The sequence below is a fragment of the Crinia signifera genome, chromosome 8 (assembly GCF_055691185.1).
Source record: "Crinia signifera chromosome 8, ASM5569118v1, whole genome shotgun sequence".
Taxonomy (NCBI): domain Eukaryota; kingdom Metazoa; phylum Chordata; class Amphibia; order Anura; family Myobatrachidae; genus Crinia; species Crinia signifera.
The window spans coordinates 2497321-2641499 of NC_139224.1; positions in this window are offsets into that span (position 1 = coordinate 2497321).

The following is a 144179-nucleotide window of genomic DNA, read 5'->3' on the forward strand; positions in this document are numbered from 1 at the left end:
TTTTGTTTCTGTGCAGGGTAAATACTGGCTGCATTATTTTTACACTGCAATTTAGATTTCAGTTTCAACACACCGCACCCAAATTTAGCTCTCTATGCACATGTTACATCTGCCCCACCTGCAGCGCACATGGTTTTGTCCATTTTCCAAACAAATTTGTACTGCGATCAGATCTGAATAAGGGCCAATGTGCTTGTTAAGAGCTCAAGTTGTATTGATGTGGCACGGGCACTATGAGATCTCCGAACCTTTTTTGTCCATGCCTTTATTCAGTGGGCACTGCCAACATCTGAGGCCAATTGCAGCAGCTGCCAAATGGTTATTCTTCCCCCAGTGCATTAATCAGAAGATTCCCGAATCATTGATGTGTCCGAGGGTGAAATATCTTTTCCAAATGTATTGTATAGAATATTTGTTATACGTAGTGTTTCCATGCTCTCCATGTTGCTACCCAAAAACGCTCAATGTCACAGCGATACTCCACCGATCATACGATTTAGAGCAAAATGCCCCTGTTCTGTGGGCAATGCCTCGCCATCTGCGCCCATGCACAGAGATCTGCCCGTGCTCAGAATGAGGCCCATGTTTATTGTCATAGAAGGCAGCTATGTCATAGTTCATATCTCTTTACCATGCAAAGTATGGCGTCTGATGGTATTGGGCATTTAACTAATGCAGGAGAGATGACACTGAGCTGACTGGCATCTAACACGTATCTACAACAGATGTCACCAAATGTCCCTTTTTGTTACGACCTGGAGACCTCACTGAGACAGTCTGGGGTCCCAAATGCTGCTACAATGTGGACACAGCTGACAATGATTTACATGTTCGCTGACACCTATATCACATAGAAGTTACTTATGCAGGAGGTACATGCTGACACCGAGATGACCTTTCTCAGGGAATTAGGTGTCACAGGAGTGCTGGGAAGAGGTGTTAGGGAAGACAGGGGAACTGGGGGGGGGAGGGATCTCTCACCAGGGCGATTTGCGATTGTTATCAGTAATTGAGCTGTCTGACACTTTATTCCTCCCAGTCTCTCAGTGAGGCTTATTCCCTAAAGAGAGCGCTCAGCCATGAAACCTTATCATATTTTGGTGTATCTCACAATCCAGTAAGGTTTTGGGATCCAATAATAAAAATATAATAATAAAAATATATATGACCCCCCCCCAAGCAATAATATTACAATAACTGGGAGCAAATCCTATTTCTATTCTTTATAAACTTATTAACCCTTTGAGTACCAAGTAATTCCGTCAAAATTCAAAAGCGTGAAAATTGCCAAACAAACAATTTATTCCTCCTGTGATGTTACCTTATATAGGAAATGTAGGGTGACATTCTATGCTTGCACATAAATGCGCATGTTTTTTTAGCGCACCACATCGCCGCAAATCGCACTTTTACAAATCGCACTTTTCAGTCATAATTCGCATATTTAATGTGATGCGTTTTGGAGGCTGAAAAGTGCGAATAGGTGCGATTTGCGGCGAAGTGGTGCGCTTTTAAGTAACAAAATAGTGCGAATTCTTCCGCCGGTCATGTGCGATTTTTGGACCAACCGGAGTGCGATATACAAAACTGTCTCCGCATGAGTAAGAACCCCCCAACCTATTGGCCCACCTGTGTCCCCTCCATTATGCATCACACCCCCTATATAAAGGGGCACTGGCGCCATTTCACTCTTTGATAGGAAGTAAGGAGCATGGAGAGGAGCAGTGGCAGTGTGCATTCAGGAACAGGTGTTGGTGGCAGAGTGAGGAGTGGCAGAGGGAGCAGTGGCAGAGTGAGGAGTGGCAGAGGAAGCAGTGGCAGAGGGAGCAGTGGCAGAGGGACCAGTGGCAGAGGGACCAGTGGCAGCAGCCAGCCAAGTGTGAGAGGCAGCAGTGTGGCAGGCAGCAAGCCTGGATAATCATGACTACTTTGCCAGGGTGGTAAAGCAGTGTACCCGACGACCTGTCCAAACACCGGAAGCGACTCTTCAAGACGCCAAATGTGCGCTCCACCACATTGTGGGTTGCAATGTGGGCTTCATTATACCGGTGCTGTGCAGGGCCCTCTGGGGTGCGCAAAGGCATACCTCCCAACTGTCACGATTTTAGAGGGACAGTCCCGATTTTCGGGTCCTGTCCCTCTGTCCCACCCGCGGCAGGCATTGTCCCGCTGCGGGGGGTGGCAGTTGGGAGACCCCCCAATCTAGTAGAATAGACGCTGTGCGCATGCGCACAGCGTCTATTCTCGTATGAAAATGAGGTCGCGGCTAATTAGCATAAGCTGCACCCTCATTTGCATACGCCCCGCCCCCTTTTCGGCCGCCCCCTATTTCTCCATGCCAAAAGTTGGGAGGTATGGCAAAGGTGTCATGAGCCAGGAAACACAACCATATCCTGAGTCACCTAAAACACAGATAGGAAGTGATTGCCTTATATGGTAATGTATGTGTTGCTTTCAAACAGGACACAATGGTAGAAGAGCAATATGCTTGTGAAAGAGGAAACACACACATTGCAGCAGGTACAATTAGGGACAGACAGGGTATTATGTTAAAAGGTACTTACCTAGTAGCCAGCCCTCTGGCATTTGGTGGTTGGTAAATCTGTTCCAGAGGGCTGAGTGTCTCAGAATATAGGCGTCATGGCAGTTTCCTGGAAAGCCTGCAACAACACTCAGGATTTTCAAATTTGCATTGGATACAACCTGCACGTTCAGGGAGTGCCGCCCACGCCTATTGACGTAGACGTGTCCCCGCACGTGCGGTGCCCTAATCCCAATGTGTGTGCAGTCTATAGCTCCCAGCACGTGAGGGAATGCTGAGAGTCTATAGAAAGCCAACTTGTGGTCCTGCCACTCCTGCTCAGAACTGGGGAATCTGATGTATGTCCGCCACAACTTCTTTAAAGCAAGTAACACTTGAGTGAAATGCTTAGAGAAAGTGGCCTGTGATACCCCCAAGGCCCATTAGGTCACAGACTGAGTGGAGCCTGTGGCCAAATAGTAGAGGGCACACATTAATTTGTGCAGCCCAGACACTGCATAGTTGCCTTCCCCAAAAGGGTCCAAATCCTCTCTCACCTGCTCATATAAGTCCAACAGGTTAATGCGGTTCAGCCTAAACATCCCCACAACCTGTTGATCCGAGAGGGAGTCCAGGTACAGCCGAGCACGATACATACGTGGGGTACGCAGTAGTCGGGGGGCTACCTGGATCTGGTGCGCAGCTTCCTCCCTCCTGCCCAGCTCCTCCAAAAGGGCCACATCACAAATCATCAACTCCAAACCACTCTGCAAAATCTCCATGTCTCAAACCCTCACAGGTGTCCTTAATGATGTTGGGGTTTATGTAGGGGTGTTTCTTAGTGAAAATGAGGGCACCTGTGGTGAAATTAACCATGTGTGCACTTGACCAAAATGAGTTCTGTGCAAATTCGCCAAACAGAACCTGGTCTGAAATAAGTGCGATAATTAGACACCTAAAAAGTGCGATTTGCGAAAACGCATCCCATTAAATAAGCGATTTGTATACTTTCCTATACGAAAACATCTGGATGCGATATAAATGCGAAATAATCTCGCACTTTTGGTCCGCATACCTTAACGCACATATTATGCGATTTCAGCCCCTTAGCGCATACCATTAAATTGACGATTTCAGGGAAAAATGCGATATCGCCATTTTGTGGTCTAATTAACGCCAAAAAAAGCAGATCTCATCCCATAGAATGTCACCCGTTATCTTTTTTAGCGCCACGTTTTTTTATTTGAGTTTATATAACAAATGTGAGCGATGCTGGCGTTATTATTCGCAGACATAGATGTTGCCACTCAAAGGGTTGAGGCAGAACTTGATTTTTAAGGCGACGAAAGCATTTATTTATCTTGCAAAGGTATATCATTTGGATGCTTCCATATATTTTGACTCGGACTATTAAATAAACCATAATATTGCATATAACAGCAGGATATTGATGCATTCTCGGTCATGTTATTTGATTTTGTGGTTTCTTACAAGAAAAAAAGACTTTTCCATTATCTTAGAAGCTTCTATTGCTCTCGGGGAATATACAGACCGGGAACGCCCTCTCTGCGGAGTCTCAGTGTTGGAGAAACTGACAAGAGACTATAAAACCTCGGTGTCATCTATAAATAAATGCCTTTATGGTTTTGTTGCAACATAAATACATTGCATTTAGTGGTGTTTACACAGTTTATCATTCACATATTTGCGTGTACATATTTTTATTTCACATTCTCTAGCATTTGTTTTCATAGGACTGTTTGAACCATCTGATCTGTCTGCAGAATTCGATTTGGCCTCTGGGAATTTACCTGCATTCCACGGAGTCAGATTCCGGAATGGGGTTACCTGCAGCACACAAACATCCTTATTGTATGCACATGTAGGGTGACATTTAATAGGATGCGCTAGTGGAATTTGTGCGATATTTGGGCAACAAAATGGCGTATTCGCACATTTTGGCAAAACCGCTTACTTAATAGGGTGCGCTAAGTCATGTAAAGCGCACATTTTGTGCGATAAATCGCACTTTTTCACTTACTGGCTTTAATTCACATTTTTTCCGCTTCCAGATGTTTTCACATTAAAAAGTATAAAAATCGCTTATTGAACGGAATTTGCATTTCCAAAGTGTCTAAAAATGGCCACTGATGCAGACCAGGTCCGGATGAGCAAATGGACCCAAAAGCAACTTTGTACAAATGCAGAAATGGTTAATTTTCACACAGGTGTGCACAATTTTATTCATAAACTCCCCTACATATACCCAAACATCCTTAAGGACACCTGTGAGGGTTTGAGAGATGGAGATTGTGCAGCGTGGTGTGGAGCTGGCTGTTTGTGACGGAGCTGCGCAGGAGGAGGGAGGAAGCTGCGCGCCTGACCCGGGGACCCCGAGTACTGCGTTCTTCGCGTAGGTATCATGTTAGGCTGTACCTGGACTCCCTCTCTGATTGGGTGTGGTATAGGGGTCTGACAGTCGGGATCCCGACAGTCTTATCCCGACTGGCTGGACCCAGACAGCATGGTGAGCACAACAAAACCCCTTGCGGGCACGGTGGCTCGCTACGTGAGCCACCTATTCTATTCTGCCTCTATGGGGGTCATGGACCCCCACAAGGGAAAATAGCTGTCACGTTTCCGGTAGCACCAGCTGGAGTGAAATAGCTGTCACGTTTCCGGTAGCACCAGCTGGAGTGAAACGGAGGCTAGGTGCTTTGATAAATGGTTTTTGCATAGACGACAGAAGGGAGGACGGCAATTGGATAAAAGAAAAAACAGTTTTAATAAATATAAGATGGAACAGAAGATGAGGAATGGCACAAGGATAATACTGTAGATAATGAGTATACAAAGTCAATGATATGCAATACTTTGTAGAGCTTGCAGGTGATTGGGATGAAGGGATGACTTGACTTGAAGGTTTGAAGAAATAAATGAATACTTGCAGAATTGGATGATTGGATTGCCGAATTGGATGATTGAATGAAAGATTGGATGGTTGGATGATTGGAAGAATCCGGGAAGGGTGTGCTGACAACCCTAATAGCTGTAACCAGGAGGGATCGCAGAGTAATAACCGTCAGGCTGGAGAAAGGATGACTCCTTTGGGGGGCTAACCTTGTCCGGTCCGTTAAGGTGGCAGCAGGGGTCTGCGATGTGATGGTTGAAGACAGCGGGTGTAGCAAGATACCGGATAGAGTCTCTGGAACTAGAAGTAGCAGCGCTACCAGCAGCAAGGAGAGTCAGATGCCTAGCATAAGGACATCATTGTACTGACTGCTGGTTTGGCCCAGCAAGTCAGTATTTGAAGGTAGAGCTGTACTGTGATTGGTTGTATGGAAATTGGCAGTGCAGCCTGATAGGAGAAACCAACAAGATGGCCGCCGCCAGGGGGGCGACAGGTTTCTGAAGCAGGAAGTGTGCAGCAAGCACCAGCCAGCGTGTCCAGCCAGACCCAGACAGGACACAGAACACTATGGCAACTCAGGGCCCACACCGTCCAGGCCCCACATGTCACCGGCGGGCACGCTACCACTGTCACCATGACATGACAGCGTGACATCACGCAACCCAGGAACAAAGGGACTGATAGCGGAGGTGAGTGCCAGAGTCTGAACTACCCTGTTAGGAATCCCAGGGGCAGCCATGGCATGGGAGGCGTGAGTGGCAGACATGGTGGTCGTGACAATAGCCAATGGCCGTCGGGAACCCGGCTGTCGGTGTTTTGACAGTTGGGATCCCGACGTCGGGTGAATGCCTGTCGGGATCCCGAATGTTGGGACCCCGTCCAGCACCCCTCTGATCAACAGGTTACATAGAGTTAACATAAAAACATAGAATGTGACGGCAGATAAGAACCACTTGGCCCATCTAGTCGGCCCCTTTTTTAAACATGTTACCTCAAACCATATTTGATCCTTATTTCTTTGTAAGGATATCAATATGCCTATCCCAAGCATGTTTACATTGTACTACTGTATTTGCCTCTACCACCTCTGATGGGAGGCTATTCCACTTATCTACTACTCTTTCTGTGTAGTAATTCTTCCTCACATTTCCCCTGAATCTTCCTCCCTCTAGTGTCAGTGCATGTCCTCGTGTTTTGCTGCTCCTCTTCCTGTGAAGAATGCCTAGATCCCTCTCTTCCTCAGTAGTTTCCATTATAGTGCCATTTATACTATATTTAGTATTTGGATTTCTGAGACCCAAGTGCATGATTTTAAATTTTTTGGCATTAAACTGTAGTTGCCATGCTCAAGACCATTCCTCTAATCTACCTAGATCAACAATCATTTGTTTTACCCCTCCTGGTGTGTCTACCCTGTTGCATAACTTTGTGTCATCTGCAAAAAGGCACATTTTACCCTCAATTCCAATTGCAATATCACCAATAAAGATATTAAAAAGCACTGGTCCAAGTACAGATCCCTGGGGTACTCCACTTGTAACCTTTCCCTCCTTTGACTGTACTCCATTTACTACAACTCTCTGTTTTCTGTCCTGCAACCACGCTCTTATCCATTCAACTATCTTAGAATCCAATCCCAAGCTTTCAAGTTTATTTAACAGTCTGCGATGTGTGACAGTGTCAAAAGCCTTACTAAAGTCTAGATAAGCTACATCTACAGCCCCACCTTGATCTATTATTTTAGTCACCCAGTCAAAAAAGTCAATAAGATTTGTTTGACATGATCTTCCCCCAGTAAACCCATGCTGTTTCGGATTCTGTAAATTGCTGGTTTTGAGATATTCTACAACTCTTTGTTTTAAGAGTGTTTCCATCAATTTCCCTACTACTGATGTAAGGCTCACTAGTCGATAGTTGCTTACCTCTTCCTTGCTTCCATGTTTGTGCAGTGGGACTACATTCACTGTTTTCCAGTCCTCTGGGATTACTGCAGTAGCTAGTGACTGGTTGAATAATTCTGTTATTGGTTTTACCAGCTCCCCTTTAAGCTCTTTTAGTATCCTTGGATGTATCCCATCTGGCCCCATTGATTTATCCACTTTCAGTTTTGAGAGTTCTGTGAGGACTTTCTCCTCTGTAAATGTACTTGTCTCTCCCTCAGTTTTCTGACTATACTTAATTGTGGCCCCTTCCCCTCTCTTTCAGCAGTGAATACTGAGCAGAAATAATTATTAATATTATCTGCTATTACGTTGTCCCCCCAATAAGACTTCCACTCTTTGTCTTATTATTCCACTGTTTGATTTTCTCCTTTCACTTATATACCTAAAAAAAGTTTCCCCCCTTTACCCACTGATTGGGCCATTTTATCTTCAGCCTGTGCTTTTGCACATCTGATTACCTTCTTAGCCTCCTTCGGTCTAACAAGATACACCTCTTTGTCCTCATTATTCTGCGTCTGCTTTAATTTCTTACAGACCAACTTGGAGATACAGACATATCACATGCAGGTGATCGGAGATACAGACATATCACATGGGGTGATCGGAGATACAGACATATCACATGGGGTGATCGGAGATACGGACATATCACATGCGGGTGATCGGAGATACAGACATATCACATGGGGTGATCGGAGAAACGTACATATCACATGGGGTGATCGGAGATACAGACATATCACATGCGGGTGATCGGAGATACAGACATATCACATGCGGGTGATCGGAGATACGGACATATCACATGCGTGTGATCGGAGATACGGACATATCACATGCGGGTGATCGGAGATACGGACATATCACATGCGGGTGATCGGAGATACGGACATATCACATGGGGTGATCGGAGATACTGACATATCACATGCGGGTGATCGGAGATACGGACATATCACATGCGGGTGATCGGAGATACGGACATATCACATGGGGTGATCGGAGATACGGACATATCACATGTGGGTGATCGGAGATACGGACATATCACATGCGGGTGATCGGAGACACGGACATATCACATGCGGGTGATCGGAGATACGGACATATCACATGGGGTGATCGGAGATACGGACATATCACATGCGGGTGATCTGAGATACGGACATATCACATGGGGTGATCGGAGATACTGACATATCACATGGGGTGATCGGAGATACGGACATATCACATGCGGGTGATCGGAGATACAGACATATCACATGCGGGTGATCGGAGATACGGACATATCACATGCGTGTGATCGGAGATACGGACATATCACATGGGGTGATCGGAGATACGGACATATCACATGCGGGTGATCGGAGATACGGACATATCACATGCGTGTGATCGGAGATACGGACATATCACATGGGGTGATCGGAGATACGGACATATCACATGCGGGTGTTAGGAGATACGGACATATCACATGGGGTGATCGGAGATACGGACATATCACATGCGGGTGATCGGAGATACGGACATATCACATGCGGGTGATCGGGAGATACGGACATATCACATGGGGTGATCGGAGATACGGACATATCACATGCGGGTGATCGGAGATACGGACATATCACATGCGGGTGATCGGATATACGGACATATCACATGGGGTGATCGGAGATACGGACATATCACATGCGAGTGATCGGAGATACGTACATATCACATGCGGGTGATCGGAGATACAGACATATCACATGGGGTGATCGGAGATACGGACATATCACATGCGGGTGATCGGAGATACGGACATATCACATGGGGTGATCGGAGATACAGACATATCACATGCGGGTGATCGGAGATACAGACATATCATATGGGGTGATCGGAGATACGGACATATAACATGGGGTGATCGGAGATACGGACATATCACATGCGGGTGATCGGAGATACGGACATATCACATGCGGGTGATCGGAGATACGGACATATCACATGCGGGTGATCGGAGATACGGACATATCACATGCGGGTGATCGGAGATATGGACATATCACATGCGGGTGATCGGAGATATCACATGCGGGTGATCGGAGATACGGACATATAACATGCGGGTGATCGGAGATACGGACATATCACATGCGGGTGATCGGAGATACGGACATATCACATGCGGGTGATCGGAGATACGGACATATCACATGCGGGTGATCGGAGATACGGACATATCACATGCGGGTGATCGGAGATACGGACATATCACATGCGGGTGATCGGAGATACGGACATATCACATGAGGGTGATCGGAGATACGGACATATCACATGCGGGTGATCGGAGATACGGACATATCACATGCGGGTGATCGGAGATACGGACATATCACATGCGGGTGATCGGAGATACGGACATATCACGTGGGGTGATCGGAGATACGGACATATCACATGCGGGTGATCGGAGATACGGACATATCACATGCGGTGATCAGAGATACGGACATATCACATGCGGTGATCAGAGATACATACATATCACATGCGGGTGATCGGAGATACGGACATGTCACATGGGGTGATCGGAGATACGGACATATCACATGCGGGTGATCGGAGATACGGACATATCACATGCGGGTGATCGGAGATACGGACATATCACATGGGGTGATCGGAGATACGGACATATCACATGCGGGTGATCGGAGATACGTCCATATCACATGCGGGTGATCGGAGATACGTCCATATCACATGCGGGTGATCGGAGATACGGACATATCACATGGGGCGATCGGAGATACGGACATATCACATGCGGGTGATCGGAGATACAGACATATCACATGGGGTGATCGGAGATACAGACATATCACATGCGGGTGATCGGAGATACGGACATATCACATGCGGGTGATCGGAGATACGGACATATCACATGCGGGTGATCGGAGATACGGACATATCACATGCGGGTGATCGGAGATACGGACATATCACATGGGGTGATCGGTGATACGGACATATCACATGCGGGTGATCGGAGATACGGACATATCACATGCGGGTGATCGGAGATACGGACATATCACATGGGGTGATCGGAGATACGGACATATCACATGCGGGTGATCGGAGATACGGACATATCACATGCGGGTGATCGGAGATACGGACATATCACATGCGGGTGATCGGAGATACGGACATATCACATGCGGGTGATCGGAGATACGGACATATCACATGCGGGTGATCGGAGATACGGACATATCACATGCGGGTGATCGAAGATACGGACATATCACATGCGGGTGATCGGAGATACGGACATATCACATGCGGGTGATCGGAGATACGGACATATCACATGCGGGTGATCGGAGATACGGACATATCACATGCGGGTGATCGGAGATACGGACATATCACGTGGGCTGATCGGAGATACGGACATATCACATGCGGGTGATCGGAGATACGGACATATCACATGCGGTGATCGGAGATACGGACATATCACATGCGGTGATCGGAGATACATACATATCACATGCGGGTGATCGGAGATACGGACATATCACATGCGGGTGATCGGAGATACGGACATATCACATGGGGTGATCGGAGATACGGACATATCACATGCGGGTGATCGGAGATACGGACATATCACATGCGGGTGATCAGAGATACGGACATATCACATGGGGTGATCGGAGATACGGACATATCACATGCGGGTGATCGGAGATACGTCCATATCACATGCGGGTGATCGGAGATACGTCCATATCACATGCGGGTGATCGTAGATACGGACATATCACATGCGGGTGATCGGAGATACGGACATATCACATGCGGGTGATCGGAGATACAGACATATCACATGGGGTGATCGGAGATACAGACATATCACATGCGGGTGAGCGGAGATACGGACATATCACATGCGGGTGATCGGAGATACGGACATATCACATGCGGGTGATCGGAGATACGGACATATCACATGCGGGTGATCGGAGATACGGACATATCACATGGGGTGATCGGAGATACGGAAATATCACATGCGGGTGATCGGAGATACGGACATATCACATGCGGGTGATCGGAGATACGGACATATCACATGCGGGTGATCGGAGATACGGAAATATCACATGCGGGTGATCTGAGATACGGACATATCACATGCGGGTGATCGGAGATACGGACATATCACATGCGGGTGATCGGAGATACGGAAATATCACATGCGGGTGATCGGAGATACGGAAATATCACATGCGGGTGATCGGAGATACGGACATATCACATGCGGGTGATCGGAGATACGGACATATCACATGCGGGTGATCGGAGATACTGACATATCACATGGGGTGATCGGAGATACGGACATATCACATGCGGGTGATCGGAGATACGGACATATCACATGCGGGTGATCGGAGATACGGACATATCACATGCGGGTGATCGGAGATACGGACATATCACATGCGGGTGATCGGAGATACGGACATATCACATGCGGGTGATCGGAGATACGGACATATCACATGGGGTGATCGGAGATACGGACATATCACATGCGGGTGATCGGAGATACGGACATATCACATGGGGTGATCGGTGATACGGACATATCACATGCGGGTGATCGGAGATACGGACATATCACATGCGGGTGATCGGAGATACGGACATATCACATGGGGTGATCGGAGATACGGACATATCACATGCGGGTGATCGGAGATACGGACATATCACATGCGGGTGATCGGAGATACGGACATATCACATGCGGGTGATCGGAGATACGGACATATCACATGCGGGTGATCGGAGATACGGACATATCACATACGGGTGATCGGAGATACGGACATATCACCTGCGGGTGATCGGAGATACGGACATATCACATGCGGGTGATCGGAGATACGGAGATATCACATGCGGGTGATCGGAGATACGGACATATCACATGCGGGTGATCGGAGATACGGACATATCACATGCGGGTGATCGGAGATACGGAGATATCACATGCGGGTGATCGGAGATACGGACATATCACATGGGGGTGTTCGGAGATACGGACATATCACATGCGGGTGATCGGAGATACGGACATATCACATGGGGTGATCGGAGATACGGACATATCACATGCGGGTGATCGGAGATACGGACATATCACATGGGGTGATAGGAGATACTGACATATCACATGCGGGTGATCGGAGATACGGACATATCACATGCGGGTGATCGGAGATACGGACATATCACATGCAAATGATCGGAGATACGGACATATCACATGGGGTGATCGGAGATACGGACATATCACATGCGGGTGATCGGAGATACGGACATATCACATGGGGTGATCGGTGATACGGACATATCACATGCGGGTGATCGGAGATACGGACATATCACATGCGGGTGATCGGAGATACGGACATATAACATGGGGTGATCGGAGATACGGACATATCACATGCGGGTGATCGGAGATACGGACATATCACATGCGGGTGATCGGAGATACGGACATATCGGGTTGGGATCATTTGGTCTATTGCATTATGGTCGAAAGTCATTAGGTCGAATCCATTAGGTCGACATGCTAAAAGGTCGACATGACTCTAGGTCGACATGTGAAAAGGTCGACATGATTATAGGTCGAAAGGTCATTAGTTCGACAGGTCATTAGTTCGACAAGGTCATTAGTTCGACATTGTCTATGTCGACATTCACAAGGTCGACATGGGGTTTTTCACTGTTTTTTTTACCTGAATGTCAACACAGTCGACATGGACACAGTTTAAAGTGCACTGCATCCCCTCGCATCGCTCGCTGCGCTCGCAATGCGTCGGGCACGGTGCCTCGCTACGCTCGGCACACTATTTTATTCTCCCACCACGCCCTAGTGGATGGTAGGGCATGAAATACCGCCTGTCGGCACATGTTGGCTCAAAAAACAGTGAAAAACTCCATGTCGACCTTGTGAATGTCGACATAGACAATGTCGAACTAATGACCTTGTCGAACTAATGACCTGTCGAACTAATGACCTTTCGAACTAGAATCATGTCGACCTTTTCCCATGTCGACCTAGAGTCATGTCGACCTTTTAGCATGTCGACCTAATGGATTCGACCTAATGACTGTCGACCATAATGCAGTAGACCAAGTGACCGCATCCCGACATATCACATGCGGGTGATCGGAGATACGGACATATCACATGCGGGTGATCGGAGATACGGAGATATCACATGCGGGTGATCGGAGATACGGACATATCACATGCGGGTGATCTGAGATACGGACATATCACATGGGGTGATCGGAGATACGGACATATCACATGCGGGTGATCGGAGATACGGACATATCACATGCGGGTGATCGGAGATAAGGACATATCACATGCGGGTGATCGGAGATACGGACATATCACATGCGGGTGATCGGAGATACGGACATATCACATGCGGGTGATCGGAGATACGGACATATCACATGCGGGTGATCGGAGATACGGACATATCACATGCGTGTGATCGGAGATACGGACATATCACGTGGGGTGATCGGAGATACGGATATATCACGTGGGGTGATCGGAGATACGGACATATCACATGCGGGTGTTAGGAGATACGGACATATCCCATGGGGTGATCGGAGATACGGACATATCACATGCGGGTGATCGGAGATACGGACATATCACATGCGGGTGATCGGAGATACGGACATATCACATGCGGTGATCGGAGATACGGACATATCACATGCGGTGATCGGAGATACATACATATCACATGCGGGTGATCGGAGATACGGACATATCACATGCGGGTGATCGGAGATACGGACATATCACATGGGGTGATCGGAGATACGGACATATCACATGCGGGTGATCGGAGATACGGACATATCACATGCGGGTGATCGGAGATACGGACATATCACATGGGGTGATCGGAGATACGGACATATCACATGCGGGTGATCGGAGATACGTCCATATCACATGCGGGTGATCGGAGATACGTCCATATCACATGCGGGTGATCGTAGATACGGACATATCACATGGGGTGATCGGAGATACGGACATATCACATGCGGGTGATCGGAGATACGGACATATCACATGGGGTGATCGGAGATACAGACATATCACATGCGGGTGATCGGAGATACGGACATATCACATGCGGGTGATCGGAGATACGGACATATCACATGCGGGTGATCGGAGATACGGACATATCACATGCGGGTGATCGGAGATACGGACATATCACATGCGGGTGATCGGAGATACGGACATATCACATGGGGTGATCGGAGATACGGAAATATCACATGCGGGTGATCGGAGATACGGACATATCACATGCGGGTGATCGGAGATACGGACATATCACATGCGGGTGATCGGAGATACGGACATATCACATGCGGGTGATCGGAGATACTGACATATCACATGGGGTGATCGGAGATACGGACATATCACATGCGGGTGATCGGAGATACGGACATATCACATGCGGGTGATCGGAGATACGGACATATCACATGCGGGTGATCGGAGATACGGACATATCACATGCGGGTGATCGGAGATACGGACATATCACATGCGGGTGATCGGAGATACGGACATATCACATGGGGTGATCGGAGATACGGACATATCACATGCGGGTGATCGGAGATACGGACATATCACATGGGGTGATCGGTGATACGGACATATCACATGCGGGTGATCGGAGATACAGACATATCACATGCGGGTGATCGGAGATACGGACATATCACATGGGGTGATCGGAGATACGGACATATCACATGCGGGTGATCGGAGATACGGACATATCACATGCGGGTGATCGGAGATACGGACATATCACATGCGGGTGATCGGAGATACGGACATATCACATGCGGGTGATCGGAGATACGGACATATCACATACGGGTGATCGGAGATACGGACATATCACCTGCGGGTGATCGGAGATACGGACATATCACATGCGGGTGATCGGAGATACGGAGATATCACATGCGGGTGATCGGAGATACGGACATATCACATGCGGGTGATCGGAGATACGGACATATCACATGCGGGTGATCGGAGATACGGAGATATCACATGCGGGTGATCGGAGATACGGACATATCACATGGGGGTGTTCGGAGATACGGACATATCACATGCGGGTGATCGGAGATACGGACATATCACATGGGGTGATCGGAGATACGGACATATCACATGCGGGTGATCGGAGATACGGACATATCACATGGGGTGATAGGAGATACTGACATATCACATGCGGGTGATCGGAGATACGGACATATCACATGCGGGTGATCGGAGATACGGACATATCACATGCAAATGATCGGAGATACGGACATATCACATGGGGTGATCGGAGATACGGACATATCACATGCGGGTGATCGGAGATACGGACATATCACATGGGGTGATCGGTGATACGGACATATCACATGCGGGTGATCGGAGATACGGACATATCACATGCGGGTGATCGGAGATACGGACATATAACATGGGGTGATCGGAGATACGGACATATCACATGCGGGTGATCGGAGATACGGACATATCACATGCGGGTGATCGGAGATACGGACATATCGGGTTGGGATCATTTGGTCTATTGCATTATGGTCGAAAGTCATTAGGTCGAATCCATTAGGTCGACATGCTAAAAGGTCGACATGACTCTAGGTCGACATGTGAAAAGGTCGACATGATTATAGGTCGAAAGGTCATTAGTTCGACAGGTCATTAGTTCGACAAGGTCATTAGTTCGACATTGTCTATGTCGACATTCACAAGGTCGACATGGGGTTTTTCACTGTTTTTTTACCTGAATGTCAACACAGTCGACATGGACACAGTTTAAAGTGCACTGCATCCCCTCGCATCGCTCGCTGCGCTCGCAATGCGTCGGGCACGGTGCCTCGCTACGCTCGGCACACTATTTTATTCTCCCACCACGCCCTAGTGGATGGTAGGGCATGAAATACCGCCTGTCGGCACATGTTGGCTCAAAAAACAGTGAAAAACTCCATGTCGACCTTGTGAATGTCGACATAGACAATGTCGAACTAATGACCTGTCGAACTAATGACCTTTCGAACTAGAATCATGTCGACCTTTTCCCATGTCGACCTAGAGTCATGTCGACCTTTTAGCATGTCGACCTAATGGATTCGACCTAATGACTGTCGACCATAATGCAGTAGACCAAGTGACCGCATCCCGACATATCACATGCGGGTGATCGGAGATACGGACATATCACATGCGGGTGATCGGAGATACGGACATATCACATGCGGGTGATCGGAGATACGGAGATATCACATGCGGGTGATCGGAGATACGGACATATCACATGCGGGTGATCTGAGATACGGACATATCACATGGGGTGATCGGAGATACGGACATATCACATGCGGGTGATCGGAGATACGGACATATCACATGCGGGTGATCGGAGATACGGACATATCACATGCGGGTGATCGGAGATAAGGACATATCACATGCGGGTGATCGGAGATACGGACATATCACATGCGGGTGATCGGAGATACGGACATATCACATGCGGGTGATCGGAGATACGGACATATCACATGCGGGTGATCGGAGATACGGACATATCACATGCGTGTGATCGGAGATACGGATATATCACGTGGGGTGATCGGAGATACGGATATATCACGTGGGGTGATCGGAGATACGGACATATCACATGCGGGTGTTAGGAGATACGGACATATCACATGGGGTGATCGGAGATACGGACATATCACATGCGGGTGATCGGAGATACGGACATATCACATGCGGGTGATCGGAGATACGGACATATCACATGCGGTGATCGGAGATACGGACATATCACATGCGGTGATCGGAGATACATACATATCACATGCGGGTGATCGGAGATACGGACATATCACATGCGGGTGATCGGAGATACGGACATATCACATGGGGTGATCGGAGATACGGACATATCACATGCGGGTGATCGGAGATACGGACATATCACATGCGGGTGATCGGAGATACGGACATATCACATGGGGTGATCGGAGATACGGACATATCACATGCGGGTGATCGGAGATACGGACATATCACATGCGGGTGATCGGAGATACGGACATATCACATGCGGGTGATCGGAGATACGGACATATCACATGCGGGTGATCGGAGATACGGACATATCACATGCGGGTGATCGGAGATACGGACATATCACATGGGGTGATCGGAGATACGGAAATATCACATGCGGGTGATCGGAGATACGGACATATCACATGCGGGTGATCGGAGATACGGACATATCACATGCGGGTGATCGGAGATACGGAAATATCACATGCGGGTGATCGGAGATACGGACATATCACATGCGGGTGATCGGAGATACGGACATATCACATGCGGGTGATCGGAGATACGGACATATCACATGCGGGTGATCGGAGATACAGACATATCACATGCGGGTGATCGGAGATACGGACATATCACATGGGGTGATCGGAGATACGGACATATCACATGCGGGTGATCGGAGATACGGACATATCACATGGGGTGATCGGTGATACGGACATATCACATGCGGGTGATCGGAGATACGGACATATCACATGCGGGTGATCGGAGATACGGACATATAACATGGGGTGATCGGAGATACGGACATATCACATGCGGGTGATCGGAGATACGGACATATCACATGCGGGTGATCGGAGATACGGACATATCACATGCGGGTGATCGGAGATACGGACATATCACATGCGGGTGATCGGAGATACGGAGATATCACATGCGGGTGATCGGAGATACGGACATATCACATGCGGGTGATCTGAGATACGGACATATCACATGGGGTGATCGGAGATACGGACATATCACATGCGGGTGATCGGAGATACGGACATATCACATGCGGGTGATCGGAGATACGGACATATCACATGCGGGTGATCGGAGATAAGGACATATCACATGCGGGTGATCGGAGATACGGACATATCACATGCGGGTGATCGGAGATACGGACATATCACATGCGGGTGATCGGAGATACGGACATATCACATGCGGGTGATCGGAGATACGGACATATCACATGCGGGTGATCGGAGATACGGAGATATCACATGCGGGTGATCGGAGATACGGACATATCACATGCGGGTGATCTGAGATACGGACATATCACATGGGGTTATCGGAGATACGGACATATCACATGCGGGTGATCGGAGATACGGACATATCACATGCGGGTGATCGGAGATACGGACATATCACATGCGGGTGATCGGAGATACGGACATATCACATGCGGGTGATCGGAGATACGGACATATCACATGCGGGTGATCGGAGATACGGACATATCACATGCGGGTGATCGGAGATACGGACATATCACATGCGGGTGATCGGAGATACGGACATATCACATGCGGGTGATCGGAGATACGGACATATCACATGCGGGTGATCGGAGATACGGACATATCACATGCGGGTGATCGGAGATACGGACATATCACATGGGGTGATCGGAGATACGGACATATCACATGCGGGTGATCGGTGATACGGACATATCACAAGCGGGTGATCGGAGATACGGACATATCACATGCGGGTGATCGGAGATACGGACATATCACATGCGGGTGATCGGAGATACGGACATATCACATGGAGTGATCGGAGATACGGACATATCACATGCGGGTGATCGGAGATACGGACATATCACATGCGGGTGATCGGAGATACGGACATATCACATGCGGGTGATCGGAGATACGGACATATCACATGGGGTGATCGGAGATACGGACATATCACATGCGGGTGATCGGAGATACGGACATATCACATGGGGTGATCGGTGATACGGACATATCACATGCGGGTGATCGGAGATACGGACATATCACATGCGGGTGATCGGAGATACGGACATATCACATGGGGTGATCGGAGATACGGACATATCACATGCGGGTGATCGGAGATACGGACATATCACATGCGGGTGATCGGAGATACGGACATATCACATGCGGGTGATCGGAGATACGGACATATCACATGCGGGTGATCGGAGATACGGACATATCACATGCGGGTGATCGGAGATACGGACATATCACATGCGGGTGATCGGAGATACGGACATATCACATGCGGGTGATCGGAGATACGGACATATCACATGCGGGTGATTGGAGATACGGACATATCACATGCGGGTGATCGGAGATACGGACATATCACATGGGGTGATCGGAGATACGGACATATCACATGCGGGTGATCGGAGATACGGACATATCACATGGGGTGATCGGAGATACTGACATATCACATGCGGGTGATCGGTTTTGCAGCCTATTGTCTCGTTAATGTCTTAATAATCAGTAAGGGTAACGCAGGAATAGGCAGCCATGTCTTTGCACTGTTACTCAGGACCTGAGAGAGACTCTGCATTTCCCAGACCAGCGTATACACCTCTGTTATATATCCTGCATTCTGTATTCCCCAGACCAGCGTATACACCTCTGTTATATATCCTGCATTCTGTATTTCCCAGACCAGCGTATACATCTCTGTTACATATCTACCTGCATTCTGTATTCCCCAGACCAGCGTATACACCTCTGTTACATATCTACCTGCATTCTGTATTCCCCAGACCAGCGTATAACCTCTGTTACATATCTACCTGCATTCTGTATTCCCCAGACCAGCGTATAACCTCTGTTACATATCTACCTGCATTCTGTATTCCCCAGACCAGCGTATAACCTCTGTTACATATCTACCTGCATTCTGTATTCCCCAGACCAGCGTATAACCTCTGTTACATATCTACCTGCATTCTGTATTCCCCAGACCAGCGTATAACCTCTGTTACATATCTACCTGCATTCTCCAGACATTAGTAATGCACAACCCTGACCCACAATGTCTAAGTGCAGGTATGTGCTTCGCCCAGAGGGACATCTGTACCTGGGGACTCAGTAAGATTCTCATTCCTCGCATTCTATTGCAGTCTGAGGAGCACAGTCTCAGGGCCGCATTTATCAAGTAATATTTGTGGCTAAATCCCCGAGAACATCCATTCTTGGGGGTTAACCACAAATATTAAGTATCACCTGAGTGTATTAAAGGGGGACCGCAACAGGAATCTGCGATCCCCCTGCAGCGCCGCCGACCGCATTCCCATAGGTTTCTATGTCAGCAGGTCGCCGGGGGGGCAACACATAACCGCGCATGTGCAGACCTCCGGCTTCCGGGTCAGCACTTCACAGGGACGGGCTCAATACATTTAGGTGATGTGATCGCATTTTACAATGCAATCCTTCTGGGTAATGGTTTTAGTAGGACACGGGTCTAAAGGCCATTCCAGTCCACATGCAGGGCAGCCGAGAGAGGGGGGGAGCGGGTACAAATTACCCGGGCCCAGGCTTGCTGGGGGGCCCTGCAGGGGCCCTGGTCCGACCCCTCCCTTCCCCCTCCGTCCCTCCCGGGTAGCAACAGCAGCACACACTTCTACAGCCAGGGCCGGCAACAGAAATCTTGGGGCCCTGTACGCTGATATTTCTGGGGCCCCCTATTCCCTCAATCCCAAACCTTAATTTCTTTATTACTCTTGGTCACTAAACAAGACATCCTTAAAATAATAGTTTATGCAAATTATCCTTTCTCTATTTTTCTCCTTACCTATAATCTGCCACAAGTCTTTTTTGCCAGTAGCCTCCTCACAGCCAGCAAGCTACCTCACCACCCATCCCAGGGGCTGGCTGCCATCTTTCAGCCTGGGGGGGGGCAGACTCAAGCAAGTGGCCCAACTTTCCCACCAGTACAGGCAATGCAAAAATGATTATGGCAGAAAGTGTTGTGGGTGAAGTGTGCGAGGATTAAATAGCTGTTGCCTCTCCGGGCTTCTCCAGTGTGTAGGGTAAATTTAGTGCTGGGGATAGGCATAGGCAAACCAGGTAATTGCCTAGGGCATTTGCAATACCTAAGGGCCGGCTCATCTTTATATTAGTGGTTTGTGTGGCACCCGCTGGCACTGCCTACCCATACCTCCCAACTTTGATGGACAAGGAGGCGGGACAATGTTGATGCGCGCCGCAGGCGCGTCATAAATTTCAGGGGCATGGCCTAATTTAGGGGGCGATGCTCTTTCACGAGGCCACGCCCCCATTTTGACGCTATGGGGGCATGACCCAGAGGCTCTGTGAGCCTCTAGCCATGCCTCCAGCCCCCTGGCTACGGGAATAGACGCTGTGCGCATGCGCACAGCGTTTATTCCCCACTGCTTAGCAGCCGACAGGGGGGACTCCCAACAGCCCCCCTCACCGCGGGACACTGCCGGCTGCAGGAGGGACAGCGGGACAGGCTCTAATAATCGGGACTGTCCCGCTAAAATCGGGACTGTTGTGAGGTATGCCTACCTGAGATGAGATCAGGAGGCAGCGCACACAGTTGAGATATGTTTGCACTGCATCGGGAGGCAGCGCCGGAGCTAGTGTAGACGCTCCCTTTGCACTAGCTCCAACGCTTAAGCTGGGTACACATATGTACAATCGTCGGGCCGTTCTTCCGATCTGCGGACGAACGGCCGTTCGATTGTATATATGTGTACGCTGTCCCGATCCCTTCGTTGCGATCGATAAACGGCCAAAAACGCTCTTGGCCGTCCACGGTCGGTCGGTCGCAGGTTCTTTGCTGCTTAATATTCTTCCGACAGGACGGCTCCATATCGAAAGAAAAGTGACATGTGTACGCACATTCGATCGATATGCAGCCCGTTCCTGCGATCATTCCTCCCAAAAGCAGCACGCCCATGTGGGTGTTGACTAGCTGCGTCATCCCTCCATCAGCGCAGCATGTAAACAACAGGAAGTCTTCTCCCCCGTACTTTCCGCGCCATGCGGTTAAAGAATATTCGTTGTGTGTGCATTCCTTTTGAAATAAATAATCGTTGTGTGTGCATTTCTTTGTTCCGTGATCACGCCTCGTTTTGGTATGCTCTTTTAAATCCAGCCCATTATGATAATGTTGTGTACATTTTTATCGTGCGAATAGCCAGAACGGGAGAGTGTGTACGGTGGTACAATCTTTTTCTTGCGATTGTTTGGACGGGAGTACATCGGACGTCGCAAGTAAAATTGTACATATGTGTACGCGCAGATCGGTCGTATGTTTCGGACGGCCGAACGTGTATTCGGTCGATCGAACGGTCGCAAGAAAAATTAAATTGTACATATGTGTACCCAGCTTTACTCCCGATGCAACATAAGCTCCACTGAGTGCACTGCGCTACCTGCTACCCAGTGATCTCAGCTCAGGCAGGCAGCCAGTAATAAACATGTCGGCCCTAGCCAGGTGGCCGCCGCCAGTGCAGCTCGCACACCTGAGCTGACCTTAGGCTGCATTGGTAGGGATCATGAAACTGTCTGGAGACTTGGCTGCCCTGCCCATACATTAAATATGCATTGTGGACCTGCTGCCACTAACAAATATGGCGATGGCGTGGGACAGACGGACTGCTGGCCATGCCCTCACACAGCAGCACATCCCCCCCTAAACCTTTTGTAAGGCCAACTCTGCCACACACCAGTCTCTTCCTTCCCCTAATTCCAAGCAGCAAATATGGGCGGACTGACAGAGCATAGTTCCACTCCAGAATAAGATTTTTAAAAAAATGACATTTTGGTTAAACAAGTGTGTTTTATATGGTGTGTACTTTGCTGTCATATATATATATATATATATATATATATATATATATATATATATATATATATATTCACTGTACATATGCAAGCATATACATACATATTGCTTTGAAGTTCATCACATATTTTGATTTTCTTTTTTCATGTAACCCTTATCTGCCCCCCAGAAGCTGGTTACCTGGTGTAGGAGAGCAGACAGGAGGCTGGCAGAGGAAGCCAAGCCAGAGGGCAGAGGCAGGTGAATTAGTGAGAGCCTGAGGCAAGCAGCAGAAGCCTGGGATAGAGAAGGGAGGAGCATGGGGACAGGAAAGGAGGGGCCAGCCTCGAGTGTGGCTCTCAACTGATTGGTAGCTGGTCCCCTGAGGAGGGTCCAGCTACTGTACAGTAACGATGAAGAAAGAGGCTGTGCTGGAGAAGTGCAGTGTGAGTACTATAGCACTGTGTGCATTGTCAGCAGCGCTGGGGAGGGAGAGGCTACAGGATTCTGCAGCTCAGGACCAGCCACAGCTGCCTCTTCATAGCCTGAAAACCAGTCAGCAGCAGTGGCATAAGGAATGTAACAGACTCGTGTGGCCCCTCCCCCTCCCGAAGCTCCGCCCCCAGACACGCTGCTGTGCATTCACAGTTCACACACAGCTCCTCAGTATGTATAATTAGCTAGGTCTCCCGGCCGCGATCAGTGCGCACTGCACCCGCCGCCCGCAGTGCAGAAAGTGCACCCAGACACTGAACAGCTGATGACCTTGGCAGGGCAGTAGTATAGGCAGCCGCGGTGACAGGGGGGATCAAAGGCGGCAGTCGCAGCCATGCTCTGTCGCTGGGGCCCCTCAGATCGTCGAGGCCCATCACAGTTGTCCCCCTTGACCCCCCCTGTCGCCGGGCCTGTCTACAGCATGTGCTGTGCATGTGTGCTGCTGCTGAGATTACAGTTTTTAGAGTTTTCTTTCACCCTCCTTAAAACATTTTGGGGGCATGGCCTAAGTGCGGGAGGTGCCCACACCTCCCACACTTAGGCCACGCCCCAAAATTTTTACCGGGGCCCGGAATTCCTCTCGGCTGCCCTGTCCACATGTCCACTATGTGGTCCAAATTGTCAGTGCAATCTCTGGCCCAGCAGCATCTGTATTTGGAACAGTACCAGTGCGCAGGGCCGGCTCTACCACTAGGCAGCTTTAGGCAGCTGCCTAGGGCGCCAGGATCTGGGGGGCGCCACCAAGTCTACAAATCAAAAAAATCAAGGATGTCTATGAGGATCCTTGTTGTACTTAATGCAGGTGGTGGCTGTGGAACTTCTAAGACATCTATACTTTCCCTTGAGTCATACTTCCTACATTGCTGCAAAGCTGGGGACTTGGCCACCTTCCCGGGGGGGAAGGGGGTTGGGGGGATGGAAGACCACATGATTTAAAAAAAATGGGGGGGGGGGGGGGGGGGGAGTTGGGTTGAAGTTTTGCCTAGGGTGCTGAGAAGCTTTACACCGGCCCTGCCAGTGCGGTATATATAATGGGTGCACACGAGCCCCAGGAGGGCCCACACTACACAGGCTGCATCCATTCTTCTTATACTTACCCTTCCTAGTCCAACCGCGGTGGCAGCAGAGCTGCTGAAATCACCAGCAAACTGGTGCGTCTGCCGTTTTTCTGGCGATCACTCCACAATGCTGATAAAAATCCCAATGCGCCATTTTTCTGGAGATTTGCGCATATGCAGTAGGGTTTGCGCGCTCTCATACTCCACATCGCCCGGAAGAGAGGAGGGGACCCGGCCAGAGGAGGTGGCACACAGGTCTCTTTTCATAAGATGCCCCGTACCCCAGAGCCTAAACAAGCTGACACCTGTAGATGCCCTGGGCACTCAGCTACTCTCTGATCCCAGCAGCAAGACAGGGACAGGATGGGATACACACATAGGCGTGCACAGCACATTTTATTAGGGAGAGCACTGCCAAAGGGGTGTGCCTAGCACCACCAATCAGACGTGTCTACCATCATCTTTTGGCACTCGCTACAATATAAAATGTCTCTCAACCGCACCATAATCTCCTTTCTATTTCATTTTAGGGGCCCATTTATCAATTATCATATTTACAATGCGATCTGGGTGGAATATTACCACCCAGGGTCGCATTTATAATGCGATATTAGCGCTGGGATGTATCATCCCACAAGCGCAGGGACAGGGCTCCGTAAGAGCCCCAGCGGCAGTGCAATCAGGAGCCCATAGGCTACAATGGGCTATCACATCTCAGAATGGCGTGAGCCCAGGGTTGCGATGTTGATACATCGGGCAGCTTCGCATTACCCCTAGAAACCTATGGGGGATGCGGCCGGCGGAGGTGCCGGGGGGATCACAGCAGGGATCAGAGATTCCTGCTGCTGTCTCACTTTGGTACATATTGGGTATACTTAATATGTGCAGCTAAATATATTTTTGTTATGTCTTCTAATTACTCTCTGTAACAGTACATGTAATTGAAGTCAAAATCATATATAGATGACGCAGGTATGTTGTGATATGACAATGGTCTAGTACAGAGGTCTCCAATCTTTTTTGGGGCGTGAGATTTTCGCGGCAAAATAAACCATCCGAAGAGCTACTAAAATTTAAAAAAAAAAACAGAAGAAATCGGCCTAATAACCGAATAATGCCCTTTACACATTATGGGGCAGATGTATTAAGCCTGGATAAGAGATAAACTGGAGATAAAGTGGAAGGAGATAACGCACCAGCCAATCAGATCCCAACTGTCATATTGCAAACACAGCTGATTGGCTGGTGCGTTAACTCCTTCCACTTTATCTCCAGTTTATCTCTTCTCTAGGCTTAATACATCTGCCACTATGCCACATACCGCAATGCCCCAGACACAATATGCCACACACCGCAATGCCCCGACACAATATGCCACACACCGCAATGCCCCGACACAATATGCCACACACCACAATGCCCCAGACACAATATGCCACACACCGCAATGCCCCAGACACAATATGCCACACACCGCAATGCCCCAGACACAATATGCCACATACCGCAATGCCCCAGACACAATATGCCACACACCGCAATGCCCCAGACACAATATGCCACACACCGCAATGTCCAATATGCCGCATACATACCTCCCAACACTGGAGAAGGGACATCTGCGTGTGCTGAAGGTATTGCTAGTGGCAGCGAGGTGTTCATAAGGGTGGGGGGAGGGGACACAGCATTAGAGGCTGCCTGTGCACCCCTAACACTCAATGTGCACACGCCTATGGATACACATGGATGACCGGCGGGCAGGATGCCGTTGGTCGGTATACTGATGCCGGCATCCCAAAGAAGGGAATCCTGACAAGGGTCAGGTAAGTATACTGACATTCCCCTGAACCCCCCAACCCTCACCCTGCCTTCTAGCAGCCTAACCACCAAATGCCAGAAGGGCCAATGGCCAAGTGGGCCGATTTCTTCCACCAATGTGGAGGCTCCGCCTCCCGTTCTGTGCACAGAGAGAGCCACTGGACTCGCGGCAGGTCTGGCGGCTCTCTGTGTGCCGAACGGTTCCAGGAGAGGATGGCATCACATATGGCTGTTCCCCTCCAACCCAATCCTAACTAGTGCCTACACCTCTCCCCCAACACACACACGGGCTATCAATAAAACACCCAGGCATACTCACTATCGGATTTGGATGGCGGTATATTTAGTAATTTCGGAATTGCGGCGCCAGCATTGTGCGGCCAGTCTGGATTCCAGCATCATAATTTGTGATTAGTTATCTGCTCATTAAGAACCTGTCTTAAGTGATTGATCGCATTATGCTAATTTGAATGATGTGCTTTATGCTATAAGCAACCAATCAGTTGTCAGATTTTGGAAGTGTATTATAAACAGACTAATGACAGGCGATATCTGATTGGTTACATCGTAGTTAAGGCTGAATAAAGTCTTACGTCCATTGAGTTGACCCTTGGTAATAAAGGTATGGTATATGGCACTATGGGTATTTGGTATCGGTTGCAGCACACGCTCATTAGTAAATAAACTCAGCTGTCTACATTTATTGGCCCTGTGTCTGGGCTCCAGCTAAATCAAACATTCAGTTTATTCACTTCTGTTGGCCGATTTCTGATCCCCGTTAGTTATTTCAGTGCGGACAATTCACTGTCTTATGCGCAACGTTTGTTAAATGCCGATGATGAGGTCACAACTACTGTACATCTCTTCATTTGCAGATGATAATGTCCCTGTGACATCGGTACAGCTGGGAATGTACATAGAAGCTAAATGAGTTTCTGGGCACAAATTGTTTTGAAACCAATTAACACATCTGTGACTTCCGGCTTTAAATTACCATTTAAATGGACTAATCTGGTCTTCAAACAAACAATGGTCTGCAGCGGCCAAGACAAGCGTATTGGCACAGTCACATTCCAGACTAATCCCCCTGCTCCTGATTATCGGATGCCCTCCTCCTAGTTTATTTTCTTCACCTTATGTTCTTCGGCCAAATTTAAGATATTGTACAAGACATATAGGGGGGAAATTTACTAAGAATACGAATACGATTTTTCATATTCGTATTCTTAATACGCATGAATACGAATGCATGCGGCTGTTTTAGTCGTATGCAAATTCGTATTCCGGAGGCAAATTTACAAGGTCAAATACGACTGCTTTGTAACCCTCCAATGGCGTATCCATTCCTACTAGTGGCCAAATTAGTATAGGCAGCCTGGTGCTGTCCCCGGTGGCCCTGGAGCGGTGACCACCATACTGATAAAGTGTAAAAAAAATAGAACTAACCGTTGTCTGAAACTGTGCAACTATGAGTCCCAGCAAACCTCCCCCGCATTGCGGGACTTGGAGTCCTAGCATGCGGGGCATTAAAAGGCCCGCTGGCACTTGTAGTTCCACATTAATAGAAATAGTAAAAAAAACACACTGACACACATTAAAAATAAATTTTAATTTTTTTTAGGCGTATTTGCCTTAGTAAATTTCCCCCATAGTCCGATAGAAACATAGAAACATAGAATTTGACGGCAGATAAGAACCACTTGGCCCATCTAGTCTGCCCCTTTTTTTAAACATGTTACCTCAAGCCATATTTGATCCTTATTTTTTTGTAAGGATATCAATATGCTTATCCCAAGCATGTTTAAATTGTACTACTGTATTTGCGTCTACCACCTCTGTTGGGAGGCTATTCCACTTATCTACTACTCTTTCTGTGAAAAAATTCTTCCTCGCATTTCCCCTGAATCTTCCTCCCTCTAGTTTCAGTGCATGTCCTCGTGTTCTGTTGCTCCTCTTCCTGTGAAGAATGTCTCCCACCTGTACCTTCCTCCCCCTAGTGTCAGTGCATGTCCTCGTGTTCTGCTGCTCCTCTTCCTGTGACTAATGTCTCCCACCTGTACCTTCCTCCCTCTAGTGTCAGTGCATGTCCTTGTGTTCTGCTGCTCCTCTTCCTGTGAAGAATGTCTCCCACCTGTACCTTCCTCCCCCTAGTGTCAGTGCATGTCCTCGTGTTCTGCTGCTCCTCTTCCTGTGACTAATGTCTCCCACCTGTACCTTCCTCCCTCTAGTGTCAGTGCATGTCCTCGTGTTCTGTTGCTCCTCTTCCTGTGAAGAATGTCTCCCACCTGTACCTTGTTAAAAGCCCTTGATATATATGAAAGTTTCTATCATGTCCCCTTTTTCCCTTCTCTGCTCTAAAGTATACATATTAAGATCTTTTAGTCTTTCCTGGTACGTTTTGTGATGTAGGCCATGCACCATTTTAGTTGCTCTTCTTTGTACAGTCTGTAATGTATTTATATCCTTCTGGAGATACGGCCTCCAGAACTGAACACAATACTCTAGGTGAGGTCGTGCCAATGACCTATACAGTGGCATTGAGTTTGAAGAAACTCAGGGAGCCCGAGGTGTGCTCCCACCACCACCAGTGCTGTGCCTAAACACGTGCAAAGGGGGCAGCCGTACGAACGTGTGGCCCTCTCCCAAAGGAGAAAGGCCCCATGGTTCCCCTAACCCCCCTCAACCATAAGGCCAAGGAAGGGAAAAAAGGGATCGGTGGGTCCTCTTCGCCGAAGCTTAGAGAGACCCGCTTTTCCTCCACCCCCGGAAGGGTTTCGGACGGTGGGTCCTCCGCAGCCCGTGCTTTGGAGAGACCCGACTTAGGCTTCCCTCCGCCTTGCGGCTCGGGGTTGCCCTCGAGGGGACCGGGACTCTCCCCAAAAGGTGAAGAGTCCCAGCCACGTTTGGGGAACGGAAGGCCCGTTAGGGACAGCCGCACTACCCAAATCAAAAAAACGTGACAAACTAACGAAAAACGTGAAGTGCTCAAAAGTGCAAATCAAAGAAATAAATAAAAGAGGCCCTAGCCAGAAGGCCGGGGTGGGGGTGTAAAAAATTGTCCTACCCCATCCAAAAGGACGAGGTAAGGACGTGTAGCCTAACCTAGAGGGAAGTGCGCAGTGTGTGTGCCATAAAGTGCATGGTGCTGGACACCAGTGCAGATCAGGCACCCCCGAGTTTCCCCGGGGGCACAGTGCAGCCTCGGGCTCCAGGCAGCCGACCCTTCAGCGTCCGACCAAGCTTTTCTCCGTCTCACCAGCAGGCATTTTCCAGCCCCTGGCATGGGAATGGGTACTCCACTGGGCCTTTCGAAAGACTCCCTTAGGGGCTGCACCCCCTCCGGAAGAGCAATCTACTCAGTCCCAGTGTTTCTCCGCTCCCAGGGTTAAGGTACTAAGCTGGGCCTTTCGCGGTCTCCCCATCAGAGGCTACGAACCTCTGGAACAGGAGCCATCTACTCAGTCCCAACCTTTCTCCGCTCCCTGGGATTGGATACTAGACTGAGCCTTTCGCTGACTCATCCTTCGGGGGCTACAAACCCCGTCAAGAGAGTCAAACTACTAGGCCCAGTGTTTCTCCCCCCCTCTTACCAGTGGATTTACGGAAACAACACCTCCTACCAAAGGCAGAGGTGAAGATACTCAGTGAGACTTTTCACTACTCCCGGGAAAAAACAGAGGGGTCCCACACCCTCCGCCCATCAGAGCAGCTACTCAGTCTCACCTTTCTCTATTCTCTGCCAGAGGCCAGTCCATACCCAACTGATAAGAACAGATACTACACTTGATCTTAGCCAAAAGGATACAGTGGCATTATTACTTCTTTCTTTCTACTGCTGATACCTCTCCCTATGCAACCAAGCAATGGCGATACTTGATGGCGATACATGATCAGATTATTATAGATATGGTTATATATTGGAATGGAAAATGTATTTGGAAGATGACCACAATCAGTGCTGAGGAAGTGATGGGGAGGGGGGCGGCACAGGGGAGGGGGTGCATGTACAAAGAACCTACAAAGAACTTAGGCATTTCTTGGGGTGGTGTGCCAGGGTGGTATGGCCATGGCCCACAGCTTCTACATGTGCTGCTGGTCAGTGGGGTCGGTGTAAGGCTTCTGGGCACCCTAGAAAAAACTTCAATCCCACACTGCCACCAATACCCACTTTTCAGCCCCTTAAGTGAAAGTGTGGACGTAGCATCATAGAAGTTCCATGGCCACCTCCTGCATTAAGTACAACAAGGATGTCTTCCTCATACTCCATTCTGTGATCGGCAGACTCGGAGGGGCCCGCCGAGATCCCGGCAATCTAGGCAGCTGATGAGCCCTGCCCGTCATGGTTGGGCCACACTCCCCTCTCTTGTCCTGTCCAGTAGGACCTCTAGCATCTGTCTCCAACAAAGCGGTGGCCATTTTGGCAGGGCTGTTTTAGCAGATTGCATGCGGATGGCATGGAATCTGCAGAGAGTAGAATATGCACCCCAATGACACCTGCTCCCCCTAGCTACGCCACTGCGTGTCGACCTTTTCATATGTTGACTATTTTCATGTTCACCTTTTGGGTTTGTTCTAGACACTGTCAACCCTGTAAACCAAACCCCACTGGGCTTATTCCAGCTCAGCGTGTACGGGGGCCACATGGGGTCAGTGGCGGATCTAGACTTCTCTTCTAAGGGGGGGGGGCGGTTTACTGTTTAAACTTGACCCTCCCCCTCCAGTCCTGACTCCTCCCATTGCCATTCATGACTCCTCCCACTGTAAGACTGTGCCCCTCCCAAATAATAATAATGATTAAAAAAACCAATCATAAATGTAAAAGAAAAAACCCTGCATGGGGGTCTGCATTGCACACATATAGATAGCACACCACAAACACACATGTACATAGCACACCACAAACACACATGTACATTTCACATCACACACAGCTCACCCAAAATACATACATAGTATATCACACATACAACACACTGTATGTGCAGCCGGACACACCAGCAGCCGGACAGTGTACACACAGGGGAGCTCCAGGCTGTGGCTGCTCCCGCTCGTCAGGCGACTTCATCCTGAAACCGGTTACACACCCACCGTGTGCCCGCCGGGCAGTGCTGCAGACACAGTCCACCCCACACTATCTGTGAGCAATCAGGGTGGCAAACCACCTAATTTACAGCCCACCAGCCAATAGGACAGCAGGAAGGGGAGAGAAAGCCCCGCTATATCAGCTACTGGGTGAGAGAGGCGGCGTCATCACCTCCCCATCATCACTATAATCATTACTTAGTAGGTGTGGGTGCAGATGCGGCCGGCAGCAGTGAGGAGTATACCCCCTGCACTGATTCCACTGGCCTAGGGGGGGCAACCACCCCATTCGCCCCCCCCTTAAATCCGCCTCTGCATGGGTTTAAGCTGGGTTCACGCTACTCAGCTAATCAGGAGCGGTTAACCCAATCAGATGAGCGATAGCAAAGGTGTGTACCCCGGGCCAGTGCAAGGCACCTCAGTGCCCCGCTCCTAAATGTGCAGAGTTTGTATATTCTCCCCGTACTTGCACGGGTTTCCTCCGGGTACTCCGGTTTCCTCCCACAATCCAAAAAGGTACTTGTGTAGTTTCACGGTGCCCCATATATCGGATGCTATATCGGCTGATATATCAATGCGATCCAAAGCGATTTTTTTACCTGTTCATAACCCCACTATCCACTACGCATTTTATATAGTGTAGCAAGCGCAGTAGTCCACGTCCCCTCACCACGCTCCGGGCTCGGTGGCTCACTGCGCTCGCCACACTTTATAAAATCACCTCCATGCGTAGTGGATAGTGGGGTTATGAACAGGTAAAAAATCGCATAGGATTACATCGATATAGCGGTCAATATCGCATCCGGTATATCGGGCGCCGTGAAACTACACAAGTACCTCCAAAAATATACTGGTAGGCTAACTGGCTCCCAACAAAATTAACCCTATAATCTGTGTGTGTGTGTGTGTGTACATGTGGTAGGGAATATAGATTGTAAGCTCCGCTGGGGCAGGGACTGATGTGAGTGTGCAAATATTCTCTGTACAGCGCTGCGGAATATGTGTGCGCTATATAAATAACTGTTAATAATAATAATAGTGCGGTCTCCCTGGGGAAATGATAACTATTATAATCATCTCTCTGCTTGAGTTCATATTCAGCCCACGATGGTGTTTGCTCCTGGCCTTCCTCCTTATACTTGACGATGATGAGAATGTGGCGCACCGACACCGCCGTGTCCCGTGGCAAGCCCGAGTAACATCTTATTCCTGCAGAGAGATGTAAAACATTTCCCCCCCAAAAAAGATTATCTGTGAGAGGCAGGCGAGGCCGCGAGGACGACAGCGGGTATTAATTACAGAGCCGGCTTCATGGCAATAAATAAATGAGTGTTTGGTGGCGCATTATGATCAGCGTGTGCTATAAATGACTGTTAGATGCAGACAGCCGGGCTGTATCCCCAGCAATGTGTGAGAATCCTCCACCAGATTCATCTGTACATGTACCCTGATGTGATAATAAGTGTTCTCTTCCGCTCCCGGCAGCGGCAGATGCCATGTTTATCCATTTAACATAATTATGTATCAATGAAGTCTCTCCGCTGCCCATAAATCTGTCCCAATTCCCGTGGGCTATATTATTATTATCATTTGTATAACACCAAGAAATGATGATTACAGTCAGAGCACGCAGAGGAAACCCGAGCAATCAGTTAAGTACATATAAACTCCTTTCAGATACTGCCGGGTGGGAACAGGACCCATGGCCCAGTCACTATGAGGTAGCGATCGCCTTGGCCTCTAATACAGTGACAAGATGGTGCTGCATATGGGCAAAATTATGGTCAGTGGCCATCTTGGTTATAGATGTGAAGCTTTCTTATGGTCGGTGGCCATCTTGGTTATAGATTTGAAGCCTCCAGAATTTCTGAGCTGCAGGATCTAAGTGCCGGATATATGCGTCCTGCAAATGTGGGTGATACTTTGTTATAAAATAGTGTTGGTTTACTCTTTTTTATTTGCATATGGGATTGGCACAGTATTATCGTGCTTAGCCATGTTGATGTAGACACCAAAAAACTAATGTCAACCTTTTTCCATGTCGACCTTTAACTTGTGTTGGCCTTTTCACCATGTCGACTTAATGTTTGTCAACCTTTTCCACGTGTCGACGTTCTGTCTGTAGACCAATATTGGTTGACATCTTGACTGTCAGCGATCCACACCCGCAGGCAGATAAGGGGTTTATTTCCTATTCCCTGTTAGCAGCCCTTTCGGACCTCCTCCCGCAGAACGGATGGAACAGGTGTCGCCCCCACCTGTCCTTCCTGAGTTACATGTTCAGCTGTGACCAGTAGGCACACGTGTTCCCGTGAGTAAGGGAGATGGGACCTGTGTTGACAGTGGCTAAGAATAGTGTAATCATATCCCATTACCACCACAGAGTCCCGCTGCACGTCACCCAGCCCCCCCCCCCCCCCCCCCCCGAGACATTGGGTGACCTGAGATGATGCAGAATCATGGCTGCGGACAGAAATGCAGCCCCTTGTGCTCTGTGGGGGCTAATTCCACAATAATTGCTGTCATATGTTTGTTAGCTACTGACATCATTTGTTACAAGTTAATTTGACAAATATGTTCCCATTTATTGACCTGGGAAGTGAGCAGCGAGGATCCTGTGATATCTCCCGGCCTGGGGCACCGGGAACCACAAAATAAAAGAGACCTTTGTATAATTAGAAGCTTGTGCGGGGCCTGCAGTGCACAATCGCACAAGGTGATAACAAGCTAACACAACAACACACTGCATTCACATCTATTCGCTAGGCTGGGTAAGCTCCGCCCGCCTCATGGCCGAATGCCCGCCTCCCCAATCCCCTCACTATCATGCCAGAAGATGTGTATGCCAACAATCCCCTCGCATGCATCCGCACGGGCAGAAAATAATTCAATGGACGCTGGCGCTGATTGGTTGCCCTGGGCAACATCCCATCTTCAGTAGAAATCCCATCTTAGTACATGTACCCGTAAGTGTGTAGATAAGTGGAATACACTCAAGCTTTAGATAAGTTGGTCTATTAATCATTGATCTTGGTTGCAAAATGGTATTTGTGAGGTGTCATTTGGTGTCTTGGTGTTAAAATCCAAATCTTGGCCTTTGGGTTTCTTGAAAATGGATTTAAAAAAAAAACAGATAAAATCATGTAGTTTCTGTAACTTAAAACCCAAAATTCAGATTTAAAATCTGAATTCCAAACCACTGGAAGATTCGAACTTTAGAATTTGCAAATGGAATGACTTTGTATTGTAGGCATCGCATGTGCATAAAGGTGAATAGCAATAGGAAATGCGCATGGATGGGAAGCGCAAAGCGTCTGGAGGCTGACTGACCGGAACCCTGCGTTTGGGGGTGGTAACCGGACGTATTCTGGAAGTGCCAGGTCTGTGCCATCAGCGCTGGCTTCGGTCAGCCTCTCTCAGTCACAGATTAGTGGAGGGGTCTTTGTTGCTCACATTTGCACAGATGGCTGAACCTTTGGATGGTCTGGATTTCTAGATATCCACACAGCACATTTCTAGTTTAGAACAAGTAGTAAAAAACAAAGTGGAAAAAGTGGCACAATCACTGACCGCCTACCACCGATAAGCATTAGACGGCAAAGACCCGTATTACACATGTACAGTACAGGCCCAGGTATGTGCACAGTACCCATACATTCCTCCCTACCCAAAATGGGCACGGAGGCTCGCCCCTAGAAAGATGGACAAGTCACCCACAAACCCCCCTCCAGCCACCGCACCTTAGTACCAAACATCGGCATGCTCCGCTAACCAGAGACAGCTAATGCAACACATATACCCGGCAATGCAGCACACACGCCCTGTAACATCGCACATATCTCCCGTATATCGGCGACAGGGCTCAAATGAACTGTAACTCATCATACATCCAGACACTTTGTTGTGAAGGAGAGCGGCAGCCATTTTGTTGTACCACACATTCTCCTTATTCTTCCTCACTATCGAGAGGGATCACCTCATCTCTGTGTTGGGCCCACCCGACCCCACCTATGGGATATTAGCAGACTCTTTGGGGATCTAGGGAGTCCACTTTTTGTGGGAGTTTACCTGAGATTCCCGCGAGTTTCAGCAAGTACATTACAGCTATTATCTTTGTGTTACTCCCTGTGGAGTCAGACCATTAGTCTTCTAGCTGGTGACTCCGCGGCTGGGTGACTACAGACAGAAGACCCAGCTGTGTGGGCCACATACACACTAGGTGACACTCTAGGTGACAACAAATGTCTCCAAATATGCACATGAAGCTCTTGACGTAGGTGTAGCCTCCTAGGCCCTGAGGGTGCTGGCACACATTCACTTCACATGTTAAGGTTATTGTATCTGGGTGACTAATCCAACGTATATTGCACATTTTATTATTTCCTTAACCCCTGATTATGCCATAATAAGACACTCAGGGGCAGATGTACTAAGCTTCTAAAGTGATAAAAAGGAGAGTGATAAACAGCCAGCCAATCAGCTCATACCTGGCATTTTTTAAACACAGTCTGTGACATGGCAGGTAGGAGCTGATTGGCTGGTTGTTAATCACTCTCCATTTTATCACTTTTGAAGCCTAGTGCATATGGCCCTGAATGACAGACGTGGTGCATGTTTTATGGATCTTTTAGCTACACCTTATGTTCAGGAGCACAGGGCCGTAACTAGAGGGGGGGGCTAGGGGGTCACGCGCACCGGGCGCTGGAGGGTGGGGGCGCTAGTGTGGTTTCCCAGCAGCGTGGTCCCGGGGACTGGTGGGTTAACGCTAGGTCCTAGCGGGGTCCCGGGGACTGGTGGGTTAACTCCGGCTCCTAGCGCTGCCGGACGGTGGGCGGGAAGCAGGTTTTGAAAAGACTTGCCGGACGCTGATTGGCTGAATTCAGCCAATCAGCGTCCGACAAGTCTTTTCAAAGTCATCAGCGCTTCCCGCAGCCAGGCAGATAGCGCTAGGAGATGGAGTGAGTGAAGGCTGCCGCTACACCAGTCCCTGGACGCTACACACAGGTATGTTGGCAGCGGGGGTCCAGGGATTGGTGTAGCGGCAGCTTTCACATACACAGCCGCTCGCTATTTGCCTGGCGGTGGGAAGCGCTGATGATTTTGAAAAGACTAGCCAATCAGCGTCCGGCAAGACACCAGTCCCTGGACCCCCGCCTGGTGTAGCGGCAGCCTTCGCTCACTCCATCTCCTAGCGCTATCTGCCTGGCTGCGGGAAGCGCTGATGACTTTGAAAAGACTTGTCGGACGCTGATTGGCTGAATTCAGCCAATCAGCGTCCGGCAAGTCTTTTCAAAATCTGCCTCCCGCCCACCGCCCGGCAGCGCTAGGAGCCGGAGTTAACCTTCTCCAGTCCCCGGACCCCCGCTGCCTGACCCCAAGGCAGTGATTTTTTTTTTTTGGGGGGGGGGGGTGGGCGACCAAATGACTGCCGACCCGGGCGCCGAAACACCTACTTTCGGCCCTGAGGAGCAATTACATTGTAGATGCGATTCACTTAGCGACAGGATCCAATATTGCACCTGACCAAGCCGTGTTGTGCCATAAGGGGTGAAAATGCTACCTTATTATTACTTATTTTTATTTTTTTGTTGCCTGCATTGAAAATCACTATATCATTTGTTTATATGGTGCCACAGATGTAATAGCGCCGTGGTGATGGCTGACGTTTATACATCTATAGGGAGGCCTATTTATTATAATTTATTACATTCATATTTATTACACTGCAATTTAGTGTTAAATGCCAAACACTTTGCATCTATCCTTGATTCTACACCATAGAACAATTGGATTCGATCTATTCCTAACATTAAATGGGGCCCAGAATTTATTGTTATTACCAAACTCATTTACAAAAGTGCAAAATCACAATATATATAATGTTACATACTTACATACGTACACCATGCAAATGCACAAGTCAGTAAATCACTGGCTGCCTACCTACAACAACTGCTGCTCCGTCTTGAGTGCAGAGCGGTGGACACGCCCCGGAGGTTCCGATTCTACTCACAAAAGAGCAGAATCCTCTTCTGAGCCGACCCCTGCACTAGTGGTGGCCACTTACCATATGCAGGGGCAAATGCAGGATTTTCCCGAGGGGAGTTTCAATTTTTTTTTTATATTCATAAGCCTCGCCCCTCGCGGCAAAATGCTGTGATTCACAGGTCTATCTGTAGGTGGCGGGGCTGAATGAAACAATTCTAATGGAATCTCATCACACTGGCTCTCCCCATTGACCCGTGAATCATGGTAAATTGCTTCAAAGGGGTGGGGCTTTGTGAAATCATGCTTGCTTTCTCTCTTCTGTCAGGGGGTTTCTGGGAACTCCTAAACCCCCCTTTGTGTGTATTACCGCTTTCAGACCGCACTCCGAACACGGCTTTTTGCCGTGTTCGCGGGGCCTAAACACGGGCCACGGTGCGGTCTGAAAAGGCCACCACGGGTCGAGCAACACGGGTGTTCAACCCTGGTAATGACCAGGGTTGAACACGGCTATGACCCGTGTCAAGTGCAGTGTGAACGGGTGCCTGGGTCGAGCGACCCGTGTCCCGTTCACAGTATGGAGGAGGCAGCTCTGTCAGCTCCAAGTACTGCCTCCTCCCGAGCCCCCGATGACGCGCCGCTGCCCAGCACCGCCCCATGTGACGTCACCGACTCGGCAATATGCCGTGTTGGAACTTTCAGACCGCATTGCCGTGTTGCTCTGGGGATGGGACCCGTGTCCTAATCCCGTGTGCGACACGGCATTTGCGGTCTGAAAGTAGTATTAGTGAAATGACCAACTTTTTGCTGGGCAGACAGCATTGATTAGATCACATTTGACCCCTAAACTCTCTTAAGGGCAACACAGATGGCGATATCGAAGCAATTTGCCAATAACTTGGAAATATTGAAGACTATTCAGAGACGCAATAGGAAATCCCAGAGGAAATCAGTTGGGAAATCACCCAAAAAAGTTTCATCCGGTTATTGAGATGAAAGGGTTTAAGCAACTTTAAAGCATATTGAAGCTTCTTCATACGTTTCATGTCACAAGACAGAGTTTTACTCCAGGCCCATTTATATTTATTGTATTTTAGTCCTTTAATTGGATCCAGGCCATTAGCACATGTCCCGTTCTCTCCCTGCAGCGTACATGATGATGCACACAGGAATCCGCCTATTCAGTACAACGGTACAAAAGGATTGTTGAAACGTCTTGAAGACTGTGTTGTATACACATTAGAGGCCATAGGGAAGTCTTGCCTGCAAATACTTGTCTAGAGACACTCAGAAATACATTAAATAAGTAAAATAACTAGGGCAAAGGCGTAAACTTTAATAAAATCCCACAACAAGTTATTTATTGCAGTCATTTATCACATTAGTGGGAAACCAGCCTCAAACACAAACCATTGAAATAAAAAAAAAAATGAGAAGAATGTGAATCCCGTAGAGTTCGGAAAATCCCAAGTGGAAAATATGAGCATAAAGAAATGCTAAACATAACATTTGTTATTGTGGGTGTCACAGAGAATAGCGAGCAGCAGCGGTCTAGCACGGCACGGTCTAGCAGCGGTCTAGCACGACACCTACACAAACTGTGATAGATTACAAAGCGTAAAACGATAAACAGGAATAAATCTGGAATCACCAGAAAGGAAGAAGGAGAAGTGTCCTCTGCATGAGGACCTGAAGATTAGAGATAATCAAGGCCTGAATCAGAATTGCGCATAACATGGTCGCAATTCCGGCATCTTTACAAGTTCAGAAATAAAACTGGAATTTTGTTTGTATTCGGAGCAACCACCTGAGCTGTTGAGAGGTGAATGGGGCCTAGGTTGTGAGGGCGTGGCTTAATGTGGGAGGTGTGGCCAAACTTCCTACAAAAATAAAAAAAAATGAAAATTCTGTGAGCAGCAGCTTTAGCAGCCGCCATTGGCCCAGCAGGCGGAGTCCCTCCAACAAGAACAGACGCGGGGAATCAGCTCTTACAACCAACCCTGAATGAATGGGTCAGGACTGTACCTTTGGATGGCCGATGACCAATCCAGCAGAACATGTGAGGCCAACCTCCAATCAGGAAGGGAAGCAGAGCACATGACGACATGGCGGCCATATGCAATGTGCACGTGAGATCAGGTGAATAATGAAACAGCTGGATGCCTGCAATAAGGCAGAGCCCAGCCGGCTGCACAGGAGCATTGTGGGGGGGATCGAAGCTCTGTGTCCTCTACTATAAAGGGAAATAAAATACTCAGTTGTTTCTTTATCATCGATGGCAGGAAATCATGTGGTTCTCTCCCATCAATGCCAAAAGCATACCATCGGTGATATTGAATCATCGATGGACGATGGCCATCACTAGTCAGCTGTAAGTCCTGGCACAACATTACGGCTGCCCAGTGTCTGTGCCCAGGCAGTATTCTCCCTATCTGTATAATTTGCTCATAGCTCTATAAGAAGACCTGACCACAATAGAGACGAGGAGTATACAGAGAGGGGATTACAGGGGCGGAGAGAGTGAATCAGAGGGAAGAATGTGGGCCTGTTACCACCCTCCTACCTCCTGCGGGATGTGAGGTTAACGCAGGCCATTTTGGGTTCACTTCAATGGAATTCCAGACATTCCTCTCTCAAATTACAGCTATTCTCATGCAGCCTCCTCTGTCCCCATTAGCACAGTTGATATTCATCAGATTTCACACAGACCTTTCAGTCTCATTTATACCACAGTAACAAAGCACAGGCAGCATCCCTGAGCCCCTTACACACTATATACAGTATATATACTGACTGAGATGAAGTCCTGGTCTTTATTATGTAGCAGGTACACAGCATAGGCGAGGATGGTTCCAGCATTGCAGCATACAGGTGTCACAGCACAGTACAAACTCCTCATTATGTTCCAGTGGTCCCTACCATCGACCTCCTACCCTGGAAACACATATATCAGGAGAGCACAGGTGCTGCTAATCACCCCAACCCTGATCCCATCCGTCTTCCAGCTGCTGCTCTAAAACCTGGACCGGATCCTCTGCATTACCTTCATGTGGAAGTATGCTGTCCCTGCCACACTATACATACACATACATGTGCCGTCACTAAGTAATAAGAGACCCCACACAACCGTTAGGGCCGCATTTATCAATCAATATTTGTGGCTAAATCCCCAAAACGGGTTAGCCGCAAATATTAATCATCCCCCGAATGTATCCTGTACCACCACCGGCCGCCTTCCCCATGGGTTTCTATGGGGGATGCGAAGCTGCCCCATGTATTAACATCGGGCTGCCCAACTTTGCATCCCTGGGCTACTGCCATTCTGAGATGGCGATAGCCCATTGTAGCCTATGGCTACTGATCGCACTGCTGCCGGGGCAGTGCAGTTGGTGGGTGGTTAGCGCTAACCTTGCATGCACAGAGCACAGATCTTGGGTGATAATACTCCACCCAGATCGCATTGTATATTGATAAATGGTCCCCATAGTGACTTACAGGAAGGTGACAGAACATTACGACAGGCCGCTGAACTCTCAGGAATCTTTATTATTCCTTTAACTAACTACCATAAAACAAATGAGCGGTCACAGAGGGAAGGCCGAGCACACTTTAAATAAAGCAGATGGTGTTTTGTCTGAAAGAAATGTCCAAAACGATGACTTAGCTAAGAAATTGGCCTGAATTGTAGGTGGGACATCTGTTCCTGCGTACGAAATAGATTTCTGCAGAAACTGACTCCTAGAAGGATTCCAGGCATAAAACACCAGTTGCTTTAATAGATCAACTGATCACGGCCTGAATCCTCCCACATTGGCCCTAAGGGACAACGATTTATTATCGGCTAAATCCAAAGGCCTCTTCTCTATCCTCATCCAGCTTGATCTGTCGGCTGCCTTTGACACTGTTGACCACCCTCTCCTGCTCAACACCCTCCGCTCCTTTGGCATCACTGGCACGGTCTTCTCCTGGTTCACCTCATACCTCTCCGATCGCTCCTTCTCCGTCTCCACTCCGAGCTCCTCCTCTCCTACTACCCCGCAGCCAGTCGGTGTTCCCCAAGGGTCAGTCCTTGGCCCTCTCCTCTTCTCCCTCTACACCACCTCTCTGGGCACCCTCATCAGCTCCTATGGTTTTCATTACCACCTTTATGCTGATGATACCCTAATCTATCTCTCCTCCCCCGACCTATCCCCATCACTCCTGTCCAAGGTTTCCGAATGCCTCCCGGCCATCTCAGCCTGGATGACCCAACGCTTCCTGAAACTAAACATGGCTAAAACTGAACTTCTAATCTTCCATCCCCCGAACATCCCCTCTTCTCCCACTATCTCCATCAGCATTGGTGAAACCGAGATCACCTCCACCGACCAAACGCGCTGCCTCGGTGTCATCATTGACTCCTCCCTCTCTTTCACCCCCCACATTCGTGCTCTCTCACAGTCTTGCCGCTTTCACCTACGCAACATCTCACGCATCAGACCATTCCTCTCCACTGACGCGACCAAAATTCTCATTCACTCTCTTGTCATCTCCCGCCTTGACTACTGCAACATCCTTCTCTCTGGGCTACCTCTCGCCCGCCTCGCCCCTCTCCAAACCATTCTTAACGCTGCTGCTGCTAGGCTCATCTTCCTCTCCCGCCGCTCTACCTCCGCCTCCCCCCTCTGTCTATCTCTTCACTGGCTCCCCATTCCTTTCCGAGTTCTCTTTAAACTCCTCACCACCACCTACAAAGCTCTCTCCTCCTCCACCGCTCCTTACCTCTCTTCACTGATCTCTATCCACACTCCCTCCCGTCCTCTTCGCTCCATCACTGACCACCGACTGACCTCTCACCTAATCACCTCCTCCCACTCCCGTGTCCAAGACTTCTCTCGCGCTGCCCCCCTGCACTGGAACAACCTCCCGCCACCCATCAGGCTTTCTGATTCCCTTACCTCCTTCAAGCGCTCCCTCAAAACCCACTTTTTTCGACTAGCCTATCCCTCCTCCTAACCTCTTTTGATCCTCCTATCCTGCCTCCGTTCCCCTTCGTTCCTATCCTGTTATTTTTGGTTCGTCCACCCACCTATTTTTAGTCTGGTAACTCTTATGAGTAGGGTCCTCCTTCCTCATTTACTCACCCTACCTCATTACCTCACCTGTCCTCCTGTCCTGTTCTTCCCTTCCTCTACTTCATCTTCAGTCTCCTCGACAATTTTGACACCTACTTCTGAACTGATGCTGATTTTAGTTCTACCAGCTATACCCCTATTTATACTGTATTTTTCAACAAACCCTGTACGTTACCTTGTCATTTGTTTTTTGTTTGCTATGTACAGCGCTGCGGACACTTTGCGGCGCCTTATAAATAAACGTACTACTACTTATTATTCTCTCTCAAAGGCAAATTCCTTCTCAAATGGACAACACCATGCTGCACTGCAGGGGGGCAGATGCAACTTGTGCAGATAGAGTTAGATTTGGGTGAGTTATTTTGTTTCTGTGCAGGGTAAATACTGGCTGCATTATTTCTACACTGCAATATATGTGAGAGGGGTGTTGGGTGCGGTGTGGTGCCTGCTGCCGTGCAGGTGTCTTCGGACCACTTACCTGGCACCGCACCCTCTCACCTTTAGGCCTTGCCAAACCACGGCCATGGAAAACTCCCGCACCCGGACACGATGGACTCCTCCCGGTATTCTTTGCCGTACTGTCAGGAACACAATGGGGGTCTAAGAAGACTCCACAGTTTTACTCACAGAGGGTTGAATGTGGAGGAGGTTATGGGTAGCCGCGACCTTCACCAGCTGGGTGAATGGTCATCATCGGCCGGAGCCTCAGCCACCCAGTGAGCTTCACCTATTGGCACTCACGCGCCTAGGTGTTTAGTTAAGGGACTCACACGTCCCTGTGCAGCCCCAGGCCGGCGCTCAAGGGAAGGGGAGACAGACAAACATAAAGGCTACTCACTCCCAGTCTCTTGTCACCTTGATGGGTGTTCTCCCGCACCTATAGGGGAAACACAACCTCCCTATCCTATAACTTTCCTAACACGAGACTAACTGACCTACGCTCCCTTAACAACGTTACATTAAGCTTCAGGTATCTAATCCCTCAAACAATGACTAACATGCAAAACAACAGTAACATGTCAAAAACACACAAACCATAACAATAGGGACAGAGAATACATTCAATGGAGGTTTACTTAGCAACCTTCCCCTCACTTAACACCGGCACTGCCCACAAACAGCCGTTCGAGGCGATGTGAAGGGAACAGCCGTTCCCTTTTCCTCATTCAATCCTGGCCCTGGGAAGAGCTGCCGCAAAGCCTACTTTTCCCAGCGACAGGACCCTTTAGGGGAGTGAAAATCACCCCCAACCAATGGGGAGACGCAGGTCTATATAGGCCTGAAACACTTCACAGGCCTTAAGAGGCCTAAAATGGCTGACAGGCCTTAAGCCTGTAGCGATTGCGCAGGCCTAGAGCCTGACTAATCAATTACACCAGTGACTCTGGCCTAGTGCCAGAGCCACTTACCACCCTCCTAGCCTTACGCCCGGCTATTGTGCCATGGGCCTAGTGCCCAGCTAATTGGGGGGGGGGACCTTGGGCCTGGAGGGCCAAGCTAATTTACCAAAGGGCCTAATGCCCAATGCAGCACCTCAGGCGGGGGGGGGGGAGAAAGGGGCCACGGGCCTGGAGTGCCTGACTATCTGCAACGGGCCAGGAGGGCCCAACAATTATATGCCCACAGGCCAAGAGGGCCCGACTGAGGTGCTCACAGGCCGGAAGGGCTGGACTTTACCCACGGGTCTTGTGCCCGACAACCTGGTGTTGGGAGAGGCCGCTAGGGGGAGCTTCCTCAGCTCTACTACTTTCCACCCCCGCTGGCCTCTCCAGGACCGGCCACCATCTTCTTTCTTCTGCCGCTGGTCTTCTTGCAGGAGGTGCCGGAGATCTTCAGGCTTGAACCCGGAGTCTTCTGGCCTCTTCCGCAGCCGGCCTAACTGTTCTCTCCGCCGCCATCTTCTGCACCGTCCTCCAGCGGTTTCTGGCGTCCTCCTGTCGCGCACTCCTGCGCTCCTCCATCGGGGGACTTACTTGTTCCCCCTCCCGGCGGCGTCTGACATCAGATACCGGGAGTGGGGTCAAGGACGACGTGGTGAGCGCTGATTGGCTCGCCGCGGCCGTCTGCTATTGGCTTCCGATCCGGGAGCCCTAATTTATATTATGAATATTTTTAGCATGTGAAAGTCAAACACCTCATGTGAGAACGTAAGAAATGATTTTTCTTTGTGAAAAAATGCTAACAATAGGCTGCGGACTGGGGTGTGCTCAATGCACAACTGGGTGTAGAACTGGATGGGATTTGCCTGGAAGGTACAGGTGTGAAATGTACGCCTCCAGGAGACTGAACAGTGGTGTATGTACCTTGGTACAGGGCTGCCACCAGGGGGGTTACTGTAGGCCCAGATAGGGAAGGAGGCCTTTATCTACACACTGTAGATCGATGGAGATCATCCAACTATTACTGTGGTGTGGGTCCTGGGCCCAGCAGCCGCTAACGCTTGCCCATAGCTGCCTGGTTTGTTAATTAAAGGTCTTGGGTTTCTGGGGGCCAGGTGCATGTTACCAGTTCACGTTGTGCCTCAGGACTCAGGTACCTGCAGGTGATTCACCTCCCGACGTCTATAAATGCATCTTTCATGTGCATGCGAAGACGCAAAACATAGTTTCCACATGTGAACGCTAAGCGGGGGGCGATGAAACCAGAATAAGGCCCACTATGCATCTCCATTGTTGGAGTGCCACCAACCCTGTCTGGTAAAAGCAGAACCTAGACCGGACAGACCCCGGGATCTTTGTTCCCTTTCATTTCTAAACCTCTGCAGACCCACCTCTAAGTCCGTCCCAGCGCGCAGCCATATGGAAGTGACTTGAAAGTCCCTTTTATAGGCATTTACCTTCCACATTTTTCGATGGTCGGCGACGCAACCATCGAAAGATGTGAGAGGTTACCCGCGGCATACGAATGGATGTTTATGCTAAACATCCATTTGCAGCCTGTGCAGGCAAACCCGCACTGCGAGGGGGGAGCGGGTGGGCGGGCATTCACAGGGTGGGGTTTGGTGGAATCACAAGGCTGCAAACTCGCAGCCTTGTGAATCAACCAGAATAACCCCCTTCGTACCTGATGTCTAAAGAAGAGTCAAATGACACCCGACCCCCCCCCCCCCCCCCCCAGCACTCTGGAATATGCCTCCTGAAGTCATGTATTATTTATTTATTATTTATTTACAGTGTTTTATATAGCGCAGCATATTCCGGAAACAACAGTGATTAAAAAACTGGGTAGATACAAACCGACATGGAGGTAGGAGGGCCCTGCTCGCAAGCTTATAGGTATAATAGGAGGGATACATAAGGATAGGATTCCATAGCATGGCAGTCCCACCAGATTACACAACAGTCCTGATGGGATGCAGAAACCATCTCATATAGAGGTAGGAGGGCCCTGCTCACAGGCTTACAGTCTATAGGTATAATAGGAGGGATACATAAGGATAGGATTCCATAGCATGGCAGTCCCACCAGATTACAGGACAGTCCTGATGTATACTACATTTGTGTATTTGTGTGATTGGCGGGTGATGACCAACTACTGGGTAATCACAGATGATTTTCTGTTGTCCATCCCTTGAAGACAAGGATTTGGTAATGACAGAGGGATGTACATCTGGTTATTGTAGGAGAAACACTACATGGTTTAGGACAGGTTCCCGCAAATGCTGTAAGAATGCACTGATAAGGAGACCCAACCCCAGGCTGTCCGGTAAATGGGGTCCAGAGATCATACACCGCCTACGCACCGTTACATGTACTAGGGATGTTTGTGGCTTTTGTCCTGCTGGGGAGATACAAGCTGATCATATAAACTCAGGACAAACACAACCAGCCGCAGGAATTGGGAAATCCTCTTTGCTGTAAAGAAATGAAGTAACATGTTTGTAGTTAATGAACTCTATTGCAATTTATGCCCAGGTGAAACTTTTTAACCAATCAGAAAGTAACCCTCTTAATCTGCAAAGAGTTGGCAAACAGGGGAAATGCGTCACGTAAAACACAAGCCATCACATTTACCTTTAATTACTCACCCTCTTCTTAGATAAATAATTTAATTTAAAAAACTATAGTTGTTCCAAACTTGGGTCCAAGTGAGTTGTAGATTTTTACGAGACTTATCAGTTCAGTTTAAAGAGATAGCTGCCCTCATCCTCACACCTTCTTCCCATGGCAGATAGTTGCCCTCATCCTCACACCTTCTTCCCATGGCAGATAGTTGCCCTCATCCCATCACCTTCTTCCCTGGGCAGATAGTTCCCCTCATCCACAAACCTTCTTCCCTGGTCAGATAGTTGCCCTCATCCACACACCTTCTTCCCTGGGCAGATAGTTCCCCTCATCCACACACCTTCTTCCCTGGGCAGATAGTTGCCCTTATCTACACACCTTCTTCCCTGGGCAGATAGTTCCCCTCATCCACACACCTTCTTCCCTGGGCAGATAGTTGCCCTTATCTACACACCTTCTTCCCTGGGCAGATAGTTCCCCTCATCCACAAGCCTTCTTCCCTGGGCAGATAGTTGCCCTCATCCTCACACCTTCTTCCCTGGGCAGATAGTTGCCCTCATCCTCACACTTTCTTCCCTGGGCAGATAGTTGCCCTCATCCTCACACTTTCTTCCCTGGGCAGATAGTTGCCCTTATTCTCACACCTTCTTTCCTGGGCAGATAGTTGCCCTGATCCTCACATTTTCTTCCCTGGGCAGATAGTTGCCCTCATTCTCACACCTTCTTTCCTGGGCAGATAGTTGCCCTGATCCTCACACCTTCTTCCCTGGGCAGATAGTTGCCCTCATCCTCATACCTTTTTCCCTGGGGCAGATAGTTGCCCTCATCCTATCACCTTCTTCCCCAGGGCAGATAGTTGCCCTCATCCTATCACCTTCTTCCCCAGGGCAGATAGTTGCCCTCACCTCCACACCTTCTTTCCTAGGGCAGATAGTTTCCCTCATCCTATCAACTTCTTCCCCAGGGCAGATAGTTGCCCTCATCTTCACACCTTCTTCCCTGGGGCAGATAGTTGCCCTCATCCTATCACCTTCTTCCCCAGGGCAGGTAGTTGCCCTCATCTTATCACCTTCTTCCCCAGGGCAGATAGTTGCCCTGATCCTATCACCTTCTTCCCCAGGGCAGATAGTTGCCCTCATCCTATCACCTTCTTCCCCAGGGCAGATAGTTGCCCTCATCTTCACACCTTCTTTCCTGGGCAGATAGTTGCGCTCATTCTTACACCTTCTTCCCCAGGGCAGATAGTTGCGCTCATCCTATCACCTTTTTCCCCAGGGCAGATAGTTGCCCTCATCCTATCCACCTTCGGTACTCTTTACTTAGTGCGGCGCCCGTCGCGGGCATCGCGGGTACATTAATGTATGGCCGCGACGCGACCGACGCGATGCCCGCGATTTCCCATTGAAACCAATGTTAAACAGGGAAATCGTGTCGGTCGCGTCGCGGCCGGCCATAAATGCACCCGCGATGCCCGCGACGCGATGCTCACGATTTCCCATAGGGAACAATGTTAAAAGTCGCGATGGACCCGATTTTAGTGTTAAATGGCTCAATCAACCCGATTTGGCCATAGGAATCAATGTTAAATGGGCCACAGAGCCCATTAACCCTTAATTGTCCCCCCAAATTTTTAACGCCACCCCACGATCCACGCCAACCCGAAGCGTGGCGAGCGCAGCGAGCCCGCGAGGGGCGGCGGTACGCGTCCTCCGACCTTTTCATGCCCTACTATCCACGTCGGCGTGGTGTGAGAATATAATAGTGTGGCGAGCGCAGCGAGCCACCGAGCCCGAAGCGTGGCGAGCGCAGCGAGCCCCGCGAGGGGACGCGGATACCTTCACAGGTAGACGCGTCCCCTCGCGGGCTTCACAGGTGTCCGTGGCGACCCGGACACCTGTGAAGCCCGCGAGGGGACGCGTCTACCTGTGAAGGTATCCGCGTCCCCTCGCGGGGCTCGCTGCGCTCGCCACGCTTCGGGCTCGGTGGCTCGCTGCGCTCGCCACACTATTATATTCTCACACCACGCCGACGTGGATAGTAGGGCATGAAAAGGTCGGAGGACGCGTACCGCCGCCCCTCGCGGGCTCGCTGCGCTCGCCACGCTTCGGGTTGGCGTGGATCGTGGGGTGGCGTTAAAAATTTTTGGGGACATTTAAGGGTTAATTGGGCCTAATTCAGGGTTAATATGGCCAAATCGGGTCAATTGAGCCATTTAACAGTGAAATCGCGGTCAATCAGCCTTTTTTAACATTGTTCCCTATGGGAAAATCGCGGTGATCGCGGTCATCGCGGGCATCGCGACCATCCAATTTTACCCGCGATGCCCGCGATTACCGCGATCACCGCGATTTTTACCCGCGATGACCACGATTTTGATCGGTGGCGCCGTGCTAAGTAAAGAGTACCCCACCTTCTTCCCCAGGGCAGATAGTTGCCCTCATCCCATCACCTTCTTCCCCAGGGCAGATAGTTGCCCTCACCTTCACACCTTCTTTCCTAGGGCAGATAGTTGCCCTCATCCTATCACCTTCTTCCCCAGGGCAGATAGTTGCCCTCACCCTCACACCTTCCTCCCTGGGGCAGATAGTTGCCCTCATCCTCACACCTTCCTCCCTGGGGCAGATAGTTGCCCTCATCCTCACACCTTCCTCCCTGGGGCAGATAGTTGCCCTCATCCTCACACCTTCCACCCTGGGGCAGATAGTTGCCCTCACACCTTCTTCCACAGGGCAGATAGTTGCCCTCACCCTTCTTCCCTGGGGCAGATAGTTGCCTTCATCCTCACACCTTCCTCCCTGGGCAGATAGTTGCCCTCACACCTTCTTCCCCAGGGCAGATAGTTGCCCTCACCCTCACACCTTCTTCCCTGGGGCAGATAGTTGCCTTCATCCTCACACCTTCCTCCCTGGGGCAGATAGTTGCCCTCATCCTCACACCTTCCTCCCTGGGGCAGATAGTTGCCCTCACCCTCACACCTTCTTCCCTGGGGCAGATAGTTGCCTTCATCCTCACACCTTCCTCCCTGGGGCAGATAGGTGCCCTCATCCTCACACCTTCCTCCCTGGGGCAGATAGTTGCCCTCACACCTTCTTCCCTGGGGCAGATAGTTGCCCTCATCCTCACACCTTCCTCCCTGGGGCAGATAGTTGTCCTCACACCTTCTTCCCCGGGGCAGATAGTTGCCCTCATCCTCACACCTTCCTCCCCAGGCAGATAGATGCCCTCACACCTTCTTCTCGTGGCAGATAGTTGCCCTCATCCTCACACCTTCCTCCCCAGGCAGATAGTTGCCCTCACACCTTCTTCCCCGGGGCAGATAGTTGCCCTCATCCTCACACCTTCCTCCCTGGGGCAAATAGTTGCCCTCACACCTTCTTCCCCAGGGCAGATAGTTGCCCTCATCCTCACACCTTCCTCCCCAGGCAGATAGTTGCCCTCACAGGTTCTTCCCTGGGCAGATAGTTGCCCTTCCGCTCACGACTTCTCCCCCGTGGCAGGTATAGGGCTGAAACCAATTGGTGACAATGACCTATTACCCCTTGTGACTGAAGCCTTTGCCTCACCGGGACTGCATGTCGTATTTACTTGCCCACCATGGAACCCACCTGCACAACATATAATCATAGCCCCTTACTCTCTGCAAAGGGAACATGTGGGAGGATTTGAAAGCTCTATTTAAGTGCTGCCATTAGAAATATCAAACTGGGCATGACTGTAGTGCCAGCGCGTGCCAATGCTTCATTAGGGCTTTTAGTGCTCCAAACACGGGGGTGAGGGGAGGGGGTGAAGACATCTCGGTTTTATCTGGGAAGCCCTTCTAATGCCAATAATGGGTTTGCACTTTGCAGCAATCCCTGGGAATTTGGAGCATTTACTGTAATTCATGACGTGTTCTGTCTCTGCAGCGCTGTGTGAGAACGTTTTCACCGTGGGAGAATGTGATTCCTACATGTGACTGTTCGTGTGACGCTGCATTATTTATCAGCGTGTTCTCCCTGAAGCTGCTCTCACCTGCCGGCTGGGTGCAAGTCGCTGGGCGTAAATTGTTGGGGCTGTGATAATTCTCTGAGGAATCGCTTCACATGCTGGGAATGTAATGATAGTACATAGTGATAATTGTATAAATCAGGACAGCACCGTTATTGTAACCCGTCACCAGCCCATCACAATGATGGAACAATATAACCATAATAACACTTGAATTCCCCCCACGGAGGTGAGGAGCAGCATTAGATTTTTATGATATAGGATTTATTTATTTATTTATTAACAGTTTCTTATATAGCGCACACATATTCCACAGCGCTGTACAGAGTATAGCTGAACATTCACATCAGGATTCTTTAGATGCATCACATAAAAGATCAAGGAGTGTCTGCATTGCTGGCCTGAGGGTCTATGTGGTTGTAATGTTCATATACCTGGGCTGGTGGGGACGGCTGCCCAATCATTTGTGTGTTTTTAATCCGTCTGCCGCCCGGTTCCCCCCACCTGCCTCTTTCTCTTCTCGCCGACTCATGGCATCCCCCACCCACCTCTCTGTGTCCCCATGCTCCCAGCGTCCCTCCACCTGGCTGCTTGCAGCCTGTCCGACCTCCGAATCCGCGGCCTCGTGCACATTGGATCGGATGTCATACACATGAGATTTATGCCGATTTTCACAGCCCGATCCATCGGAATCAGATTAAATCAGGCCCAATCGTATCATGTATGGGGGCCTTAAGTGCCGAACCGTAACTCTCCCTCCCCACTGACTAACCCTAAGTCCCCCCACTACTGCCTAAACCTAACTCCCCCTTCCCCACACGCACTCTAGCACTGGTCATATACTTACCATTCATAATCTCGGAAGTCAGGATTCTGGCACCGGCATCCTTATTGATGTCAGGATTCCTGCGCCGTTCTCCCATTGGTAGTCGGAATACAGGCACCGGTATACTGAATGCCGGCATCCTGACAGCCAGGATTCTAACCGCATAGCCCTAACCATCCCCTCTCACAGCTTAACCATCCCCTTAGTGCCTAAAGGTGCCCACACCCAGGTCTGATTTGGCCTGTTTTCACCCGGACAACAGATCGGATAAAAAGTGGCAAAATAGCATACGATCCCGCCACCTGGGAAGGTCCTGGTGGCGGGATAATATAGCTGACCGGGACTGGATTGGATGTTAATACACTGGTTCAAGAAGTTGGAGCAGTGTATGGCCACCTTAAGCCAGAGGAAGAACTACCACTAGTGTAGCAGCTGCGAAGCACCGGCCCCTGACACCTTAGGGGCCCACTGCTGCGCAATCCAGCAATGAGTTATCGTGAACTTGTATTGGGGGCCTAAACTATATTTCTGCACCTGGGCCCACCACCCACAAGTTCCACCACTGGCCTAATACTTACTGTTGGGATCTATTGTGATTTTGAGCATCGGGATTCTGTTGTCGGGATTCTGACCAAGTTAGAGTATGTCTACATTAGTGTTATTGGCTACAAGTAGGGAGAGAGCCTTTACATGGTTAGACTCCTCTCTATGGTCACCAAGGCAGAAGACCTCCAGGAGTTCCCATTCCAGAGAGGTTACAGAAGAGAATGATTGGGGGTTTATATCCTTACAGACTTTACAGGCATATTTCTGACCTGCACAAAGTGACGTACAGATCCTGACAACAGCAGAGCGGTGAACAGGTCTGATCCATAAAACCTTGAAGAGTAATATCTCCTGTACGGTCAGGAGCCCTGGGAGTACTCTGATGTTCTATCGCTTCCATTTCTAGCTTCATGCTCCAGTGCTCCTTATCGGGGAACCGGGCACTAGTGGGGATTCAGCTTCACTTTTAGAACAATAGTTTTCCATTACTGTCTTAATGCTATTAGTGAGCACTTTACGGAGGTCACCTCGCTGTGTCCTGTAAACTTGAAGGTCATCAACTTCTTCTCTCAGGTGCATGTTCCCAGCCTTTCCTATTACCTCGTCTGCTCCAATGAAATCATGTTGGAAAAACCTATGAAAGGGTTCAAGTTCCTGTAATCCTTGGTCTCCAGTTCCCCTGTCCCATCACATTAGAGGTTGCTAAAGTGATATCTAAGGTCAGTGATGGCTCCATCGGTGAGGTTGCAGAGCAGTTCAAAATTCAAATAGGGTAGTCACACCAATTTCCACCAACTGCCGTTCCAAACTGACTCTCTGGCAGATAGTGTGGCTCCCCTATATGAATTCTAAACCATGCTGCAACCCAACCTCTGGAGTCACTACTGTCTATGATTCCCCAGTAGGGTAACAAGGCGAGACCTTGATTGTTTCTTTGGGGGTTCTTGGATTTACCAAGTTCCGGAGCATTTGCAAAGCATTCCGGAGTTTGGCATAAGCAGCAAAGTGAACAGGGCTTTTTTGCAAGCTATGTCTTCGTGCCCCAGCTGCTGTTTCCCACAACATTGAAGGCAGTTTCCGACAAGACAGATCCGACTTTAAAACAAGTCGGATCTGTTTTGTCAGAAACGGATGTAGATCGTCGAATTCACAGCCAATTTTTTACAGCCCGCAGACGTTTTTGCCGAAACACCCACTTTCCAACACTCGACAGCCAAAACCTTGAATCCAGTTGTTAAGTTTCAGTCAAGCTGGGCAAAAACATCCCCGGATTCCGACTGACGGGATGTTCCAACAGTCGGAATCCGTGATTGAATACCGCCCTAAATCTGAGGCTATACTCTCATGTATTTCGCACCAAGCATAGGACAGATGCAAATGTTGATGGTGCGTCTGGTCCGAGGGTAGTCATGCAGCAGCGCACCGTCACTGGGGGCTGGTACCGCCACCAACGCTGCCACAAGTGCTGGAAGCCAATTTCAGGCCCCCTCCAAGTAGAAGACATTTCTGCTTCGGGCTGGTCCAGCTGCTTCACGCAGGGTTTGAGCACATGGATCTTTGCATAGACCCCTCGGGTGACCACTTTGAATAAAACTGGGATGTTCCCTTTGTTTGTAAATAGAATACTTTCTGTGCATCAGGAAACTTGCACGCCCCTCCTATGAATTTTAGGTGAAGGAAATGTTGTGCATGCACCTAATCCCCCCCCCCAGTACTGCGGTAGGGGGTGCTGGCATATCTATTTGCACCCCTGCATAGGTAATTAGTTATACATTTTTGTTGAAAAGAATGTGTTACTTGTTATTTTCATTGTTCTGTTATTATGTTTTCCTAGAATGCCTCTCTGTCAATCATCAGCCAGCGACAATAACAATAGCTGTAAACATCATTTACGCTCATATCATACTTTGCGCGGCAATGTATATGTGTGTTATATAGATAGCAGCTTGAAAAGCATAAGATGTTTAGCAATGGGAAGGGGTGAGGCCGCGGGTAATTTACTCCCCGCTGGAATGAGGAAATGTTGCAACTTGAAATACTGATATCAGGAGCACCATGATTGGCGGCATAACGATTGCCGCTTTATTGCCCGGTCTTACACCTTTGTAAACATGTTTATGTGCCATGTGTTAAATGTGGAGGCTTTCATTTCAAAGTGCACATAGTAAAGGTCATTTTACTGTTATTCTTATTATCCTTTTTTTTATCAATCATCGTATCCCCGCCGATCGCTATCGGAATATTGCGCTATTGGGGGTGGGGCAATGCCAGATGCGCAACTTGCTCACAGCACCTCCCCTACGTGAGTCCAGGAGAGACAGTCGCTAAGTGTGCTTCCCATGATGGGACAGAGCAGTTCCGACACTCACTGTATATTATAAAGTACATGAGCCGTTATAAGCCCAGCGGCCCAGATATGGCCGCGATATGTTGGAGAATCCCACATTTGGGGGTAGATCTCCCAGCTACAGGGAGAACGTGCAGAGGGCACAATGACTTAATCCGCTATGAAATCACATAATGCTGCAAATCGTAACATATCAATATGTCGACATGAAAAGGACGACATGCACAAGACTGACATTGACCAAATGTAGACGTGTACACAGTTGACATTTACAAAAGATCAGTATAAGCAAAAGGTCAGCAAGGAAAAGGTCAAGATGGGGTTTTCAGGGATTCTCTGTGTCCTCAGCCCGTGGACCCCAATTAGTGTACTGCGTACCCTCGCCTCACTTTAGGAGGCTGTACTGGGGGCGTGGCACTCATGTCTGTCTCATTACGGACATGCCCCTGCTATATATAGTGCAAAACTAATTGAAAGTGACCCTGCATTGAATCCCAGCAGTCATCGATATCGATGTGTGTATACCCCATACACCTGTGTGTGTATACCCCATAAGAAAAATGGATTCTGATATTTGAAGTGTGGATGGTAAGTTGCATATTACACAGTGCCATACGAGAGAGGCTGTATAACCAGCAGATGGTCAGAAATCTCAGCTGAGAGTGATAGGATGACAGAGGGAACACGGTATATAAATAACCTCTAATAATAATAATTATGTCACGGCCTACGATTGGCTGGTGAGCAGGGGCAGGTGCTGATGGTGCCTCTATTTTCAGATGGCAGGGCTGCCTCAGCAAGCAAGGCCTGCAGCATATCACTGGCCCTCATTTCTGTATCTTCGGTTGCTCGTGCGGATCCCATTACTCCTTCCCCCTGAGTTGGACACATTCTCAGGATGGCGGTGATGTCATGCAGGGATAATGGCGCACAGTGGGAGTGGGAGCTGGGAGATGTCAACACGGATTCAGTGTAACTTAGCTGCAGGAACTCCGAAGCTCTGGGAGCAGTTATCCCTCAGGAAATTAAATATGGATAAGAGCACGAGGGGTTTATAAAGCAAACTGTCCTGTGGACTTAGCGCAGAAATGCCAGGGATTTACAAATACGCCGTTTATTTACACGCCGAGGCACGAAGCTACTGATAATATGAATGCCGCCAGTTTCTGCTGCTATTTTAGGAATGCATTAGTAATGACAGTTTGAGCAGGGACACCTGAAATAAGTTTGCAGACAGGGAGACCTGAAGAAGCTAAATATAAGGTTACGAAGCAGCTAAATAAATACTTAGAATATATAATTATAGTGACAGCGTCGCATTAAAGCTACTTTCGTTTAGGGAAAATTGATACCTTACTGCAATGACTGTTTTACTGACTGTGCTATACACGTTAGACACAGTGCAACCCGGGACAGACAGCGACAAGGGGTTCCAGTGGCGTATTTATTATGGTGCACACAGTCCCAGGGGGCCCACACACTACATCCATTGTTTAATGCTTTCCCCCCCTCTGGAGTCCCAAGATAAAGGCATTAGCTTTTCCAGAATCACAGAAAAAATGTCCTCGGCTGCGTTTTTTTTGGAGTTCCGCGCAACTGGCAATCGATAGTTTCATAACAATGACAATAGATGTTTTTTACATATCGATGGCCATCCCTTTTCTATGACTTATTGGCCTGTGGGCCAATGAAAACACAGGGGTGGGGCTTCATGAGTGTTGGGAGTGTATGCCTCGTGTCTCAGACCCTTGGGGGGGGGGGGAAGAAAAACTAAATTATTCATTTAAACTTGACATCGATGGTTCTCCCCCATCAATGCATCGGCCATAAACCATCGATGATTTTGATGACCATCCCTACTGCACACGGATCTCCTCCTCTCTTTAAGCACCTCTGGGGGCTGCCATGTGCACCCCACCTCTCTGCAGCGCAGTTGTGAGAAGACTCTGTGCCAGAATCTACTGTGTGTACACCTGCGGATCCCAGCGATATCCATACCTCCAAACTGTCCTAATTACCGCCTGCTAATTGGACACTGTCCCACCCGCGCATCACAGTGTCCTGTTAGGCCATGTCCCTCTATCAGATGCTCCGCCCCTCCACCCTAGGTACCACACCCTTTTCTGGGCCCGATGCCTGACCTCCGATAGTTGGGAGGTTTTGGATATGTGTAGCACTGACATGGGATTCTGGAGAGGTAAGTATACCAAATTAGGGATGGCGACCAAAGGCTGCACCACCGATGCTTTTAAACCATAATTGGTAGACGACTAATAATTTAGTCATAGATGACTGGGTACAATGCATGAGTCAGAATTTCGGGCATATTTTATCGACATCAGGAGCCTGTTGGCAAATGGTGTCATAACAGTGATGGGGAAAACATAATGATACCTTTCCAATACTCAATGGTTGCAGGTTTTGCGGTGTGGCCTCCCTGTATCCATTCTATATATACCACTGATTATAACCATTACGGATATATAGACAATGGTAGAGGGCGAATGAGGGGCGTCGGCGTAGCCACCAATCAGAAGACGTGCAGCACATAAGGAAATAATGTACTATGCAAATAAGGGCAAATTCCAGTGTATGTTACAAATGAACTTTGTGTCAAACAAAAAACAACCTTTGCCTACACTGATGAGCTCGGGCGAAGGGCTACATAAATACTTACAATAACAAATAACATGAAATAAGACAGCAACTTTACAGTGGAAGCATAGATTTATTTATTTGAATGAAAGAAATCTTATTATTTATTCCATTTTGAACAAATATGAATTTACTTTTACCATCATTATCCTAAGCTGCAGCCCATTGTCCAAAAACAGCTGCACTCCCTCGGTATCTCCATGTAGGAGAGTGAGGGGCAGAAGTACTAAGCCTTGGAAAGTAATAAAGTGGAGAGAGGTAAAATACCAACCAATCAGCTCCTAATTGCCATGCTACAGGCTGTGTTTGTAAAATGACAGGAGTGGATTGGCTGGTACTTTATTTCTCTCCATTTAAATATCTCCCTCTCAGAAAAAATAGGTTCAGGAACTCTAAGAGGTATCTACAAAAGCTTATATTGTTATATACAGGTAGACAGAAGAAGAATATATATGAAAGAAAAAGAGTTTCAGAGTGCGCTGACAGTAATTACACAGTATTGATAAAAAATGATGATATTTTAATAAAAACATTCAATACATTTAATGATATTTCATAAACCGTAGTTTGCACTCCCAGAGAATGTCACTGGCTCAACGCGTTTCGTCACCGAACTGACTTCATCAGGGGCGAAGGAAGCAATTTATAACAGAACCAATTTGTGCATAGATCATCGCAAAAGGAACGATCTCCTAAAAATTTGGATCTGCAATAACGGTCCCAAATGGTGGAATCAATGACAAATGGGGGCAATCGCCATAGATCAATTGATTAAAAATACAGCTGAATATAGCAAATCAGATCCATATCAAGAATTCACAACTGGTTTCAAAATAGCAAATTTTGATCCGTATCAGAAATCCATTACTGATTTTGAAAATATTGACCCCCAATATAGTAGTAATCAGTAACGGGGTTCAGGCCAATACAGAATGACTAGGACAGGATGTGCTCCCCAGGGGTCCAAAAACAGAATATATATTTCAGAGAAGAAGGCACTCAAAAAGAGCTTTAAAATAAAGCTTATTTATAGCATTGGTACTTGGTAAGTCAGGGCCTACCCTGGGTGCCGGAAGTGTGGGGAAAGTGCCGCAGTTGTTGGGAAGGTGACAGACAGAGCACCTGGCAAGAACACTCACTATGATCCCATGTCACAAAAACAAAAGAAGAACCCAAACAAAGAACTATTAGCAAATGCCGGGGTGTTGATCCCTAGAAGCCGGCAGGACGAGCTTACCCTGAGAAGACTGTAATCACTGTCCCATGTAGAGAGCTGTCCTGGCCACTGAACCTCCATCTCCACCATTCCCCATCTACAGCAGCAAGGTAAGGACCAAGCCCCACGTCCTCCTGTTTCCGGCAGGTAGAGAGAGGCTGCGGAGGTAGAGCTAGTGCCTGACATGATCCTTGTCCCCCCCCCCCCCCACAAATCCTTAGTCTGGCTATACCCTGAGAACATGGCCACCCATTTGCCAGGCTGTAAAATGTAACTCAGTGAAGTCTCCCTTCTAACACTCAGGTAACCCCTGGGTGGTCTTACAGGTAACTGGCACTTCCACTGGCCCTTGGTGGCTGGCCACTACTGGTAATAGCTCAGTAAGGTGCATGGTTAGCAACCAGGCAACTCCTAAGGGTGCCCCCGGGGGGCCGGCTGCCCCTAATATCCCATGTGAAAAGCAATACATAAAACCAGACTTCCATCACATTAATACCAGGCATGTATAACATACTGGGCGAGAGGGGGTACCAGGCAGGAGGGGCATGCCGAGCATGCATGACAATGCTGGGCGAGAGGGGGTACCAGGCAGGAGGGGCATGCCGGGCATACTGCAGATGGCAGCTCTGGTTATCACACAGTATCATTGGGAAATACTTCATTACATACTGTGTCTTATCAGTCCACATTACAGTTAGGAAAGTGTCCTCCGAGCCCTTAGTGGGAGACGCTTTAGGTTTATCCATTATCCTGCATGGAGGAAAACATGCCACATGTTTAGTGACGTGGGTCCCTGAGGATGACAAGATTAGAATGACCTTTGGATACCCAGGGTCCCTGTTCAAAGACTCCTGACGTCCATGAATGTGTGTGCATATATATATATAGTGCTTGAAGGCTTCCCCACCAATGGGAACTGCCGTCATCCGTTCACCCTTCCACAACTCAAGGTTAATGGCACTATGTAACTTACAGAACTGTATGACGACAGCAATAGATCAAGGAAACCTTAGTACTCCACCTAGGCCGACTGTACTAACATCCCCGTGCAAGATACGTATATATATATATATACACAGACTGTACTAACATCCCCGTGCAAGATACGTAAATATATATATATATATATATATATATATATATATATATACATACACAGACTGTACTAACATCCCTGTGCAAGATACACAAATATATATATATATATATTTATATATATATATATATATATTCTGCAGTGCAGTCTCTTTCGAAAGGATCGTACCATAGATCTGTGGGAAGATACTTGCAGAAGAAAACAAGAAAGAAACGCACCAATGACAGGGTTGACAACTTTCAAATTCTCCAGGAGAAGCCCGGAGAGGAGACTTTCATTACCCGTTGGGGGGGGGGGGGGGGCTTGACTGTGACGTCATTAAGCCTCGCCCCCATTACGGGAAATAGACAAAATCACTGATCTCCATGGAGGGGGCGGGGCTAAAATGACACGAGTGTGTCGTTTTAACTCCGCCCCCTCCTCTTAGACCCGCGGATTGCGGCATTTAAATGCCGCGATCGGGGGGCTCAGTGGGGGTCCCCCTGATTCCGGGAGGGGGACCCGATTTTCGGGAGACTCCCGGTCATTCCGGGAGGGTCGGCAACCCTGACCAATGAGCAATAATATTATAGGCACATTTACTGGACAATAATGCTCACATACATTGCAGTATAATAATCTGTGCTTACCAGCCACAATCACAGCAGGAACTCCCGACAGATGGACCGGAGCAGCCGCCACTCAGCCACAGACCATGGGACCTCCGACCAAGCCGCCGGAGCCGCACGCTAGAGTCGGAGGAGAAGCCAGCTGGATCACAGGTGGAAGGACGACGTCACTGTGTCGGACCGAACAAGCCACGTCCAACGCGTTTCGTCACTGGAATGGACTTCGTCAGGGGGTGTGGTTAGCTTAGGTAAGTATCAGGTTTAAATACTTTCATTCCTTTACAGGTGGCGTCGTTTACAATCATTTGGCAAAGTCAAAGCAGCGGCAGCATTTCCAAATTATAAGCATTATCACATTATCACAGAGCTTTCACATCAAATGAAGTTGTTAATAATACAAACAGCTGGAATAAAAATATATACATTATACAAATCTATAATGAATAAATCGCAGGCTGGCACTGAAGCATTAAATACTTATGTATTAATCAATTTTATAATATACCACATGTAGAAAAGTATAACTTTATTTGCTACTATTAAAGTTCAAAAAAAAAAAATAATAATATATATATATATATATATATATACACTATAAAATTACTATAACATAAATCAGTATAAAACAAAGCTATATATATATAATTCATATGAATTAAAATAATGCCGGTCTCAACCTGCGAAGACATAATACACATTATTAAAAACACACATATGCATCTTACAACAAAATCTATGTATATCTAGTCAGCAGCAGCAACGTATAATCAGAAATAGCTATAATTTATGAATTAAGCCCCATTGTAAAATTGGACAACATCTTAGGAATCAGCAGCATTTCTATAGATAGTAGTCTGTTCTACAAAAACGTCTATAATATCTATTATATGCCATGAAGAATACATAAAAGAAGGCTAATAATGAATTAAAGGCATCACCACCAGGCACGGATTGGCCCACCGGGAAACCGGGCCATTTCCCGGTGGGCCGGTCCAGATTTGTCCGCTTTCCTCCCTGGCTGGGCCGCCGACCGTGCTACCAGGGCCGGCCGGCGCTGGAGAGATGACATCATCCTATGGGGAAGATACTTGCGGCCATATTTGTTTTGGGCAATGCCGTTGCCAATCTTTATAATCAGGCTGCGGCTGGTCGCTCTTGGGTGACGTGGTTTATAGAGTTTATAGAGTTTATGAGATATATGACCCCTGTGGAATTGCACGTCAAATGTTCCTTGAATTGGAAGGTTTTGTTCACAGTGGATGAGTGCCAGGTGGTTTTTACCGATATCATCAGCACAAAGGTAAAAACCACCTGGCACTCAACCACTGTGAACAAAACCTTCCAATTCAGGGAACATTTGACGTGCAATTCCACAGGGGTCATATATCTCATAAAATGCCCATGCAACATAGAATACGTAGGCAGAAACACAAGAACTTTGAGCACCAGAATGTATGAACATGTAAGGAATATAAAAAGAGGATACGAGCAACATAGCATATCCTCGCATTTTAAAGATAGACACAACTGTGACCCCAAAGGACTAAAATTCACAGCAATTGAGGCCCCAAAAAGAAATTGGAGGGGGGGGGGGGGTGACTTCGCAGCCATTCTAGACAGAAGAGAGATGTTCTGGATTTACCAGCTGAAAACACTCAAACCCAATGGTCTCAACATAGATTTCAACCTGGGGACACTATCCAAATAACACCTTGACCCAATATACATCTCTATCCCATAAACCCAACTATATGCATCAGGACATGAAAATAGTCGACACAACTAGTGTCCACCCTTACAATATCCACAAACGGATAACAGGAGCTAGCAGAATTAATACCCAGCCTTACACTGACAGAAACATCTATATACTAAAGATATAGACACAGGAGACAACACACACTGTCCTACAGGACCATTTACTATCATCCCCCAGGGCTACTACCAGATACAATCCTACCTCTTCACACCGTCCAATACCACAGCCCATATATCATGTTCACCAATATGTATCTACGGTCGACACAACCCATGTCAACCATTCCCCACATGCAATTAATAAATGGAGCCACCAGACTCCCCATAATACTAATCAAGTGTAACCTAGATCATTACAGACAAGCTAGTATCCTTGCACACAATGGACATGCATTATTTCGTCTATCAAGACTTTTGAACGGGACTCTATCATTTGATGGACAGTCACACAGACCAATGGCCGCCCTCCTTCAAGGGGCATGCTCCTTGGACACGCTTTATAGAGCAACATAGCAGCACAGAACAGGCATCCTTGAAAAAGACCCCAGCGGGGTTGAAACGCGTTGGCCAGCACTTGACCACTCACAGCAGTCTCTTTCCCACCGGGAGTGCAGCCCGTGTTACTCCAGTGACCTCAAGCACCCGGCGAACGCAAGCCAGCGGGACCCGGAAGTGCTTCAGTCTCTGTTGAAGCGACGCGGTTTCTACACTGGTGAATCTGCACGGCTGTGCAGACACCAGCAGGACACAGTACAGTATCAGCAGCGCGACGTGGGACGGAAGGATTGAGGACATCAGCGGGTATCAGGTAAGTGTGAGGTGCACCGCTGGGAACATACAGAGGACTCTCTAATTCTGGGCGACACCTGGACACTTGCTTTGACCCATTGGAAACACTTATTCATCCAGCAGCACCAGAGCTGAGAACTGTATACTGGTATATTTCCACAACACAACCCTTTCCAGAGCACACGGACTGCGTTCACTGAAGGAGGTGAAGCAGTGTGTGCTCTGACTCCAGCCCCCCTCCGTGACTTTGGACTCAGGCTCTTGCAGCCACCACCGGCCTCCCACATCCCTCCAAGAGGACCCCCCTTCCCCACCGTATATACCCCACATGCTTGTATGACAATAATACACCCATGTTATTAAGTTGAATAAACACCTTTTATTTATAACATTCTGTCACATTGTCATTGTTACAAGATACACCCAGTCTCCACTGGTCACACCATCTCACGAGTACCTCAGCAGCAAGAGGCTGATATCAACGTAAAGCCTGAGCGCTGGTCACCTTCTATTTACAGTTTCCCCAGGGTTTGGACATACCAGACTTAGCAGCCGGCAACCGAGGTAGAGCGCCCATCTCCCTTTTTCTTTTCTCAGTATCACGGCAGCCATTTTGTTCCTATTTCCTGTCAGGTGCCTGTATAACCACCCCTGCTGTTAAGTACAGAAAAATCTTGTTATGGGGAATAGACATAACTGCGTGTATAATAAACATGATGCTTGTTGGCGGGCGTGTGCGCCCTGTTGACTTTATCCTCTCGGTCTCTAACAATGTTGTGCTTTCACCCCATCCAGGGCCTAATCTGTGTATAAAGCACATTCCCCGAATTCCACAAGCAAAAGATCTATCTCAAGTTGCTGCGTACAGCTGTAATAAATTGTAATTGTTGCTAAATAATGTGGCTGGATTTACGCAGTTAGACCCATTACAAACGTCACATGTCGGAGGTCCTGTTACCCCTCCTTACTGCCTAATAACGCATTCTAAGGGGCAGATACAAATAACTAAGCTGTACTGGTTCATGGGGTTTTCTCCGGTGGAATTTTGCCCTCTAAAATTCAATTGTTTCGATAGAAAATACTGTAATTCTACCAATTCTACAATGAAATTATTTATACCCACTTTAATCATTAAAATGCCAAAGGCCCCAAGTAGGATGTACTGGTCGGGGGTATTATTGAGTCCTGTCTTCATGGCTCCGCACTCTGTTTGTAAGCAGAGCAAAAAAGAACACAACTGGGCAAAACTATGCTGCACTGCAGGTGGGGCAGATGTAACATGTGCAGAGACCAGTGGCATCACAAAGGAGGTGAAGGTCACACTGACATGGGTGTCACCCTTTCAGGAAGTTGCACCAAAATGCAGACTCCTCCGCAGTGATAGGAACTGTGTGATCATTGTGGCAGCACTTGGCTTCCGTCACTAAGAAAGAGCAGGCAGTGCTTTGTCTCTGGGGGCAGTGAGGTTATTGGGGTGCTTGTCTGCTATGCTCCGTCCCCATTGGTAATGACATTGGGGTTCTGTGACGCCTCACCCCCTTTTCAGGCATGCTCTTGGGGCCTCTTGGCTGCACCAGGTGTCACTGACCCTGGTGCCACCACTGGCACAGATCTTTAGACTTGATTGGCTGCACCAATTGCTTACACTTGGGTGGCAGTGAGCTGCAGAACATCTGAAGCGGTAAAATGGAATTCGCACTTTACCTTTCACTAGGCGCTCAGTATACGCAGCTGGGCGGTCAGATCTGAACCGGGCCCTATGTCACAGAGAGGATTCAGCCGCGCATGCCAGGACCTTGCGCCAACAGCTCCGGGAACAGGGATGGAGCATTTTGTACAAATGACAGTTACGCATAAAGATTTGTAAGTTGAAATGTTTTGTTTGATTCATTGTGAATAGTACAGAGGAATTCATGTCAGACATATCTCTATGTCTGAGAACTTATGTATACACTTATTTCTTAATATTTACATTAGACAAATACCCCGGGAGGGGGTAATGAGTTGGGGTCCTTCCAAGTTACGACACGCCACCATGTTACATAAATGCATGTCTTAACCAACTGTATAGTAAATGACATCATCTGCTTACCGGAAAACCACTGTATTAGCCAACACAGAAACTTTTAACTTTTGTGGATATAAAACAAAAGATCAATGTTTCCGCTGAGTGCCGTACGCATCAACGTCGTTTGTACCAAGAAAATATTTAACAATATCATCTCATGTGAAATAACGTGATCGGCTTTGAGAATGTAATCTGCTTGGAAAGGTCACAGGACACTTTGAACATTGTATTAATAGGAAAAGTTTACAGAACTTTCTCAAGGAAATGATATTGTTACTCTGAGCTTCAGCATTTTGTACTGGGCCTTTGTCTTGTGGGGTTTACGGCTAAAACTTTCCAGTATTAAATTCTGGGGATTATATCACTGTTTAGTATCATAATATAATGTTTCACTTCTTTTTTCCATTCGCTCATATTCATGGAAGTCTAAGTTAGTGGAATAAACCTGCGACAGCAGCATAAACAATGTAAATGCTAAATATAGAATCGTGCAAAAGAAATAAAGGAACCATACACGTATATAGAAATGTCACGTCTATATATATATATATAAAGCTGTCTGTATGTAAACACTGCGGACTCTCCAGGCACCGCAAATGTATTGTAATGAAGATACTACATGACAGGCATACAGAGCATTTATGTACAACAGCTCTAGCACACAGGATCATTGTCCTGCCAGGATTATTGGGGATAATAAGGAACAATAATGGCCCTTATTCTGGTTGGTGCGGTCAGAGCCGCACACGGGGCTCCGACCGCACAAACCAAGGGCCGCCCACCGGACGGATCGCCACGGCCGTCCATACACGGACGGCTGGCGATCCGCTCAAAAATGGTGGAGGCTACGCCTCCACCATGGTGGGAGCTGCCCCCTGCCTTCGATGGTCGACGACCATCGAAGGCAGGCCCGCACGCCGCGGCAGCTCCCGCAAGCTCAGACCACACGGACAATCGTCCGTGTGGGAGCTTGTAAGGGGGCTGAAAGCTGACATCCGGCGACGTCAGCTTTCCGCCCCCATGTCATGGTAATGAGGGCGTCATGCCCTCATTACCATGCATACGCCCCGCGTTTGCATGGGAACGCCCATGAAACGCGGGGCGTACACATAGGGAAATGAGGGGCTGAAGCCCCTCACGCCCCTATACGCCCCCTTTGCGGCGGACGAAATCCGTCTGCGGCGAAGGGGGCTGCACATGCGCAGAATGACCTCTGCGCATGTGCAGACAAAAAACATCGGCGGTACGGCCGCACGCGGGCCGTACCGTGCCGATCAAAATAAGGGCCATTTATGAGGCTCATTCTGAGACACACACAGATGGGAGTAGGGTGGGCGTGAGGTAATACAGGTGGGAGTAGGATAGGAGTGATGGTTTACAGGTGGGAGTAGGATAGGAGTGATGGTGTACAGGTGGGAGTAGGGTAGGAGTGATGGTGGACAGGTGGGAGTAGGGTAGGAGTGATGGTGTACGGGAGGGAGTAGGGTAGGAGTGATGGTGTACAGGAGGGAGTAGGGTAGGAGTGACGGTGTACAGGTGGGAGTAGAATAGGAGTGATGGTGTACAGGTGGGAGTAGGGTAGGAGTGATGGTGTACAGGTGGGAGTAGGGTAGGAGTGATGGTGTACAGGTGGGAGTAGGGTAGGAGTGATGGTGTACAGGTGGGAGTAGGGTAGGAGTGATGGTGTACAGGTCGGAGTAGGGTAGGAGTGATGGTGTACAGATGGGAGTAGGGTAGGAGTGATGGTGTACAGGTGGCAGTAGGGTAGGAGTGATGGTGTACAGGAGGGAGTAGGGTAGGAGTGACGGTGTACAGGTGGGAGTAGAATAGGAGTGATGGTGTACAGGTGGGAGTAGGGTAGGAGTGATGGTGTACAGGTGGGAGTAGGGTAGGAGTGACGGTGTACAGGTGGGAGTAGAATAGGAGTGATGGTGTACAGGTGGGAGTAGGGTAGGAGTGATGGTGTACAGGTGGGAGTAGGGTAGGAGTGATGGTGTACAGGTGGGAGTAGGGTAGGAGTGATGGTGTACAGGTGGGAGTAGGGTAGGAGTGATGGTGTACAGGTCGGAGTAGGGTAGGAGTGATGGTGTACAGATGGGAGTAGGGTAGGAGTGATGGTGTACAGGTGGCAGTAGGGTAGGAGTGATGGTGTACAGGAGGGAGTAGGGTAGGAGTGACAGTGTACAGGTGGGAGTAGGGTAGGAGTGATGGTGTACAGGTGGGAGGAGGGTAGGAGTGATGGGGTACAGGTGGGAGTAGGATAGGAGTGATGGTTTACAGGTGGGAGTAGGATAGGAGTGATGGTGTACAGGTGGCAGTAGGGTAGGAGTGATGGTGTACAGGTGGGAGTAGGGTAGGAGTGATGGTGTACAGGTGGGAGTAGGGTAGGAGTGATGGTGTACAGGTGGGAGTAGGGTAGGAGTGGTGGTGTACAGGAGGGAGTAGGGTAATAGTGACAATGTACAGAAGGGAGTAGGGTAGGAGTGACGGTGTACAGGTGGGAGTAGGGTAGGAGTGATGGTGTACAGGTGGGAGTAGGGAAGAATGATGGTGAACAGGTGGGAGTAGGGTAGGAGTGATGATGTACAGGTGGGAGTAGGGTAGGAGTGATGGTGTACAGGTGAGAGTAGGGTAGGAGTGATGGTGTAAAGGTGGGAGTAGGGTATGAGTGATGGGGTACAGGTGGGAGTAGGGTATGAGTGATGGTGTACAAGAAGGAGTAGGGTAGGAGTGATGGTGTACAGGAGGGAGTAGGGTAGGAGTGATGGTGTACAGGAGGGAGTAGGGTAGGAGTGATGGTGTACAGGTGGGAGTAGGGTAGGAGTGATGGTGTACAGGTGGGAGTAGGGTAGGAGTGATGGTGTACAGGAGGGAGTAGGGTAGGAGTGATGGTGTACAAGAAGGAGTAGGGTAGGAGTGATGGTGTACAGGAGGGAGCAGGGTAGGAGTGATGGTGTATTAGTTAGTGTGGGTAGTACAGGAGGGTGTAGGTTAGGGGTAGTGGTGCATTTATTAGTGTTAGTAGTACAGGTGGACGTAGGGTGGAGTGATGATGTATTAGTTAGTGTGCGTAGCACAGGTGGGTGTAGGGTAAGGTTGATGGTGTATTAGTGTGGGCAGTAAAGGTGAGTGTAGGGTAGGAGTAGTGGTGCATTAGTTAGTGTGAGTACAGGTGAGTATAGGGTAGGAGTAGTGGTGCATTAGTTAGTGTGGGTAGTACAGGTGGGTGTAGGGTAGCGGCGATGGTGTATTAGTTAGTGTGGGTAGTACAGGTGGGTGTAGGGTAGCGGTGATGGTTTATTAGTTAGTGTGGGTAGTACAGGTGGATGTAGGGTAGCGGTGATGGTGTATTAGTCAGTGTGTGTAGTACAGGTGGGTGCAGGGTAGCGGTGATGGTTTATTAGTTAGTGTGGGTAGTACAGGTGGATGTAGGGTAGCGGTGATGGTGTATTAGTTAGTGTGGGTAGTATAGGTGGGTGTAGGGTAGCGGTGATGGTATATTAGTTAGTGTGGGTAGTACAGGTGGGTGTAGGGTAGCGGTGATGGTATATTAGGTAGTGTGGGTAGTACAGGTGGATGTAGGGTAGGGGTGATAGTGTACTAGATAGTGTGGGTATTACAGGTGGATGTAGGGTAGGGGTGATAGTGTATTAGATAGTGTGGGTAGTACAGGTGGGTGTAGGGTAGCGGTGATGGTATATTAGTTAGTGTGGGTAGTACAGGTGGGTGTAGGGTAGCAGTGATGGTGAATTAGTTAGTGTGGGTAGTACAGGTGGGTGTAGGGTAGCGGTGATGGTTCATTAGTTAGTGTGGGTAGTACAGGTGGATGTAGGGTAGGGGTGATGGTGTATTAGATAGTGTGGGTAGTACAGGTGGGTGTAGGGTAGGGATGATGTTATATTAGTTAGTGTGCGTAGTACAGGTGGGTGTAGGGTAGGGGTGATGGTGTATTAGATAGTGTGAGTAGTACAGGTGGGTGTAGGGTAATGGTGATGGTGAATTAGTTAGTGTGGGTAGTACAGGTGGGTGTAGGGTAGCAGTGATGGTGAATTAGTTAGTGTGGGTAGTACAGGTGGGTGTAGGGTAATGGTGATGGTGAATTAGTTAGTGTGGGTAGTACAGGTGGGTGTAGGGTAGCAGTGATGGTGAATTAGTTAGTGTGGGTAGTACAGGTGGATGTAGGGTAGGGGTGATAGTGTACTAGATAGTGTGGGTATTACAGGTGGATGTAGGGTAGGGGTGATAGTGTACTAGATAGTGTGTGTAGTACAGGTGGATGTAGGGTAGGGGTGATGGTATATTAGTTAGTGTGGGTAGTACAGGTGGGTGTAGGGTAGCGGTGATGGTATATTAGTTAGTGTGTGTAGTACAGGTGGGTGTAGGGTAGCGGTGATGGTGTATTAGTTAGTGTGGGTAGTACAGGTGGGTGTAAGGTAGCGGTGATGTTATATTAGTTGGTGTGGGTAGTACAGGTGGGTGTAGGGTAGGGGTGATGGAGTATTAGTTAGTGTGGGTAGTACAGGTGGGTGTAGGGTAGCGGTGATGGTATGTTAGTTAGTGTGGGTAGTACAGGTGGGTGTAGGGTAGCGGTGATGGTATATTAGTTAGTGTGGGTAGTACAGGTGGGTGTAGGGTAGCGGTGATGGTGTATTAGTTAGTGTGGGTAGTATAGGTGGGTGTAGGGTAGCAGTGGTGGTGTATTAGTTAGTGTGGGTAGTACAGGTGGGTGTAGGGTAGCGGTGATGGTGTATTAGTTAGTGTGGGTAGTACAGGTGGGTGTAGGGTAGCGGTGATGGTGTATTAGTTAGTGTGGGTAGTACAGGTGGGTGTAGGGTAGCGGTGATGGTGTATTAGTTAGTGTGGGTAGTACAGGTGGGTGTAGGGTAGCGGTGATGGTGTATTAGTTAGTGTGTGTTGTACAGGTGGGTGTAGGGTAGCGGTGATGGTGTATTAGTTAGTGTGGGTAATGCAGGTGGGTGTAGGGTAGCGGTGATGGTGTATTAGTTAGTGTGGGTAGTACAGGTGGGTGTAGGGTAGCGGTGATGGTGTATTAGTTAGTGTGGGTAGTACAGGTGGGTGTAGGGTAGGGATGATGGTGTATTAGTTAGTGTGGGTAGTACAGGTGGGTGTAGGGTAGCGGTGATGGTGTATTAGTTAGTGTGGGTAGTACAGGTGGGTGTAGGGTAGCGGTGATGGTGTATTACTTAGTGTGGGTAGTACAGGTGGATGTAGGGGAGCGGTGATGGTATATTAGTTAGCGTGGGTAGTACAGGTGGCTGTAGGGTAGCGGTGATGGTGTATTAGTTAGTGTGGGTAGTACAGGTGGGTGTAGGGTAGCGGTGATGGTGTATTAGTTAGTGTGGGTAGTACAGGTGGGTGTAGGGTAGCGGTGATGGTGTATTAGTTAGTGTGGGTAGTACAGGTGGGTGTAGGGTAGCGGTGATGGTGTATTAGTTAGTGTGGGTAGTACAGGTGGGTGTAGGGTAGCGGTGATGGTGTATTAGTTAGTGTGTGTTGTACAGGTGGGTGTAGGGTAGCGGTGATGGTGTATTAGTTAGTGTGGGTAATGCAGGTGGGTGTAGGGTAGCGGTGATGGTGTATTAGTTAGTGTGGGTAGTACAGGTGGGTGTAGGGTAGCGGTGATGGTGTATTAGTTAGTGTGGGTAGTACAGGTGGGTGTAGGGTAGGGATGATGGTGTATTAGTTAGTGTGGGTAGTACAGGTGGGTGTAGGGTAGCGGTGATGGTGTATTAGTTAGTGTGGGTAGTACAGGTGGGTGTAGGGTAGCGGTGATGGTGTATTACTTAGTGTGGGTAGTACAGGTGGATGTAGGGGAGCGGTGATGGTATATTAGTTAGCGTGGGTAGTACAGGTGGGTGTAGGGTAGCGGTGATGGTGTATTAGTTAGTGTGGGTAGTACAGGTGGGTGTAGGGTAGCGGTGATGGTGTATTAGTTAGTGTGGGTAGTACAGGTGGGTGTAGGGTAGCGGTGATGGTGTATTAGTTAGTGTGGGTAGTACAGGTGGGTGTAAGGTAGCGGTGATGTTATGTTAGTTAGTGTGGGTAGTACAGGTGGGTGTAAGGTAGCGGTGATGGTATGTTAGTTAGTGTGGGTAGTACAGGTGGGTGTAGGGTAGCGGTGATGGTGTATTAGTTAGTGTGGGTAGTACAGGTGGGTGTAGGGTAGCGGTGATGGTGTATTAGTTAGTGTGGGTAGTACAGGTGGGTGTAGGGTAGCGGTGATGGTATATTAGTTAGTGTGGTTAGTACAGGTGGGTGTAGGGTAGCGGTGATGGTGTATTAGTTAGTGTGGGTAGTACAGGTGGGTGTAGGGTAGCGGTGATGGTGTATTAGTTAGTGTGGGTAGTACAGGTGGGTGTAGGGTAGCGGTGATGGGGTATTAGTTAGTGTGGGTAGTACAGGTGGGTGTAGGGTAGCGGTGATGGTGTATTAGTTAGTGTGGGTAGTACAGGTGGGTGTAGGGTAGCGGTGATGGTGTATTAGTTAGTGTGGGTAGTACAGGTGACGAGATTTATGGTCCCTGCTCATACTTTATTTTACCGGCGATAGCACCGCGTGGGGCCGCACACCACTAGCGTTGGCCCCTACACACACAGCGATGTACGGTCATTTTCTCAGCAATCTAATCAGATTGCTGAGAAAATGGCTAAAAATCGCTGTGTGTGTGTGGGCCCATAATACTGTGACACTGAGAACACCTGATATATTAGAACACGAGAGCGCGGAGATGGTGGGAGAAGGGAGAAGAGATGCGGTTGCTTCATCAGTAAGAAAGGGGCTTATTCTATTATAGCAGGTCCCAACCACTAGCCTGGAGCCTTGCACCCTCAGCAGCTGCCACCCTAGGCTGGCACGACAGTCCAGGTGTCAGTAATCTCCCTATGTGTCTCTTACAGGCAGACGTGCTGTGCGCAGGATTACGGCTAATTTGTGATTAGGACTAATACACCCGTCTCACTTTCCCTTTCGCTGCCAAGGAAAGGCGCCTCGTTGTATAACCGTCCTCTTTTCCGGCCTGTGCTCATTTCGAGTTCATCCCACAGGAGAGTAACAAAACAAAAGTACACGCTGCACGCTGGTTACATTTTCCTGGTGTCCTTCCACAACCCAGAGGACTAGAAACACATAAAACATTCCGGCCGAGACGCTCTGTTCTTTGATGAAGCTGATTAAGTCTAATTAAATTGATGCCAGATTACAGTAGAAAAAATGGTGAAGCATGATTCTTCGCGGAACTCTCACACACAAATACACACACGCACAATACGCATACACACGCACACACAATGCACAGCACCAGGGCAGCCATTTTGTAGGCCCAGCCAGGATATATGAGAATGCTGCACAAAGTACCTCAGTGAAGTTACCGAAACTGCAAGAGGTGCGACCGGCGTACTGAGGCTCCTACACAACCCCGTACCTCAGCAATATCACTGTCAGGGGTGACTCTACCATTAGGAAAACCTAGGTGGTTGCTTAGGCCTAGGGTCAGTGATTTTCAACCTTTTTACCTTGCGGCACACTAAATATGAATTTAAAATTGCCAAGGCACACCATGAGATCCCCACAGGGCGAAACACATTGGCCCCCACAGGAAAAAAAATAAACCTATCGGCCCCCCATTTAAAAAACAATCCCACTGGTCCCCACAGGTAACACAAATAAAATACATTGGCCCTTTACATGAACAGAAGAGACCAGTATATAACAGTTGAACTGCTGGTGGCTGCAAACTGGTTTGGGCATCTCTAGATCTGGGGGCACAGCTCAAGGCACAGTAGTGTACCACGGCACAGTGGTTGGTGGTAAGGTGGCACCTTGGTCACTCACATTCTGACTTTAATGCCCTGCTGTGCCCGGATATGTACCGCTGGCAGGCTGGGCATTCCAGTTTGCAGTACATTTCTTAATTGAGTTGCCAACTTCAGAGGAAGCTAAGGTTGCAGGTTTATTGCTGATAACAAGCATGGAGTAAATTAGACCTTCATCCATGTCCTCGGCTGCCGCCTGCAAGGCACCCCCCCCCCCTCCCTAGTCCTGGCGCCCTAGGCTGCAGCCTAATCATCCTATTGGTTAATCAGGCGCTGCTCACCTGCTGAGGGGCGGGCAGCCATGGTTTTGGCTCCCTCACATGACAGTACCCTTACCAGCAGCGATTCCGGACTAGTATTTACCCCAATGTACGAGGGATTAGGTCCCATTGAAATGATTAGACAATTTGCCGTCATTTGCAATCATGGCAGCCTTAAGCTACCCACTTTGAGGCAGTGCACATCATGGGATATCCGGTCATGTAGAAGAATATACAATTATGAATTGATATAACAGCTTCCCACACCCTCTTTTACACCCTGCAGCAGAACTGAGGAATTTCGGTCATGTGCCTGATCTACTGCTTACAATCCTGAATTAGTTTAAGCCTTTCTCAGCCCGCGGTGTCCAGTCATTTCCTGCAACACCAGAACTCACTTTGCATTCTCCGAAGTTGTAGTGTAGTGTCTGAGATACAAAACATAGTAGTCACATGAGGCGGCCACTCGTGAGGAGGCAGGCAGGCCCAATCCAGCGACAGCAGCTTCCCATTAAGTAGTGACATTGATATAAACTCTCACTAGGTCATTCACTGATCACAAGACTCAATTAACCTCTTCACCGCCCTCTGCACACTCATTTTTACCCAGTTCCAGCTTGCAGGGGAATTGTCTACGACTCACCTTTCTCAAGGTCAAGAAGCTAATAAAAAAACTCAGGTAAATTCAGTGCAACTGACTACGGGTGTGGGATAGGGTACCGACAGTCATTAGCCCGATGTCGGGATCCCGACTGTCCAGACTCAGACAGCATGGTGAGCACAACGAAGCCCCTTGCGGGCACGGCACCTATTCTATTCTCCCTCTATGGGGGTCGTGGACCCCCACTAGGGAGAATAGCCGGTGGCACCCGTCTGTCGGAGTTTTGAAAGTCGGGATCCCGTAGTCGGGTAAATGACTGTTGGGATCCCGAATGTCGGGACCGCGTCCGGCACCCCTGACCACGGCTTCATCCTGTGTTGTATAACGGTCTGGGGACTGGGGGATATTCCCAAACATCGAGTGATGAGGGTGCCGAACTGTAGGTCATGACCTTACGCAAAATGCATTTAGGGATGCTCTGATTGCCAAATCATTCTGTTAGGTATGACCTCTTGAACCTTGAAAACTGATCTTTAGGGATCCATTTACCAAAGTGCCAGGGTCACCCATAGCAACCAATCAAATTCTTGCTATCATTTTTAGAATGTACCAAAAAAAATGATATCCAGAATGCGAACCACCAATAGTAAAGTTACCCTTACAAACCTGGAACATGCTGACTATTAGGGACTAAAGCGGGGGTGGGGTCCCTGCGGGCCCCCGTAGCCAGTGTGAGTAGCCCAGCGGCTGGAGTCTGGCGAGCGGGCGGTGGTTCTGGTGAGATGCAGCAGGAGGCTGGGAGTCCTGTTCAGCGGCAGCCGCCGGAGCGTGGGGCGGCTGCTGCAGCGATATCTGTAAGTGGCATATATGGCCCCCAAAGGATTTCTTGCCCTTGCCACAAAAAAAGGTTCCCCACCCCTGGACTAAGGGGTACATTTACTAAAAATGGGAGTTATATTGAAGGTGGGATGTTGCCCAGAGCAACCAATCAGATTCTATCTATGATCTTCTACACAGTGCTAAATAAATAAGTAGACTCTGGTTGCTATGGGCAACATCCCGTCATCATCAATAGAACTCAGATTCCAGCATGTAGAGGCCATTGTGGTCCATGATGCCAGGGAGGAACATGTTTCATCTGTATCAGTGATTGTCAGCTCAGCGACCAAGGGATGTAACAGGTACTCCAACCAGAATCTAGCTCTCATTTATCTTGTGCTTCCATAAAATGGTAGCTAAAATCTGATTGGTTGATATGAGCAACACTCCACTTGTCCTCTTTAGTGGTGGGACAACTCCAAAACCTGCAGATGTCACCTGACCGCAGATGCCACCTGACTGCAAAAGTCACCTGACCGCAGATGTCACCTGATCGCAGATGTCACCTGATCGCAGCAGTCACCTGATCGCAGATGTCACCTGATCGCAGCAGTCACCTGATCGCAGCAGTCACCTGATCGCAAAAGTCACCTGATCGCAAAAGTCACCTGATCGCAGAAGTCACCTGATCGCAGATGTCACCTGATCGCAACAGTCACCTGATCGCAGGTGCCAATGCCATTTTCAAGAGGACGAGCAGGGTGCTTTCCCCACTAAAGAACATACTGTAGTATTCTCTGCTACAAAAGAGGGGCGAGTGATAAATGAGGCAACTGATTGGTCACGGCTTCCATCCAATCAGGTGGCAGCATTGGTCGCATACCTCCAGCCTAACTGAGTTTGAATTACCAGCTGCCATGAATGCTTCTTGGCCTTAAGAACACGGAGCTGCTATCATATAACTGCTGGGATACCCCACCGAATGCCAGCAAGCAAGGAAATAGGGGGGGGGGGGGGGGGGGGGGGGGACATTATACCAGAATAAAATATGTTGCATGTAAATAATGGGTTGTACACACTAAATGCAGGCAAATAGGCAAAAACACTATTGTGTCTTATAAGACTTGGAGAGAGATACAGTGGAGAGCAATAAAGGCCCGGCCAATCAGCTCCTACCTATCATTTAAGAAATACTGGCCAATTTACTAAGATGAGAGTTCTGTTGAAGATGGGATGTTGCCCATAGCAACCGATCAGATTCTATCTACTGTATTATCTTCTAGAAGGTGCTAAATATGTAAGAATTAGAATCTGATTGGTCGACAGGCATTAGGTCAATAATGACAAAAGATCAACATTTTAACCCGCACCCTTCCGAGAACTCAGAGTCCTGAAATGCTTCCATGCCCACTACATGCAGTTAGTACAGAAATAATGCCCCCAGGCCGGTGGCATGTGCCCAGCAGTGTGGCAATCTGCGGTATGTGGGTACAAATTCCCTGTGCAATGATTGGAGGAAAGCTCCGGTGCAGCCGTTCTGATTGGCTGGGGAAAGGCTTTTCCTCCCGCGCAGAAGAAGAGATTGAAGAGAACTTTGACATTTTTCACGTCGGGAAACCTTGACTTGATTCCCAGATGTTTGGAAGTGTTACCCTGGGGCAGCGGAACACCAATGACCTTGCATCGCAATAAAATCTAGGAACAATAATGTTTACAACACAAAGTAGAACAAACAGTCTTTGACTTTGTTAAGATCACAGGCGTCCTGGTCCTGCCGCTACAAGGACCACAGAATGCCATGGAATCGAGGACAGGTCATTGTGAGGAAACATCTTCCAATATAAACTAGTTGCAAACAGAACGTCCTCTTTCTGTGGACCTCATTTTACACCAGTTACATTTAATGGGCTCCCTGCTGGGCAGTCACCCTGAGGAAAGAGCAAAGTGATAGAACAGAGTGCTCTGCCGTCACATGATGCGGATCACTGTAACCGTTATAATGTATAGATGGGAAACCAGTGGCGTAAGTTCGTCCCAGTTGCCCAGAGGCAAGATAAATATTGGTGCACCTCCCTTCACACACACACACACACACACACACACACACACACACACACACACAGCACCTTATATAAAGATATGCTATGATATTTTGTATAAAATAAAGAGAATGTGACGTCCTGCTAAGAGGGGGAGTCAGCCACATAACCGTTAACTTGCAGGGGAGGAGAGGTGCCCCCTTGAGTGCAGGAGCCCAGGGGCAGATGACGCCATTGCCTCCCAGAGTTCCACCTCTGTGTGAAACCATTAATGTCAAAGGACTTGTGAAATTTGGATTTAGAAGTAATATCAATGGGCAGAGGTAATCTGCAGCTTTGTGGGAACTACAAGTTTCAGCATGCCTCCACAAGGTATGCAGTACCACACGTTACCTGAGCCTGATCATAGAAATGTACCCTTCACCAATAAGTCACCTCTACGGGCAAATATGTATCTTTAACGAGAAAATAAAAGAACTATAAAACCTTTTATCTTGGTGTTATTTTCAGACACCAGTTTTAGTGCTAAGATTAAGCGAGGGCTGTATAGGCACGAGGGCATTTAAGAGCCTGTCAATTTTGTGATTGTCCTAATAAAGTTGTTGAATAGTTCATTACCCATAGAAGTGCACGTGATTGATAGTTAGAGTAGCCAATTAGGTGGAAAAGGGGTGGTAGCTTATGCAGGGGTATATAAGGGGGAGTCAGATGATGCTGCTTCCTCTTTGAGTCTGGATTCCCACCCTCCCTCCCTTGCTTTTTCAATTGCCACCTGGCCTTCACCTAATTTGGCTTTTCAAAATTAATTAATAATTCGCGGGAAGGCGCTCTCGACCATCGGTCAATTTTGAGGTACAGGTGGTCACTGTGCAGTATTGCCCCCCTCTGCCAGGACGGCTGGTGAGTCCTGCCCCCGAGGGGGGACGTTGGCCACTTCCTTGAACTGTCCTCGCCATGCAATAGGAGGGGCGGTAAGACCGTCACAGTGCGGGCTGTGCCTTAAATTCAATGGGGGGCGGTTCATCGCCCTGGTTATAAGTTGGGGCGTTGTAGTCGCCGCCATTACTAACATTTTGTGACTTAGCTGGTCTCCAAGCACTCTCCTGGCCATCCCTTTCCATAGGGTCATACCATTAATAAATACTGTTGACCTTTTAACTTATGCAGTTGTTGTCCGTGTGATTCATTTCTAGGGGTAATTTATAGTTACGTTAAGGTAAATGTCAATCATGATAATTCAATAGGAGCCTATTCTGTTCTATGAATCATGCACACGGATTGAGACTATAAGGGCCTGACATACTAAGCCTTGAAAAGTGCTAAAGTGGGGAAAGATAAAGTACCAGACAACCAACTCCAAACCTTCCAACTGTCCTGATCTTCGTGGGACTGCCCTGGTTTTTGGGGACAGTCGCGCCCCGGGGCTGGCAGTATCCCGGGGTGGGGTCAGTTGTAAGTGCATGTGCACAGTGTCTATTCAGGGAAACAGTGGGGCTTGGGGTGTGGCCAGCAGCTTACACAGTGCTGGACAGACCCCTGTGATGTAAAATGGGGGTGTGGCCTGAAGCCGAGGAACCCCTGCAAGGTCACGCCCCTTTTACATAGGCCACACAGCCTTTTCGGGCCTGTGGGCGGCTCTGCAAATTGTGTCATTTTAGCCCCACCCTCTCCCCGGAAAAGCCACAAATCTATGTATTTAAACGCGGGGAGATGCTGGGGGGTCTGGCGGTGTCCAGGTAATGTGGGAAGCTTGGGAGAAGAGGCCGTGCTGCCCATAGCAACCAATCAAATTCTATAATTTCTCTATTGCACCCTAGAAAGTGATGGTTGCTCTGGGCATTAGCAGCCGTTTCCATTGTTAGAGGCTTTAGTAAATGTCCCCCTGATGTGCAGCTAATTCTGATTTTATATCACTTTGATGAGCAGAAGGGATTGCAAACCCCTGATGCTTCTTGTTATATTGAATAATCCCACCCAGGGATTCCTGCTGTCAGCGGTCATTTCCCAGACACAGAGGAATTTACACAGATGCTTCCCGTCGTCTCTTTAAAATCCTTTTACTTGTCTTAACTACTTTGACCTCTTTGGCCCAGAATGCTGATCCCAAGCCTCCGTCTTGGCCCTTCCAGAGGGGATTTGACTGGTGATGACATTAAATATAGGAAACAATCACTATAGCCCAGGTCGGTGGGTCAAGATCAGAAGGTTGTTCCTGTGGGGAATATACTTCAGTGTGGATAGGGTCTGTCAGCTCAACTCCAAAATACCAGGGCCATTCTTATTGTGAGTCAGTCACCCACATCCACACATCCTCCTCCTGGTGCCCCCTGTGTCGGCCACCTCTCGGACCTCGGCCATACTAACAAACGTAGCTTCAGTTGACACTCAGTCCTAATGACAGATCTTCCAGAGTGACCATTAGAGAAAGTTTGGGATTACGCGTGAAATGGTCCCATTTATTTCCCCGCAGGTTCCTCCTGAGCTAAAATGGTTTCCACAGGTAATGATTCAAACTTGACTATTTGAATATCACCCAACTTTCCCAAGCGCCCCCCCCCCCCGCCCCCCTCCACACCCAAACAAATAAAAAAAGAATAATTTGGGGTGCTACTGTGTAAATAAGGGGCTGATTTATTATGCCTGGAGAAGTGATAAAGCTGATGATGATAAAGCACTAGCCAATCAGGTCCTGTCAGGTTGCAGGCCTGGTTTGAGAAATGAAGGAGCTGATTGGCTGCTGTATTTTCACTCTCTGCTTTATCACTTCACCAGACTCATATGAGTTTCTATATGAGGTGGAGGTTCCGTAGGGATAAATGTCGCAAGTTTCATATATAAGCCTACTTATTGGACAAGTGCAGGAGGGAGGGTTTCATAATGCAAATTAAGGGGGGTGGCCATGATGATGAGACTCAAATTCAACTGGTTTGACTCATATCTAAGAGAAGTGAAGTGCCCCTTATACTCAAAAAGGGTGGCATGAGACCAAGTTCTGTTATCAAAGGGGCATTGTGTGACGGGCCAGCCTACGGTCTGCTCCCAGCATGTATTAGAGAATTTGGGCATAATCTGAATGACATAGAAAGCACCAATCAGTGACAGGGGAATGGTTGCATACAGCCAATCACAAATGTTTAGCTATAAAGGGGATAATCAATAGGAGAGAGGATAACGGGATTCTCAGAGAATCGCATCATTGCACCCCCATCCCATCCAACGAAATACATGCAGGATACCGGTGCTCAGAAGACCTTCAGTGGTATCCCAATGGAGAGAATCCCTACTGGATGCCTGACCCCCACCCCTGCAGCCTAACCCTCCCCCTGTTACCTACCCTATCCAGGGCAGTAGAGAGCCTGGCTGGTTCCAGGTACTTTTCAGGGTGTGTGGCCTAATCGTGGGATGCATGACCATGCACCCCTAGAAGGCCACCACACAGCAGAGGTGTGCAGGGCCTTCTGAACGATTGCTTTGAATTTAACCAGCAGGGCTGTTATGTTATGTATCGCGGTCCCGCTGGGCTACACACAGCTATAGTCAGCCACTACTTTACTAAAATGATGTAAAATCGCTGAGAAAGTGGCTGAATATCGCTGTGTGTGTAGAATACAATACAGACAGCAGCTCTGTGAGCACCTCTGAAGGCCCTGGAGTATGTCGGCAATAGCTGTGGAGATATCACTTTCTACAACCGCATGTACTATATTACTGCTCTCCGGCATAGAGACCCCACTCAGTCAGCGAGCACAGCGCACATGAACAGGCCTTTCATTTACTTCTCTGTTTGACAACACTACAAGAGTTTTACCAGTCAGGTCGATTTCTCAGGCCCTGGAAAATGTGTCACTTCTAATGTTCGGTCAAATGAAAGTTTGGGTTTGTGTGAGTGTGTGTGAGTGTGTGTGTTTGTGTATTAGCCCATGGCTACGACCATTAATCACTGCCTTATCCCATCTCCATCCCACAGACCGTTCCCACGGCAACTGTCAACTTGCTGACATCACAGGGAAGGGGTGACGCAGATGCCCGCAGATAATACGCTTCTGTGCAGCCGGTGGGGCACGTAAGGGATGGGGAAGGATACAAATGACTGCACCATCGTGAGAGAGAGAGGAATTACACGGGCTCCGTCTGACTCCACTACTGAAATTCTTTCCATCATCCAATCAGTGCTACCGTCTCCTAATACACACTATGCACAGTAACTTTTTGTGATGCCTCAGTGTACTCTTGGCGCAGTCAGGCCTGCAGCCCGCAGTGATTACTTAATGATGGCTAAGAGTCTCTCTGGGGCATTATCACTGTGTGCCGGGAAACTATGTTCTAACACTTTCTGTTTTTTTCCTTAAAAACAGAATATGACGTCTCACTTTCTACGCTGCAAAGTGGAGACAGGCGTCTGAATGGGAGAATTATAGTAGTACAGAGCTAGAACGGAGGACTGCGATTACGGCCCCCCGGAGTTCTCACGTGTGGGAAAGTGTCACGCACCCGCTTGAGGCGTGGGGTGAGGTGAGGCAGAGTCTTTTCTGTCATACTAACGTATACACCAAAGTTATGAGTTTATAAAGTATGTAAAAAATACAAAGAATATATTTAAAAAATCATATTTTTATTATTCTAATCATTTTTATAGTCAAAACTCTGGAGTAAAAAGTCTATGGCAGGTGAGGCAGTGCCTCCCCTACAGTGCCTTACCTACAGTGCCTCACCTACAGTGCCTCACCTACAGTGCCTCACCTACAGTGCCTCCCCTACAGTGCCTCACCTACAGTGCCTCACCTGCCTATCTGTACTGCACATCTCTTATCAAAACTCAGCGAATCTCAAGCAATGTATACTGCTGCACATTTATTTATTAACAGTTTCTTATATAGCGCATACATATTCCGCAGCGTTTTACAGAGAATATTTGAACATTCACATCAGTCCCTGCCCCAGTGGAGCTTACAATCTATATTCCCTACCACATGTACACGCACACAGACATTCATTCCAGGGTAAATTTTTGCCAATTAGCCTATCAGTATATTTTTGGATTGTGGGAGGAAACCGGAGTACCCAGAGGAAACCCACGAAAACACGGGGAGAATATAAAAACTCCACACAGTAAGGGCCATGGTGGGAATGGAACCCATGACCTCAGTGCTGTGAGGCAGTAATGCTAACCATTACACCATCCATACTGCCCCGTATATATAACACATGGTGGCGATAGAACCCATGACCTCAGTGCTGTGAGGCAGTAATGTAACCATTACACAATCCGTACTGCCCCGTATATATAACACATGGTGGGGATAGAACCCATGACCTCAGTGCTGTGAGGCAGTAATGTAACCATTACACCATCCGTACTGCCCCGTATATATAACACATGGTGGGGATAGAACCCATGACCTCAGTGCTGTGAGGCAGTAATACTAACCATTACACAATCCGTACTGCCCCGTATATATAACACATGGTGGGGATAGAACCCATGACCTCAGCACTGTGAGGCAGTAATGTAACCATTACACCGTCCGTACTGCCCCGTATATATAACACATGGTGGGAATAGAACACATGACCTCAGTGCTGTGAGGCAGTAATGCTAACCATTACACCATCCGTACTGCCCCGTATATATAACACATGGTGGGGATAGAACCCATGACCTCAGTGCTGTGAGGCAGTAATGTAACCATTTCACCGTCCGTACTGCCCCGTATATATAACACATGGTGGGAATATAACCCATGACCTCATTGCTGTGAGGCAGTAATGCTATAACCATTACACAGTCTGCCCCGTATATATAACACATGGTGGGGATAGAACCCATAACCTCAGCACTGTGAGGCAGTAATTCTAACCATTACACCGTCTGTAGTGCCCCGTATATATATATATAACACATGGTGGGGATAGAAGCCATGACCTCAGCGCTGTGAGGCAGTAATGTAACCATTACACCATCCGTACTGCCCCGTATATATAACACATGGTGGGAATAGAACCCATGACCTCAGTGCTGTGAGGCAGTAATGCTAAACATTACACCGTCCGTACTGCCCCGTATACACAACACATGGTGGGAATATAACCCATGACCTCAGTGCTGTGAGGCAGTAATGCTAAACATTACACCGTCCGTACTGCCCTGTATATATAACACATGGTGGGGATAGAACCCATGACCTCAGCGCTGTGAGGCAGTAATATAACCATTACACCATCCGTACTGCCCCGTATATATAACACATGGTGGGGATAGAACCCATGACCTCAGTGCTGTGAGGCAGTAATGTAACCATATACACCATCCATACTGCCCCGTATATATAACACATGGTGGGGATAGAAGACAAGACCTCAGCAGTGTGAGGCAGTAATGTAACCATTACATCATCCGTACTGCCCTGTATATATAACACATGGTGGGAATAGAACCCATGACCTCAGCGCTGTGAGGCAGTAATACTGACCATTACACCATCCGTACTGCCCCGTATATATAACAAATGGTGGGGATAGAACCCATGACGGTGCTGGATCTCTGCCAGAGCGGTCACAGAGGCGGCATGGTGCTGGTTCTCTGTCAGAGCGGTCACAGAGGCGGCATGGTGCTGGCCAGGTTCTGTAGAGCAGTCACAGAGGCGGCACGGTGCTGGTTCACTGCCAGAGCAGTCACAGAGGCGGCACGGTGCTGGTTCTCTGCCAGAGCAGTCACAGAGGCGGAACGGTGCTGGCCAGGTTCTGTAGAGCAGTCACAGAGGCGGCATGGTGCTGGTTCTCTGCCAGAGCGGTCACCGAGGCGGCATGGTGCTGGCCAGGTTCTATAGAGCAGTCACAGAGGTGGCACAGTGCTGGTTCACTGCCAGAGCAGTCACAGAGGCGGCACGGTGCTGGTTCTCTGCCAGAGCAGTCACAGAGGCGGCACAGTGCTGGCCAGGTTCTGTAGAGCAGTCACAGAGGCGGCATGGTGCTGGTTCTCTGCCAGAGCGGTCACCGAGGCGGCATGGTGCTGGCCAGGTTCTGTAGAGCAGTCACAGAGGCGGCACGGTGCTGGTTCACTGCCAGAGCAGTCACAGAGGCGGCACGGTGCTGGTTCTCTGCCAGAGCAGTCACAGAGGCGGCACGGTGCTGGTTCTCTGCCAGAGCGGTCACAGAGGCGGCACGGTGCCAGCACAAACCGTAGCATTTACCAAGCTACATGAGGCATCTGGCTCACGAGGGACATCACGATGAGAGGAATCAGGACATGGAGTTCCTTCAATGACTAGTTAGTCATCATGTTCTGGGGATACCAGTGTATGGTATGTGCCAATTACAGTGCCAAGCACACCCACCCTCCTACTGGGCTTATAATTGCCAGGCTTCATGCAACAGAAGCAAACAAATTCCTGTGTGTGTTATTTTGTGTGTGTGTGTGTGTGTGTGTGTGTATATATATATATATATATATATATATATATATATATATAGCTCCAGAACAGCAGCGGCACTCTGAGACTTGCATTAAAGTGCTAAAAGTCTCAGAGTGCCGCTGCTGTTCTGGAGCTGTATACATCAAGCGTTCTGCTTGTACGGAGGGCAACTGAGCAAGTTAACCCCTTGGGGGTCCGAGTGCCGGGCACACGTGGAAACTATATATATATATATATATATATATATATATATATATATATATATATATATATATATCCATCCTCACCTCTATGGGGGGAATTTAAGTGTTTGGCGCACTGGTGGCCATTAGATGGCGTCCGATGGTGCAATTCAGTGTTGTTCTGTCTTTTTGGCAGGTTGCTCACTAGCGAGGATTTAATCACCATTAGGATGACCCTGTGGGGTGTTAGAAGTGAAGGGATCACTAATGTGATCTCTTCACCTCTCTGTCAGAAGTCTGCTGACCATACATGTGCGAGTGGAAAGTAATGGGAAGGGATTCTAGGGATTCCTCTCTCAGCACTTTTTGGAGATGGCGTTAGTTTTGGAAATGTGTGTACAGGTGGTGGTTTTAGCAGAGATAAATGTACAAGTAGAGGATTTATAAAACAACCCAAGAATTTCCAGTCCGGTGTAGCTTAACCAAGGCGTGCTTTATTGTGTAAGTGTTAGTAGGGCCGTACTCACTGTTACACACGTGGAGGAGGAGCTTGAATTTGCGCTTGTAATGGAGTAGGGTTCCAACAGATCTCTAGGATGCGGTAGAGTTGCAAATGTTAAAACAGTAGTGGCGCTGTCCAAGCTAAGGTGGAGATGTCTATCACACCTAGATGTCTACCCCGTAACAAGATGTTGCAGTATTAGTGGTGGCCATCTTGGAAAACGTGTGCAATATGTGGGGATAGTTTAAACTTTAACGGGACACTTACAGGATAGGTTTCCTTTGTGCTGTGTGGAGGAAATTAAATGTAAAAATATGTTCTGTCTCAATGTTTCATTTCTGGATTCAGACGTTTTTGTGGGCAACAGCTGGCAGCCATGATGAATGATCCTTGGAAGTCCTGCCAGCATCCCCGACCCCCACTCCAAATAAAGTGCCTGCTGAGAAGGTTCCTCTACCTACGGTGCAACAGAGGAGTGGGGGCTGGAGATCTCAGCACAACCATATAGAGACATGTCTAAAACCCGGGTCTTTGTTTATGCGACCATGCATCAACCTAGGTCCAGCTTATGTCTGAAAGGGTCTACCCGGGTTGAGAGTCCTGGTTCCGCAACCCTGTACAAGCAGGGTTTATCCTAGAACTGCAACCTGTCTCCATGTAATGGCCTAGGTGTAAGAAATTGATTGGCCGGGGACAGTAGCGTTTGGAGTTGAAGCCCCTCCTAAATAGGAGGGTTAGGTGGGCCAGCTGGAGGGTAAGTATACTTACCTGACTCCTGTTGGGATTCTGACCTCCGGCATCCTGACCGTCAGCCATCCGTATGCATCTCGGCTGCAGCGGTGAAACTTTTTAAGTCTAAAACGTAGTTTTTCAGGCAACGAAATATTACTAAAGGCACCGACCAGACATACTGATATTATTTGTAGAATCTAACATAAAAAACATATTGAGTAGACCCAGGACCAGGAAAAGCTTTCTCCATGTCAGGCCGGAGTCCTGTTACAGGCCTTATGTGTCTACGGAGGGGGAGGGACGGGGGGGGGGGGGGTTATACAACTTGCCTGACAGCAAACCTCAAATGAGGTCATTACTATCCAGCTACACGGATGCCCCACACTTTCATAGCGCAGCGATCCCCATAATGGATGCCAGAAGCCTGCAGATAATAACAGATAAGCTAAGACCTACGTAAGGCGTTTGACGTCTCTGGCTGTTCTGGTCAAACAATGTCTTTTTATAAAGTCCCATCGGCCCCTGGTACTTATGGGAAACTGTTGTTCAGTGTTAAAAGGCCCTTTCTTCCCCTAATGAGGGAGTCACACCGAACCCTCACAGGTATGACGAGCCGCATTCATTATCGGCACTGCGTCACGGCTGGGTCTCCTGAACAGAGGGGCTTACACAGGGTCTAATACGTAGTCCCTCACCGTCACCGCTGTCTGTATAACAGAATAATGATGCCTGTATGTGTCACAGGCTTCCAGCAGTGACAGGAACGTCGCACATGTGCAGTTACTGGGGGATGAGGGGTGTTAGGAAAGAGTATAACCCCACAGATCTAGCAGGGGTATGAGCAGGCGTATACTGGCATATATCAGAAGCTGCTAATAGAGCAGTGCCGAGTATCACTGACACGTGTTATAGACTGGATTTTATCCTCACCCAGATGTACATTCAGGGGCAGAAGCTCCCGTACGTTACTGTGCATGCTCAGTGAGTGTGTCCATTGCTGGGGAGGGATCCTGTGGATCCCTCTTCTGAAATGTTTTGCAATCTGTAGCTAATAGACTTTAATTATCTACCAGCAGGTTAAATAACGGTACTTGTTTAGTTTCACAGCGGCCGATATATCGGCCGATACGATGCGATTTTTTACCTGTTCATAAGTAAATTATGTCATTTAAACCCTCGCCCCCTGAAATCTATGGGGTACGGTCTTGCAGATAAAAACTGACCAGGGCCAGATAATAGGACACATATGACGCATGGGCCAGGAGCTGAAATCGGGAAGGGGCGGAGCTGTGAGGTGTGGGTGTGACCTGTGACGTGTGAGCAGAGTCATGTGGGTGTGGCCAGTGCTGTGCATGTGTCACATGTCCCATCTATGTTCCTGTGCTTCCATGTTTCCTTACTGCAAATGGCTGTCAGAAATCTGATTGGTGGACAGCTCCAATCGCCCCAGTACAGCAGCCCCTAAAAATTGTGGCCTATATGTTAAGATGTCCCTGCATTAGATGGCCAGTGTATACATTCAGATGGCATTAGGTAGGGATATGCCCCCATGCCCACAGTAGGACTAAGCGTTAGAGGGGAAGTATATTCCACCTTTACAAAAATCAGAATTATGCCAAAGCCTGTTCAGTAGGGAACTGGTTATATATATATATATATATATATATATATATATATATATATATATATATATATATATATATATATATATATTATAGAAGCATCTACAGCCTCATTTATTGTATTCCGCAATCAAGAGAAATATGTCACTAAATGAATAGTTATCGCTCTCTTCTGGAAGGGCGCGGAGGCCGGCAGCCTGTCCCACAGCACACAGAACAGTCTAACACACGAAGCTTCCCCCCATTATAAACCAGATAACTCATTATTCATCGGTCTCTGCCTCAGGAAGAGACTGTTAGTGGGAATTATCTGTATAATTAGTTCTGACCTATCACCACTATCGTCAGAGCAGGGCTTTACTGCTGCCTGTGCAAGCCACGCCCCCTGAGCACATGACATCACTGCAGAGGGGAGGGGCTGTTATTAGTGGGAATTATCTGCATAATTAGTTCTGACCTATCACCACTATCGTCAGAGCAGGGCTTTACTGCTGCCTGTGCAAGCCACGCCCCCTGAGCACATGACATCACTGCAGAGGGGAGGGGCTGCCAATGGCGACTAGATAGAAAACAATGCTTTAGGGTTGGAGTGGGGTGATCCTTCCGTGGCACTTCTGACCCAGCGACTAGGTCAGCACCAAAGAATGGTCAACATTGACAGCAGGTCGACACAAGCTTTAGTTCAACATGGGTTTTTCGCTTTTAGATGTGTATGTTGACGTATGTTAAAATGGATTGTAAAGTATGAAAAACTCATGTCAACCTTATTCATGTCGATCTTAAGTGTGTGGTCAACCTAGTTATGTCGACCTAGACATTGTGAAACCAGTGACCGCATATCCAACAGCTCCAATTGGTCTCTGTATAAGGGTTGATAAATGTCCCCCTATTCACTGAAATACAGGCAGTAGCTTAGCAAAAGTGGGCCAGAAAATGAAGAAGATGTGAGGTAGACATGATGACCAATCAGGATCAGGAACACATATGCACACAAACAGCTCAAGACTGATGGAAACACAAACACCCACCACGGCTGCTGCAAATGCCACTGATAACGGTAATATGGAGAGGGGAAAGCGGGCATCATATGGGTAACATCCGCATTCAGCTTCATGCATCTACGGACAACTTAGAGGGGGGGGGGGGTCACATAGGTAAAGGGGGCGGGGTAGAGGTGGAAGTTCAGAATGAGTTGGGGTGAGGCGGCTGTGATTGTGTCACTATAGCCACACCCACCGCTTTACTATGCCGAGTACTAGCATTGTAGAGCAGGGGGCGTGGACTTGCCTGTCCTTATTGGGTGGCCGGGAGGGTCACCCAAGTTTCGTGAGCCTCCTGACCGTTCCGGGATGGTACATAAATACGGGCAATGCAAATGCTCTGCTTTCAGTGTTGCGTGAAATTGTATATGATGCATCAATTGCAAATATATCTGCTATATATATATATATATATATATATATATATATATATATATATATATATATATATATATATACATAACTGGTAAGAAATAATAAATGTTTGTATGATGCAATTGTTTCTTTGGCCTTATACATTTTGCCTACAACATTAATGACACTCCCTGCAGATTAATCAAACGTTTTCCTCATTTTGTCCAGACGTTTCAGAGACGCTGAAGATAAGAACCGGGAATGTTATAATATCAAACAAGGTGGGAAACTCTCCCCTAAAGCAGACAAAGAATGGCTAGAAATATAGGTGAAAGGGCACCTCTCACCCAGACGTGAACCTGTGATTACCCTGCAGACTGAATTATATTGTGTCCTACAGACAATTGCCCTCAATCCCACTGAACTTTTCTCGATTGCTGCTCCATTGCAAAACTGACACTGCGGACCCTGGTGCCAGACATGACCCAAGCCCCCCTATCCCATACCCTGTGCAGCGCCTCCTCATATCGCTCTTCTGGAGAGGAAAGCTGGTGTAACATTGCACAATCAGATCTTTGGGGAATATCTTGTAAGTGATATGTGGAAGCGTATATAACGTCTAAATGTTACACGTCTTCCTAGACCTAGATTGACCGGTGATCCTCGGATAAAGGGCCTGATTCAGTACCACTCGCTAAGCAGCCCGCCTCCCCGCCGAATGGTGTCGGAGATCACATTCCCACGCATGCAGCCCCTGGCACTGCTGCTCCACTCGCCTGAGACCCCGGCTCTGTTATACTGAGCAGTTATCGCTTAAAGGAACTGGGCTTGTATATTCCCAGCAGAGCCGATGGCGGTCTTAGGAGGAAGGACTCAGAATACAATACAATGCAATGCTATATTATATATATATACAGTTACAATAGGAGCCCTGGAACAGAGAAGGTTCTGAATATGAGGAATATGATCAAGGTGGCAAATACAGGAGGTGTGACCAAATACAGGAGGCGTGACCAGATACAGGAGGCGTGGCCATGCGGGATGACCATGCTGGGATGACCATTAGAATCACACACATGGGGGGTTATTCTGGTAGATTCAGAAGGTTCCGGTGATGTCAGCTCCCTGCCCGTGTCATGGCCTCTTTAGCATGAGAATGCCCAGCGTTCCCATGGGCTAATGGGGCTGCCCGACACTTCACACCTCTCTCCGACCCCCTGCCCGCTGTCCTGGGTGCGTGCACCCGACAAACAGTCTGTTCAGCGTGGGTGCACGCACTCTGCACGCAGAAACGCGCTGCGCAGTAAAACAACATTGGTCCCCGTGGGAACGCAGCCCTGCTGCCAACAGACCGGAATAAGGTATCTGGTTTACAGGGCTTTATGCAATGTACACACAGCCAAAAACACTAACAGTGAGATTGTACTTTGTAACATTGATTGTTTTGACACAAACCGGTGTAAAACATCACAATAACATGGTGCCAACAGTCCACCCCAATCACAGGGAAAGTACAGTACCAGTAAGGGCAAACATTGCCACACAACAATACTGACGGGAAATACACCAGAAATAGCTGTCAGTAAGTCACCAACACAGGGAGACTGAGGGAACGCCATCAACAACAGTCCACCCCAATCACAGGGAAAGTACAGTACCAGTAAGGGCAAACATTGTCACACAACAATACTGATGGGAAATACACCAGAAATAGCTGTCAGTAAGTCACCAACACAGGGAGACTGAGGGAACGGCATCAACAACCGTCCACCCCAATCACAGGGAAAGTACAGTACCAGTAAGGGCAAACATTGTCACACAACAATACTGATGGGAAATACACCAGAAATAAGCTGTCAGTAAGTCACCAACACAGGGAGACTGAGGGAACGGCATCAACAACCGTCCACCCCAATCACAGGGAAAGTACAGTACCAGTAAGGGCAAACATTGTCACACAACGATACTGATGGGAAATACACCAGAAATAGCTGTCAGTAAGTCACAAACACAGGGAGACTGAGGGAACGCCATCAACAACCGTCCACCCCAATCACAGGGAAAGTACAGTACCAGTAAGGGCAAACATTGCCACACAACAATACTGATGGGAAATACCCCAGAAATAGCTGTCAGTAAGTCACCAAACATAGGGTGACTGAGGGAACGCCATCAACAACAGTCCACCCCAATCACAGGGAAAGTACAGTACCAGTAAGGGCAAACATTGCCACACAACGATACTGATGGGAAACAGAGGCGTAGGGAGGGCGGAGCCACCGGAGCTCCTGCTCCGGGCGCCGATTGGTTGGCTGGCGCCGCCGGCCCGCCCCCCCTCCGCAAATGATCCCTGCTACTTGTGGCGTACGCCCGGGCAGCGCCGGCGGCTGACCTGCCCGGCGCCTGCCTCGTTCCCAGCCTGCTCGCCCGGTCCCCGCCGCCAAGCGTCACGGGCGGTGAGGCCGGGCGGCGGGCTGACAGTCACGCCGTCGCCGAGTCCATTCATGTCCTCCTCCTGCGGGCCGCGGCTGCCTCTGATTTGCTGCTGCTGCTGCTGCTCGGTCTGGCTTCCGGGCAGCGCAGGCAGCCAGCGTATGAGCGTAGCAGCACTAGTGACTGAGTGACAACACTAGTGCTGCTGTGGGTGTCACACTCCTCCCAGCGGCACTGCGGCAGCCAGAGAGTCACCTGTCTCTGACCCCCTCCCTCCTCCCTGGCTACAGCAGCGTCATCACCAGCCTTCCCAAGCGCTGGCTGTAGCCTGGAGGAGAAGGTGTGTTGCTGGCTGCCGCCCGTGCCTTATTCAGTTATCCAAGGTGATTTTTTTTTTTACAGCTAAAGAATGTACTTAAAATAAACATAGTTAGCTTGTTTTTTTTGTTGGATTCGTGGAGCCCGAGGATGTGTGTGTGTGGGGGGGGGGGGGGGGGGGGAGGGAGGAGGAGTGGGAGGGAGGGAGAGTGAATCTCTGGCTTCTGCTGCTGCCCTGGCCTGCTGTGCTGTATATATCTTTATGCTGTATATATATCTATCTATCTTTATTTATCTTTATTTACAGCTGTCAGCATGTTATATATAGCGCAGCAGCTTCCGTTACAGCGTCTTATATAGTGCAGCAGCTTCCTTTACAGTGTCTTCTATAGCGCAGCAGATTCCGTTACAGTGTCTTATATAGCGCAGCAGATTCCGTTACAGTGTCTTATATAGTGCAGCATATTCCGTTACAGCGTCTTATATAGAGCAGCAGATTCCGTTACAGCGTCTTATATAGCGCAGCAGATTCCGTTACAGTGTGTTATATAGCACAGCAGAATCCATTACAGTGTCTTATATAGCACAGCAGATTCCGTTAGTGTCTTATATAGCGCAGCAGATTCCGTTACAGTCTATTATATAGCGCAGCAGATTCCGTTACAGTGTCTTATATAGCGCAGCAGATTCCGTTACAGTGTCTTATATAGCGCAGCAGATTCCGTTACAGTGTCTTATATAGCGCAGCAGATTCCGTTACAGCGTCTTATATAGCGCAGCAGATTCCGTTACAGTGTGTTATATAGCACAGCAGAATCCATTACAGTGTCTTATATAGCGAAGCAGATTCCGTTACAGTGTCATATATAGTGCAGCAGATTCCGTTACAGCATCTTATATAGCACTGCAGATTCCATTACAGCGTCTTATATAGCGCAGCAGATTCCGTTACAGTGTGTTATATAGCACAGCAGAATCCATTACAGTGTCTTATATAGCGAAGCAGATTCCGTTACAGTGTCATATATAGTGCAGCAGATTCCGTTACAGTGTCTTATATAGCGCAGCAGTTTTCGTTACAGTGTCTTATATAGCGCAGCTGATTCCGTTACAGTGTCTTATACAGCGCAGCAGATTCCGTTACAGCGTCTTATATAGCGCAGCAGATTCCGTTACAGTGTCTTATATAGCGCAGCAGATTCCGTTACAGTGTCTTATATAGCGCAGCAGATTCCGTTACAGCGTCTTATATAGCGCAGCAAATTCCGTTACAGTGTCTTATATAGCGCAGCAGATTCCGTTACAGCGTCTTATATAGCGCAGCAGATTCCGTTACAGCGTCTTATATAGCGCAGCAGATTCCGTTACAGTGTCTTATATAGCGCAGCAGATTCCGTTACAGTGTCTTATATAGCGCAGCAGATTCCGTTACAGCATCTTATATAGCGCAGCAGATTCGTCTACAGTGTCTTATATATTTCAAATGTAACATGCCAACACATGTTAGCCACGCCCCCAATTCATTTCCGGGGGGGGGCGCGAAATATGCCCTTGCTCCGGGCACCATGGCACCTAGCTACACCGCTGATGGGAAATACACCAGAAATAGCTGTCAGTAAGTCACCAAACACAGGGAGACTGAGGGAACACCATCAACAACAGTTCACCCCAATCACAGGGAAAGTACAGTACCAGTAAGGGCAAACATTGCCACACAACAATACTGACAGGAAATACACCAGAAATAATCTGTCAGTAAGTCACCAACACAGGGAGACTGTGGGAACGCCATCAACAACCGTCCACCCCAATCACAGGGAAAGTACAGTCCCAGTAAGGGCAAACATTGTCACACAACAATACTGACAGGAAATACACTGGAAATAGCTGTCAGTAAGTCACACAACACAGGGAGACTGAGGGAACGCCATCAACAACCGTCCACCCCAATCACAGGGAAAGTACAGTACCAGTAAGGGCAAACATTGCCACACAACGATACTGATAGGAAATACACCAGAAATAACCTGTCAGTAAGCCATCCAACACAGGGAGACTGAGGGAACGCCATCAAGAACAGTCCACCCCAATCACAGGGAAAGTACAGTACCAGTAAGGGCAAACATTGCCACACAACAATACTGACGGGGAATACACCAGAAATAAGCTGTCAGTAAGTCACCAATACAGGGAGACTGAGGGAACGCCATCAACAACAGTCCACCCCAATCACAGGGAAAGTACAGTACCAGTAAGGGCAAACATTGCCACACAACGATACTGATAGGAAATACACCAGAAATAACCTGTCAGTAAGCCATCCAACACAGGGAGACTGAGGGAATGCCATCAAGAACAGTCCACCCCAATCACAGGGAAAGTACAGTACCAGTAAGGGCAAACATTGCCACACAACAATACTGATGGGAATACACCAGAAATAAGCTGTCAGTAAGCCATCCAACACAGGGAGACTGAGGGAATGCCATGACAGGGTATTGTCTAATCGCTGTGCCCAACTATCCCCCCCCCCCAAATGACATAACTCTCTTGTTGGATAAAATTGGCCACAGCAGCCATCTTTATTGAACAATACAATTTTAAACAATAATCCAAAAACATTCCCACGGAAGGTGGTCCCCGAGGCCCTCAATAAATATATATCCACACCTCTAAGCACTTCCAGGAGCTCTTACCCCCAGCCGATAGCGATTGGCTCGAGGGCACCAATTGTACACACCCAGTGCTCATTAATTAACCTCACCCAGGGGAGTCCAGCCCCCTCATGGGGCCCTCCCCGCCGCATAATTAAGCCTCAATGCCACCAACCTCGAGGACCCCCCTCCGCACAGGCCACTGTGACAAAAAGACATCCTAGCAAATATTCTACCTAAACTATAAAAAATAGGGAAGGGTGGGTGGGAGCTGTTGAGAAAATCTCCCAGTGACCCCTATTTCCTGTCTGAACCCTGCTTATAAACCCCTCCAACACCCCGTTAAGCCCCTCCCCCTATGACCCTCTCCTTAAGCACTCCTCCTATGACTAACTGCTAGTCAGCTCCCTACAAACCCTGTCAGGGGAGCCTACCCCCAGGCTTTGCCTCCAGTCCGGCTCCTACATGACAGGGTATTGTCTAATCGCTGTGCCCAACTATCCCCCCCACAAATGACATAACTCTCTTGTTGGATAAAATTGGCCACAGCAGCCATCTTTATTGAACAATACAATTTTAAACAATAATCCAAAAACATTCCCACGGAAGGTGGTCCCCGAGGCCCTCAATAAATATATATCCACACCTCTAAGCACTTCCAGGAGCTCTTACCCCCAGCCGATAGCGATTGGCTCGAGGGCACCAATTGTACACACCCAGTGCTCATTAATTAACCTCACCCAGGGGAGTCCAGCCCCCTCATGGGGCCCTCCCCGCCGCATAATTAAGCCTCAATGCCACCAACCTCGAGGACCCCCCTCCGCCACAAAGCACGAGGTTAAACCCTTAACCCCGTGCGCCCCCCCCACATCCGGAACGCTGTTTCTATTCCCTCTTGTAGTCCCAAAGACCAAACATCTATCCCCACAGCATTCAGGTGCACACCGTCACCTCTCCAAAATGCCCCGGCACCAGACTCAAGTTCCCTGTGCCTCACCACAACAGCCCCGTTCCTGGCCATAAAACGCCCAATCGCCCTGTTAACTTTAATCCGTGCCTTATTGAGCTTGTCAGCCGACCTCGCATCCCTCCAATAATGGCGTGGCACGATATCCGACCAAACCGTGATCAATTCCGGAAACATTGCCCATAAACGTAGGAGATCAAACTTGATATCCCGTATCAACTCCCTAAATGGTCTGCTCCCAAGGTCATTCCCGCCTACATGCAGAACTAATATGTCGGGAACCCTATCGAGCCGAACAAAACGGTGAAATTCCTGCAGCACTCCACTCCATACCATACCGCGTTTCCCCAGCCAGCGAACCACTGCCTCCTCTCTATCCAAACCCAGCTGGCGGCCGTTCGGTCTGACATCCGCCCGTAAAGCTCCCCAAAAGACATAGGAATGTCCTAAAATCCAAATCAGGCACGGAGGCTGCCCTAAAACAGAAAAAACACGGCCAACCTCAACAATCCCCTAAATGAACATAAGACCGAAAGCGAGACGATTCCCACCGCCCAATACGCTTAATCAACTCATCCCCAAATCCCATTCTAGCAGCCTCAGTTGCGGCCCCAATGCGGAAAGAGTGACCCGCGTATTCCTCCCCCTTGGGGCCCAACGTCCGCAGGACTGCTCTAAACACACTTGTGAACTGAAACCGTGATAAAAAGGATCCATTCGCATGCATCAGCAAAGGATCCCTTTCCCTGCCCACTCTGACCTCCTTAAATATCCTCAGCCGTGCCACCGGGCACATATCCGACCCTGGTACAGAGAAGAGAACTACCTTCTTCCCCCTCCCTAACTGATCCGTCTTAGACCTCCTCACCACTAGCTCCACCCTATCCGAGTATAAATCCACATCCTCTCCTAACAAACCTCCCGGCCTGGACACGCTTGGACTCACGAGCTCCCCAATCCGCAGTGCCCCGAAGAAGGCAAGCGAAAAAGCTACCCCAAACAACCTTTCCTCGAAATTGGAACTACAGACCTCCCCTAACTTCATGCCCATATTCTGTAACAACTGGAAAGACACCGGCCTTCTCTGATCCTGTACGACATGGCCTCTCCTCCAACCTTTCAAAGCCTGCGCAATCAGGAAATTCTTAGTGACGTCAGGCCTGCCGCCTGCACGAAACCCAAAAGCCAATCCCGCCATGCAGCGCGTGATTTTTGCCACTGACCAACCAATCTCCTTACAATGGCCTATATATAGCAAGACAGCCAACTCTTCATCATCCTCCTTCAGACCTACTACCTCACGCCATTCTGACCAGCTCCGCCATTCCTGATTGTATGCCGACCACGTATTCGGGGCCAAGGATTCCCTGATGAGCTGGTCGACTACCCGTCAAGCAGAGCCGAGAGCCGACTCGGGAACCCGGTCCCCTCCCTGTCCGCCTCTGGTGCCAACTCCCGAAAACGCTCCCACTGTGAACGAGATAAAGCATCCGCAATGCCGTTAGAGACACCAGGAACGTGCCTAGCCACAACCCACAAATTCAAAGCCAGACATTCCAACACTAACTGCTGCAAAATGGTGACCACTGGCGGTGAAGATGCCGACAACTGGTTAATAGCCATGACAACCCCCAAATTGTCGCAGTGAAAACAAATCTTCCTATTACGGAATAGCTCCCCCCAAACAACTACCGCAACCAAGATAGGAAACAACTCCAACAATGCCAAGTTTTTTACCATGCCTCTCTGCACCCAAGACTCCGGCCACCGGCCCACACACCAATGTCCCTGGCAATATGCCCCGAACCCAACACTCCCGGCCGCGTCTGTGAAAAGGTCTAGCTCAGTGGCGACGCACGTGTCTGACATCCACAAGGCTCTGCCGTTAAAAGCTTCCAAGAAAGTTGCCCACACCCGCAAGTCCCCTTTCAATTCCCTACCTAATCTGACGAAATGATGAGGAAGAACCACCCCTGCCGTCGCTGCTGCCAGCCTCCTGCTGAAAATGCGGCCCATAGGCATAATGCGACACGCAAAATTTAATTTGCCCAGCAAGGATTGCAATTCCCGCAATCTAATCTTCTTCAACAGCAATGCCCTCCCTACCTCGGCCTTCAAACCCAGCAATTTCTCCTCGGGCAAGCGGCACTCCATATTCTCGGTATCAATGACAATACCCAAAAAACTGATCACCGTTGCAGGGCCCTCCGTCTTACCTGGAGCAAGCGGGATCCCAAAGTCTGCCGACACCCTTTCAACAGTCCTCAACAATAAGTCACATACTACTGTCCCCCCAGGACCAATACATAAGAAGTCATCTAGGTAATGAATAACTGAACTACACCCAGAGACATCCTTAACCACCCACTCCAAAAAAGAACTAAAGGCCTCAAAATAAGCACATGACAAAGAACAGCCCATCGGTAAACAACGATCAACAAAAAACTTCCCGTCCCAACAACATCCCAACAAACGCAAATTGGTTGGGTGAACCAGCAGCAAACGGAATGCCGATTCAATATCAGTCTTTGCCAACCTGGCCCCTTTCCCAAACCGCTTCACCCACTGAACAGCCGCGTCAAATGATGTATAAACCACCGAGCAGATGTCTGGATCAATGCCATCATTGACCGACGCCCCTTTTGGAAACGATAAATGGTGGATAAGGCGAAATTTGTTCGCCTCCTTTTTAGGTACCACCCCCAATGGAGAGACTATCAAATCTGGCCAAGGTGCTGACCCAAAAGGTCCGGCCATACGACCCAGCTGCACCTCCTTAAGCAGTTTTTCCTGCACCACCTCTGGATGCTCCCTCGCAGACTTCAAATTCCTCCTAAAGCTCCCTGAAAACTGCACGTCAGAGGGTATCCTAAAACCTTCCCTAAACCCCTCCTCCAACAACACGGCTGTCTGCTGGTCAGGATACCTATGCAGATAGCCCAGCATCCTTTCCAGTCGAACTGGTGTCTCCCCCTTTTGAATTACCGTCCCGTGACTTCCCTCTGAAGCATTTATTTGCACCATGGGTCCCTCCACACGAGGAACATTCATGTTTAAATTTGCATTTTGCCCCAAACCGACATGACCCGTCATTAAAGGCAAAGCAGAGTCCCTTCTGCATGGCCGTCCCATTTGTGGCCTCCCTCGGCCCCCCCTCGTCCCCACGAAAGGGCTGCCCACTTTTTGTGGGAGCCGTCACCTTTAACCATAAAGCAATATCCTTATGGTCCCAACGTATGTTAGGGCGAACCGCCTTCCTCTTCCATGTAACAAAACAAGCCTGAACAATTGTCAGGTGCCTTTTCCCCAATCACACTAGCCAAAATAGCAAATGCTTGCAACCAGTTCGTGAATGACCGCGGTATCAGCCGATACCGCCGCCGTTCCTCCTCCTCCTTCTTCTCCTCCTTACGGGGCCTATCCAGATTAAAACGCTCTAAAGGGAGCAATGAAAATATATCGACGTACTCCCCTTTCCAAATCTTCTCCCTCACCTCCTGCTTCAGGTGGGCCCCCAAAGGACCCTCAAAGCATACATACACCTCCCCTTTCGCAGTGTCACTGAGCCTCCCACTCTCCTCCTGCGTCCCAACACTGCCCCCTTTTGCCCCTGCACTACTGCTACCTTGCTCACCGCCGGATACCGGCACCCCGCTGCTCACCGGCACCCCACTGCTAACCGGCACCCCACTGCTAACCGACACACTATTACTGACTGGCACATTAATGCTAGCTGGTGTGCCTGCATTCTGCGGCACCCATGCTGCCACCGGGGACGGCCCCGCCCCCTGCCGCAAACCCACCAACCAATCTGCAAACCCACTCAATAATTCAGTAAAACCTCTACTCATTTCCCCTTGGAGGGCTAACCCCCCCCCCCCCCCTGACTCTGCGCTAAAGCATTAACAGACATAGAGACAGACTCACCAGGCTGCCTGGGGGCTGTGAACCCAGCAGCCGCAGGTCCAGTGTCCTGACGAACTCCAGCCAATGAGGAAGGACCAGGTATTTCTCCATCATCTGCTGACGCTGCCATCTCTCTTCTCCTGTCATCCCGACCCTCAGGTACAGCACCAGCCGGCGTGACCTCGTTGGAGGCGGAGCCAGCTGTGCGCCTCTCGCTCCGTGTACCAGGCCTGCGGTCCTCAGCCTGTACTTCTGCCTCCCTGGCACGACTCACCCCGCGCTGGGCAGCAGCATGCCCCGCATGCCCCACCGCACCAGGTCCAGTACCACGCGACGCCGGATCTTCTTGCACGTGGGGGGGATCCCCCCCGCGCGGAGGGTTCCGCCTGCTGGTTGGATTCCTCCCAGACCTGGTCCTGCGGGCGGAAGGTGCCCGGCCCGCAGCCTGGCCTGGAGGGTCCCTAACGGGGCTCCGTGAACGGCGCTGAACCCTGGGGGACACAGATGGGCTAAAGCGCTCCGGAGGCCTGGACCTCCGAGGCCGTGCACCCGCTGGAGCAGCCTCTTGCGTTGCTGCTCCCAGTCCCCCCAGCAGACCTGACATCTGCTGCTGCAGCCACTCAGTCCCTCTGGTGCCAGCTGCCTCCCTGAGGGCAGCAAGCGCAGCGGATACCTCTGCATCAGCGTTGCCTGGGGAAGCCATGGGAGATGTCACGCTGCTTAGCTGTTGAGAAAATCTCCCAGTGACCCCTATTTCCTGCCTGAACCCTGCTTATAAACCCCTCCAACACCCCGTTAAGCCCCTCCCCCTATGACCCTCTCCTTAAGCACTCCTCCTATGACTAACTGCTAGTCAGCTCCCTACAAACCCTGTCAGGGGAGCCTACCCCCAGGCTTTGCCTCCAGTCCGGCTCCTACATCAACAACAGTCCACCCCAATCACAGGAAAAGTACAGTACCAGTAAGGTCAAACATTGCCACACAACAATACTGATGGGAAATACACCAAAAATAGCTGTCAGTAAGTCACCCAACACAGGGAGACTGAGGGAACGCCATCAACAACCGTCCACCCCAATCACAGGGAAAGTACAGTGCCAGTAAGGGCAAACATTGTCACACAACAATACTGATGGGAAATACACCAGAAATAGCCGTCAGTAAGTCACCAACACAGGGAGACTGCGGGAACGCCATCAACAACAGTCCACCCCAATCACAGGGAAAGTACAGTACCAGTAAGGGCAAACATTGTCACACAACGATACTGATGGGAAATACACCAGAAATAGCTGTCAGTAAGTCACCAACACAGGGAGACTGAGGGAACGCCATCAACAACCGTCCACCCCAATCACAGGGAAAGTACAGTGCCAGTAAGGGCAAACATTGTCACACAACGATACTGACAGGAAATACACCAGAAATAGCCGTCAGTAAGTCACCAACACAGGGAGACTGCGGGAACGCCATCAACAACAGTCCACCCCAATCACAGGGAAAGTACAGTACCAGTAAGGTCAAACATTGCCACACAACAATACTGATGGGAAATACACCAGAAATAACCTGTCAGTAAGTCACCAACACAGGGAGACTGAGGGAACGCCATCAACAACAGTCCACCCCAATCACAGGGAAGGATCGGCAGCGGCGCCCACACTTTACCCAGTGCCTCCCCGCCGCTGCGGGGTCTGCGGGGCTATTGTTACGCCACTGAGAATGATAGAAGGATCCAAAGTGCAGTATAACCAGCATATGATCCTATGGCTATCGCTCCATACTGGAACATACAGCATATAACCAGAGACCCAGGGCCAATGGGAATGGGTCATATGGTCGACTCAATGATGGTCAACATACATTGGGTCGACACCTGAAATAGGTCAACGTGGCTATGGTCGTCAGGGTCGGAAAGTATTAGGTCAACAATGGGAAGGTCGACAGTTAAAAGGTCAACATGAGTTTTTTTGGCCCAAATGTTGACACGGACAGGGTAAAAATATACCGGCTGCGCTCGCCATGCTTCGGGCACAGTGCCTTATGCACTATTATATTCCACCTGTCCTCTAGTAACGGATGCCCTTGCCAGAGGGTACCAGCGCTCCTGGAATACACACAGGTAGACCTAGGTGCGCTGCCTTCCCCAGACAAACAATAGAGAGGTCTAGCAGGACCACTAGCATCTGTCTCCTAGAAGGCAGCGGACATTTTTGGAGGCCATTTTTGCCGATTCCATACTGTCTGCATCCAGTAGTAGGTACAGCCGCAGCGTCTATTGTGTCGGCACTGCGCAGCCCCCAGGACCCAGCCTATTGGTTGATCAGGCCCCGTTCACAGCTGTCCCTGCCATCACATTTACTGCAGAATCCAGAGAACGAAACACTATCTGAGAACGGACAATCTTGTATGACCCCCCTATGGGAGAACGGGGTCTTATAGAGTAAAATGGCAGCAATTAATCATTTTTACAAATAAATAAATACACTAATTTAAATCAACCCCATCCTCCCTTTCCGGCACCTGTTCCCATGACACCCATCCGTGCACTATTCCTCAGCCCCATGTGATACAGCAGATGCGTCAGATGCTCACAGATACTAATTTACTTTATCCTTTTTTGGTCCTTAGATTGATGAGTTAGATTATCTCTCAGTCACTTGTGTGAAAACAGCACAATGACATATTACAGCCTCTCCGCCGGGCTGTGAATTCGTCTGACGTTTGCAAAACAACTGCAAATCTACCAGACTATTGTGTGCGGTCTGTAACTGGGCACAGAATGAGGTCAGGGGCTGCGAGCAGATACCTTTCATTTGTTTTGCATTACTGATTTTTTCAGAGCCCTGATTGCAAAAGATGTTTTTCCATCCGATGCTTATTTTTCTTTTTTGTGATTCCAAGGCTCGGAAAAAAAAACACACACACAGAGACGAGCTGTAAGGTTTATCGCCTGCCTGGGTACGGATGATTCATCGGCAGAGCTGACAGATAAATAAAACGTGTTTGCGGGGAACGGCTGCAAAACACCAGTGCGGGTTGTAGGAATATCGTGGCCAACATTTCTGTTTAATTACCACCTCTATTCTAGTAATAGGAAAAGCACTTGTTTACTAACACCTAGAGCACAGGAGGGAAGATGAAAGCTATTAAATGGAGGAGAGTCCTGTCTCAGTCAGCTGGTTCCTAACCCCAACCTGCAACGGGCGCGGTGTACAGGATCTACAGTATTTACAGTCGGTCGACACCAAACGGTTGATGCGCTTTAATTCGACAGGTACAAAAGGTCAACAGTGGGTATGGTTGACAGGTGCAGAAAGTCGACATGTTTAAAGGTTGGTGTGACAACAGTCAACACACATAGTCGACACAAGGCTGGCTATGTTTGCCACACTTTTGTACTTTGCTACCACTGCTCTCACCGAATATTACTCGCCATAGTCCATGAGGATAGTAAATGTTTGGAAAACATGTTAAAAAAAAAACACACTATTTGTGTTTCGACCATTGTCATGTCGGGATCTTGAACCGGTCGTCCTTTTCTAGCAGTCGACCTTAAGCACTGTTGACTCTATTAAACATATGTAATACACTGCTGATTGCAAACTCGTTAGGGTGGTGGTTCCAATAGCCCTAATAAGCGTTCTTTTTCAGTCACATGACAACTTACTAGATAGATACATCAAGAGATGCGATTCTCAATAACCCTTCAGAAATAGGCGCATCTGCCCCAGCTCCGTATCACATGGAAGCACATGCTGACAGGTGGCTACTGCTGGGAAGAGCGCACACGGAGACTCATACATCCCGTCAGAATGGAAGACATTGCACGCCTCTCTCATTACGTGGTCTACAAAGGAGATTTACATTCTCTGCTGGACTGTCCAGAAAACTGACATCTCAGTAACTACAACGTCCTGGACCGTTTCCACGTCCACGTTTCATCTGCATACGTAAGAAGGATCTTAGCTATCCCCCCCCCCCCCCCCCCCTGAAGCTTTCCGGTACCACAGATAATGTGTGGTAAAGATCTGCATTATATTCCATGGGATTCCTGAAAGCTATACGTGGGCGAGTGCACAAAAGCTGTAATGGTCAGGACCTAAGGACAACCTTCACACGTTCATCACAGTGGTGTGGCTAGAGCCATGGGGTGTGTGAGGTCATAGTTGTCTTCTCTCCAATGAGAGACTCTTAAAATTTCAGGCAGTTAGACTCCTACAGAACTCAGAGGTGACTAGGCTCCCCTGTCGCAGGTTCCTGGCCCTTCACTCCTAGATGTGTCTTTTCTAAGTGTGTGGCAGGTGGGTTTCTGTGGTATGTGGGTGTCTGTGGCGGGTTTGTGCTGGGTTTTATATCTATAGCGTTCCTGCAACTTTTCATTTCAAGGCAAACCGGCAATGAGTTCCAGAATGTTACATGCCCGCGTGTCCTAAGTATAGGCCTGTTACTGACCAATCATCTCCCAGTTCTATATGATTCCCAGTCCTGTATGTGAACATACTAATCATATCACCTCTCAGCCTCCGTTTCTCCAGTGAGAACATATTCAGCCTGGTATAACCTAGCTTTGTATTCTAGTGATTCCAGACCTTTTACTAGCTAAGTCGCCCTTCTCTGTACCTGTTCCTATTCATTAATGTCCTTTATAAGGTGCGGTGCCCAGAACTGAACACAATATTCCAAGTGTGGTCTCACCAATGCCTTGTACAGAGGCACTATCACATTGGCATCCCTTGAATCCATGCCCCTATTAATGCATGCCAGTGTCCGGTTTGGTTTTGCTGCTGCACTTGAGCAGTCCGCACTATTACCCAATTTCTCATCTATGATGACCCCCAAGTCCTTCTCTACAGCAGAATTCCCTATAATAACTCCATTTAGCCTATAAGTAGCTTGTTCATTTTTGTTCCCATAATTAATTACTTTACATTTATCTATGTTAACTGCATTTTCCACCTTTCCAGTCCAACCATTGAAAGCGGTTTCTTGCGGCTCCTGAGAGAAGCTTGTCTGGAGAAGACCACTTAAAGGATCAGGTTCATGGCTTGCACTAAGTAACATCGCTTCATTGACGGCCACGTATTGGATCAGAGAACATTTTCTAACGGAACTGCATCCCAAACGAGAAGTAACTATTAAGCAGATATTGTAAACCTGTGACCAGCTCCCATTCTAGATAAATCACTGTTACTTAACAGGGGAGAGGGAAACAGAGTGTTCCATTGAGCGTCCAAATGTGAACATGAACATCTGACAGGAGAGAGACTATTTGTCATGGTCCCAGCCCTGGGGACATACAGTGCAACACCTCAGGACCCAGATTAACTGTGCGATTCAGCAATGGCGCGCTATATAAATAGCATCTATCACACGGCAGTGTGGCAGCGGGTGTGTCACAACATCTCAAAGGTTTGAAAGTACAACTTGTGACAGAAGACAGAACGACATTGTTGTCATTTAAAACATCAGATATGTATTTATATTTGCTTTCGTGATACAAGTAGTTGACCCTTTTGTGTAATTACCTTGTGACTCATCTACCTCATGTCACATCACATGACCTCATGAGGCACAGGGGATGGATCAGAGGTGGAGGCATTTCTCTTTATGCAACAAGTGACTGGTTCTCAGCCTACTGAGAAGCCCGCTGGCAGGGGTGGTATTCTGTTGCTGCGCATACCATCGTAGACGCACCGTCGTAGCATCATCACTCGGAACATCAAAGATTGAAACTGCCCTAGGGCAAATACCTCCCTGAATTGTGACCAAAATTGCATCTATCTGCGTTCAGTTTCAATTTCAAGTCTTTGAGTGGTAACCATAGAACTTATGTACAGTGCGACTCGGGAGAACGCAAAGACTGATGTCACCACTGCGTTCGCTTCTGAATGAGACCCACAGTGTGGGTCCAGCTGGTTAGACTACCTTCCCTGGAGTTTGGGGTTCCCAATATTTCTAGAGGCTCCCCGGAATTCCAGGAGAAGTGTGGTTTGAGCTCACACGTGCCTATCATCCCGAAACAGCCAGAAGGCTCCCGAATATTGGGTGGCTCCCCTGGCCACCCAGAATAGTGGGCAAGTCTCCTGGACACAGCGGCCAACTGCCACCAACCTCCCATTTATCAACTGAAGCAGGCGGTGTGGATGGAATATGATGCGCATCCCACTGAATCACTTCATTGTGGCGACATCCCCTGCTGAACAATGTTAGTAATCTGTAATTGTCTAGCAGGGGACATGGCCACTACAGTATGTCACGAATACACAACCCGGTTTCTGTCCCACAAAATATACCATGGCCCCCCCCCCATCCATCATGCCCCCTGAGCCACTGATCCATCCTGGAGAGGGACTTTAGGATATCGGCAAACTGTATGCATGAGTTAGAAACAGATAATTAATAAATAATTAATCAAGAACGTGAAATATAATCTGGATTACAGGGGAGCGCAGACAAATACTGTTTCCTTTTTTATTTTCACCCAACAGTTTAAACTGAGGAAAGTTACAATAGAGAGTACACACTCCCCCCCCCCCCCTAACTTCCTCTCCGACCACTCGCCTGCACAGTAACACAAGGCCTGTGTTGTGATAAATGCCTATTATTCATGGACAGACACTGAGACATCAGTTCTGAGGAAATCTCCCGCTGAAATAACACTGCTCTGTTTTGTTTTGCAGGATGATCGCTATGAGGCCGCTTTATCTGTTGTAAGCGTCGCTGCTTGTCTCCCAACAGGAACGAAACATAATAGTAAATGGGGCAAAACTTCACCCCAGAAATCATAAAAATAGGGGAAAGTCTTGCAAATACCACCGTTTTTTTAATTGCGTGAAACGGAAAGTACTACAGGCCTGATTCGTAGATGTACAATAAGCAGGCTTGCCTACTGTCCCGGAATGGCTGGAAGGCTCCCGAAAGTCGGGGCCACCTCTCGGCCCCTCAGGAAGGTGGGCAAGTCTCCCGTCATTTAAGCCCCGTCCCCTCTCCGCAGCCCGCAAATCACAGAGTTTTGTGGCATGGGGGCTGGGCCAAGTTATGCCAGCCTTGTCCTCGCCCTGCACTCCCCTGACGTGTTACATAAAAGTAGGTAAGTATGCCCCTAATGTATACCTCCAGAGGAGAGACAATCCACGCACCCTAAATTTTGACCTAGCAGAAAGGGGGCCTATAATTGTGACATAAAAGCGTCTATTCACGAGTGACGGGGGGACTCCCAACTGCCCCCCACACACACACGGCCCCGTGTGGGAAGCGAGAACATCCCAGAAAAGCGGGACAGTTGGGAGGTGTGATAATGCATTCATAGCTGCGAATCTTTACGCAGATACTAGGCCCAATTCAGACCTGCTTGCATATGCTGTATATGTGTGTGTGTGTGTGTGCGCCGTGTGTGTGTGTGTGTTACAGTAATACTTACATCTTGCCTTATTTTGACAGTGGTAAATGTGTTAGAAACCAAAAGCACTTAGTAGGAAAGTGTTATTTCCCCTTCATTTACGAGCATGGAAACCATTTGACCAGCGATACCGCTACTGTCTGATTGTCACTGGGAAGTTTCTAAAATAACAAAGCAATTGCAGTAAACGCCAACCCAGTTCCCCAATAGAACTTGCATCTAAATCCAGAATAAATCTAAAGCATCCTCTTTCTTTATTTGCACAATGCATATAGCAGGAGTTTGGGAACGGTAGTTCCGTATGTTGCCGGAACATGGTTATTAAATGTTAAAGCCTGCGTGTTATTAACTCCCTGCATGTCAGAGGTCATCTCTGTGACTCCCTAAAGAGTCATGCAATCTCTGTCAGGCCGGAAAGGATTGTGCAACATGGTGGTGACATCATAATTGGCAACTTTACAGGAGTTCAGGTAGGAGAGGCTGCTGACAGCTATGGGGGTGGGGTTTGCTGTCCCTATTATTAGGCTCCGCCCTACATGGCAAAATGATGCAAATCTCATTCATATTAGCTCCGCCCCTCTCTTATGGACCAGAGATTCCCTGAGTTGCAGGGGGCCCACATCGCACACGCTGTACCCCTTTTTTTTTAATACCTACCTTCTGGAGTCCTGCAACATGGGTTGCAGCTGCGCATTTTTCCGGAGATCAGCGCATGCACAGTAGGGTCTGAGTACTCTAGTGCAACGCTGGTGCCGGCAGACAGGAGAGGTTCCGTGCGGAGGCTGCACACAGGCCTCCTCCTCTCTTAAAACGCAACTCTATAGATGGGAAGGGGTGGGGATAAATGACTGGATTGTGTCATTTAGCTCCGCCCCCTCACTGTGGACCCACAAATCGCAGGTGTTTCCCTGTGTTGGGGGTGGGGCCTAATGACTAGATCATTCAGTTGTACCACCTAAAGTGCCCCGCAGTGTCTCCCAGAGAGGAGACTTACAAATTAGGTGCATGTATGGGGAACCATGCAACTTACACTTGGCCATCAGTCAATGTTACTACAATTCTTTCAGTACATGTGTCTAAAATACTTTTCTATGGGTTACAGCCAGTACTCATTTTCTGGAAAAATAAGTCCAGGAACTGGGGGTGAATCAAGTAAATAAAGAGAGAGAGAGATGAAGGCACTCACACAGGGGACTATAAAATAACACTTATCTTATGGACATTTTGGCCCAGAACAGGTTCCTGGTTATGTCATATGTAATTACAGTACCTGCTAGGAATGGCCGTCAGTGCAGTCGACATCGATAAACTATGTGATGCACAACCATCGATAGTTTTAGCTATCGATGGTCAGCCATTCTCTTTGACTGACTGCCCATAGGCCAATCAGAATGTAGGGGTGGGGCTTCTGAGTTGTAAGGGGCGGCGGCGTGTTATGCTCCGTGTCCCGGCATCTTGAAAAAAAAAAAAAACATTCTTTCTCCTGTGCCATCGATGAGGGAAACCATCTGGTTCTCCCCCATCGATGGCAAAAGTGTTCGACATCGGCCATAAACCATCGATGATTTAAAATTATCAATTGTAAATTGCCATCCCTAGTAGCACTGGTTACAGCGAGGTTCTGGGGGTAATGCAGATCCCTTGTGTGCAGCAAACTCTCCAGCAAGAGCCTGACAAGTATTGGCGGCCGGAGAGTCCAGCATGAAGTGGGGCTGGAGAGCCGTCTCTTACATGGAGATAAGTGCCTCAGTATATTTTGGCAACGGGCGCACTGTCTAGCACCATTAGCAGTTGGAGCTAATAAGCAATGCCTGGAATGTGACAATTAGGCCTCACACAATTGTCATTGAGAATTCTTTCCGACACAGAGCTGAATGGAACAAGTTTCCCGTGCTGCTGTCTCGGGGTGACGTCACTTGTAAACAATCCAAGGTCCTCTTTCCATGCCATGTTTGCTGCGCTCTTCCTTAAATAAAACAAGCATGCCATTTATAGGGTTCTAGCTTTTCCATGCTATGCCGTGGAGTCATTGCAGGGTGGGATATGTACGAGGGGCGGAGGAATGATCCGTAGTCTGCTGCCTGACCCAGGATGCATCACTGCAGCAATGTCACATGGGAATCCCTCTAATGGGTGCACACAGGTTGCTGAGGCAAGGGAGCACCAGCACCCACTGCACCTAGGGCCTAATTCATGTTCGGAAGAGGCTGAATTTGGCCCCATTCCGCACGTGCAGACCCCTTGTGGGAATACCCTCAGCAAGTATCACACTCGCCGAGACATTTGCACGTGGAGGGGAGGGAGGAACATTTTATGGGCGTTCCGCTGCAGGCGTGGTGTTCCCTACTTGGGGCAGGCGGCTGTTGTCACATGGGGCTGGAAGCAGGGAGAGGGGAGCCGGGGTACAGGGAGGCCTGGAGCAGGGACTGGGGCACAGAGGAGCCAGGAGCCGTGGCACAGGTGACAGGGAGCGGGGACACGGTGATAGGGGAGTGACGGGAGGGGAGATGGTAAAAGAGGCACTTCTAGAATTTAATTGCATGGGGCTGCTGTGATTGGACAGCAGCTAGATCTGCTGTCCAATCACAGCAGCCGCTGTCAATGAAGCACTTCTAGAAGTGCCTCTTTTACCATTTTTTTGTATGAACTTTTTTTTAGCCCACGGCTTAGCCCCGCCACCCAGCGCATCATCCCCTTACACTTGTCAGTGGGGAGCACAGCTTATCAGTCCTCCCAAACTAATACCCCTTTTACACCGCCGCAAAACCCCGGGTCTTCGCGGGTCAGCGGCGGTGTAAATGGGACACGCCTTGTCCCTTTACACGGGACTTCTACCCAGGTCCTGACCTGGGTAGAACATGGCTAGGACCTGGGTAGAGGGCGGTGTAAATGGGTACGCCGGGTCATCCGACCTGGCTCCCATTTACATCAATGGGGGACGTATAACCTGTTGACCGCAGCATCCGCAGGTTGGACGGGGAAGGGGGGGCATAGACAGCAGCAACAGAGGAGTGCCTGTGTGCGACATCCATTCACCTCTCGGACAAGGGCTGCGGGGTGCACGGGGGCTGGGGCAGCCCAGCAGATTACCTTAGTGCTGGGCTTGCCCTCAGCGCAGAGGTCCGGGTCCCAGCTCCAAGCAGTGGCTCCGGAACCGCCTGCGCCGAGATGGGGGAGGGCGCCGTGTGTAAAAGGGACCAAACGCCGGGTCGCAGCCGGCTTGAAGCTGGGTCCAAAAACCCGGGTCCGACCTGTCATATTGGTATAAGAGGGGTATCATTTAAATATTACAAATGACTAAAATAATATAAGAATACTTATGACGCAGAAAATGTATCCTAGGTATATTCTTTGTATTATTTTACACAAAATGACCGGGAAGCACTGCCTCCCCTGCCGCCCCTGCCTGCACGTCCCTGCCAAGTCTCCAGAGTAGCGATCCAGCTGAATTAGGCGCTAAATGCAATATTAAGCAGAAATCGAACAGAAAAAAAATAAAAAAACGACCTTAGAAAATGATTTATTTATTTATTGGCTGTGGCTGGCATTAGAATGATCACAGCTTATAACTGACGCAGCAATTACAGCAGTTGTAGAAGCTGACAATGGCCTATATTCAAATCTGATCGCAGTACAAATTTGTTTGGAAAATGAGCAAAACCATGTGCACTGCAGGTGGGGCAGATGTAACATGTGCAGAGAGAGTTACATTTGTGTCAGTTATTTTGTTTCTATGCAGGGTAAATATTGACTGCTTTATTTTTACACTGCAATTTAGATTTCAGTTTCAACACAACCCACCCAAATGTAACTATCTCTGCACATGTTACATCTGCCCCACCTGCAGTGCCCATTTTCCAAACAAATTTGTACTGCAATCAGATCTGAATAAGGGCCATTGTGTGAGCTGAAACAAGGTGCAAAAAATGACATCCAAACAATTCACTAGATACTAGCAGTGGCGGATTTAGGGTGGGTGCACCAAGACATGTGCCCCCTCCCCCTCTGTTATTTTCTTCTGCCCCTGGATACTAGTGACTACGCTGAGGTACGGGACACTTTGTAAGGAATGGAGGCTGATGTAGGTGACTAGTATGGTAAGCCTGGGGCGCTGTGTAGGGCACTGTATTGTACAAGCTCTCTGGCTGAGGAGTGACTCTGACACTACACTGTATCATTCTGCCACTGGATACTAGTGACTACGCTGAGGTACGGGACACTTTGTAAGGAATGAAGGCTGATGTAGGTGACTAGTATGGTAAGCCTGGGGCGCTGTGTAGGGCACTGTATTGTACAAGCTCTCTGGCTGAGGAGTGACTCTGACACTACACTGTATCATTCTGCCACTGGATACTAGTGACTACGCTGAGGTACGGGACACTTTGTAAGGAATGAAGGCTGATGTAGGTGACTAGTATGGTAAGCCTGGGGCGCTGTGTAGGGCACGGTATTGTACAAGCTCTCTGGTTGAGGAGTGACTCTGACACTACACTGTATCATTCTGCCACTGGATACTAGTGACTACGCTGAGGTACGAGACACTTTGTAAGGAATGAAGGCTGATGTAGGTGACTAGTATGGTAAGCCTGGGGCGCTGTGTAGGGCACTGTATTGTACAAGCTCTCTGGTTGAGGAGTGACTCTGACACTACACTGTATCATTCTGCCACTGGATACTAGTGACTACGCTGAGGTACGAGACACTTTGTAAGGAATGATGTAGGTGACTAGTGTGGTAAGCCTGGGGCGCTGTGTAGGGCACTGTATTGTACAAGCTCTCTGGTTGAGGAGTGACTCTGACACTACACTGTATCATTCTGCCCCTGGATACTAGTGACTACGCTGAGGTACGAGACACTTTGTAAGGAATGATGTAGGTGACTAGTATGGTAAGCCTGGGGCGCTGTGTAGGGCACTGTATTGTACAAGCTCTCTGGCTGAGGAGTGACTCTGACACTACACTGTATCATTCTGCCACTGGATACTAGTGACTACGCTGAGGTACGGGACACTTTGTAAGGCTGATGTAGGTGACTAGTATGGTAAGCCTGGGGCGCTGTGTAGGGCACTGTATTGTACAAGCTCTCTGGTTGAGGAGTGACTCTGACACTACACTGTATCATTCTGCCCCTGGATACTAGTGACTACGCTGAGGTACGGGACACTTTGTAAGGAATGGAGGCTGATGTAGGTGACTAGTATGGGAAGCCTGGGGCGCTGTGTAGGGCACTGTATTGTACAAGCTCTCTGGTTGAGGAGTGACTCTGACACTACACTGTATCATTCTGCCCCTGGATACTAGTGACTACGCTGAGGTACGGGACACTTTGTAAGGCTGATGTAGGTGACTAGTATGGTAAGCCTGGGGCGCTGTGTAGGGCACTGTATTGTACAAGCTCTCTGGTTGAGGAGTGACTCTGACACTACACTGTATCATTCTGCCCCTGGATACTAGTGACTACGCTGAGGTACGGGACACTTTGTAAGGAATGAAGGCTGATGTAGGTGACTAGTATGGTAAGCCTGGGGCGCTGTGTAGGGCACTGTATTGTACAAGCTCTCTGGTTGAGGAGTGACTCTGACACTACACTGTATCATTCTGCCACTGGATACTAGTGACTACGCTGAGGTACGGGACACTTTGTAAGGAATGAAGGCTGATGTAGGTGACTAGTATGGTAAGCCTGGGGCGCTGTGTAGGGCACTGTATTGTACAAGCTCTCTGGCTGAGGAGTGACTCTGACACTACACTGTATCATTCTGCCCCTGGATACTAGTGACTACGCTGAGGTACGGGACACTTTGTAAGGAATGAAGGCTGATGTAGGTGACTAGTATGGTAAGCCTGGGGCGCTGTGTAGGGCACTGTATTGTACAAGCTCTCTGGCTGAGGAGTGACTCTGACACTACACTGTATCATTCTGCCCCTGGATACTAGTGACTACGCTGAGGTACGAGACACTTTGTAAGGAATGGAGGCTGATGTAGGTGACTAGTATGGTAAGCCTGGGGCGCTGTGTAGGGCACTGTATTGTACAAGCTCTCTGGCTGAGGAGTGACTCTGACACTACACTGTATCATTCTGCCCCTGGATACTAGTGACTACGCTGAGGTACGAGACACTTTGTAAGGAATGAAGGCTGATGTAGGTGACTAGTATGGTAAGCCTGGGGCGCCGTGTAGGGCACTGTATTGTACAAGCTCTCTGGCTGAGGAGTGACTCTGACACTACACTGTATCATTCTGCCCCTGGATACTAGTGACTACGCTGAGGTACGAGACACTTTGTAAGGAATGAAGGCTGATGTAGGTGACTAGTGTGGTAAGCCTGGGGCGCTGTGTAGGGCACTGTATTGTACAAGCTCTCTGGTTGAGGAGTGACTCTGACACTACACTGTATCATTCTGCCCCTGGATACTAGTGACTACGCTGAGGTACGGGACACTTTGTAAGGAATGAAGGCTGATGTAGGTGACTAGTATGGTAAGCCTGGGGCGCTGTGTAGGGCACTGTATTGTACAAGCTCTCTGGTTGAGGAGTGACTCTGACACTACACTGTATCATTCTGCCCCTGGATACTAGTGACTACGCTGAGGTACGGGACACTTTGTAAGGAATGAAGGCTGATGTAGGTGACTAGTATGGTAAGCCTGGGGCGCTGTGTAGGGCACTGTATTGTACAAGCTCTCTGGATGAGGAGTGACTCTGACACTACGCTGTATCATTCTGCCCCTGGATACTAGTGACTACGCTGAGGTACGAGACACTTTGTAAGGAATGAAGGCTGATGTAGGTGACTAGTATGGTAAGCCTGGGGCGCTGTGTAGGGCACGGTATTGTACAAGCTCTCTGGTTGAGGAGTGACTCTGACACTACACTGTATCATTCTGCCCCTGGATACTAGTGACTACGCTGAGGTACGAGACACTTTGTAAGGAATGAAGGCTGATGTAGGTGACTAGTATGGTAAGCCTGGGGCGCTGTGTAGGGCACTGTATTGTACAAGCTCTCTGGTTGAGGAGTGACTCTGACACTACACTGTATCATTCTGCCCCTGGATACTAGTGACTACGCTGAGGTACGGGACACTTTGTAAGGAATGATGTAGGTGACTAGTGTGGTAAGCCTGGGGCGCTGTGTAGGGCACTGTATTGTACAAGCTCTCTGGTTGAGGAGTGACTCTGACACTACACTGTATCATTCTGCCCCTGGATACTAGTGACTACGCTGAGGTACGAGACACTTTGTAAGGAATGAAGGCTGATGTAGGTGACTAGTATGGTAAGCCTGGGGCGCTGTGTAGGGCACTGTATTGTACAAGCTCTCTGGCTGAGGAGTGACTCTGACACTACGCTGTATCATTCTGCCCCTGGATACTAGTGACTACGCTGAGGTATGGGACACTTTGTAAGGAATGAAGGCTGATGTAGGTGACTAGTATGGTAAGCCTGGGGCGCTGTGTAGGGCACTGTATTGTACAAGCTCTCTGGCTGAGGAGTGACTCTGACACTACACTGTATCATTCTGCCCCTGGATACTAGTGACTACGCTGAGGTACGGGACACTTTGTAAGGAATGGAGGCTGATGTAGGTGACTAGTATGGTAAGCCTGGGGCGCTGTGTAGGGCACTGTATTGTACAAGCTCTCTGGCTGAGGAGTGACTCTGACACTACACTGTATCATTCTGCCACTGGATACTAGTGACTACGCTGAGGTACGAGACACTTTGTAAGGAATGAAGGCTGATGTAGGTGACTAGTATGGTAAGCCTGGGGCGCTGTGTAGGGCACTGTATTGTACAAGCTCTCTGGCTGAGGAGTGACTCTGACACTACGCTGTATCATTCTGCCCCTGGATACTAGTGACTACGCTGAGGTACGGGACACTTTGTAAGGAATGGAGGCTGATGTAGGTGACTAGTATGGTAAGCCTGGGGCGCTGTGTAGGGCACTGTATTGTACAAGCTCTCTGGCTGAGGAGTGACTCTGACACTACGCTGTATCATTCTGCCCCTGGATACTAGTGACTACGCTGAGGTACGGGACACTTTGTAAGGAATGGAGGCTGATGTAGGTGACTAGTATGGTAAGCCTGGGGCGCTGTGTAGGGCACTGTATTGTACAAGCTCTCTGGCTGAGGAGTGACTCTGACACTACACTGTATCATTCTGCCACTGGATACTAGTGACTACGCTGAGGTACGAGACACTTTGTAAGGAATGAAGGCTGATGTAGGTGACTAGTATGGTAAGCCTGGGGCGCTGTGTAGGGCACTGTATTGTACAAGCTCTCTGGCTGAGGAGTGACTCTGACACTACGCTGTATCATTCTGCCCCTGGATACTAGTGACTACGCTGAGGTACGGGACACTTTGTAAGGAATGGAGGCTGATGTAGGTGACTAGTATGGTAAGCCTGGGGCGCTGTGTAGGGCACTGTATTGTACAAGCTCTCTGGCTGAGGAGTGACTCTGACACTACACTGTATCATTCTGCCCCTGGATACTAGTGACTACGCTGAGGTACGAGACACTTTGTAAGGAATGAAGGCTGATGTAGGTGACTAGTATGGTAAGCCTGGGGCGCTGTGTAGGGCACTGTATTGTACAAGCTCTCTGGTTGAGGAGTGACTCTGACACTACACTGTATCATTCTGCCCCTGGATACTAGTGACTACGCTGAGGTACGGGACACTTTGTAAGGAATGATGTAGGTGACTAGTGTGGTAAGCCTGGGGCGCTGTGTAGGGCACTGTATTGTACAAGCTCTCTGGTTGAGGAGTGACTCTGACACTACACTGTATCATTCTGCCCCTGGATACTAGTGACTACGCTGAGGTACGGGACACTTTGTAAGGAATGATGTAGGTGACTAGTATGGTAAGCCTGGGGCGCTGTGTAGGGCACTGTATTGTACAAGCTCTCTGGTTGAGGAGTGACTCTGACACTACACTGTATCATTCTGCCCCTGGATACTAGTGACTACGCTGAGGTACGAGACACTTTGTAAGGAATGAAGGCTGATGTAGGTGACTAGTATGGTAAGCCTGGGGCGCTGTGTAGGGCACTGTATTGTACAAGCTCTCTGGCTGAGGAGTGACTCTGACACTACACTGTATCATTCTGCCACTGGATACTAGTGACTACGCTGAGGTACGGGACACTTTGTAAGGAATGATGTAGGTGACTAGTATGGTAAGCCTGGGGCGCTGTGTAGGGCACTGTATTGTACAAGCTCTCTGGTTGAGGAGTGACTCTGACACTACACTGTATCATTCTGCCCCTGGATACTAGTGACTACGCTGAGGTACGAGACACTTTGTAAGGAATGAAGGCTGATGTAGGTGACTAGTATGGTAAGCCTGGGGCGCTGTGTAGGGCACTGTATTGTACAAGCTCTCTGGTTGAGGAGTGACTCTGACACTACACTGTATCATTCTGCCCCTGGATACTAGTGACTACGCTGAGGTACGGGACACTTTGTAAGGAATGATGTAGGTGACTAGTGTGGTAAGCCTGGGGCGCTGTGTAGGGCACTGTATTGTACAAGCTCTCTGGTTGAGGAGTGACTCTGACACTACACTGTATCATTCTGCCCCTGGATACTAGTGACTACGCTGAGGTACGAGACACTTTGTAAGGAATGAAGGCTGATGTAGGTGACTAGTATGGTAAGCCTGGGGCGCTGTGTAGGGCACTGTATTGTACAAGCTCTCTGGCTGAGGAGTGACTCTGACACTACGCTGTATCATTCTGCCACTGGATACTAGTGACTACGCTGAGGTATGAGACACTTTGTAAGGAATGAAGGCTGATGTAGGTGACTAGTATGGTAAGCCTGGGGCGCTGTGTAGGGCACTGTATTGTACAAGCTCTCTGGCTGAGGAGTGACTCTGACACTACGCTGTATCATTCTGCCCCTGGATACTAGTGACTACGCTGAGGTACGGGACACTTTGTAAGGAATGAAGGCTGATGTAGGTGACTAGTGTGGTAAGCCTGGGGCGCTGTGTAGGGCACTGTATTGTACAAGCTCTCTGGTTGAGGAGTGACTCTGACACTACACTGTATCATTCTGCCACTGGATACTAGTGACTACGCTGAGGTACGGGACACTTTGTAAGGAATGAAGGCTGATGTAGGTGACTAGTATGGTAAGCCTGGGGCGCTGTGTAGGGCACTGTATTGTACAAGCTCTCTGGTTGAGGAGTGACTCTGACACTACACTGTATCATTCTGCCCCTGGATACTAGTGACTACGCTGAGGTACGAGACACTTTGTAAGGAATGAAGGCTGATGTAGGTGACTAGTATGGTAAGCCTGGGGCGCTGTGTAGGGCACTGTATTGTACAAGCTCTCTGGTTGAGGAGTGACTCTGACACTACACTGTATCATTCTGCCCCTGGATACTAGTGACTACGCTGAGGTACGGGACACTTTGTAAGGAATGATGTAGGTGACTAGTGTGGTAAGCCTGGGGCGCTGTGTAGGGCACTGTATTGTACAAGCTCTCTGGTTGAGGAGTGACTCTGACACTACACTGTATCATTCTGCCCCTGGATACTAGTGACTACGCTGAGGTACGAGACACTTTGTAAGGAATGAAGGCTGATGTAGGTGACTAGTATGGTAAGCCTGGGGCGCTGTGTAGGGCACTGTATTGTACAAGCTCTCTGGCTGAGGAGTGACTCTGACACTACACTGTATCATTCTGCCACTGGATACTAGTGACTACGCTGAGGTACGGGACACTTTGTAAGGAATGATGTAGGTGACTAGTATGGTAAGCCTGGGGCGCTGTGTAGGGCACTGTATTGTACAAGCTCTCTGGTTGAGGAGTGACTCTGACACTACACTGTATCATTCTGCCCCTGGATACTAGTGACTACGCTGAGGTACGAGACACTTTGTAAGGAATGAAGGCTGATGTAGGTGACTAGTATGGTAAGCCTGGGGCGCTGTGTAGGGCACTGTATTGTACAAGCTCTCTGGTTGAGGAGTGACTCTGACACTACACTGTATCATTCTGCCCCTGGATACTAGTGACTACGCTGAGGTACGGGACACTTTGTAAGGAATGATGTAGGTGACTAGTGTGGTAAGCCTGGGGCGCTGTGTAGGGCACTGTATTGTACAAGCTCTCTGGTTGAGGAGTGACTCTGACACTACACTGTATCATTCTGCCCCTGGATACTAGTGACTACGCTGAGGTACGAGACACTTTGTAAGGAATGAAGGCTGATGTAGGTGACTAGTATGGTAAGCCTGGGGCGCTGTGTAGGGCACTGTATTGTACAAGCTCTCTGGCTGAGGAGTGACTCTGACACTACGCTGTATCATTCTGCCACTGGATGCTAGTGACTACGCTGAGGTATGAGACACTTTGTAAGGAATGAAGGCTGATGTAGGTGACTAGTATGGTAAGCCTGGGGCGCTGTGTAGGGCACTGTATTGTACAAGCTCTCTGGCTGAGGAGTGACTCTGACACTACGCTGTATCATTCTGCCCCTGGATACTAGTGACTACGCTGAGGTACGGGACACTTTGTAAGGAATGAAGGCTGATGTAGGTGACTAGTGTGGTAAGCCTAGGGCGCTGTGTAGGGCACTGTATTGTACAAGCTCTCTGGTTGAGGAGTGACTCTGACACTACACTGTATCATTCTGCCACTGGATACTAGTGACTACGCTGAGGTACGGGACACTTTGTAAGGAATGATGTAGGTGACTAGTATGGTAAGCCTGGGGCGCTGTGTAGGGCACTGTATTGTACAAGCTCTCTGGTTGAGGAGTGACTCTGACACTACACTGTATCATTCTGCCACTGGATACTAGTGACTACGCTGAGGTACGAGACACTTTGTAAGGAATGAAGGCTGATGTAGGTGACTAGTATGGTAAGCCTGGGGCGCTGTGTAGGGCACTGTATTGTACAAGCTCTCTGGCTGAGGAGTGACTCTGACACTACACTGTATCATTCTGCCACTGGATACTAGTGACTACGCTGAGGTACGGGACACTTTGTAAGGAATGATGTAGGTGACTAGTATGGTAAGCCTGGGGCGCTGTGTAGGGCACTGTATTGTACAAGCTCTCTGGTTGAGGAGTGACTCTGACACTACACTGTATCATTCTGCCACTGGATACTAGTGACTACGCTGAGGTACGGGACACTTTGTAAGGAATGATGTAGGTGACTAGTATGGTAAGCCTGGGGCGCTGTGTAGGGCACTGTATTGTACAAGCTCTCTGGTTGAGGAGTGACTCTGACACTACACTGTATCATTCTGCCACTGGATACTAGTGACTACGCTGAGGTACGAGACACTTTGTAAGGAATGAAGGCTGATGTAGGTGACTAGTATGGTAAGCCTGGGGCGCTGTGTAGGGCACTGTATTGTACAAGCTCTCTGGCTGAGGAGTGACTCTGACACTACGCTGTATCATTCTGCCCCTGGATACTAGTGACTACGCTGAGGTACGGGACACTTTGTAAGGAATGAAGGCTGATGTAGGTGACTAGTGTGGTAAGCCTAGGGCGCTGTGTAGGGCACTGTATTGTACAAGCTCTCTGGTTGAGGAGTGACTCTGACACTACACTGTATCATTCTGCCACTGGATACTAGTGACTACGCTGAGGTACGGGACACTTTGTAAGGAATGATGTAGGTGACTAGTATGGTAAGCCTGGGGCGCTGTGTAGGGCACTGTATTGTACAAGCTCTCTGGTTGAGGAGTGACTCTGACACTACACTGTATCATTCTGCCACTGGATACTAGTGACTACGCTGAGGTACGAGACACTTTGTAAGGAATGAAGGCTGATGTAGGTGACTAGTATGGTAAGCCTGGGGCGCTGTGTAGGGCACTGTATTGTACAAGCTCTCTGGCTGAGGAGTGACTCTGACACTACACTGTATCATTCTGCCACTGGATACTAGTGACTACGCTGAGGTACGGGACACTTTGTAAGGAATGATGTAGGTGACTAGTATGGTAAGCCTGGGGCGCTGTGTAGGGCACTGTATTGTACAAGCTCTCTGGTTGAGGAGTGACTCTGACACTACACTGTATCATTCTGCCACTGGATACTAGTGACTACGCTGAGGTACGGGACACTTTGTAAGGAATGATGTAGGTGACTAGTATGGTAAGCCTGGGGCGCTGTGTAGGGCACTGTATTGTACAAGCTCTCTGGTTGAGGAGTGACTCTGACACTACACTGTATCATTCTGCCACTGGATACTAGTGACTACGCTGAGGTACGAGACACTTTGTAAGGAATGAAGGCTGATGTAGGTGACTAGTATGGTAAGCCTGGGGCGCTGTGTAGGGCACTGTATTGTACAAGCTCTCTGGCTGAGGAGTGACTCTGACACTACACTGTATCATTCTGCCACTGGATACTAGTGACTACGCTGAGGTACGGGACACTTTGTAAGGAATGATGTAGGTGACTAGTATGGTAAGCCTGGGGCGCTGTGTAGGGCACTGTATTGTACAAGCTCTCTGGTTGAGGAGTGACTCTGACACTACACTGTATCATTCTGCCACTGGATACTAGTGACTACGCTGAGGTACGGGACACTTTGTAAGGAATGATGTAGGTGACTAGTATGGTAAGCCTGGGGCGCTGTGTAGGGCACTGTATTGTACAAGCTCTCTGGTTGAGGAGTGACTCTGACACTACACTGTATCATTCTGCCACTGGATACTAGTGACTACGCTGAGGTACGAGACACTTTGTAAGGAATGAAGGCTGATGTAGGTGACTAGTATGGTAAGCCTGGGGCGCTGTGTAGGGCACTGTATTGTACAAGCTCTCTGGCTGAGGAGTGACTCTGACACTACACTGTATCATTCTGCCACTGGATACTAGTGACTACGCTGAGGTACGGGACACTTTGTAAGGAATGATGTAGGTGACTAGTATGGTAAGCCTGGGGCGCTGTGTAGGGCACTGTATTGTACAAGCTCTCTGGTTGAGGAGTGACTCTGACACTACACTGTATCATTCTGCCCCTGGATACTAGTGACTACGCTGAGGTACGGGACACTTTGTAAGGAATGGAGGCTGATGTAGGTGACTAGTATGGTAAGCCTGGGGCGCTGTGTAGGGCACTGTATTGTACAAGCTCTCTGGTTGAGGAGTGACTCTGACACTACACTGTATCATTCTGCCCCTGGATACTAGTGACTACGCTGAGGTACGAGACACTTTGTAAGGAATGAAGGCTGATGTAGGTGACTAGTATGGTAAGCCTGGGGCGCTGTGTAGGGCACTGTATTGTACAAGCTCTCTGGTTGAGGAGTGACTCTGACACTACACTGTATCATTCTGCCACTGGATACTAGTGACTACGCTGAGGTACGGGACACTTTGTAAGGAATGGAGGCTGATGTAGGTGACTAGTATGGTAAGCCTGGGGTGCTGTGTAGGGCACTGTATTGTACAAGCTCTCTGGTTGAGGAGTGACTCTGACACTACACTGTATCATTCTGCCCCTGGATACTAGTGACTACGCTGAGGTACGAGACACTTTGTAAGGAATGATGTAGGTGACTAGTGTGGTAAGCCTGGGGCGCTGTGTAGGGCACTGTATTGTACAAGCTCTCTGGCTGAGGAGTGACTCTGACACTACACTGTATCATTCTGCCCCTGGATACTAGTGACTACGCTGAGGTACGGGACACTTTGTAAGGAATGAAGGCTGATGTAGGTGACTAGTATGGTAAGCCTGGGGCGCTGTGTAGGGCACTGTATTGTACAAGCTCTCTGGCTGAGGAGTGACTCTGACACTACACTGTATCATTCTGCCCCTGGATACTAGTGACTACGCTGAGGTACGGGACACTTTGTAAGGAATGAAGGCTGATGTAGGTGACTAGTATGGTAAGCCTGGGGCGCTGTGTAGGGCACGGTATTGTACAAGCTCTCTGGCTGAGGAGTGACTCTGACACTACACTGTATCATTCTGCCCCTGGATACTAGTGACTACGCTGAGGTATGGGACACTTTGTAAGGAATGATGTAGGTGACTAGTATGGTAAGCCTGGGGCGCTGTGTAGGGCACGGTATTGTACAAGCTCTCTGGCTGAGGAGTGACTCTGACACTACACTGTATCATTCTGCCCCTGGATACTAGTGACTACGCTGAGGTACGGGACACTTTGTAAGGAATGATGTAGGTGACTAGTATGGTAAGCCTGGGGCGCTGTGTAGGGCACTGTATTGTACAAGCTCTCTGGTTGAGGAGTGACTCTGACACTACACTGTATCATTCTGCCCCTGGATACTAGTGACTACGCTGAGGTACGAGACACTTTGTAAGGAATGATGTAGGTGACTAGTGTGGTAAGCCTGGGGCGCTGTGTAGGGCACTGTATTGTACAAGCTCTCTGGCTGAGGAGTGACTCTGACACTACACTGTATCATTCTGCCCCTGGATACTAGTGACTACGCTGAGGTACGGGACACTTTGTAAGGAATGAAGGCTGATGTAGGTGACTAGTATGGTAAGCCTGGGGCGCTGTGTAGGGCACTGTATTGTACAAGCTCTCTGGTTGAGGAGTGACTCTGACACTACACTGTATCATTCTGCCCCTGGATACTAGTGACTACGCTGAGGTACGGGACACTTTGTAAGGAATGATGTAGGTGACTAGTATGGTAAGCCTGGGGCGCTGTGTAGGGCACTGTATTGTACAAGCTCTCTGGTTGAGGAGTGACTCTGACACTACACTGTATCATTCTGCCCCTGGATACTAGTGACTACGCTGAGGTACGAGACACTTTGTAAGGAATGAAGGCTGATGTAGGTGACTAGTATGGTAAGCCTTGGGCGCTGTGTAGGGCACTGTATTGTACAAGCTCTCTGGCTGAGGAGTGACTCTGACACTACACTGTATCATTCTGCCCCTGGATACTAGTGACTACGCTGAGGTATGAGACACTTTGTAAGGAATGAAGGCTGATGTAGGTGACTAGTATGGTAAGCCTGGGGCGCTGTGTAGGGCACTGTATTGTACAAGCTCTCTGGCTGAGGAGTGACTCTGACACTACACTGTATCATTCTGCCCCTGGATACTAGTGACTACGCTGAGGTACGGGACACTTTGTAAGGAATGGAGGCTGATGTAGGTGACTAGTGTGGTAAGCCTGGGGCGCTGTGTAGGGCACTGTATTGTACAAGCTCTCTGGCTGAGGAGTGACTCTGACACTACACTGTATCATTCTGCCCCTGGATACTAGTGACTACGCTGAGGTACAGGACACTTTGTAAGGAATGAAGGCTGATGTAGGTGACTAGTGTGGTAAGCCTGGGGCGCTGTGTAGGGCACTGTATTGTACAAGCTCTCTGGTTGAGGAGTGACTCTGACACTACACTGTATCATTCTGCCCCTGGATACTAGTGACTACGCTGAGGTACAGGACACTTTGTAAGGAATGAAGGCTGATGTAGGTGACTAGTATGGTAAGCCTGGGGCCCCGTGTAGGGCACTGTATTGTACAAGCTCTCTGGCTGAGGAGTGACTCTGACACTACACTGTATCATTCTGCCCCTGGATACTAGTGACTACGCTGAGGTACGGGACACTTTGTAAGGAATGAAGGCTGATGTAGGTGACTAGTATGGTAAGCCTGGGGCGCTGTGTAGGGCACTGTATTGTACAAGCTCTCTGGTTGAGGAGTGACTCTGACACTACGCTGTATCATTCTGCCCCTGGATACTAGTGACTACGCTGAGGTACGAGACACTTTGTAAGGAATGAAGGCTGATGTAGGTGACTAGTATGGTAAGCCTGGGGCGCTGTGTAGGGCACTGTATTGTACAAGCTCTCTGGCTGAGGAGTGACTCTGACACTACACTGTATCATTCTGCCCCTGGATACTAGTGACTACGCTGAGGTACGAGACACTTTGTAAGGAATGAAGGCTGATGTAGGTGACTAGTATGGTAAGCCTGGGGCGCTGTGTAGGGCACTGTATTGTACAAGCTCTCTGGTTGAGGAGTGACTCTGACACTACACTGTATCATTCTGCCCCTGGATACTAGTGACTACGCTGAGGTACGGGACACTTTGTAAGGAATGATGTAGGTGACTAGTATGGTAAGCCTGGGGCGCTGTGTAGGGCACGGTATTGTACAAGCTCTCTGGCTGAGGAGTGACTCTGACACTACACTGTATCATTCTGCCCCTGGATACTAGTGACTACGCTGAGGTACGAGACACTTTGTAAGGAATGAAGGCTGATGTAGGTGACTAGTATGGTAAGCCTGGGGCGCTGTGTAGGGCACGGTATTGTACAAGCTCTCTGGCTGAGGAGTGACTCTGACACTACACTGTATCATTCTGCCCCTGGATACTAGTGACTACGCTGAGGTACGGGACACTTTGTAAGGAATGAAGGCTGATGTAGGTGACTAGTATGGTAAGCCTGGGGCGCTGTGTAGGGCACTGTATTGTACAAGCTCTCTGGTTGAGGAGTGACTCTGACACTACACTGTATCATTCTGCCCCTGGATACTAGTGACTACGCTGAGGTATGGGACACTTTGTAAGGAATGAAGGCTGATGTAGGTGACTAGTATGGTAAGCCTGGGGCGCTGTGTAGGGCACTGTATTGTACAAGCTCTCTGGTTGAGGAGTGACTCTGACACTACACTGTATCATTCTGCCACTGGATACTAGTGACTACGCTGAGGTACGGGACACTTTGTAAGGAATGATGTAGGTGACTAGTATGGTAAGCCTGGGGCGCTGTGTAGGGCACGGTATTGTACAAGCTCTCTGGTTGAGGAGTGACTCTGACACTACACTGTATCATTCTGCCCCTGGATACTAGTGACTACGCTGAGGTATGGGACACTTTGTAAGGAATGAAGGCTGATGTAGGTGACTAGTATGGTAAGCCTGGGGCGCTGTGTAGGGCACTGTATTGTACAAGCTCTCTGGTTGAGGAGTGACTCTGACACTACACTGTATCATTCTGCCACTGGATACTAGTGACTACGCTGAGGTACGGGACACTTTGTAAGGAATGATGTAGGTGACTAGTATGGTAAGCCTGGGGCGCTGTGTAGGGCACTGTATTGTACAAGCTCTCTGGTTGAGGAGTGACTCTGACACTACACTGTATCATTCTGCCCCTGGATACTAGTGACTACGCTGAGGTACGAGACACTTTGTAAGGAATGATGTAGGTGACTAGTATGGTAAGCCAGGGGCGCTGTGTAGGGCACTGTATTGTACAAGCTCTCTGGTTGAGGAGTGACTCTGACACTACACTGTATCATTCTGCCCCTGGATACTAGTGACTACGCTGAGGTACGAGACACTTTGTAAGGAATGAAGGCTGATGTAGGTGACTAGTATGGTAAGCCTGGGGCGCTGTGTAGGGCACTGTATTGTACAAGCTCTCTGGCTGAGGAGTGACTCTGACACTACACTGTATCATTCTGCCCCTGGATACTAGTGACTACGCTGAGGTATGGGACACTTTGTAAGGAATGAAGGCTGATGTAGGTGACTAGTATGGTAAGCCTGGGGCGCTGTGTAGGGCACTGTATTGTACAAGCTCTCTGGTTGAGGAGTGACTCTGACACTACACTGTATCATTCTGCCCCTGGATACTAGTGACTACGCTGAGGTATGGGACACTTTGTAAGGAATGAAGGCTGATGTAGGTGACTAGTATGGTAAGCCTGGGGCGCTGTGTAGGGCACTGTATTGTACAAGCTCTCTGGCTGAGGAGTGACTCTGACACTACACTGTATCATTCTGCCCCTGGATACTAGTGACTACGCTGAGGTACGAGACACTTTGTAAGGAATGAAGGCTGATGTAGGTGACTAGTATGGTAAGCCTGGGGCGCTGTGTAGGGCACTGTATTGTACAAGCTCTCTGGCTGAGGAGTGACTCTGACACTACACTGTATCATTCTGCCCCTGGATACTAGTGACTACGCTGAGGTATGGGACACTTTGTAAGGAATGAAGGCTGATGTAGGTGACTAGTATGGTAAGCCTGGGGCGCTGTGTAGGGCACTGTATTGTACAAGCTCTCTGGTTGAGGAGTGACTCTGACACTACACTGTATCATTCTGCCCCTGGATACTAGTGACTACGCTGAGGTATGGGACACTTTGTAAGGAATGAAGGCTGATGTAGGTGACTAGTATGGTAAGCCTGGGGCGCTGTGTAGGGCACTGTATTGTACAAGCTCTCTGGTTGAGGAGTGACTCTGACACTACACTGTATCATTCTGCCCCTGGATACTAGTGACTACGCTGAGGTATGGGACACTTTGTAAGGAATGAAGGCTGATGTAGGTGACTAGTATGGTAAGCCTGGGGCGCTGTGTAGGGCACTGTATTGTACAAGCTCTCTGGCTGAGGAGTGACTCTGACACTACACTGTATCATTCTGCCACTGGATACTAGTGACTACGCTGAGGTACGAGACACTTTGTAAGGAATGAAGGCTGATGTAGGTGACTAGTATGGTAAGCCTGGGGCGCTGTGTAGGGCACTGTATTGTACAAGCTCTCTGGTTGAGGAGTGACTCTGACACTACACTGTATCATTCTGCCCCTGGATACTAGTGACTACGCTGAGGTACGGGATACTTTGTAAGGAATGATGTAGGTGACTAGTGTGGTAAGCCTGGGGCGCTGTGTAGGGCACTGTATTGTACAAGCTCTCTGGTTGAGGAGTGACTCTGACACTACACTGTATCATTCTGCCCCTGGATACTAGTGACTACGCTGAGGTACGGGACACTTTGTAAGGAATGAAGGCTGATGTAGGTGACTAGTATGGTAAGCCTGGGGCGCTGTGTAGGGCACTGTATTGTACAAGCTCTCTGGTTGAGGAGTGACTCTGACACTACACTGTATCATTCTGCCACTGGATACTAGTGACTACGCTGAGGTACGAGACACTTTGTAAGGAATGAAGGCTGATGTAGGTGACTAGTATGGTAAGCCTTGGGCGCTGTGTAGGGCACTGTATTGTACAAGCTCTCTGGTTGAGGAGTGACTCTGACACTACACTGTATCATTCTGCCACTGGATACTAGTGACTACGCTGAGGTACGAGACACTTTGTAAGGAATGAAGGCTGATGTAGGTGACTAGTATGGTAAGCCTTGGGCGCTGTGTAGGGCACGGTATTGTACAAGCTCTCTGGTTGAGGAGTGACTCTGACACTACACTGTATCATTCTGCCCCTGGATACTAGTGACTACGCTGAGGTACGGGACACTTTGTAAGGAATGATGTAGGTGACTAGTGTGGTAAGCCTGGGGCGCTGTGTAGGGCACGGTATTGTACAAGCTCTCTGGTTGAGGAGTGACTCTGACACTACACTGTATCATTCTGCCCCTGGATACTAGTGACTACGCTGAGGTACGAGACACTTTGTAAGGAATGAAGGCTGATGTAGGTGACTAGTATGGTAAGCCTGGGGCGCTGTGTAGGGCACTGTATTGTACAAGCTCTCTGGTTGAGGAGTGACTCTGACACTACACTGTATCATTCTGCCCCTGGATACTAGTGACTACGCTGAGGTACGAGACACTTTGTAAGGAATGAAGGCTGATGTAGGTGACTAGTATGGTAAGCCTTGGGCGCTGTGTAGGGCACTGTATTGTACAAGCTCTCTGGTTGAGGAGTGACTCTGACACTACACTGTATCATTCTGCCACTGGATACTAGTGACTACGCTGAGGTACGAGACACTTTGTAAGGAATGAAGGCTGATGTAGGTGACTAGTATGGTAAGCCTTGGGCGCTGTGTAGGGCACGGTATTGTACAAGCTCTCTGGTTGAGGAGTGACTCTGACACTACACTGTATCATTCTGCCCCTGGATACAAGTGACTACGCTGAGGTACGAGACACTTTGTAAGGAATGAAGGCTGATGTAGGTGACTAGTATGGTAAGCCTGGGGCGCTGTGTAGGGCACTGTATTGTACAAGCTCTCTGGTTGAGGAGTGACTCTGACACTACACTGTATCATTCTGCCCCTGGATACTAGTGACTACGCTGAGGTACGAGACACTTTGTAAGGAATGAAGGCTGATGTAGGTGACTAGTATGGTAAGCCTGGGGCGCTGTGTAGGGCACTGTATTGTACAAGCTCTCTGGTTGAGGAGTGACTCTGACACTACACTGTATCATTCTGCCCCTGGATACTAGTGACTACGCTGAGGTACGAGACACTTTGTAAGGAATGATGTAGGTGACTAGTATGGTAAGCCTGGGGCGCTGTGTAGGGCACTGTATTGTACAAGCTCTCTGGTTGAGGAGTGACTCTGACACTACACTGTATCATTCTGCCCCTGGATACTAGTGACTACGCTGAGGTACGAGACACTTTGTAAGGAATGAAGGCTGATGTAGGTGACTAGTATGGTAAGCCTGGGGCGCTGTGTAGGGCACTGTATTGTACAAGCTCTCTGGTTGAGGAGTGACTCTGACACTACACTGTATCATTCTGCCCCTGGATACTAGTGACTAAGCTGAGGTACGAGACACTTTGTAAGGAATGATGTAGGTGACTAGTATGGTAAGCCTGGGGCGCTGTGTAGGGCACTGTATTGTACAAGCTCTCTGGTTGAGGAGTGACTCTGACACTACACTGTATCATTCTGCCCCTGGATACTAGTGACTACGCTGAGGTACGAGACACTTTGTAAGGAATGAAGGCTGATGTAGGTGACTAGTATGGTAAGCCTGGGGCGCTGTGTAGGGCTCGGTATTGTACAAGCTCTCTGGTTGAGGAGTGACTCTGACACTACACTGTATCATTCTGCCCCTGGATACTAGTGACTACGCTGAGGTACGAGACACTTTGTAAGGAATGAAGGCTGATGTAGGTGACTAGTATGGTAAGCCTGGGGCGCTGTGTAGGGCACTGTATTGTACAAGCTCTCTGGTTGAGGAGTGACTCTGACACTACACTGTATCATTCTGCCCCTGGATACTAGTGACTACGCTGAGGTACGGGACACTTTGTAAGGAATGATGTAGGTGACTAGTATGGTAAGCCTGGGGCGCTGTGTAGGGCACTGTATTGTACAAGCTCTCTGGCTGAGGAGTGACTCTGACACTACACTGTATCATTCTGCCCCTGGATACTAGTGACTACGCTGAGGTACGGGACACTTTGTAAGGAATGATGTAGGTGACTAGTATGGTAAGCCTGGGGCGCTGTGTAGGGCACTGTATTGTACAAGCTCTCTGGTTGAGGAGTGACTCTGACACTACACTGTATCATTCTGCCCCTGGATACTAGTGACTACGCTGAGGTACGAGACACTTTGTAAGGAATGAAGGCTGATGTAGGTGACTAGTATGGTAAGCCTGGGGCGCTGTGTAGGGCACTGTATTGTACAAGCTCTCTGGCTGAGGAGTGACTCTGACACTACACTGTATCATTCTGCCCCTGGATACTAGTGACTACGCTGAGGTACGGGACACTTTGTAAGGAATGAAGGCTGATGTAGGTGACTAGTATGGTAAGCCTGGGGCGCTGTGTAGGGCACGGTATTGTACAAGCTCTCTGGCTGAGGAGTGACTCTGACACTACACTGTATCATTCTGCCCCTGGATACTAGTGACTACGCTGAGGTATGGGACACTTTGTAAGGAATGATGTAGGTGACTAGTATGGTAAGCCTGGGGCGCTGTGTAGGGCACGGTATTGTACAAGCTCTCTGGCTGAGGAGTGACTCTGACACTACACTGTATCATTCTGCCCCTGGATACTAGTGACTACGCTGAGGTACGGGACACTTTGTAAGGAATGATGTAGGTGACTAGTATGGTAAGCCTGGGGCGCTGTGTAGGGCACTGTATTGTACAAGCTCTCTGGTTGAGGAGTGACTCTGACACTACACTGTATCATTCTGCCCCTGGATACTAGTGACTACGCTGAGGTACGAGACACTTTGTAAGGAATGAAGGCTGATGTAGGTGACTAGTATGGTAAGCCTTGGGCGCTGTGTAGGGCACTGTATTGTACAAGCTCTCTGGTTGAGGAGTGACTCTGACACTACACTGTATCATTCTGCCCCTGGATACTAGTGACTACGCTGAGGTACGAGACACTTTGTAAGGAATGAAGGCTGATGTAGGTGACTAGTATGGTAAGCCTTGGGCGCTGTGTAGGGCACTGTATTGTACAAGCTCTCTGGTTGAGGAGTGACTCTGACACTACACTGTATCATTCTGCCCCTGGATACTAGTGACTACGCTGAGGTACGGGACACTTTGTAAGGAATGATGTAGGTGACTAGTGTGGTAAGCCTGGGGCGCTGTGTAGGGCACTGTATTGTACAAGCTCTCTGGTTGAGGAGTGACTCTGACACTACACTGTATCATTCTGCCACTGGATACTAGTGACTACGCTGAGGTACGGGACACTTTGTAAGGAATGATGTAGGTGACTAGTATGGTAAGCCTGGGGCGCTGTGTAGGGCACTGTATTGTACAAGCTCTCTGGTTGAGGAGTGACTCTGACACTACACTGTATCATTCTGCCCCTGGATACTAGTGACTACGCTGAGGTACGAGACACTTTGTAAGGAATGAAGGCTGATGTAGGTGACTAGTATGGTAAGCCTGGGGCGCTGTGTAGGGCACTGTATTGTACAAGCTCTCTGGTTGAGGAGTGACTCTGACACTACACTGTATCATTCTGCCACTGGATACTAGTGACTACGCTGAGGTACGGGACACTTTGTAAGGAATGATGTAGGTGACTAGTATGGTAAGCCTGGGGCGCTGTGTAGGGCACTGTATTGTACAAGCTCTCTGGTTGAGGAGTGACTCTGACACTACACTGTATCATTCTGCCCCTGGATACTAGTGACTACGCTGAGGTACGGGACACTTTGTAAGGAATGAAGGCTGATGTAGGTGACTAGTATGGTAAGCCTGGGGCGCTGTGTAGGGCACGGTATTGTACAAGCTCTCTGGCTGAGGAGTGACTCTGACACTACACTGTATCATTCTGCCCCTGGATACTAGTGACTACGCTGAGGTATGGGACACTTTGTAAGGAATGATGTAGGTGACTAGTATGGTAAGCCTGGGGCGCTGTGTAGGGCACGGTATTGTACAAGCTCTCTGGCTGAGGAGTGACTCTGACACTACACTGTATCATTCTGCCCCTGGATACTAGTGACTACGCTGAGGTACGGGACACTTTGTAAGGAATGATGTAGGTGACTAGTATGGTAAGCCTGGGGCGCTGTGTAGGGCACTGTATTGTACAAGCTCTCTGGTTGAGGAGTGACTCTGACACTACACTGTATCATTCTGCCCCTGGATACTAGTGACTACGCTGAGGTACGAGACACTTTGTAAGGAATGAAGGCTGATGTAGGTGACTAGTATGGTAAGCCTTGGGCGCTGTGTAGGGCACTGTATTGTACAAGCTCTCTGGTTGAGGAGTGACTCTGACACTACACTGTATCATTCTGCCCCTGGATACTAGTGACTACGCTGAGGTACGAGACACTTTGTAAGGAATGAAGGCTGATGTAGGTGACTAGTATGGTAAGCCTTGGGCGCTGTGTAGGGCACTGTATTGTACAAGCTCTCTGGTTGAGGAGTGACTCTGACACTACACTGTATCATTCTGCCCCTGGATACTAGTGACTACGCTGAGGTACGGGACACTTTGTAAGGAATGATGTAGGTGACTAGTGTGGTAAGCCTGGGGCGCTGTGTAGGGCACTGTATTGTACAAGCTCTCTGGTTGAGGAGTGACTCTGACACTACACTGTATCATTCTGCCACTGGATACTAGTGACTACGCTGAGGTACGGGACACTTTGTAAGGAATGATGTAGGTGACTAGTATGGTAAGCCTGGGGCGCTGTGTAGGGCACTGTATTGTACAAGCTCTCTTGTTGAGGAGTGACTCTGACACTACACTGTATCATTCTGCCCCTGGATACTAGTGACTACGCTGAGGTACGGGACACTTTGTAAGGAATGAAGGCTGATGTAGGTGACTAGTATGGTAAGCCTGGGGCGCTGTGTAGGGCACGGTATTGTACAAGCTCTCTGGCTGAGGAGTGACTCTGACACTACACTGTATCATTCTGCCCCTGGATACTAGTGACTACGCTGAGGTATGGGACACTTTGTAAGGAATGATGTAGGTGACTAGTATGGTAAGCCTGGGGCGCTGTGTAGGGCACTGTATTGTACAAGCTCTCTGGTTGAGGAGTGACTCTGACACTACACTGTATCATTCTGCCCCTGGATACTAGTGACTACGCTGAGGTACGGGACACTTTGTAAGGAATGATGTAGGTGACTAGTATGGTAAGCCTGGGGCGCTGTGTAGGGCACTGTATTGTACAAGCTCTCTGGCTGAGGAGTGACTCTGACACTACACTGTATCATTCTGCCCCTGGATACTAGTGACTACGCTGAGGTACGGGACACTTTGTAAGGAATGATGTAGGTGACTAGTATGGTAAGCCTGGGGCGCTGTGTAGGGCACTGTATTGTACAAGCTCTCTGGTTGAGGAGTGACTCTGACACTACACTGTATCATTCTGCCCCTGGATACTAGTGACTACGCTGAGGTACGAGACACTTTGTAAGGAATGAAGGCTGATGTAGGTGACTAGTATGGTAAGCCTGGGGCGCTGTGTAGGGCACTGTATTGTACAAGCTCTCTGGCTGAGGAGTGACTCTGACACTACACTGTATCATTCTGCCCCTGGATACTAGTGACTACGCTGAGGTACGGGACACTTTGTAAGGAATGAAGGCTGATGTAGGTGACTAGTATGGTAAGCCTGGGGCGCTGTGTAGGGCACGGTATTGTACAAGCTCTCTGGCTGAGGAGTGACTCTGACACTACACTGTATCATTCTGCCCCTGGATACTAGTGACTACGCTGAGGTATGGGACACTTTGTAAGGAATGATGTAGGTGACTAGTATGGTAAGCCTGGGGCGCTGTGTAGGGCACGGTATTGTACAAGCTCTCTGGCTGAGGAGTGACTCTGACACTACACTGTATCATTCTGCCCCTGGATACTAGTGACTACGCTGAGGTACGGGACACTTTGTAAGGAATGATGTAGGTGACTAGTATGGTAAGCCTGGGGCGCTGTGTAGGGCACTGTATTGTACAAGCTCTCTGGTTGAGGAGTGACTCTGACACTACACTGTATCATTCTGCCCCTGGATACTAGTGACTACGCTGAGGTACGAGACACTTTGTAAGGAATGAAGGCTGATGTAGGTGACTAGTATGGTAAGCCTTGGGCGCTGTGTAGGGCACTGTATTGTACAAGCTCTCTGGTTGAGGAGTGACTCTGACACTACACTGTATCATTCTGCCCCTGGATACTAGTGACTACGCTGAGGTACGAGACACTTTGTAAGGAATGAAGGCTGATGTAGGTGACTAGTATGGTAAGCCTTGGGCGCTGTGTAGGGCACTGTATTGTACAAGCTCTCTGGTTGAGGAGTGACTCTGACACTACACTGTATCATTCTGCCCCTGGATACTAGTGACTACGCTGAGGTACGGGACACTTTGTAAGGAATGATGTAGGTGACTAGTGTGGTAAGCCTGGGGCGCTGTGTAGGGCACTGTATTGTACAAGCTCTCTGGTTGAGGAGTGACTCTGACACTACACTGTATCATTCTGCCACTGGATACTAGTGACTACGCTGAGGTACGGGACACTTTGTAAGGAATGATGTAGGTGACTAGTATGGTAAGCCTGGGGCGCTGTGTAGGGCACTGTATTGTACAAGCTCTCTGGTTGAGGAGTGACTCTGACACTACACTGTATCATTCTGCCCCTGGATACTAGTGACTACGCTGAGGTACGAGACACTTTGTAAGGAATGAAGGCTGATGTAGGTGACTAGTATGGTAAGCCTGGGGCGCTGTGTAGGGCACTGTATTGTACAAGCTCTCTGGTTGAGGAGTGACTCTGACACTACACTGTATCATTCTGCCACTGGATACTAGTGACTACGCTGAGGTACGGGACACTTTGTAAGGAATGATGTAGGTGACTAGTATGGTAAGCCTGGGGCGCTGTGTAGGGCACTGTATTGTACAAGCTCTCTGGTTGAGGAGTGACTCTGACACTACACTGTATCATTCTGCCCCTGGATACTAGTGACTACGCTGAGGTACGGGACACTTTGTAAGGAATGAAGGCTGATGTAGGTGACTAGTATGGTAAGCCTGGGGCGCTGTGTAGGGCACGGTATTGTACAAGCTCTCTGGCTGAGGAGTGACTCTGACACTACACTGTATCATTCTGCCCCTGGATACTAGTGACTACGCTGAGGTATGGGACACTTTGTAAGGAATGATGTAGGTGACTAGTATGGTAAGCCTGGGGCGCTGTGTAGGGCACGGTATTGTACAAGCTCTCTGGCTGAGGAGTGACTCTGACACTACACTGTATCATTCTGCCCCTGGATACTAGTGACTACGCTGAGGTACGGGACACTTTGTAAGGAATGATGTAGGTGACTAGTATGGTAAGCCTGGGGCGCTGTGTAGGGCACTGTATTGTACAAGCTCTCTGGTTGAGGAGTGACTCTGACACTACACTGTATCATTCTGCCCCTGGATACTAGTGACTACGCTGAGGTACGAGACACTTTGTAAGGAATGAAGGCTGATGTAGGTGACTAGTATGGTAAGCCTTGGGCGCTGTGTAGGGCACTGTATTGTACAAGCTCTCTGGTTGAGGAGTGACTCTGACACTACACTGTATCATTCTGCCCCTGGATACTAGTGACTACGCTGAGGTACGAGACACTTTGTAAGGAATGAAGGCTGATGTAGGTGACTAGTATGGTAAGCCTTGGGCGCTGTGTAGGGCACTGTATTGTACAAGCTCTCTGGTTGAGGAGTGACTCTGACACTACACTGTATCATTCTGCCCCTGGATACTAGTGACTACGCTGAGGTACGGGACACTTTGTAAGGAATGATGTAGGTGACTAGTGTGGTAAGCCTGGGGCGCTGTGTAGGGCACTGTATTGTACAAGCTCTCTGGTTGAGGAGTGACTCTGACACTACACTGTATCATTCTGCCACTGGATACTAGTGACTACGCTGAGGTACGGGACACTTTGTAAGGAATGATGTAGGTGACTAGTATGGTAAGCCTGGGGCGCTGTGTAGGGCACTGTATTGTACAAGCTCTCTTGTTGAGGAGTGACTCTGACACTACACTGTATCATTCTGCCCCTGGATACTAGTGACTACGCTGAGGTACGGGACACTTTGTAAGGAATGAAGGCTGATGTAGGTGACTAGTATGGTAAGCCTGGGGCGCTGTGTAGGGCACGGTATTGTACAAGCTCTCTGGCTGAGGAGTGACTCTGACACTACACTGTATCATTCTGCCCCTGGATACTAGTGACTACGCTGAGGTATGGGACACTTTGTAAGGAATGATGTAGGTGACTAGTATGGTAAGCCTGGGGCGCTGTGTAGGGCACGGTATTGTACAAGCTCTCTGGCTGAGGAGTGACTCTGACACTACACTGTATCATTCTGCCCCTGGATACTAGTGACTACGCTGAGGTACGGGACACTTTGTAAGGAATGATGTAGGTGACTAGTATGGTAAGCCTGGGGCGCTGTGTAGGGCACTGTATTGTACAAGCTCTCTGGTTGAGGAGTGACTCTGACACTACACTGTATCATTCTGCCCCTGGATACTAGTGACTACGCTGAGGTACGAGACACTTTGTAAGGAATGAAGGCTGATGTAGGTGACTAGTATGGTAAGCCTTGGGCGCTGTGTAGGGCACTGTATTGTACAAGCTCTCTGGTTGAGGAGTGACTCTGACACTACACTGTATCATTCTGCCCCTGGATACTAGTGACTACGCTGAGGTACGAGACACTTTGTAAGGAATGAAGGCTGATGTAGGTGACTAGTATGGTAAGCCTTGGGCGCTGTGTAGGGCACTGTATTGTACAAGCTCTCTGGTTGAGGAGTGACTCTGACACTACACTGTATCATTCTGCCCCTGGATACTAGTGACTACGCTGAGGTACGGGACACTTTGTAAGGAATGATGTAGGTGACTAGTGTGGTAAGCCTGGGGCGCTGTGTAGGGCACTGTATTGTACAAGCTCTCTGGTTGAGGAGTGACTCTGACACTACACTGTATCATTCTGCCACTGGATACTAGTGACTACGCTGAGGTACGGGACACTTTGTAAGGAATGATGTAGGTGACTAGTATGGTAAGCCTTGGGCGCTGTGTAGGGCACTGTATTGTACAAGCTCTCTGGTTAAGGAGTGACTCTGACACTACACTGTATCATTCTGCCCCTGGATACTAGTGACTACGCTGAGGTACGAGACACTTTGTAAGGAATGAAGGCTGATGTAGGTGACTAGTATGGTAAGCCTGGGGCGCTGTGTAGGGCACTGTATTGTACAAGCTCTCTGGTTGAGGAGTGACTCTGACACTACACTGTATCATTCTGCCACTGGATACTAGTGACTACGCTGAGGTACGGGACACTTTGCAAGGAATGATGTAGGTGACTAGTATGGTAAGCCTGGGGCGCTGTGTAGGGCACTGTATTGTACAAGCTCTCTGGTTGAGGAGTGACTCTGACACTACACTGTATCATTCTGCCCCTGGATACTAGTGACTACGCTGAGGTACGAGACACTTTGTAAGGAATGAAGGCTGATGTAGGTGACTAGTATGGTAAGCCTGGGGCGCTGTGTAGGGCACTGTATTGTACAAGCTCTCTGGTTGAGGAGTGACTCTGACACTACACTGTATCATTCTGCCCCTGGATACTAGTGACTACGCTGAGGTACGAGACACTTTGTAAGGAATGAAGGCTGATGTAGGTGACTAGTATGGTAAGCCTGGGGCGCTGTGTAGGGCACTGTATTGTACAAGCTTTCTGGTTGAGGAGTGACTCTGACACTACACTGTATCATTCTGCCCCTGGATACTAGTGACTACGCTGAGGTACGAGACACTTTGTAAGGAATGAAGGCTGATGTAGGTGACTAGTATGGTAAGCCTGGGGCGCTGTGTAGGGCACTGTATTGTACAAGCTCTCTGGCTGAGGAGTGACTCTGACACTACACTGTATCATTCTGCCCCTGGATACTAGTGACTACGCTGAGGTACGGGACACTTTGTAAGGAATGAAGGCTGATGTAGGTGACTAGTGTGGTAAGCCTGGGGCGCTGTGTAGGGCACTGTATTGTACAAGCTCTCTGGTTGAGGAGTGACTCTGACACTACACTGTATCATTCTGCCCCTGGATACTAGTGACTACGCTGAGGTACGGGACACTTTGTAAGGAATGAAGGCTGATGTAGGTGACTAGTGTGGTAAGCCTGGGGCGCTGTGTAGGGCACTGTATTGTACAAGCTCTCTGGTTGAGGAGTGACTCTGACACTACACTGTATCATTCTGCCACTGGATACTAGTGACTACGCTGAGGTATGAGACACTTTGTAAGGAATGATGGCTGATGTAGGTGACTAGTATGGTAAGCCTGGGGCGCTGTGTAGGGCACTGTATTGTACAAGCTCTCTGGTTGAGGAGTGACTCTGACACTACACTGTATCATTCTGCCACTGGATACTAGTGACTACGCTGAGGTACGGGACACTTTGTAAGGAATGATGTAGGTGACTAGTATGGTAAGCCTGGGGCGCTGTGTAGGGCACTGTATTGTACAAGCTCTCTGGCTGAGGAGTGACTCTGACACTACACTGTATCATTCTGCCACTGGATACTAGTGACTACGCTGAGGTACGAGACACTTTGTAAGGAATGAAGGCTGATGTAGGTGACTAGTATGGTAAGCCTGGGGCGCTGTGTAGGGCACTGTATTGTACAAGCTCTCTGGCTGAGGAGTGACTCTGACACTACACTGTATCATTCTGCCCCTGGATACTAGTGACTACGCTGAGGTACGGGACACTTTGTAAGGAATGAAGGCTGATGTAGGTGACTAGTATGGTAAGCCTGGGGCGCTGTGTAGGGCACTGTATTGTACAAGCTCTCTGGTTGAGGAGTGACTCTGACACTACACTGTATCATTCTGCCCCTGGATACTAGTGACTACGCTGAGGTACGAGACACTTTGTAAGGAATGAAGGCTGATGTAGGTGACTAGTATGGTAAGCCTGGGGCGCTGTGTAGGGCACTGTATTGTACAAGCTCTCTGGTTGAGGAGTGACTCTGACACTACACTGTATCATTCTGCCACTGGATACTAGTGACTACGCTGAGGTACGGGACACTTTGTAAGGAATGATGTAGGTGACTAGTATGGTAAGCCTGGGGCGCTGTGTAGGGCACTGTATTGTACAAGCTCTCTGGTTGAGGAGTGACTCTGACACTACACTGTATCATTCTGCCCCTGGATACTAGTGACTACGCTGAGGTACGAGACACTTTGTAAGGAATGAAGGCTGATGTAGGTGACTAGTATGGTAAGCCTGGGGCGCTGTGTAGGGCACTGTATTGTACAAGCTCTCTGGTTGAGGAGTGACTCTGACACTACACTGTATCATTCTGCCACTGGATACTAGTGACTACGCTGAGGTACGGGACACTTTGTAAGGAATGATGTAGGTGACTAGTATGGTAAGCCTGGGGCGCTGTGTAGGGCACTGTATTGTACAAGCTCTCTGGTTGAGGAGTGACTCTGACACTACACTGTATCATTCTGCCCCTGGATACTAGTGACTACGCTGAGGTACGAGACACTTTGTAAGGAATGAAGGCTGATGTAGGTGACTAGTATGGTAAGCCTGGGGCGCTGTGTAGGGCACTGTATTGTACAAGCTCTCTGGTTGAGGAGTGACTCTGACACTACACTGTATCATTCTGCCCCTGGATACTAGTGACTACGCTGAGGTACGAGACACTTTGTAAGGAATGAAGGCTGATGTAGGTGACTAGTATGGTAAGCCTGGGGCGCTGTGTAGGGCACTGTATTGTACAAGCTCTCTGGTTGAGGAGTGACTCTGACACTACACTGTATCATTCTGCCCCTGGATACTAGTGACTACGCTGAGGTACGAGACACTTTGTAAGGAATGAAGGCTGATGTAGGTGACTAGTATGGTAAGCCTGGGGCGCTGTGTAGGGCACTGTATTGTACAAGCTCTCTGGCTGAGGAGTGACTCTGACACTACACTGTATCATTCTGCCCCTGGATACTAGTGACTACGCTGAGGTACGGGACACTTTGTAAGGAATGAAGGCTGATGTAGGTGACTAGTATGGTAAGCCTGGGGCGCTGTGTAGGGCACTGTATTGTACAAGCTCTCTGGTTGAGGAGTGACTCTGACACTACACTGTATCATTCTGCCCCTGGATACTAGTGACTACGCTGAGGTACGGGACACTTTGTAAGGAATGAAGGCTGATGTAGGTGACTAGTGTGGTAAGCCTGGGGCGCTGTGTAGGGCACTGTATTGTACAAGCTCTCTGGTTGAGGAGTGACTCTGACACTACACTGTATCATTCTGCCACTGGATACTAGTAACTACGCTGAGGTATGAGACACTTTGTAAGGAATGATGGCTGATGTAGGTGACTAGTATGGTAAGCCTGGGGCGCTGTGTAGGGCACTGTATTGTACAAGCTCTCTGGTTGAGGAGTGACTCTGACACTACACTGTATCATTCTGCCACTGGATACTAGTGACTACGCTGAGGTACGGGACACTTTGTAAGGAATGATGTAGGTGACTAGTATGGTAAGCCTGGGGCGCTGTGTAGGGCACTGTATTGTACAAGCTCTCTGGTTGAGGAGTGACTCTGACACTACACTGTATCATTCTGCCACTGGATACTAGTGACTACGCTGAGGTACGAGACACTTTGTAAGGAATGAAGGCTGATGTAGGTGACTAGTATGGTAAGCCTGGGGCGCTGTGTAGGGCACTGTATTGTACAAGCTCTCTGGCTGAGGAGTGACTCTGACACTACACTGTATCATTCTGCCCCTGGATACTAGTGACTACGCTGAGGTACGGGACACTTTGTAAGGAATGAAGGCTGATGTAGGTGACTAGTATGGTAAGCCTGGGGCGCTGTGTAGGGCACTGTATTGTACAAGCTCTCTGGTTGAGGAGTGACTCTGACACTACACTGTATCATTCTGCCCCTGGATACTAGTGACTACGCTGAGGTACGGGACACTTTGTAAGGAATGAAGGCTGATGTAGGTGACTAGTATGGTAAGCCTGGGGCGCTGTGTAGGGCACTGTATTGTACAAGCTCTCTGGCTGAGGAGTGACTCTGACACTACACTGTATCATTCTGCCCCTGGATACTAGTGACTACGCTGAGGTACGGGACACTTTGTAAGGAATGAAGGCTGATGTAGGTGACTAGTATGGTAAGCCTGGGGCGCTGTGTAGGGCACGGTATTGTACAAGCTCTCTGGTTGAGGAGTGACTCTGACACTACACTGTATCATTCTGCCCCTGGATACTAGTGACTACGCTGAGGTACGGGACACTTTGTAAGGAATGAAGGCTGATGTAGGTGACTAGTGTGGTAAGCCTGGGGCGCTGTGTAGGGCACTGTATTGTACAAGCTCTCTGGTTGAGGAGTGACTCTGACACTATGCTGTATCATTCTGCCCCTGGATACTAGTGACTACGCTGAGGTACGGGACACTTTGTAAGGAATGAAGGCTGATGTAGGTGACTAGTATGGTAAGCCTGGGGCGCTGTGTAGGGCACTGTATTGTACAAGCTCTCTGGTTGAGGAGTGACTCTGACACTACACTGTATCATTCTGCCCCTGGATACTAGTGACTACGCTGAGGTACGGGACACTTTGTAAGGAATGAAGGCTGATGTAGGTGACTAGTATGGTAAGCCTGGGGCGCTGTGTAGGGCACTGTATTGTACAAGCTCTCTGGTTGAGGAGTGACTCTGACACTACACTGTATCATTCTGCCCCTGGATACTAGTGACTACGCTGAGGTATGGGACACTTTGTAAGGAATGAAGGCTGATGTAGGTGACTAGTATGGTAAGCCTGGGGCGCTGTGTAGGGCACGGTATTGTACAAGCTCTCTGGCTGAGGAGTGACTCTGACACTACACTGTATCATTCTGCCCCTGGATACTAGTGACTACGCTGAGGTACGGGACACTTTGTAAGGAATGATGTAGGTGACTAGTATGGTAAGCCTGGGGCGCTGTGTAGGGCACTGTATTGTACAAGCTCTCTGGTTGAGGAGTGACTCTGACACTACACTGTATCATTCTGCCCCTGGATACTAGTGACTACGCTGAGGTATGGGACACTTTGTAAGGAATGAAGGCTGATGTAGGTGACTAGTATGGTAAGCCTGGGGCGCTGTGTAGGGCACTGTATTGTACAAGCTCTCTGGTTGAGGAGTGACTCTGACACTACACTGTATCATTCTGCCCCTGGATACTAGTGACTACGCTGAGGTATGAGACACTTTGTAAGGAATGAAGGCTGATGTAGGTGACTAGTATGGTAAGCCTGGGGCGCTGTGTAGGGCACGGTATTGTACAAGCTCTCTGGTTGAGGAGTGACTCTGACACTACACTGTATCATTCTGCCCCTGGATACTAGTGACTACGCTGAGGTACGGGACACTTTGTAAGGAATGGAGGCTGATGTAGGTGACTAGTATGGTAAGCCTGGGGCGCTGTGTAGGGCACGGTATTGTACAAGCTCTCTGGCTGAGGAGTGACTCTGACACTACACTGTATCATTCTGCCCCTGGATACTAGTGACTACGCTGAGGTATGGGACACTTTGTAAGGAATGAAGGCTGATGTAGGTGACTAGTGTGGTAAGCCTGGGGCGCTGTGTAGGGCACTGTATTGTACAAGCTCTCTGGCTGAGGAGTGACTCTGACACTACACTGTATCATTCTGCCACTGGATACTAGTGACTACGCTGAGGTATGGGACACTTTGTAAGGAATGAAGGCTGATGTAGGTGACTAGTATGGTAAGCCTGGGGCGCTGTGTAGGGCACTGTATTGTACAAGCTCTCTGGCTGAGGAGTGACTCTGACACTACGCTGTATCATTCTGCCCCTGGATACTAGTGACTACGCTGAGGTACGAGACACTTTGTAAGGAATGATGTAGGTGACTAGTGTGGTAAGCCTGGGGCGCTGTGTAGGGCACTGTATTGTACAAGCTCTCTGGTTGAGGAGTGACTCTGACACTACACTGTATCATTCTGCCCCTGGATACTAGTGACTACGCTGAGGTACGAGACACTTTGTAAGGAATGAAGGCTGATGTAGGTGACTAGTGTGGTAAGCCTTGGGCGCTGTGTAGGGCACTGTATTGTACAAGCTCTCTGGTTGAGGAGTGACTCTGACACTACACTGTATCATTCTGCCACTGGCATGGGTGGGGGAAGAGTTACAGTAACTCTAACTAATTTCCTGGTGCAGGAGGGGCCGGTTATTCAGCACTTTCCTAACAACCACAGAGAACACCTTAAAATGCAGAAGGACAGGGTGGGGGGTGGATATGATGGGTTGGGATCATGGGGTCTACAACAAGTTGGTCAACAAGCCTTAGATCGACATGGGGAAAGGTCGACATGATTCTAGGTCGACATGGGTCAAGGTCAACATGGGTCTAGTTCGACAGGTCAATACATCATCACAAGCACTAGGTCGACGTGGTCTAGGTCAACAGTCAAAAGGTCGACATGGAGTTTTCACTTTTTTCTTACCCGAATATCGACACAGTCGACATGGACACTGTTTCCAATGTACCACATCCCCTTGCATCGCTGGCTTTGCTCACAATGCTACGGGCACGGTGCCTTGCTGCACTCGGCACACTATTTTATTCTCCCACCACACCCTAGTGCAGGGCTGGGCAATTGCGGCCCTCCAGATGTTGATGAACTACACATCCCAGGATGCTTTGCATTACTTTTGCTATGTGGCCATGCTGAAACTGATGCAAGGCATGCTGGGATATGTAGGTGATCAACATCTGGAGGGCCGCAATTGCCCAGCCCTGCCCTAGTGGATGGTAGGGCATGAAATACCGCCTGTCGGCACATGTCAGCTCAAAACACAGTGAAAAATCCCATGTCGACCTGTTGACTGTCGACCTAGACCCTGTCGACATAATGACCTGTCGACCTATCCCCATGTCGGCCTAACGGTGTTGACCCAACATTTGTTGACCAATTTGCTGTAGACCCAATGACTGTATCCCGATATGATATTGGTGGTCGATTAGGGGGGTGATGAGGAGATTTGTCAATGTGGCACTGCATATATTACCGGCATTATAATAATAAGATGTGGCTGCGATAACGTGATTCAGTGCGAAATGCGTCATGGACGCCTGGATGACTGGCAACTTTACTGGGAAATTGGGCGGCGTGGGAGGGACCTAGAGAACTGAATGGTTTCCCAGGCACCACCTGAGATGTGAGAACGTAGCGGTCATTCTGAGAGGAGGACGTAGGCGTTTGGGTGGTACGGGAGAGATTTGGGGCATTGTGATTCAGGTGTAGAGAGTTACTATTTGGCGGTATCATCTGGTGGAACAAAGGACCAAACGGATCTTTGCTTTGTAATTACAGATGACAGGAAGAATTATTTTCTCGTTAATACACTTAGGGCCGGATTCTGGATGATTCACTGCTCAGCGTAACAACTAACACCACCTGCCAGGCGAGCGAATGCCCACCCCTTGCCACCGTGCGTACATTCGCAGGGGAGCGTACGAGGGTGTTATCATTTGATGGTTGCTGACCATCGAATGATTTTTCCCCATTCGCAAATATACGTCTTGAGTCTTGACTGACCTATATTTGCGACGTCCGATCCGAGAACAGGGGGGGGGGCAGATTCGAGGGGCTTCCACTCAATGCATCCAATGACCATAATCACACAGTGCTGCACCTTATGACCATAATCACACATTGCCCCGGCCACTGTACTAAGTTCTGGGGAGCTTCTGTGCAGAAAAGCTGCTGGTTTATAACATTGCGCTGGTGGTCGTGCTGCACCGTATTACCATAATCACACATTGCCCCGCCACTGTACTCAGTTTGGGAAGATGATACTTTTCCAAGCAGCAGGCTGACGTCTGAGGAGTCCTACACTCACTCTCCCTCCCCCCTGTTCTCCGGCCCCAGGCAATAAAGTTACTGCAGGTCAATGCAATGCTTATTTCCAAGGGGAGGGTAAAGGAGGACTTAACCTAGGAACATGTTCAAGTAAATGCCTCTGAGCAGTTGTAGATTTTGGTGGGTGGGTTATATATTGCCAGGGCCATCGTAATAGCCCCAGGCAAAGCCATGGATTTGGGGCTTCTCCGCACCCATTCACGGGGACAAAAATAAATGTACACATCCCTCCTGTGGTTCCTTTTCACCTATGGCAGTCAGCACTGTTAAAGTCAAGTTGCACACACGCCATTTTAGGATAGTATGGCCGCCATTTTGGTTCGCAGAGTTGCGCAAATAAAGTAATAATACCCGAGTCTGTGTGACAAAGTGGACCAGAAGCGCAGCCATACTATTACACATAAATTCATAATACCATACTTACACCAAATAGAATATAGTTAATTAAAGGTTTAGAGCACTACACATAGTTTAATCAGTATTACATACTTCTGTCTGTATAATGTTTGGTACCGTTACGTTCCGTTTCTCATGCGCAGTATTCCGGTCGTTGCGAAGTTTTCGCAACTCCTATGGTCCGATAATTACGGACAAAATCTATATTTCAAGGACTATTTCTGTTAAATTGTGTGTGACAAAAGAATCTAGATATAACCGGTTCTTGTTGCTGTTTACGACCCCCGACGACGATGCCAACACACAAAGGACTCCAAAGTCCACTCCCCCTGCACCTATCCAAACCAGGTGTAATACTTTGCCCCAATCTTACTGAGGACTGGACATTCGAACCCTGACCAATAGGAATGGCCTTTGACCTCCCCCTTCTGACCCTATAAGATAGCTAACCCTGGGCTGCCTCGGTCACTTTGGCACTGCTGATATCCCCTCACCAACCCGGGCTATAGTTCTACTTGAATATAGCGAGCTCCGACCGGACTGCGCTGCGCTATTTCCTTAACGGTAACATTTGTATTCCCGTTTTACGTAATCTGGCTGATTATAATTGTATCTGTTTCTGTTTCTTTGTAAGTGTTTTAAAGTACTTATTATTGTTAGACAATTGTATCACGTGTTACCCTGTATTTTCTTCTTTCTGTAATCCCCCTTTGTCCGCTAGGGACTAAATACACTATTTACGGAGAATCTATCTCCTCACTTGTTATACCGTGGTCTCGTCTATT